Consider the following 102508-nt stretch of genomic DNA (forward strand, 5'->3'; position numbering starts at 1 on the left):
ATTGCATTGTGGGACATCGGCTTTGAATGCGCCCAGCTCGCTCATATCGTAACCTACTGTTCTGTCTTATTTACTGTAATATTTACCGGCAATAAGACCGAAATACTATTATTAAAATAAAGAAATGCATATATGCATTTCTTTATTTTAATAATAGTATAGTATTATTTTAATAATAGTATTCGGTTATACCATGATAACAGCTAAATACATGTTGAAAGATGTAGCGTTATAGTTTTAAAAATATCAATAAACAACAAAGCAATCCAGCTTCCCTGGCCGAAGTAGACCGAAATAATAACATTAAAAGAAATACATATAAACCGTGATAAGATCTGGTGAATACATGTTGATTAAAACAGCGGTTATTGGGCGAAAAATACCAATAATATCAAAGCTGTATCCAGCTTCTCTGCTGCAGCCCAACTGGCAGAAAGTTTCGTGCTGTGATTACGTAAGATGCTTCTCATTGAAATACATTAGTATAAAAAACGTGACCCCAACACGTAAATCTTCAAAATAACGTGAGGGTATCACGTTCTAATAGATTTAATTTCGTAATGCCATCACGAACTGACGTGAGACTGGGTTGCAAACTCAATATGTTTCCGTTTGCCTGTCTTAGTGTCTGAGTGACTGACCGACTGAGTTTACTGACTCACTGACATAGAAAATGACATAGAAAATGATATAAGAACATCTATTCAACACAGTTATTCAGGGAGATGATGCTTTCAGACAGTCTGGTCAAAGTGCATTAGAAATGAGGAGCTGCGTACTTTACCAGACATCATGCATTTTTAACCAATCAATATCCTCTTTTCTACATCTCTTTCACCTTCTCTCTCTGTCTCTCCATTTTTCTCTGCCTTTCTGACTGTTTGTTTGTTGCTTCTTTTGCTCTCATGCTTTCTCTCTGCTGTAACGTTATATGTACTTTAATTGTTTCCTTCTATTTCTCTTTGTTGCCTTTTGTCCTTGAATTGCTGCTATGTTTATTCATTTGTCTGGTCTGTCTCCTCTCACTCTGTCTGTACTCTCAGTCCATCTCTAGCCCTATCTCTCTATCCCTCTCATCTGTTGTGTTGTCCTTCCTTTGTTCTTTCTCCCTCTGTGTTGCTCCGTATTTGTCTTCGCTCCAATCACTGTGTTCTCTCTGTCTTCCTGCGTCCTGTCTCGTCTCCTTGATTACATCATGAAAGACTGGTCTTATAAACAACCTGCCCCATTTGACTAACTTTGGAAATGTCCCGGTTTACTTTGACTTAATTTGAATAAGAACATAGTCTGTCTGTGCGTCACAGCACAGACTCCAGAGTGAGACATGTAGACATCCAGAGACTTGGGCTCGAACTCCAATCTCTAGAGACTCACACAGCTATCATTTCAATCAAAGGCATTCATACAAAAATATTGAAAGGTTGGTTCACCAAATTACAAAAAAGAAAAGAAAACACATGTTCTCACTTTCAACTACTTGTTTCGACCCATGCACATAGTTTTGGCTTCATTTGTCCAAGTTTTAAGATATTGGTCGATTTTTGTTGAGACTGCAATATAAAGGAGGTGAATGGAAGTTTGTTTGTGGTGCTCACTAGGTTGGAAAATTACATTTAAAAAAACTCTCACAGTAACCTTTCTGTCTTTGTTACTCTAATCCATAAGGATGGGTGATACCAGAAAATATACGAGGATCACTGATACATATCACAGAGGGGTGAATGGGTGAATGCATCATTTCTTTTTTTAAAGATTATTTTTTGGGCTTTTCCGCCTTTAATCGATAGGACAGCTAGGTGAGAGAGAGGGGGAAGACATGCAGGAAATCGTCACAGGTCGGACTCAAACCCTGGACCTCTGCGTCGAGGCATAAGCCTATCAGTATATGTGCGCCTGCTCTACCCACTGAACCAACCTGGCCACGAATGCATCATTTCTAGGCCACTTCTGAATGGAATTACCACTAAACATTAGGCATTTATTTTCACTGTTCTCTGTTAATTACTTAATCACATGCATGTTAAAATGTGAGACAGCTTTTAATGGTAAATAACAAATGTTAATCCTAACAAGGTGATCGCCACACAACAACAGCAGAGAAGAAAAAAGCACTAGAAGAGTGATCACATGACCAGAATGTGAACTAATTGACACTTGTATCAATGCTTCAAACAAGCCCTATCATCTGTATCAATACTTCAGGGATGGATGTGCCCATCAGTATAATCCACAGACAGTTGTCATTGGAAAACCTGCTACTACGTCTAAAGAAATATGAAATCTGTTGACAGTCTGTTCTTAAGATTATGGTAAATATTTACTCTGACTCTGGAGATGTTGCTTTTGATTTTTTTTATCTTAAATGTGACTTCAAATGTTGTTGGCACCACAAATTAAATTCTATCCACCTCGTATTTTTTTGTGGTGGAAAAGCAAATCTGATCGGCTACATACAACTAAGAAAGAGTGCGGGGAACAAATACAATTCTGTAATTTGGGTGATAAACACTTAACACTTGTTGTAGCACAGTATGCATGTTTGCATTTGCAAGCACAATCACACTAATGTGTGCACATATGAGGTAGCTCAAAAACATAATCCCCCATAAGGCTCAAACACACAAACTCTTTCAGTCTGCCTGTTCAGGACATATTTGTTTTCTCAGAGGGGAAACACTCGCAAATTAAATTACCCTGTGATTCATTGAGACAATAGCACATATCCATGTGGGGATAGTTTAGTGGTTACTATTTACAGGGGAAGTCTTTGTCCAACAAAGTACAGAAGCAAGAAGTATGATAGCAGTGTTAGAGGTATTCTGCTTTGTCTTAAAGCAGAGATACAGTAGGTGACAGATGTGGATGTAAGAGGAAACGCTGTTCTTGGGAATATTTAGATACAGAAACACAGAAACTGCAGGATTAAATGTATTGCATAGAAATTGACCCAGGGCTGGATTCGATAATGGGACTTAAAGCTTGTTGTGATTTTCATGATACATTTAGACCGGGCTCTTGATAAATATGTGACAACACATTGAATACTATTGAGCTCCTGTGAGCTACTGCTGCAATATCCAGATCTAATAGCGCTCACAGTTCCGCCTCCAGGCACACACACACATGACAGAGTACATGCACTCACATGAGTCCTCGCACACACACACACACACACACACACACACACACACACACACACACACACACACACACACACACACACACACACACACACACACACACACAAACACACACACACATGAGGACAGCCTATTAAAAAGGAAAAAAAACACTTCCTGAGACAAGGAGCACAAATAAAACAGAATTAGTATGTGTTCATGGCACAAATGTCCGTATTAACACGGTAGGAACAAAACAACACGTACACACACACACACACACACACACACACACACACACACACACACACACACACACACACACACACACACACACACTCTGAGGCTGCTTTTGTTTTTGCATAGTAACCCATGATTTTGTGTATACTTGCTGAGGATCCGCATTAAGAGTTAACGATTAAAATGTATTTCTTAAGTAAGTGCGTTTAGTGCTGCTGCTTGTGTTTTATTTTCATGTCCTTGTTTACCTTGATCAAGGTGACCTGAATGAAATATTCAGGGACATTATTTAAGTGGACTAAATCCGTTCACTCTGCAATTCAAAGTCAAAGAAATAAATACGTTAGCTTTTGGATTCCTGGGTGAAAAAAAGGACTGTGTGCCTCATAGTCACTGTTGCAAAGTCTTGTATAAGCACAGTTGGTGGCAGCAGAAAATAGTGGGATGCTTATCACCCAGTGCTATAATAATTATAAGGGTAAAGATACCTTGCCTGCTGGATCATTAAAATGGGTGTAATGATACATTGTATGTTCCTACATGTGCACAATGTTGGGAGCTTCTGTATCCAGTCATTCTGGTACCAGGACACATATGTCTATTTCGAGGAGGACTTTTATTGTGTGGTCACAGTTACTGGGATCACTGCTGTTGAATGGAAACTCCAGTTAACATGGATGTGTATTGACTTTGAAGTCCTTTACAGGTTAAGTGTGTTTCAAGATGCATAAATCCAAGCTTCGTTGTGAATTCGAATACATGCATGAGTATGAAAATGGCCTTGTAAAATGTTCAAAGGATGACACTGACATTTCATTTACTGTGTCAGCTGTGAATAGAAAAAGTAGCTAGAACCTTTGAATCTTTAGCGAGCATTGAATTGTCTCCAATCCCCATGGCATACTTTACATGTTCATAAAATGTGTGTCCGAACACGGTGACTTGTGTTGAATACACCTTTGAATTTATCACGGCTACACTTTGTACTTTGCATCTACAGAAATTCAGGTTTCAGTGTCGCTGGATATCTTGTCTGACAACATCAAGGATGTCAGTGCCTCAACTTTCTCAAAAAGAAGACAGCGCTGCTGAACACTGAGTGTCTTTATGAATCACCTTGCATGCTGAGCCGACGGCTAAAAGCCGCTCTTTTGCTGCACAAGCACATCGAGAGATTAGGAGATGTTTGCCAAGATGTTGCTCATGTGCATCTCATCCTCTCTTCTGCCACCAGCTCCATGTTGGTCCAGGGTCAGCTTCAAAATAATGCTTAATCTGTACAGGTTAAATTATTTGGTATCTTGATGTCTACTCCCTGTACAACAACAGTGAACAGGCTACAATTTAAAATCATTATTTGTTGTACACTGACTCCACATTGTTCCTTATCTGCTTTTCTCCTAGAGTGAATCCATGTTGTCAGACATACTGCTGATGTAAATCTACAAAAATGTGTGTGACTGTGACATTTCCACCTCCTCACCCCGGATGGTGACAGCTGTCTGTATCTTCCTGCTCTGTCGGATTTATTATTCCTTATCTTGCTGACACTGAGCAGCAAATGGTTCAGCTTTGACCAAACAATGGAGCTCACCACCACATTTCTCGACTGTGCTTTCAAAATCTTATAAATACATAAAAGTTACTACAAAATGCCGCCGAAAATGAGCTTTTGCAACAGGTGACTTCAAGCAGATCAGCATTTTTTTTTTTTTTTTTTTTGCATGTGCTGTGGAAAAGTCTTTAACTGTTCACCAATTGACCAGGTCAAACAACCAACGCACGTAAATAAAGCACTTTTCATACTGAATATTAATTGCACGTTGAGGTGAGGAATCCAAATATAACAGGCAGCAATGTATGACCCCATCGACTTGAGCCGTGGCCATGTGGGAAAAAAACATGAAACGTAGAATTTCAAAATGTTTTTAGGAAATGTGCTCATTAGCTTACTTAGTGAGTGTTAAGTAAGAAGATCAATACCACTTTCTTGGTAAATCTGAAGCTACTTAGTTTGAATTATAAATCTCTAATACTCTCACACAAAATGTACACGTGCACACATGATTTAGTTTAGCTTAGCATAAAGACTGGAAGCAGGGGGAAACAGTTAGCCTGGCTCTGTCCAAGGTAAATACCAGCACATCTAAATCTTACAGATTAACATGTTTGCTTAACCATAAATTCTCCATGTTACTGGTGTGTCGGACTGTTTTGTGGCTGGGCACAGTAACTTCCTGGAGTCTTGTTGTCAAAGTAAGGTTGAAAGGCAAGCAGCGGAAATAAGCTAAGCTATCTGCCTGCTGGGGGTAGCTTTATATTTAGAAGAAGAAGAAGAAATACTTTATTGATCCCCATGGGGAAATTACATTTTTTCACTCTGTGGTTATTTTTTACACATTACACAGAGGCCTGAAATAATAGAAATACACACACATGCACAAATAGGAACCTGTGGTGGTGGAATGATCGCTGGAGAGGTGCCAGTTCACCTCCTGGGCACTGCCAACGTGCTCTTGAGCAAGGCACCGAACCCCCAATTGCTCGGGGCACCTTTCCATGGGCAGCTACCTTACTGTGACTTCTCTCCATTAGTGCATGTGTAGGTACTAAGCATGTGGGTGTAATTCAGGCCTGTGTGTAATGTGTGTAATAAAAACATTGTAATTTCCACTTGCGGGATTAATAAAGTATACATTATTATTATTAACCCTATGCACGTGCATTAATGGAGAGATGTCAGAGTGAGGGGGCTGCCAATGGACAGGCGCCCCGAGCAGTTTGGGGTTCGGTGGCTTGCTCAAGCACCTCAGCAGTGCCCAGGAGGTGAACTGGCACCTCTCCAGCTACCAGTCCAAACTCTGTACTCAGCCGTACAGGGATTTGAACCTGCAACCCTCCAGTTCCCAAGCCAAGTCCCCACGGACTGAATTACTGTCACTCCCTGTTACTGTTCAGACATTAAAGAATGATCAATCTTCTTATCAAATTCTCTGCAAGAAAGAGGATACACAGCTAAACAATACATTTCTCTCTGTTTTAATATACACATTTATGGGATTTCATTATGACTATCCATTTTCCTCATATAGGTGCAAGTTGGTGAAAGTCATGAAAATGTGTGGAAATCAGGAAAGGAAAGCCAGAGGCGAGCAGTCTTCTAACTGCAGCTGAGTAACTTTTTCAATGTAATTTTCCCACTCTGGAGAACATTAGTGAATTGCATAGGGACTGGCTGGTGTTTTGAAGTGGCCACAATCAGGATGCACCATTGGCCCTTTCGCTATACTGTGTATGAAAAAAAAGGGGCTATTTTTGAATTTTTACTTAAAGCAGCTATAAGTAATGTCTCTAAAATAACAATGGGTGGAAAATGATCTCTTGACTCTGCAGTTCCAGTTTCAACTTATTGTTCTGTTTTAGGAAATGTTCAACAAAAGCAATCTCACATCTACTCTAAGAACATTTAAGTCTGTTTTAGTATGACATTCTTAGTATCTCCACACTACTGTGGGATATTTAATTTTCTTCTATTTTTACACAGAGGTTACCAGCGTTTTTCACCAGTGCAATATACTCATGTGTCTCACTTTCCCTCCTCACCTTTGTTTTCTCTCTCTGTCATTTTGCACCTCCTTCCATCTCTTTCAGTCTCTTGTTCCCCCCCCTCACTCTTCCTCTCTCTCCATGTCATCCTCAATTTCACCTGGTGTATGCAGCAGATATGAGTCTACTCTTCACTGGTTCAATCACTGAAACTGATATTTCACATTCATATGCGGGCTATTTTCAACTACCTGGGTCTGCAGTTAGATAATGTTCAGATAGGACGAGGTGCAGGAGGAACAGCATGTCATGAGTGGCAGAAGGTGTGTGTGTGTGTGTGTGTGTGTGTGTGTGTGTGTGTGTGTGTGTGTGTGTGTGTGTGTGTGTGTGTGTGTGTGTGTGTGTGTGTGTGTGTGTGTGTGTGTTTCTTGTGCATGTGTGTGCCTGTGTGGGCTGAGATAGGCTGGCAGCAGCAGGCATCTGGTGACATCTGGTCCAGACAGATAAAGTAAGAAACACGTACTCTCACACACACACTCTCTCTCTCTCTCTCTCTCTCTCTCTCTCTCTCTCTCTCTCTCTCTCTCTATCTATATATCTTTCTCTCTCTGTCTCTCTCTCTCTCAATTCAATTAAATTCAAGGTTGCTTTATTAGCATGACTGTAGGTACAGTGTTGCCAAAGCAGTAACAATTAGAATATTGACAGCATTAAGGGAAACAGTAACATGTAACATGAAAAATTTAGTGTACACACTCACTTTCTCTCTCTCTTTTGCACACACACACACGTACGCATGTACACCCACACACACACACACACACACACACACACACACACACACACACACACACACACCCACACACACACACACACACACACACACACATAGACAGTCTACGCATTACAATACATTGGATTAAGTACAGACATAGGTCGGGCATTGTGGCAAGGTGTCCGACTCACTGTCCCTCATATCATGGCAAGCTGCAACGTATTGCTCTCTCTCTCTCTCTCTCTCTCTCTCTCTCTCTCTCTGTCAAAATCTCAAATGAGCTTTATTACATACTTTATTACATGTGAGCATGTGTTGGCAAAGCAGTACAAATGAGTTAAGAAACTGCTTATAACAATGAATAAATAGTAACCTAACATGTATCTACAATTATATACACACATCATCCATTAATACAAAACGTACAGTACCACTAATCCATTAATGCAATCATTTCAGTAGGATATTGCTGACTTAATTAGCTTCAATATCTGCTCAGAATTACACACACACACACACACACACACACACAGATTGGATGTGTGATATATTCACCCCCTGAGCTGACAATCCTCGGACCATCAGGGGCCTCACCCTCAGGTGAACTGAGGCTGAAGTCCCAGTGATCGCAGGCACATTTGGCCCATCAGTAACCCCTGTGAGAGAGCAGATGATGTGTGACAAAGAGAAAATGAAAGAGGCTGACTATTACAAAGGCCACAGAAATGACAAAGATGGGGACAGAAAAAAGAAGAGAAGCAGGAAATTATATAAAAAGAGGATAAGAAATTGAGAAGTTGAGTGGAAACATGGGCGGATGGATGAATGACTAAATAGGTAAGATGATAAATAGAAAATGGGATGGTTGGATGAATAGGTGGATGCTTTGAAACATGGCCCCCAGGGAATCAACCATTATACAGGCCACTGTCACTCAAGATTAGCGGCATAATTAGACTCCTGTCGCACTGCGTGCAGTTTGAATATGTCTGTGTGTACGTGCACATGCATTTGTTTGTGTCTATCTGAAAGCGTGTGTTGTTTTCTTGGGTGTGTGTATATGTATGCGTGTGTGTGTGTGTGTGTGTGTGGGAGGGGTAGACTGTGACAGAGATTGATGGTGAGGGGAAAGCAGGCCATTATGCTGTAGGCCTATAGCTCAAGCAGTGATAGCCTCTACACCTCTGTGTCTGTTTAAACTGCAGGCCATTATAGGCGTGGCACAAGTGACCCTACGACCCACACACACACACACACACACACACACACACACACACACACACACACACACAATTTTAATTGCTTGTTTTCAGCAGCATTTTGTTGCTTCATTTGGCTGTATTTTGCAGCTGTGATACCTTCACTGAACTCCAACCACTGTGGGAACAACACAGAGCTACTGAGCTAAATGAAGTGTAATTTCTAAATGAGGCAATCTGAAGTCTTAACCCAAGGCTCTTCCAATAATTGATGGATAGTTGTGAGCGATTTTAATGTCCTACATGAATTTTTTAAACACTCTTTCAAATATTCTGCCTTAATAGCAGGTTATCAGAAACCCCTTAGCCTTCAATTAAGTGAATGAGAAATGAAGATAAAATGACAACTGAATCAAGACTACCCACTGAGAGAGAGAGAGAGAGAGAAAAAAAAAAAAAAAAAAAAAAAAAAAAAAAAAAAAAAATCTCATTCTCTATAGTGGTTGAAGGCCATGTTCTTGAGCAGCTGCATGCCGACCAAGCTACATCTCTCTCTGTCTCTGTTTGTGTGTCTCAGTGAGTGAAAAGAGCCCCGCCGCTCCCCTGCCGAGCGGAACATCAGCCTCATCAAGTCAGCCAGAGGCAGCAACAACAGGGGCGGAAGTAAGATCATTTAGCCTTCAAAATACAATCATAAAAACAGTCCAAAGAATGAAATATTCTTAGGTTAAGTTTTCAAAAGGGAAATTAAAATAAATACCTATACACGAAAAAAGAAATAATACGCATGCTAGTGGTGCCTTCTGTTAACCTGATACCTGCTTAACAGATACCCTACATCTCCACTCTTAAACAAATCTGGGCTATAATAACAATAACAAAGCCGAACAGATAAAAATAGATGCAGAGCAAGCTCGATTTATAGTTGAATACCATCATCAGGTACCAGGCAGGCACCAATATGACAAAAAACACTTACTTAGTTACTTACTTAGATGCAAGTGCAACAAATTATTCAAAAGTCCAAACAATTTGAACCCGACCAAAACAAATGACTTGAGTCTGAGGTGCACAAGTTCATTTTCAAAAAAAAAAGAAACCAAATCCTAAAGGGCCCTGAGGACAATCAGACATGGTCCAAATAGGCTCAACCTAATATTTGGGTTGGACTTCAGCATCTTGCATCAAACACACATTTTCCTCCTGTGATGAAAATGATCAGATCTGGCATGCTTGAATCCTTAGGTAGGCTTTAGGCTACTGGCACTGGCCTACTGTAGAACAGAGACTAGCCTACTGCAATAAAATGGTAGGCTACTCTAAGCAGAATAAAGTTTATTGCAACAAGCCTAGCTTGGGTCCCAGATCAGGTCTTCATTAGCCATTTACTCGCAACCCAGTGGACCCAGGGGCGTAGCACAAAATTCTGGGCCCTGTACAAAGGCATTTTCTATGGGTCCCTCCCTGCATCCACAGCTATTCATTCTAGCATCTTTTTGGGCCCTTCTCACACGAGGGCCCTGGTACTCAGTCCCCTTTTTCCCCCCAGTCCGACGCCCCTGAGTGGACCCTTGCACACCATAAGGTCAGCTGAAGCAAATGGTGGAGTAAAATACGACATATTGTATTATAACGGACTGTGTTAACTGTTCATGTTAATGTGTTTATGTTCATGTTTAAATGTTAAGAGTGTCACTGTTCAAAAGCAGTAGCCGGGCAGATTAGTGACGTTGAGTGAAACTCTAAGATTTCCTGAAGTCAGTGAAGTGAACATGTTGTCAGTTTAAATCATAGACTGTTTAAATGCTGAGAGGGATGGCTGTTGTTATTTCTTTCTGGAGGAAGAAAGGCGTTCAGTTTAAAGTATGGCAAGCTGCGAGCGGCTAGAGTTGACGGAGTTTTGTTTCTTTTATTGGCGTTGGCTACGGCCCAGTAGCCTGTGTTAAGGTCAGAAATATATCTGCAACAAGCTGTCTCACCGTCTGCTTATTGAGAGACGTCATGCTACAGTAGGCTACAGACAGTAGGTTATGTTAAAGTATAAGCAACTAAAGTAGGCCTAAGCCCTCACTTGACCGTGACTTGACTGTCTTGGACATTTTACGAAAAAGAAAAAAAGTAATGGGCTCATTTTGGAGAGTTTCTGTTTATGGCCATAAAACAGGTTCATTCCCAGGTAGGCTAGTCTCGCTTTGCATAATTCCCAGGTAACAGGTGAAGAACATGAATGCTTTTATTTTGAAGATATTAACCGGAATGGCTATGTTTTTGCGCGGTATTTGACTTGACAGATGGCAAGCGAGAGACGCTCCACGCGGCTGTCTCTCTCGGTCCGTTGGTCCATCCCGGTTCCCATTGTCTCCCTTCTTCACTCCTTGAAGACAACCCCGAGACGACAAACTAAACTCAGCCGTTATTCCGCTCATATCGCCTCGTGTAGGTTACGTTTGGAGACTTTACTCGACCTGAAATCTCACCCTGTCCCTCTCCATCCGAAATATGGACATGTTTTTCTGTCTTTATTTTATTTTTTCAAATGTTGCACCGTTAGAGATGTATTTGCTGTAACGGGAGGAGGCAGTGAATGAACCGACCAGCGACTGACAAAACGTCGGTTGTGTTGTGGAGCTGACAGGGAGATGAACCGGAGGATGAGGACTTGTTAGCCAACAGACGCCGGAATCATCTTCCAGTGGCATGGTGACATATCACAACATCCTAGGAGCAATTTTACCCATCATTACCTAAGTGGATAAAACACCACATTCAGAAAAAAAGGCAAAGATAGCCTACTGGATTACAACCGCGGTTTTGGAGATTAAAAACAAAAACGCTGTGTTTTTGTTACGGTGTGAATGCCCGTTACTTCCCCTGAGAGGAGAGCAGAGCAGAGGAGAGGAGCTGGTCTAAGACAGAGACAGGAGGCAGGGACCACTTTCACTTGTTTTCTCCACCCTAAAACAAATTAGGCTGTTTCAATCAACCACATCTAGGTGGCGCGTAATCGGATTATTAGACAAAAGAGCATTTAATCTGGGGAATACATCCATCTAATCTCACCACTGGCTACTGTAGGCTACCGTGCTAATTCTGTGACAAGGATGCGACTAATCGACGTGACTGTAGACTTTCTAGTCCAGTAGAAGCTGACTGGTTAAGTAGTCCCCGTGTGGACATAATTGGAGAGTTACTGTAACCTTTTTTTTTTTTTTTTTCATTGGTCAAGATAGTTGTATTTGTGTGAAGAGACCCACATTATCAGAAATCTGACTTCGTTCTGACCAATCAATCAAAATGCACCACACCACCTGATTTATCAGACTACCAAACTGCCTTCAGTTGCAGAGGCTTGCCAAAGGTTTCCCTACATAACCAAGCTCCGTGGACACATCAAGAAATCATTGTGGACTTGAATCATCCCTAAAGCCCACCTTCCATCTTGATCCCTGACCCCATGTGTGTTGGAAATCCAGGGGGCCGCATTTCAGGCTGTTTACCTGTCAGCAACCGAGCCATTTGAATGAAGTAGTAGCCTTTTATTCCCCTGAGCTCCAGCGAGTACAGGGGCTGCACTGTTCGCTGAGGCCGAGCAGCGAGAGCCTCTACCTGGGCTGCCAGCCAGCCAGACGGCCCTCCAGGGGGATTTTGGATTTTGAAGGTCCAGCTGGAGGATTTGGGAGTTTCACCCAGAGTTTCTTCTCCACGTGGATCACTGGAGAGAAGGAGGAGGACACCATGGGATGCTGTAGTGGCAGATGTACCTTGGCCTTTATCTGTGGCATACAGCTGGTAAGTGTTAATAATAGGCTACTATTGATGCTGTAAGGGGGTGGCTAGATGGGCAGATCAACCAGGAAAAAGAAAGTTTTTTTTTTTTTTTTTTGTTCAACAAGTCATTATGAGGAATCAGAAAACACACATCTTTACTGTCCTTTGGTGACAAGACATGGAGCAGGGCATGGGTGGATGGATGGAGGGAAAAGATGGATGACTGAAAGGTCACATTTCAGAAGTTAATAGGTGTGTAAAAGGTCATGATACAAGCTAAGATCTGGTTTCAGGGATATATTGACAAATGGCAGGATTGAAAGGATGAATGGCTGTTGGTGGGAGCTTTAAGACGGTACTAAGAGTCCATATAGAACATTGATGGATAGATAGAAGCTGGGAGTGATTTATGAAGGCAGTGGATGTAAAGGAGGGATGGATGGCTGGCTAGCAGATGGATAGACGTATGGCGCAGGTAGCCTACGTTTGATTTATGGGGAAACAACGTAGGGAGGGTGGGCCGGGAGGGAGGGAAAGAGCTGACATAAACTCATGGGATCAACTCCCTCTGTGCTTTGTACCTCATTCTCCCATCACCATCTGTGTCAATGGGAACTGGTGGCAGGCAAGACAATAGGGAGGTGTGTGTGTGTGTGTGTGTGTGTGTGTGTGTGTGTGTGTGTGTGTGTGTGTGTGTGTGTGTGTGTGTGTGTGTGTGTGTGTGTGTGTGTGTGTGTGTGTGTGTGTGTGTGTGTGTGTGTGTGTGTGTGTGTGTGTGTGTGTGCGTGTGCGTGCATGGGAGGAAGTGCAAGTAGGAACACGTGTGCTGCCACTGGTTCTGTCGAGTAAATCCTTCACATCAAAAGGAAAATCCCATCTGAAATGAAGCAGCAAATGACAGGTTGATTGGTTCTTTTTGTTTCCCAAACAAAAATATGTAGATCTTCTGTCAGATTATGAAATGTCAGGATAGCTACAGCACAATGGATTTTATTAGAAGAGAGATTTTCATCTGAAACCTTTTTCTTCAGTGTTCAATCATACCGAGAGAAATGCATCACATAAAAAGGAAGAGGAACTTAGCACAACATTGGCATGTTATAACCTAATAAAGTTGATACTGCGAACATGTTAGCCAACTACTACCTATTTGCAGACCATTAGCATTTTAGCATTGGAATTGTGTGTCTGGCCACAATGTAAGAATGCAGCGCTCCTATTAGCTATGTTTTGTTCACCAACTCCTGACGGAAATTTCTCGGTCCACCAGCTAGTCACTAACTTTTGTCTGTCTGCTGTTTGGTGCTGAGCAGGTAGCATACAGTGGGTATAGGCTAGCAGAACGACCCAAACAATAAAGTTGTGGGCCCTAAAACCAAAACATTGAGCTGAAAGACGCTAAAACGGGAGGGAACTGCACAGTCGCGTGATAAATCTCTGTTGGTTTGGCACTATGAGCAACACCTTTTGAAAATAAAAAGGTTTGCTGCTTTAATTGCTATCATTATTAAGCTCTTCACCTTGGCTAAACGTAACCAAAAGGAGCATTATTGCTGTACAGCTGGAGGCTACCATGGAAAATGCAGGACATCAGTACCTCATGTAGAATCAGAGGAAGGAGGTTTAGGCAAAGTGGCACCACTCACCACAAAATAAACCCTGCTTTTCTTTAAATGCTACAGCCTCAGTGGATCTAGAAGGGCGTAGAGAAAATGAAGCCGTACTGTGAAATAGAATGGGACATTGTATACAGTATGTATGTGCACCACAGATACATAAACATGAGCAGAAGTGCTCGTGCTGTGGCATTCTCAGCTCATGGAGTCATGTACAGTAAGTATGTGCAAACTAAAGACCTATTGTCATGTTGAATAGGACACTGTTACAGTCGTGATACCCTGTGTGTGTGTGTGTGTCTGCATGCATGCATGTGTGTGTGTGTGTGTTTGTATTCAGTACGAAAGTCCCCTAATTTCCTGTCAGATATTAATGTGTATGACCCTGGTTGTGCAAATGTGTGTGCTGTAAAAATTGGACATTGCTATGCATATTTTCCGTCTCTTTCAATCCTTCCAAAAATCCTTCCCTCCAAATTCCTGTTTTGGACCAGCCGTGTAAGCCAACATGTCTACAGTACAATGCCAATGAGATTGACACATGTTATGTACATGAAACACGCCATTGTGCTGTAAATGGGGATGCTGTGTGTTTCCGTAGGTGAAGAAGTGTGTGTGTGTGTGTGTGTGTGTGTGTGTGTGTGTGTGTGTGTGTGTGTGTGTGTGTGTGTGTGTGTGTGTGTGTGTGTGTGAGAATGAGATGCTGTCACAGTGATAGTCATTGTGTCTAATGCAGTGGAACTAATGCTATGCCATAGTCAACAACATGTTTTGCTCTGTTAACTGTTGTAATAGCTAAGCCAGCTGATGCCACCACTAGCTGAGCTGGAGGTCTAACACTACTATATGTTACAGTTTGTCCGTGCACACTGCCTGCGTGGCGTGAGCGTGGCGTTTCTGTTGCGTGGCAGCTGCGTGGCGTTTTCTATGTCTTTGCACACCAGAAACGTGTCTGACGCGGCGCTGCTGCTGCTAGCCTTATCTGTATGTTTCCCATAAACATAAATATATACTGATTTGATTACAGCAAAGACAACGTCTGCAGTATTGACCGCAAATAGGCTACAGAATATTTCGTTCTGTATTGACAGGTGCAATATTTGAAAATCGATAATTATTTATTATTATTTTTTAAATTGCATTTATATCTGCATTTATGTCAAAACCTAGAGACTTTCAAACACCAAAATGTCATTTATTAAATGTATTTGTGTCAAAATGACATATTAAACGTCTTTTCGTATTCTATTTTTCCTGGAAACGCTTCCAACACGCTTGCGTGTCGCATGAAAAATAGGCGTCGGCCCTATTTCGAGCATGCACGCATTTTTCGGTGCGGCTCAAGCTGTGCCTGAGACGTGCGTGTCACGCAGGCAGTGTTCACGCTCTAACCTGTTAACATGGGAGCCGAAATAAAAAAACGGACGCGCCACGCAGCTGACACGCCACGCAGCTGACACGCCACGCAGCTGACACGCCACGCAGCCAGTGTGCAGGAGGGCTTAGAGAGGAGCCTCCTGATGGTGAAATCTTCACACAAAAACACCAATTCTCCACACTGTTTGATAAAGATATTAAGTTCTTTTAGTATCATTGCTGTACCCACAGAAAAACCACACCACCCACAATCCTTTGTGTTCAAAGCAACCTAATTGACCACAAATTAAAAGGCAGCCTTTTTTCTCTGCTTGCTTCTCTGCGTACCCCCTGTTGGAGTTAATTGTTTTTGCCATGTAAACTTCCACCTAATAGGTGACCTCGCAGAGCCGAAAACAATGCTGGTCAGTGTGTCTTATCTAGTGGAACTGATGTCTTATGTAACTCTTAACAGCACTTTTTCCTCCTGCTTCATTAGCTGGGTTAATTGGTGAGATAGGTGATGTCACACTGTAGCTGAGTAGAGATCAATGATCCAGGTTGGACATAGGTCTGCTTTACAGCTGTGGCGTGACTGTGCGCTAGGCTGATACGGTACCTGTAGGGTTACCAGTCCTTTGGTGTCGAACACACAGCTCAAACGTGAGTGCTGACTAATTTAAAATAATTATTTTCTGCTTCCCTGCAGTGGCAATTTGTTTCTGTTCATTTTAGTGTGATTTCAGGCCGCAGCTAATGGTTATTTTCATTATTGATTAATCTGCCAAATATTTTATTAATCATCCCATCACAAATTCCTAAAGCCTAAAGGGGACATGTTTAAATTGCTTATTTTGACTGACCAACAATTCTAAACTCAAAAATGTTCAGTGAACTATCACATAAGAGAGAAACAAGAAGTTAACTTTACGTACACGGCGCTGCCGACTTGAGCTTCTAAAGATACCGGAAGTCATTCATTTTCAATGGAAGCTGGCTTCTCTCAGCTGCAAGGAGTGGCAAATCTGTCGGCGTTGCGTTTTGGGCGTTTTGCAAACGCCAGCAACCAATCAGAATATCCCTAACGTCCCTAAGCACTCGTCTTACAGCAGCAGCAGCAACAGAGAGCTGAAGAGAGCAGGCAAGTGTTCATAAACTTCTGGTGTACTTACAAACTTTCCAATCCATCGTTTTATGAGTGCATAACCTATTTGTACTACTTGTAGACGTTTGGTATCATTTCGGGCATTATTAGTGGGGTAACTTACAAGATACAAACGTGGGTCCATTAGCCCCTGCGCTAAGCTATTCAGCTGATAACGCTACTCTAGCTAACTCTCCCAACGTTCGACCCAGGTGAAAAAAGCTTCTGGGAGGGTGTTTGGCTCGAGGTCATGGTGCAAAGAACCCTAGGGTGAATTACTCCGAACCATCACTTTAATTGTGCTTGACAATTTTTTTGCCGGGCAAGGTCATTTCCTGGAGTCTTGTTGTCCCTGTGAGGTTGCATGCGCCTGGCCAAGAAATAGTCCGGCACAATTAAACAAACGAGCTTTGACTCAAGACTTGTATCAATCTTCTTGTCCACAGTAACTCTCGAAATCCTCCCAAAATTTTGAGCTCTTTCTTTAAAACTCCTATTTTGAAAACAAACTAACATGGTATTTGGTTATTTATGTACTAATGATTTGCTACAGTAATATTATGGGGCGAAAGACGGAACACACAAACTCACAACGTAGAGGAAGATCATAAAGTTGGTGCAAAACAGAAAAGTTGGTGCAAAACAGAACAAAGTAAAAAGATCGTAGCAGATCAGATGGTGTTTTTACCAACACCTTTTTCACACACACACACACACACACACACACACACACACACACACACACACACACACACACACACACACACACTGGTGCAAAACAGAACAAAGTAAAAAGATCGTAGCAGATCAGATGGTGTTTTTACCAACACCTTTTACACACACACACACACACATGCACGCACGCACGCACACACACATGCCACTGGTGACTCACTTTCTGTGGTGATGGCTGTGGTCCTTGTTGCTATATCAGTCCACACACCCACCAACTGCTGTCACAAAGATGATTACTCAATCATCCAATGGCAGCAACCTATGGCTTCACTCCATTGGCTGGTTCAGTGGAGCTTGTGTGGACAGTTGCTGGGTGTTTATGTTCAGGAATGTTAATTATACTGTTGGCCTGTGTAAGTTAATTAAATACAGTAAATGGAGTAGAATTACAGCTTTGCAAGTTAACACAGCATAGTGCATAATTACTTGGGCTAGGTATCGTTTAAAAATTATGATACCAGTACCAATACACTTAAAATGATACTGATACCAAAAGAGTAATTCATTTGTAATGTCTTTTTGTACTTCATTCAAACTACAGGCTGTATGGGTTGTGGCTGCTGCAGCAGTGGCCCAATCACACGTCACATTAAATCGAAGAACTGCGAGCAAAACCTTACACATTCTTTATGTCATTTTTTTCGAGATCTGGGTACAAAAAGGATTCAATTTGGGCATCGTCTGACTGGAGAAGCTTCAATACTACTTACTACTGGGTTATTTTGGTGAAGCTATTGAGTTCCAATAACCAGCCCTAGTAACTATGGTGAGATAATAATTCATGATCCAATAGATTGATTTGTGACAATTGATATGGAGTTGATCTTTCAAAAACACACCAAAGAATAGGATACACAGATACTTGTTTTAGCTGGCAGCGCAAACAACATTTTGGTAATTTTCGCCGAATGTTCAGAAACATTTTCAGTCATAACCCAAATGTACAAGATGGAAGATTACAAGTTATGTAACATGGTTGGATGTATACAGTGGCCATAGGTGATCTGAGACACGGTGTTTGCCTGTCTGCAGCAGTACATTCCTGTGACATTTCCACCATTGAGGGACACAATGAATAATTTACCACTTGGAAGCTGCGGCGTGAATGCAGAAATGGTATCTCTGCATGTGTGCCGTGTGTGTTACCTGATTGCAAAACAGTTGCGTGCCATCGTTCAAACCCAGAAGTCAATACTCATCTCAGATGCATTTCAGTGGGAAAGAAAACACCGATAAATCAACGTCGACATGTTGGACTTTCCAGAAACCGTTAAAAGATATTTTGACTTTGGAATTATAGGCAATTTTCTCAACTTGAAATGAAATAGAAAACATGTATTGATGGTTCAAACTAGTGTGTGGGATTTAGTCATACTTATGTTTTCATTAGTGTATTCTCACCTGAAACTAATCATTGTGCTTTTGTTAGCTTAGAATGATCACTTCATATTCATATATTAAATTCAGATATTGGAGTTTTGCAAAAAAAGATTTTCCCACTCAGTCTGTTTCCAGTTCAACTCCCATATAGTTTTATGATATTCAGTCACAGTTATTTTGCCATATGCTGGATGTTCATCATGCTGTTGTTTTTCAGCATTTTGAAGCAAATGCACTTTGAGAGTGCTTTGAGTTGAAAGCGAACGGAGCTCCTGCACTCTTGCAACAAACGGTCTTCAGACCTTCTTCATCGCCACGACTCGGTGAGATAAAAAGACTTTGCTATCCTTTATGTACAACACCGGGTTCAACAAGGGCCACACACAACCTCAGCTCTGAGTCTATAGATTTTCTGTCGCTCTTTCTTTTTCGCAGTCTCTAATTTGTCAGTCTCTCTTCCCCCAGTTCTCAGTCTTTTTATACATGCCCGCTCTCTCTCTCTCTGTGTGTGTGTGTGTGTGTGTGTGTGTGTGTGTGTCTCTTGCCCTTTTCATTTTTATTTTTTTTATCCGTCTCTACCTCCTCTCTCTCTCTCTTTCTTTCTCTGTCTCTGCTTGGAGGAATGCAGCATCACACCTTGGCCACTGAGTTGACTGGCAATCCATTCGACGTGTTTCAATAGAGTCTGTGCACAAAACAAGCTTTCACCCACGGGTCCTGTTGAGGTACTTCCATTGTCCCAAATCAATCCGACATTAGGCCTCGAACCTTGTAGATCAGTCCAAGTTGCATTCCTATTGTTCAGGTTGTTCCCTGTTATAAAAGGGTATTGTACTTTTCTGGCTTTCAGCTGTCAATAAAATACAATGTCTTGAAAAGTGCTGGCTTTTGGAGAAATTGCTCGGTGAGTGCAGGAAAGGTGGTTAAGAGGCAGTGGGCACTAGAAACGGTGAATAGGCCTTGTGGGAGCAACTGTTGATGACATTTTGTGTTGAGGGCATGTATTTTTAAATTTTTTACTCCCTTTGTTTTCTTGAGGTAATGTTGTTCGCAACCCTTTAGTTAATGTTGCTACACCTGTCAAGATTTCCATTCTCACATGGCACACAATATTTTAAACTTTGCTGCTTCATTCTTTTGTATTATTACTCTAAACCGTCCTATACAGCACCTTGGCTCTCACACAGAGGATATTTCAGTCCTGAACATGTATTTTTCTAAGGCAACCTGTAACCCCACATAATAATATAGTTAGCTAATGACATTTCCCTTTCCCTATGGAAATAACGCTATATACTGCTGTAGCTGGAAAGCTAGTTAACTGGAGATGCTAACAATTGCTAGTCTATAATTGGAAAATCAATATGGTCACTTTCAGTTTTTGTGTGAATGGAGTCGTGCAGTGCAGTCCAACACACTAACCACCAGATTCCTAATAGCCTTTACAAGCCTTGCTAGTTCACTTTATTTATAGATGCCTGTTATGTACAGACAGAAAAACAACAGGCCAATCAACGTGGACCAGGAAACTGTAGTCACATTGCAAAACCATTTTTTGCAATGGTGCAGAAGTAATATTTCTGCTGCAGGAAATATCTGCAGTGGCTGGACTCTCCCAAAACAATTACAGTGCTATTGACAGTCAACTTCACTCGGAGATGTTCAGTTTATTTCAGGGCAATGTGCTGTGGTGCTGTGATACACATTATCGTTTTTAAACAAATGGATCAGCTCTTTTCAAGCTAACCGATATTTTTAATTACTCTGTCGGAACCTCTGCTTCCTCTAGGACACTAACACCGAAGGAAAGTACTTCTCCCTTTCATAGTCTTCAGCATTGATTTTCATCTTTTGCTCCAGTCCTTTTGAATATTAACTTTCTGTGGCCTCAACCAACTGCCACTTTGCTCGTTTGAAAGCCATGATGTCTCTCTCTCTCTCTCTCTCTCTGATGGGCGGGCCAAATTCTCTGGGCGGGCAAAACAGAAAGGGGAGGTAACCTTGCTCCTTATGACCTCATAAGGAGCAGATTCCAGATCGGCCCATCTGAGCTTTCATTTTCTCAAAGGCAGAGCAGGATACCCAGGGCTCGGTTTACACCTATCACCATTTCTAGCCACTGGGGGAACTCCTATTAATGTTGAAAAACCTCATAAAGTGACATTTTCATGCCATGGGACCTTTAAAAAATTGTTGACAGGACAGCTAGGTGAGAAAGGGGGAAGATGTGCAGGAAATCATCACAGGTCGGATTCAAACCCTGGACCTCTGCGTCGAGGCATAAACCTCTCAGTACACGTGCGCCCGCTCTAACCACTGAGCCAACTCGGCCACTTGTTTTAGTTTTTTACCGAAGTATCGAATTAGGTATCGAGAATTGTGGAATTTCACTGGTACTGGTTCGACTACCAAATTTTAGGTATTGTGACATCTCTAATAATCAGGGTTGTCTGTTGTCATGGTAACCAGTCATCTATAGGTGTAGGGTCTGAAAACTCTGCACGTCCAAAAGTTTCTTTGTGGTCGCTGGATTCTATGTTCCACTCAACTGAATAAAACCATGGATAAAAGTATTCAACGCTCACTACAGGCCCTTCCCAGATTTTCTTCCTGCATCACATCTAATTTGACTGAAGCGGTTGAAAAAGTTTTAACATCTGGAATGTCTGGAATGTTGTCATAAATAATACTGTTTCAGGGGGAAATTGTGTCTGTTCTACTTATGCTGTTAAGGTTGTAAATGTGGCACCATATTTGCTGTGCTGAAAAAAAAAAATAGAAAGCAGTCCATCAACAAGCTGTCAGCAAACGGCACATAATTCTCCACGACCTGCAGTCTTCAAGTTCAGTCAATACATTAGGGTTTGGAAAAAGACCAAGTTTTGCAATGGAAAATGTGCAGTAAGGTGTGTTTTACGCTGGAATGCGTCCAAGGACCGAGCAGGAGGCTGTTAGAGCCTCCCAGCCTGGATGTTAGAGTGCTGCTGCTGATGACAAGGTCTTTCACAACACATCTGGAGGTGACCGAGCTCTTTCTTCACCATTGATCTCTGATAGCTTAGATAGAGTAACGGATGTGTGTAGTGTTCTCGGTATTTGAGCCCTACTCTTATCTCCTGGTGTCATATTTAAGTCCATGAGTTGCTTGTGCTATAGAGAGTTGTAGACCCTCTTCCTGTCTTACCTATAGCTGTGCCTCATTAGCATTAACATGTTCCATATTCTAAGCTAAATTCATACCTGTAATCTATTTCCAAAAAGACCGCCTTTACCAGCACCAGGCTCACTGCAAGACCACTGCTTTTTTCTTTTCTTTGTAAAGCTTTTTTATAAACTGCAATTTTCCACCCTAGATGTTTTTTTTTTTTTTATTGTAAAAACAGCATGAGCACTTCTCCCAGTTGAGATTGTGTCGTGTAAACGCATTTGGAAGCTCACGGAAAGGGAAACTATGATGCTGTATCAACTCATGCTGTCATCATGAAACAGTCCGGAATTGTGGAAGAGTGGAATCAGTAAAAAGTGAAAATCTTTTTGGAAAAGCTGACTCGATCTATATTCTTCCACAGCTCAGTGGAGGCTTTAAATTGAACCCCTACACAGTTGGATTATTTGTTCAATAGTCTCAGTGATACTGACACACATAGTGTGAAATCACATCCGCTGTATAGACCACTGTTGTGCCTCTACATACACTATACACTGTACTGTAGCACACAATGTTATATAACACTAACAATGTTAAGTCCAATACTTTAGACAAACAATGTTTTGGTTTGCATTTCATTTGTGACTTTGTCAAAAAAAAAAAAAAAACATGTATTCTGGCTCTAAATACTACAATACCCATTAACCTCGGCCACTTATGCCATGGAGAGGAAGGTAGTCAGAAGCCTAAATCAGAGCGGTAGCACATTTAAAATCATTCTCATTGTAGTTATGAACAAAAAATGGTGCCATAGTTGCTGAATTCATCTGCAATTGACCCTACATGTGACATTGAATTCAGTTAAGCTGCAGTTTTCTCAACAAAGAAAAGGCCCTTTTCATTGAAAACATTTTGACATGTCACAGTAGGAAAAGCGCAGGTGTAAATAATACAATGAATGAAGGCTGAATTCTATTCAGCTGATTCAGTTTCAATGCCCTGGTATTGTGCATGCTGGTTCACTGTCACACTGTCATGGCTGACACATTAATAGGACTGGATGTTTCTTACCTTGGGAGTTAATATCTCTCATTATGTTTTTAAAAAAACCCAAATATTTGCAGTTCTCTTCATCTTTTTTTTTTTTTTTTTTTACTGATGATTCAACCAGGAGAGTAATTTGCCCATCCAAGTAAGTGCTCCAAATGTCACCTATTATTGTCAATAGAGTAAATGAATCGGCCAAAATACCACCAAATTACAAGTCCAAACAACTCCGCTGATTTTGTATTTCAAAGAGACAATGTATCAGACGATAATACAACGTATTGAACATTGGTGTCTTCCTGCAGAGTATGAGGGAAAACAAACAACCATACAGTGAAATATGGCACATCACAATGTTTTGAATCCTTCCAGAATTCTCAAAATAATCCTCACTGCATCCCCCAAAAAATGTCAAAACCTTTGCACCTTAAACTGCAGCTGTGGAGGGCCATGTCAAAGCCACTGCAGCCAGTTACATTAGATTGCTAGTTTCTGTAGGGCAATCTGGTGGCCAGTTTCAATCCTCCGGCATCACGCTCCTGACTCCCGGCAGTGGAGAGTGAGGCGACGGCATGCAACAAAGGTCATGTACTGGATTTGAGCGAGTGATACCACAGGCTTGTGTGCCTGCCGAGGTGCTAAGATGTGTATCGACGGTGCTGGAAGCTGACCTTGTGCGTGACCACCACTGATGGATGAGCTGATGGGTGTTTGGCCGAATACTGCTGCCTCAATATTTACACACCGGCAGACGGGCAGCAGACAGAATGCTTGACATGAAGGGTGCACACAGAGGCACTTACTTTTCTTTCGGTTTTATTTTAATACACTTCAAACTGCTGTGGTGCTTGCTGCTCCTGTATTGCTATTTACCCCTCAAGGTGAAACGCTCCCCCATTGTTCTCTGAGAACTCATATCCTGTTGATGTAGTTGTTGCTATTGTTGTTGTTGCCGTGAATCCTGATATTCCGCCTGCGCAGTCGTTTTGATCTTGTTACATCAAAGGAGGTCTTGATTTATAATGGAGAGCGACTGCAAAGCAATTCCTCAAGCTTCATTACACATAATTATGAGATGGAGATGTGACTGGTGTCAGAGGAACACCTATGTGGAGGGAAAACAACCATATTTTCAGAATGACACTTAATATTTTGTAGAATGTAACGGATTTTGGAGAGGCTGGGGAAGTTGCTTAGCACAGAAAGGTGTATGAAGGTAGCAACACTTAATATTTAGATGGCAAAAAGCAAGGAAGGTTACAAGGTTTTCAGGTGGGAGCAGTTACAAAATGTAATTTTGCTGTTTGTCATTGCTACAGAGGTGAATTCTATTTCTACTAAAGATTCAACCATCCTGCCATTGCCTTGATAAAACCTCTTGGACAGTCAAAGTTTATAATATTGTCTCGACTCTACTGTAACATAAACATGGTAAGAAACTTGTAAATTGCTCTTATGTTTAATTTTATTCTATTTTACCATACTTCTAATTTTGGTTTCTTATTTTTTGCCACCACATTTTCCTCTCTCTGTATCATTGTTGCCCTTGTTGCCTTGTAATGTTTCTCTTGCTCTTTTATTCTCTCTTTCGCTGCTTTGAACACACGCTCTCTCCGGGGCCATTTGAGTTGCTCAGGGAGCTGTGAAAACGATGTCCGTGTGTTTTTGCGTCTGCATCCTGTGTGTGTGTGTGTGTGTTTGTGTGTGTGTGTGTGTTTGTGTGTGTGTGTGTGCGCATGTGCGTGCGTGCGTGTTCACGTGCAGGGACAGCGGAGGTGGTGGAGCGTGTTAAGTCTTGCTGTAGAAGCCCTTCGACTGGGATGAGGAGCCAAGGGAGGAAGGAGTAAGGAAGGAGGGAAAAATGGATGCTTGGATAGATATATTCATAGATGACAGATGAATGTGTGTGCGGATCGATATTGGGATAGAGGGATTGAGATTTGGATGAATGAATGGATGAAGAGAGGGCAGGGTGATATGAGTTGGGGAAGCAGGGGAGGAGCGGACGATAACAAGAGAGGATGGATCAATGATGGATAGATACCCAAGATGTATGGATGAACAGATGATTAATGGATGAATGGGTCGTTTAACACTGCAACATTATCAGTAATGACCATAGATGGCAGGCAGTGGAGAGAGACAAATATGTTGGGTGTTGACTTTGTGACAGTGAAGTAAATAATGTGTATGTGCTGCAGGCTTTCAGCGGACAGTGGTACTTTAGGGCCTAAATGATCCTTTTGGCTGACTGTCCAACAAGCTAAATAAGAGCAGGAATCCAAAAAGCAGATCAGCAAGCTAATCTGCTAGCATATTTATTGCAGGTCTTGTGTCAATTTCTGCTTCGTTCAAGGTTCATTTATTGTCATTGTACAACACAGGGTTGCACAACGACATGCAGTTATAGTCCCTTAATGCTACGCAAGAAAAAACTAAACAAAAACAGTAGTGCATTTATTGAATTTGCATCAGGATAATATCATTATATGGCTGGCATCTTAAAGTGCCCATATTATGAAAAAAATCACTTTTTTTCTGGGATTTGGGGTGTTATTTTGTGTCTCTGGTGCGCATACAAACTTTGAAAAAAATCCATCCATGCTTTTTGAGTGAGATACGGTTTCTGAATGTATCCTGCCTTCAGTCTCTGGGTGAGCTGTTCAAAATCTGCACGGCTTTCTACGTCACAAGCCGAAACGAGCTGGCTAACCGCAACCATTAGCATGCTAGCGTTAGCATCGTTCTCGATAGCAAAGCACTGCTACAACACACATAAATTCACCATAATCTACAAAAGAACTACTTACATGTGCACCCTCGTTTACAAGTCTCCCTGCAAATCCTGCAGTGTTGTATAAAGTACTAGAAAGTAATACTTGAGTAAAAGTACAAGTATCGTACTAGAAAAAGACTTTGGTAGAAGTGAAAGTTACCTTTTAGAATATTACTTAAGTAAAAGTCTAAAGTATCTGATATATACTGTACCTAAGTATCAAAAGTAATTTTCTGATATTTAATGTACTTAAGTATTTGAAGTAAAAGTAAAAGTTTTTTTGTTTTTTTTAAAGCAAGCGGTTAGAACTTTTATTGTGAACTTTATTGTGGCTTTCTTATAGTAAAGCATAAAGCATATTCAGGGTTCCCATAGATTCTTAATCTCACTCATCAAATCAAAATCACATTCTTTTCTAGGACTTTTCAGGCACAATTCTCTTAAGTTCAAAGAACAAACAGCATATTTTTAGAGCTGACATCCATGTACAGAAACATTTCTTGCTAATACGGCCACGGGTGTATGACATTATCTTCACCACTGCCCTGTTCACCGCTATCGTCGGGGTGGTCGTCTACGATAACGGGAGGTTCTCCAGTAGGTGCTCGTGCTTCCGTGGCGGTTTCAGTTGTGCGTCCTCCTCCTCCTTTAGCAACAAACAAGCGCTGAAATAGAGTGCGCGGCGTATGGAGCGTGCGTAATGCAATCTAGGAGCAGTGATTCGCCAAACCTCCCTTATTGCAGTCGCACACATTTCTTCTAATTTTATTTTTTAGTAACGAGTAACGAAGATGATTAGTGGAAATATAACGGAGTAAAAGTATACATTTTATCTAGGAAATGTAGTGGAGTAAAAGTGAAAGTTGACATAAATTTAAATAGCGAAGTAAAATGAAATTTCTACTTAAGTACAGTAACAAAGTATTTGTACTCTGTTACATTACAACACTGAAATCCTGCCTTGTAACTGACCGAAGCTGGTCTCACTCTGTAGCTAAAACAGAGACCAGGTGAAAAGAAGAGCTGCAGCAGTGAGAGAGAGCTGTGCAGTACAACAAAAATATGGTGTCTTTTGAAAATTAAACCATGTAAACCTATTCTGGTACAACCTTAAAATACAATTATGAACCTGAAAATGAGCATTATATCGGCGCTTTAACAATTCAAAAATTTGACATCAGGGAAACATGTCCATCAACTTTGATGCGTTTGAGCACCAAGTATCATGTAAACACAGAGTCCGCCTCCCCTCGTCCCACCGGAGTCTTCCGCTCTGTCGCCGTGGAACGGGATGCCACGATGGAGCCAAGTCTCTGCGAGATATGGGCCCAACAGTCTCTGAGCTCCCATTGCTGGGCCAGCTCGAGTCCTATTTCATCCATTCCACTTTCCTGCATCTGGACATCAGCCAGGAGCAGGCTGGGTAGTTGAACAGCCCTAGGTCCAAGCTAAGCCAGTCTCCTATCCCGGCTCTCCTCCCGTGACGTGGGCAGTGATCGTCTCAAAGACCACCACACATTATCAAGTCTTCAAGCTTCCTTCCCTGATGTTGATGAGTGTATTTCTGTCTTAGGCCATGTGTGCTCCTGCAACAAAGAACAAAAGACAACAAATTAAAACAAAAATGTAACAAAGTTCGTGGGAACTACTGGCCGCCGCATCTGCATGCACCGCCGTCACATGGCTTTTGAAATTGAGCCTTTCTTTTGCTTTGATGCGATTGGCTCACAGTCAGAGGGAGTGGACAATTGCCAAAAAGTGAAGACATTTGAGAACAGGCCAAAAGCAAAGGTTATTGTACAGTTACTGGCCAATATGGTGTGAGACCTTTATTGATATTTCTACTTAAGATTTACTGTCACTTGGTCAATACAGACTATTCCTCGGGTTCAGAGGTTCGATCCACACAGGGACTAAAGATCACATTTTTAGCCCCGACTTCGTCCATTCATGACTGTTGAAACAAGAGTTTTTGGTTCTGGCAGACATGAAAATGTTTTTACACTTATGCTTAAAAAGTTACATCCTGATTCCTGGCTGATTGTGACTTCTGTAATATTTGGCAGGATAGTTTAAAAGATAAAGAGAAACAGATGTACTGAACAATTCATTTAGCTTCGTATTGCAACTGAAAACAATGTGTGATAATATCATATTAGTGACAGCTGCCGTGTAATACCTTGTATCATGCGACACAAGATAATTAGCCATAGCTTTAACAGTTAAAAAAATATTTTTGACATATTTGAAAATATGTTAAATTGCCTTGGATCAATAGCACTTTCGTATCTTTAAGCTTTAAGGGTAGCAGCGAGGCGCATTGACTTCCTGGAGGCCTATTTTTGAACTTGACAGGCCCAGACTAGCTGTTACGAGTCTTTATGCTAAGCTAACCGTCTCCTGTAGCTTCATATTTTACAGACATAAGGGTGGCATCGATCTTCTGATCTAACTCTCGGCAAGAAAGCACATAAAGGTACTTATAAAAATGTCAAACCTTTTCTTTAAGATGTGTTTTATGTATTTATATATTAGTTTTATGCTACTAACCTTACTGATTAATCAACTATATAGCACATATCTTGTCCTTTATTCAACTAACACACCAAATATACATGACTCAGTGAAGAGTCTTGCTTCCAGTTCCTTCTGCTTCACGAATTTGTAAAAGGCATAAATATCGCTTCCAAGTGCATTTGTGTTTTCAAAACACAAAGATTAAGCACATCATTTTGCAGACCTGATACTTGTTAGCCTCTTCGGTTTGGTAGCATGAAAAAAATAACGGTACAAAAGCGTGTTTTGACAGCAGCTTTCTTATCTGCGTTGGGTCACATTTTCACTGTCGCCTGCCAAAGTCTTCTGTCGCTCCTCCAAAAGCTGCCATTATTTTGATCTATAAATATATTACTTGAGTCTTTGTTCTCTTACACACACAAATGAACATGCACTGCCATGCAAATGCACAAATTCATATCCATGCACTGCCAAGCGTGTACACACACAGACACTGAGATTTAGTTTTGCTGTTCTATGCTCTGATATCTTGCAATATGAATTCAGAGAATCCGCTTCTCCTCACTTGGTCCCTGAAGGCACCAATGAAGAAGAGTTCTGTTTCAGTTTTGAATCCCTTTAAGGACTATAGAAGATGTTGGGTGATGTGTGAGAGCAGAAAGAGCTCAACATTACACTTTCATCTTTACCTGTAATCATTTTGCCATCCCTCTCTCATGCCCTCTCTCCTCCTCCTCCCTCTCAGTATGAATTGATTTAGTCTTATTACCTTACACACCTGCCCTCTGGCTTGGCTCCACTCTTATCTCTCTCTCTCTCTCTCTCTCTCTCTCTCACATAGACACATATACCAACTACTGCCGTCTATTTTTTTCTGCTCCCTCTGTCATACTCACACATACACACACACAGACACAGTAATCAGACCTGGCAATCTCTTGTATTTTTGAATACGGTAGCTAAAGTGAGATACGGATACAGTTTCAGCTTTCAGCCCAGCTCCGTATCAACATATCAGCCAACTGTAGTCACGTCTCACCAAAATAGAAGCACAGTATTGTTTTGAATGTAGGAGACATTGTGGTGGCAGTTGTGTGTGTGTGTGTGTGTGTATGTGTGTGTGGTGGGGGTGGAGGAGTCAAGCTCGGGTCCTCTGGGAACATGAGGGTTCTGTGCAGTATCTTAGCTGTTCCTATGACTGTGCTCTTCTGGACAGAGATCTCAGATGTTGTTCCTAGAATTTTCTGGAGCCACTGTCCCAGTTTGGGGGTTACAGCCCCGAGTGCTCCGATTACCACTGGAACCAGTGTTGCCTTCGCTTTGCACATCTTCTCTAGCTCCTCTCTAAGCCCTTGGTATTTTTCAAGCTTCTCACGTTCCTTCTTCTTGATGTTGCTGTCGCTTGGGATTGCTACATCTACCACAACTGCCTTTGTCATGGTTTGTCAACCATCATGATGTCCGGTTGGTTAGCCATTACCATTTTATCAGTCTGGATCGGGAAGTCCCACAGGATCTTAGCTCTGTCATTTTCTGCCACTTTTGGAGATGCCTTGCACTTTGACCTTGAAGCTTCTAGCCCATACTCGGCACGGACGGCCCATACTCGGCACAGATGTTCCTGTACACTATGCCAGCCACTTGGTTATGGCATTCCAGCCTGCATTTTACACCCAGCTGTTATGTGCTGGACTGTCTCTGGGGCATCTTTGCACAGCCTGCACCTGGGGTCCTGTCTGGTATGGTAGACCCCGGCCTCTATTAAACTTGTTCTTGTGCTGCCATGATTAGTGCTCTCTTTCAGTGTTAAGCCTGTCTGTTCTTGGGGCTTGGTACCCAACCTTGGATTGTAGGGGGGGTGATGACATCCCCCCGCTGACATTGCGTCCTGGCTCCCCCTTGCCGTAGCATCTTTGTTGTACGTCTTCAATCTGTAGTTGTGATATCAGTCTGCGACTGCGGATATAGGAACACTGAGCTAGTAGTTGTTTCTTGGTTAGCTTAGATGTTGGGTTTCGAAGTAACCATTGGTCCCACATTCTCTTCATGTAACCCCTTTCCCTGGGTTCACTTGTGTAGTATTCCAGTAGTTCCATATTCTCCGCCCTAGTGTCGATCTCATACTCGAGGCAGGCAGATAGCATCAAAGGTCTTGCCAAAGTACCCACACTGGATTCGATGTTAGCCACGTTCTGAGTGGGATTCAAACCCCGCCCTAACCACGTCCTAGCCACACCCTGGCTGGAATTCGAACCGCCAGTGTCCTGCTGAAGGACCCACTGTTAGCCAGACCCAGAGCGGGTTTGGAACTCCGCCCTAGCCACGCCCCCGGGTAGCTCAGTGGGTAACACCATTGACCTTCGTGCAGCAGAGCAAGAATCAAATCTATACTGCTACATCCTGTGTAGCCAAATTTATATCATATCACGAGGCATCTCTACCAGTGTGCAGTAGTTACTATCCTGCCCACGTCTAACAGAAGCAGCACATTTAAAAACAAAAAAAACACATAACCTGAACAAACAACAAAACAAATTAAAGCAAATCTCTCTTCTGAATCCGACATAATCATTCACTGAGTCAGATGAAAGCAAGCCAATATCATTCGGTAATCTGTGGGCCTTTTGCAGTGCGGAGGACATGATTGATTGAAATAAAAGGAGATGATGCGTAATGCCGACAGTGTCAGCTGTCCAATCCCCAGAAAGGATTTTATGATTGATGGCAGGCAGTAGCATTTAGAAGTCTCACTCCTCTGCAATGCACTCTCAGCACTCACAGTGATTACATCTGAGAGTGTGTGTGTGTGTGTGTGTGTGTGTGTGTGTGTGTGGTTGTGCGCTTGCGTGTGTGTGTGGAGTTAGTGTGTATTAGAGACCTGGGAACAAGAGGAATGTAGCAGTGAAGTGTGTGATTCTGAGTGTGTGATTCTGCATGTGGTGGGTTGATTACGGTGTCGAGCGTCTGCCTGTTTGCATGTATTTGTGTGTGTGTGTGTGTGTGTGTGTGTGTGTGTGTGTAAAGGTGATGGTGCAGTCTGTCCAAGTGTGATTTTGTGTGCTGCTTTGGAGTGCCAGTGGTGATAATTTGGGACTAAAGAAGGGAGAGAGGCAGTGAAGGACAAGTGAGGATGTAGCAGAAAGGGATAGATGTTGGGGGGAATAAGTCTGGGATTGAGGGATGCATAGGAAGGATGAGACAAATAAACAGGCACCAGCAGGTCCGAGGAACAAACGGAAGGCGTGGAGGATGGATGGGTGGTTAAATAAAGTTGCAGCAGATGGGGACAGGGAGACAAGGTGGTATGAAGGGGAGGAAAGGATTGATAAGCACAGAGAGATGTAGGAAGAAAGGAAGGAAGGGAAGAGGTAAATTGATGCAGGTATAGGAACCTATACCTGCAGAGAGGGAGTAATGTCCGAGCAGAGATATAGGAAGATGGGTCACAGAGGGGATGGAGGAAAAGAGGGAGGAGGAAGGAAAAAGAGAGGAGTGAAGGACACATAAAGGTGTAACAAAAGGGAATGAACAGGTAAGATTGAGAAAGGAATAGGAGGAGGGGAAATGTGCTGATGGGTGGGAAGCTTTAGTGATGTGTTTACTGCAAGTGGTTTGTGTGTGGCTTAGCCCTGTTACCGAGACTCAACAGTCACCTCAGCAAATGCCGAAAAATGAAGTCATATTCCAACATGGCATCATGACTTGATGATCTTTACTGGGTAAATATACACGGCAACTTTCTTAAGGGCCGGGACACATCAGGCCGATTATCAGCCGTGGGACAGTCTGGCGAGGTCAGTGACTCAAATCTGTTCGGTGTGTCCCGTGCCGTCGTCCGTCTGGGGGGCTGTCGGCGTTCATTTTGGCCGACCTGACGTGTTCGGTCGCCGGCAGGGCAGTCGGGACTCAGCCGGAAATGACGAGCGGAATGAGGTGACTAGAATCTCTCAAAATCTGATGAAAATCTTTTAAACTTTGTTTAAAACCTTTGTTGAGCTGAAATGAAGACAGATTCAGCAACTGCATGGCCTATTTCTCGCTTAAAATGTTTTCAGAAACATTTTAGTACTATTTTAGTACAATATGAGATCGTATTCTGAACGGCCGCCATGACAGTCCGGCTTTCAATATCCGGAGAAAACAAACCCATGTGACGCGTTCGTCCAATCAGCTGCCGGTTTTCATTTCTTGGGCAACATTACAGATTAGCGCCGCCTGCTGTTATTGAGATGTATTACGTCTCGTCTTCTCTCGTCTTTTTGGTCTGTTCTGTGGCAGTTTTTTGGACCTCGGGGACGCGACTGATCATATCAATGGGGTTTTCTGTCAACGGTCGGCCGTCGGCTATATGTGTCCTGGCTCTAAGCCTTCGTGAGAACGTGTTATCGCGAGAAGAACGTGTTATCGTGAGAAGTACATGTTATCGTGAGAATAACGTGTTATCGTGAGAAGAAATCTACGGTTGGGTTTAGGAAAAGAAGAACCTCTGCAGATTTTCGCCCTTTCATACTACTCGCTACGGCGTAAATTCACACGCAATCGTAAGGTAATGTAAGTCAATGGAGGCCAAACGGCATTGATAAACACGCTAAAAAGCGAGTATGCGTCTTGATAACACAGCAATAATGGCATACGAATTGGCGTGTCATACATACGCCATTTCATGAGATCAGTCTGCATATTCAAGTGATAAAGCCCTCTAGCAGCCAGCAGAATTGGACTATTGTGCATTGTGAGAAAAGCAAAGGAGGAAGTAGTGTGATGTTGTTATAGTACCACAAAGTCGGCAGAGGGAGGAGGTTGGAGTGCAAAACAAAACTTCAGACTTTAATATTTGAGTGAAACCCACCCCCCCCCCCCCTATATATTTGAGTGAGCTGTTTGTTTCCTACCGACAGTCTACAATAGTTTCTTTTAACTATCATTCCCTAACCATAACCAATTGGTTGTTATTGTAACCATGACGGTTAATTTCCCTCTAACCTTACTGAATAAGTAACCCAAACCAACATTTTTCCTTAACCAAGTTGTTTTTGTGTCTTAACTTAACCAAAACGTAACCATCACTTTATGTAATAACTACTGTATATCTCCCTGACAACTTCGCAAACTCCATCAGCTGAGGAAGGCCATGAGTTAAAGGAAGCATGTGTTGCTAACGTTTTTGGTCAAGCTGCGTTTCCAAGGTCAAGAGTGAACCCTCCACTTTTACTTACAGCTCAGTTTTCATTAATCCGTTCCAAAACTCAGTGAGAACACATTGTTATCACATTAAAACCTCCATTTATACCTACAGCATTTAGTTAAACAACAAAAAGCAGTGTTCCTTTTCTATCACAGAAAGGTTGTGAAGAAGTGTCAGATGCTTAAACACTTATTCTGTAGTAAACACAGTAAATTGTAAATCATGTATGCACAGACCTGGCACTGACTACTTGATTAGTTTCCCACAAGAACAAAGAAAGAAAAGTTGTAATGTGGCTCAACCAAAGTTCATTGTTTTAAACACGACAGGTCTCATTACACTTACAGACAGTGCTCATCATCCGACTGTAATTAAGTCATTAAGTTTTATTGAAAGTTTGTTCATACCCACTAAAAAACTGTCTAATTCATGAGAAACTGTTTTGCATAGTTAAAAATGCATGGTCCTTTGTGTAAAGTCATTCTTGTATTGTTCTTATTTCATTACAGCTGTCTCCTTGAATAATGAGAAATTATGTTATGAAAATTACTGGGTTGTGTTTTTCCAACTACTCAAAAAGTTATTTTAGATTTAGTCTTTTTTTGAAACTATACTATTAAAAATGTGACCCTCAACGTGATTGTGAGTGAGTGTGTGAATACTGTAAATCATCTTGAGGTGTGTGCGTGCGTGCGTGCGTGCGAGCATCTGTGCGTGTATGCGTGCGTGCGTGCATGTGCACAAATTCATCAGTTATGTTTCTTCATTTGCACAAAGAGAAAGAAATCTGGAAGATGTCGGAAATCTCAGATGCCTGTTGAAACCAGGGCCATAGCTACCAATGAGGATAGTGGTATTATATAATATATATAATCTCAGGCTCATAATTGTCTGCAAAACATTGCTCACTTGTGGAACAGTTAGGAGGTTAAATAAAAGTGAATGGTCCAAGCTAATAAGATAGCGTTAGCAGTAGCATCCTCCATTTTTGGACTCTCTAGCTCTCTGTCCCCTCTGGGGATCAAAGTTAACCAAAGTTGCATTGCGATTAATGAAAATCCATGAGCCGTGGTGACTCTATTGGAATGAATTGAAATGGGGAAAAGGTGTGCTGTTGTTACTTGGATATCATCATCAACAGAGTGAGCATATTAAGTAGGTTATTTTAGGTCAAAGTCCTTCATAATTCTTTATATTGTAAGTAATGCTGCTAGTAGTTTGGAAGTCCACCCATGCTGTAAGCACAGCATGTATGTGGGAGAAGGAGAAACATTTTACAATCTGCTCCTTCTTTTATTATTTGCTCTACTTATTATAACAGCATCAGCGTGGCAGTGCTCCAGCAGCTCCACAGAATTGACTTCCCCAGTTTTTAGCACCCAATTTTCAGGGAAAGAAATTGCGTCTTTGAAACTTTTCGAACACAAAAGAAGAGCCCCCACGCTGCACCTTTTGAATTAAAAATCAATACCAAATTAATTTTGCTACAGTTTGCTGTGCAGTTTTGTTTCAAACATGGATCATGAGTCATTCTGAGACCATTTCAGCATTGCACTGCAGAGGCTATCTGACAAGAACCATATTGGACCCACAGTTTAACATGCAGCTTAACAGGACAAAATCCACCCGTCATCACTGCATGCATCTAGTGCAGTCCCTGCAACTGAACACTACTAGAAGCTTGTGTGAGTGAATGTGTTTTTAAATTGGCAGTAGTTTTATTTCTTACAGAAAGGGGAAATAAAACCTGCTGGAGAACTTAAATATTTCCTCTGAGCTCATTATAGCTCTCAGATCCATGTTCTATACTCAACATTTAGTCTTAATGACATTTTCATTTAATAAACGTCCTTCTTTTGCTGAGAAGTATTACACATTAGTTATTCAATATCCTTGTGATTATTAAGAGCGGAAACTGAGCAGCTAGCGTTTTTTTAAATAATATATTTTGCTATGTTTATGCCTCGTATCTACACTGCTACGGGGTTTCTAAGCCCCTAAAACTGAAATGCTGCAGACCCCATTTTGGTTTGAAAACTCCAGGGTTCGGTGTGGACGGGCACAAATGAAGACCTTTGGAAAAGACGATGTCTTATCGGTTAGGTAGGCCTACATACCTTTTAGTAACAAATTCCACCTCGTCGTCGGTCCAAGTAAATCAGCCATTGTTGTTCTTTCTCCAAAGAATTTTCTTTATTTTTAAATCATACATCCATGATTTTCAACCAAAGAGTAACATTAGACAATCTGCTTCCTGTTTACACCGTGTGTACACAGTGTACGCGAATGGTCATGTGATATGCGTTGTCAGACGTGTTCATAAGGATGGAGATTAGTTTTGCTACGTAGCCTAAGCGCTTGTGTGGACGGGGATTGTTTTTGTTTAAAAATGAAAACGTAGTAGTGTGGACAGCAGTGAGCACCAAAGCTGATGCCAAAGATTCTAATCTGAAGCGTAAAAGCCATTAGTTATTATGATAATTACATTAATTTTAAATCAGTAAAGGTTCCCAGCGCAACATTCCAACAGTTCTTATCCCAAATAGCCACTAAAACAAAGTGCGGGACTTCCTGTGTGTACCATTAGGTTAATGAAAAAACAAACATGCAAACACTCTTTCCCTCTTCTTCTTTGTCTGTGTTGACAAAAAAAAAAAAAAACAGTAGAGACTTTGTAAGAGCTCTTGTTTAGCACAGCTAGGACTGTTTTTGAAGGCTAAAGAGTAATATCTTTAAGTAGTGTGTCAGTTGGAGTGGCCAGTTGGCTTCACAGAGGATGGACACAGGCACAGATGCTGAAACACACACACACACACACACACACACACACCCACACACACACACACACACACACACACACACACACACACACACACACACACACACACACACATCCATTTGATGGATTGAAGTGGTTGATAAATCACATTACAGACAAGCATTTAGAGGACCACGCAAACAGTACTTTAGGCAGCAACTCTGGCATCATACACTCAAACACACAGTAACTTATTTGCCGGGTTTAATATGAAATAGAGCTGAAACAATTAGTAATCGTAACAAAGTGTTTATTCGTTCAAGTAATTTATCAAGAAAATGTACTATTCTACGGTCTCAAATGAAAGGATTCGCTACTTTTCGCAGTTTTATATTTTTTAAAGGACGTAAAAGTACCAACAAAAACCCCCTGACTTTTCACTATTTTTTTACAATTTTTTAGTTAATCAAACAATTAACAATGAAACTAATCACTAGTTACAGCCTAATATAAGGTATCAGTTTATTTATCAAAGTTCCCTGTGAATTAATTAGTGCTGTGATTTCATCTTGTCATGATTCAGCAAGCACCTGCAGCCCTAGTTTGTCCTACAAATGAATCAGTTTCTCTGAAGCTATGCCAGAAACAACGTAGAAAACAAATCACAGGTAATTGATGGATTTGTGGACAACCCGGTTTGGAAACCAGGCCAAGTATGCCAGGAAAGCAGAAACCAGGCTCGTCCAGCTCAGTCCTGAACTGAAAACACGTTTGGCCTAATGGGAAACACTGTCTGTTTGGCCTGTAGTAGCAGGTAGCTGCAGAGGCTTCCAGATTTACAGCACCATAAATGGCTTAAGTGCAATCTGCTTGTGGGCGTTTTTTGTACAATAAACACACAGACGAGGCTTCATGTCCACACACACCAGGACCAAGTGCAGGCTGGATGTGCTCCACTGACAGCAAATAGGCGATCAGCAGTGTGGCCTCGGTGATAGCAGCCAGAGTAATATTATGGAAATATGGCCACATTTTCTGCTTCATAACAGTGAGCAAGAGGACATAAAGCACCCGGCGCCCATTGATGCTATGAGCGCTGTGAGGACAATGAAGCTCATTTAAATAAGGTGACAAAGTTGGCAGGCAGTTCATTGTCAGCTGGGACACCACAGGTGCTTTTCATGTCTCCCATTCAGCCCGGGACACAGAGTTAATTTAGTCTTGGCCCACGACCAAAACACAATAAACCACACTGATGCTATTGTCTCCTGACTTACTGAAGGAGCTGAAACCTTTTAGGGAATAGTTTGTGTTGTAAAAGTCTACCTGGCTGTTTTCAAGCTCCAGTCAGTTCTAGGATACAATAAACTAACATGCAACTCACACGCTTTCAGGTTTTGTATTATGTATTGACTAAAAGTAATCGTCGTTACCAAAACTTGTGCATGTGTTACATGCACACACACACACACACACACAACCACCAATGATGTGGTTGATTTAATTTGGCTCTCATGAGGTTATTCAGAGAGAACATCTACTTACCATTGTGTTTGTGTGTGTGTGTGTGTTTGTGTGTGTGTGTGTGTGTGTGTGTGTGTGTGTGTGTGTGTGTGTGTGTGTGTGTGTTTTGATGTGTTTTGATGTGTTAGTGCAGCCCTAATGTTTCTTAGCCTGCTGGGCGTCCATCTGTGGGTTTGCCTGGTGTCATTTCCACCCTACAAATCTCGCTACTCCTCTCTCACACACACACACACACACACACACACACACACACACACACACACACACACACACACATTAAACACTCACCATGTGCACTACCATTACATTGCTAATGCACACAGAAATCAGACAAAATCCAGGCTCATACAATGAACCGCACTCTAAACATGCAGACATTAACGAACACGCACCGCTTCCACACACACACACACACACACACACACACACACACACACACACACACACACACACACACACACACACACACACACACAACGAGAGCCCCTGGGTGCTATAGAGGTCCTCCTTATACTTCCTATTCATCATGCAGCAGTTGAACCCCCCTCGTTCTAACCAACACACACACACACACACACACACACACACACACACACACACACAACAAACATTTTATCCTCATAAAAGCATTGCCTGCATAGATTGGCCATTAAGATATAAGAGTGTACGAAAGGAAAACCACTGGTGGGCTGATAATTCATTTACAAACTGACTGAGGGATGCTACTGTGCTACCGTGTGCGTGTGTGTGTGTGTGTGTGTGTGTATGTATGTGTGTGTGGGGGGGGTGAATAGTAACACAGAAGCTGATTAGGAGAGGGAGTGAAGAACGGAGGCGTGGGGTGAGAGGAGGATAGATGAGGAAGGAGAGATAATGGAAGCGGAGGCAAGAAGGAAAGAGAGAGAGAGGCTGATAGAAAAAGAAAAGGAAATGATTAAGGAGAAAGAGAGAAAAGAAGGGTAAAGAAAAAACTGATAAGCAAAAAGCAAGACAGAGGGACTTTTCATAAAGGAAAGAAAAAAATTGAGAAGAGAGAAAGGGAGAGCCTGGGAGGGTTGAAAGATAAAGAAGGCTGGAAAAGGCAATGGCCAAACCATCAAGGAGCCAGGAGAGGAAAAGCAAAAGAACAAAAAGCGTTTGCACAAATTGTATAACTCCTGACATGTGTTTGAAAACACTGCAGCTATAAAGTACAGTTCACTGCAAATTTTTGAATGTTCAACCATGGGGCTTTAAAAAAAAAAAAAAAGTAACCTTTATTTATCCAGGTAAGTTGATTGAGAACAAATTCTCATTTGCAACGACGACCTGTCACATTCACACAGTTCCACATTCATACCTGGAAGCTGCCCAGTACAACCACAGTCTGATCGTTAACACTTTACTTGAAGGTATCGATATAATCGTGACATGACACTGTCATAACAATGACATGACACTGTCATGAACGTTATAAACAAGTCATAAACGTTTATGACTTCTGTGTCATTCGTTTTTTGTCATGACAAGTTGACATTGTTTGGGTTGTCTAATCAAAGTGACATTACCAGAAGTTGTCTTGGTCATGACAAGTTGACATTAAATTAGTTTGGGATGTCCTTATTAAGACAACTTGACATTAAAAAGGATGACATTATGTCAAGTTGTCATGACAAAGACATCCTCTGGTAATGGTATCCTGGTTAATGTCAAGTTGTCATTACAAAGACATCCCAAACAAATGTAATGTCAACTTGTCATAATCAAGACAACCCAAAGAATGTCAACTTGTCATGACAAAAACCGAATGACACTTAATGACAGAAGTCTTAAACATTTATGACTTGTTTATAACGTTTATGACACCTTCACGACAGTGTCATGTCATAGTTATGATAGTGTCATGTCACGATTATGTCGATACCTTCAGGTAAAGTTTTACCGTCAGATCTGCTGGCCACTGAGCAGCTCCACTGGAGCCGTTGGGGTTAAGGGCCTTGCTCAAGGGCACCTCAAGCTTTTTACCCCTAACAGCTCAAAAATCCATCACAGAGTTCTGAATAATATATCACAACTATAATTAGAAATTTAAAGGACCCCCCCCCCCCTCCTCTATCATTGAACAAGTGATCTAATCCAAACGATGGCTGTCCAGCTCTGTTGTCTTCTCGTCTCTTATGTGCTTTCGTCGAAATCAGTCCAGTTAAGATCAAAGCGGCAGAGCAGATAGAACATATTGAGACAAATGCAAGCCTTTCATACGTTCTGCTTGCCTCTGATAATGTCAGCGTTTCTTTGGTCGGGCTGAATCAGACGGAAAAAGGCAATCTGACAGACGGATAGAGGAAGAGAAGGTTTTTCAAAAGAAAGCAGTGGGGAAGACAAAGACGTCAAAGTATAAAGAATGAAGTAAAATATATTTGCTACTACATAGTTTGTTTAATAAGGCAGAGATAGAGACCATGCAAGGGGCACAAGAAATAGAAAAAGAAAGCATTTTTTTTTCCAATAATATGTATGATATTAATTATTGTCAGTTGGTCAATCACAGGAAATAACTGTAAAGAGCTTCTGCTGCAACCGGCAATTATTACTAATGACACATTCAGCTCAGTATCAGCCCAGGGCAGACACAGTCACACACACACACACACACACACACACGTTCTTTTTTGAGGCAGTCTAATGATATCTGATTGATAGTCTGCTGAGAGAGAATGTCCTCCAGCCCCGTGTGTGTGTGTGTGTGTGTGTGTGTGTGTGTGTGTGTGTGTGTGTGTGTGTGTGTGTGTGTGTGTGTGTGTGTGTGTGTGTGTGTGTGTGTGTGTGTGTGTGTGTGTGTGTGTGTGTGTGGCTCTATGTAGCCTATCCATGGTGTCTGGCTTTTGTTTTGTGTGTGTGCTTAGTTGCGTGTATTTGGATTTGTGGGGACTTGAATGCATGTGGGTGTATTGTTGTGTGTGTGCACCATTCAGATGCTATAAATAACCCTCCCTCTGTCTGTATTTTGGGTTGGGGACAAGCCATCAATTGTACATCACAGTCTAAGAGTATACCTAGATCTGCTGTGACAAGCTCCAACTATTTTATCCTCTTTCGAAAAATGGAAAAAGTCTAAATCGTTACTTATCAGTTATCAATTATCCTTCTAAAAACGTATCCCATATCAATCAAAATCAAAAGCAACTTCTGGCCAGTTAAAGAATTTTCAAATGATAATGCCAGCATTTCAAGTCAGACCTTTTTTTTCCATTGTCGTTTTCAGGCAAAGAGACAGCAGTGCCCAGCTGACAGAAAACAAAAGAGCAACGGCAGAAATAGATAGAGACAGAGGGGCGGACAGTCACAGACAGAGAGGGAAGATCTGTTGAAATACCAAACTGATTAGCCGGTGTTTCTGACATTTAAATGCCACGTTTACATAAAGAAATATTTCCTAAGAATATTAATCACTCCAGTTAATTCACAAGGAGATGCGAAATGGATCCCCGGTGCTTGTGGCAGGACAAAGGGGCAGAGGGAAGAGGGACAAGTACAGAGGGAACATTGGCCGAATGGTGCATTATTAGAATGAATGGCAATGTACAATATTCATCTATGTTGAAATTACCCTTCTTTATTATCAGACAAAGACACAGGTATTTTGATGACCTTCAAAACCCAATGGTGTTCAACAAACATGATGGGACCAACAAAACAACAACATCTAGTTAATAGCTTTTATCCAAAGTACCGTAAAGTACAAGGAATGCAAACGTTGTCAGCGTACAGTAGGTTGTTTCTGTGTAAAATGGAACCTCTGGCAACGTCATATTTTAAGTCAATGGTCCGAACAGGGCACAGCCCATTTAGTTAATAGGTGAAATCACGTTGTCTACTTCGAAACATCTTTATCTCAATTGCTGGGCTGAAACAACTTCTCAACATGTGGTGCTCTGACACTTGTTTCAAGTGTGCAAGAAGCTGAATGTATTGCAGCATTGAAGCACTTTTGTCAGTGACATTCCAAGCTGAGAATAAAAAAGACAGAAGAACAAGAAGAAGAGAAGCAGACACAGTGACAGAAAAAAAGTAATTCCAGCAGCAGAAAGATTTATGGAAGGTCTATCAGTCTGTCTTTCCGATGACATTCCATTTAAGTATGTCGGACGTCCGTGGGACTAAAATTGCAGTTACAATTTGGTCAGGTGCTCGGGCTTATTATTGCAAATTAGGCGAGAAACTAGATCTTGCCTGTGGGCCAGCAGTTGCTCATCACAGTTCTAAGTAGCCTGTCTAGAGCTGTAGCATAGAGATGAGTGACCATAATGACAGCCTGCGAGTGCTCCTCTACAACACAGCTTTCATTAACAAACTGCCATCTTGATCCATTTTGGTTGTTCCACATGACACTTCTGGGTACTTACAGGGTGTTGCTAACTGGCTAACACTGCTTCCATCCTCTCTTTCCATCTGTTGACAGCTGTGGCAGCAAGATATACTGTATAAAAGTTGACATTATGACGGGCTGACAAAAGTGCAAAACAGATGAACCAAATGCGTATCATCTGGACCAGGATCCACTGTTTGAGCTGTGACAAGTGTTGGGTCTGACTGATTTGTTTGGCCTATATGCAGTGTGCTATAATGATGACAGATGTTTTGCTACAACAGAAGAAAGAAAGGACTTTTATATTCCTTCTCATCTTATTCATTTTATGTATTGTTAAATCACATTTTTAGGCCTACTTAATGTAAAGGCAATAATGCATGTTGTACCATTCAAATGATAATATGGCTTAAGCATACTCCTCTAGTGTAAAATTATTTCATGAGTCTGAATTTCATTGGTGTGTTTTGGGTACGTTCACACTGAGCTTTACTTTATCTTCAATGGGGCAGGTACACTACTATAGTTTTTTTGGGTTGGTCAGAACAATGCCATTCGTCCTTCGGTGCAGAAACTGCCTCAGGTCATTGGTCTTAAACCTCTTCTAATGGACAGAGGTGATTTGGGTTTCTACTCTCCACACATTTTGACATACCATGCAACTTCAAAAACGACTTTTTGAGCCAATCAGTTCAGTTATTTAGTTATTTAGTTTTGTTTTGTGAGCTACCGTGAACTGATCAAATATACCTAAACCGTACGCTCATCATAGCAACCATTCCCGACATTACATTACAATATACAAAGTGATCACTCCTTCTGTTTCTAGAACCCTTTTTAAATCTATTTAGATGAAGTCCAGTTCCAGTCTCAGACCACCAGAGAAGTTCATTAAAGCTTAAGTCACCAATAGAAACTTTCTGATGACCACACAACGATACACCATAACAACACTTTTTAGCTTTTTAGGTGTCAGTTTTGACCAGTATTGCTAAACTTTGTGTCATGCCAAGACTAGTGTAACTCCTTTTTTTCTTAGCAAGACATTTCTGATTGATTTACAAGTTGTCTAAAATGCTGCTGCAGAGCTTTTGACCAGGGCCTCTTAAGAGCTCATGCAACTCAGATTTTGATCACATCACTTTGACTCCCCATCACATTCAGAAGCCAATTTAAGACTATTGTGATCACTTTTAGAGCTCTGCATGGTTAGGCACCTAGCTATATTAGAGATCTATAGTGCAGCCTTATATCACCAGTAGCTTTCTAAAGTCCTCTGATCAGGGTCTCTTAAACTTTGGAACTCTCTTCCTTTGGACATTTTGGGGAATTCGCTTAGGCCTATTCCCTTTCTGGTGGAGAGTTAGATGAGAAGATCAATACCAATCTCCTATCTGTCCTTTTAATAAAAGGCTATAGCCAGCAGCCTGTTAGGTTAGCTTAGCACAAAGACTGGAAACAGGAGGAAACAGCTAGCCTGTCTTTGTCTTAGTCTGCATACTAGCACCTCTAAAGATCACTAAAACATGTCTCAAATGTTTAACAGAGAGATACAAGAGTGGTATCGATCTTGTCGAACTATTCCTTTTAATAGATCTTTAAGTATTGAATTCCTGATTTTAAGGAAATAGTAAAATGTATTCTGACATAAAGTTTAGTTCCAGGTTAGAAACATTGGTACTTCTTTGCCGTATTATTCAAACCCTGGTGTGTTTTCCCACCCTCACTTCAGCATGTAAAGCCATGTGATGAAATTTCTCACACAGACCTAAATATTAATCCGTATGTCCCAAAGTATCTTGATAATCTCCTTCACTGGCCCAGAAAGCCCATGAGATCAGGACATTTGAAAGGTGCACCTTAGGGCTCAGACAGAGCTTAACACAACGCGTTGTTGCTGCTTGTAGAATTCTCCAAAACCAAATTGTACCCCAAAATTACTTACAGAAGGACCTCGAACCACTTCAAATGCAACACCACTGTATAGCCTACTACTAAGCTTTACTTACAGTGTAGGCTACGTCTAGATCAGAGGAAGACTGTACTACTGTAGTTACCTGACACATTTTAGTGTTGTCTTTTTCGTCCAAGATATTGCATGTTGTTATCACCATAGTCAGCGTTTAAAATGACGGCGGTGCTGTCTGGTCTCGTATGATCATTAACGAAGGTAACACCTATAAGTTAGCAGTACACTTAATTAACCGGACCCAGGGAGTCAGATGAAAACTGCTGTATTTGCTCGGTCAGCTCTGAGATCGTTTCGCATTGCACAGCGCGGTGGAGAAATAAGCTCCAAGAATAGGTTTATCTGCCTCTGTTTAGAAGTGGTGAATGTACAGCTCACAGCAACTTAATACTATATAGTGTCCGGCTTTTGTTTAAAGATTACTTTTTTGGGGCTTTTCCCTTTATTAAGTAGTGACAGTGGCTAGACATGAAAGGGGGAGAAAGATGGGGGATGACACGCAGAGAAGGGCAGCAGGTCGGATTTGAACCCGTACCGCTGCAGGACTCATGGGGGCACCAACATGGGGCGAACGCTCTTACTGAGTGAGCTAGAGGCCTTAATTTAAGTGGGACTCTTAGTAGGAGTTGTGTTCAGTCTATCTATAGCTGAGTGAATAAGGACTTTATGGCTATTACAGATATGATTGAGCAGTTGTGATGGCAATGAGTGGCCTGAGTAGGGCAATTGGATCTGTAATGGAAAGGTTTTCACCTATGATCATCATTGTCTTTTTCCATCTCCGGCCTTCTTCTATATCGCTTTCCTTCCCCACCATTTGCTCTTCCCTTGCTTTTTTCTATCCTCTACATCCTTTTATATATTTTCCCTCTCTTTCTTTGCCCGCCCCATCTTCCCTGCCGTCTTTTCTTCTCTCTCCAAGTCCTAAGTAGCCACAAATGGTCCCTAATAGCCTCCAATGGAGATGAATTGATCGTTGTGTGAACCGAATCGATAGGAGATTGCTTTTGCTGTACACAGTGGGATACGGCGCAGGCAAGCGGCCTTAATTAAGTTAACCATAAACCACGATCGCTTCGGAGTTTTATTAGGCGAATAAAGTTTACGCGGAATACAGAGGCAGGACAAAAATCCTGGTTTCAGAATGAATGAGAAGGAAACAGAACAACAACATATATTTTCCTCGTCGTGGTGTTCCTTGTGTGACTCATAGTGTGTTTGTTGGACATTTTCTCCCTCCCTCTACCTGTTTTTTCTCTCCACTCCCTCCCTGCTACTTTCCATACCTCCTCCCGTCTTTCTCCAGGTTCTTCTTCTGGCTATCTATGCCGTCCTACCTCGTCTGACCTCCTCTCCATTCCTCTCCCCCCTCCCCCATCGATGTCGTATATAATGGGAAGAGCAGCATAATTTGATCAGCAGTTTTTTTAAAGGTCACAGAACCAAGCAAAAACTCTCAGCCAAAAGCGCTGAGGGAACAAGTGAGGGAAGGACGAGACTGAGGAAGGGAGGAGGCAAGCGAGAGGGAGAGATAACAGGCCGGCAGAGTGGAGGATGTAGGGAGGGGAAGGAAGGAGAGCTATAGAGAAGGAAATGCTGCATGAGGAGAAGACTGGATAGCTGGATATGGAGACGACGGAGACAGGGAAGAAGGTTAGACGAACAGAGAGACGGGAAGGCAGCGCAGTAATGGAGGAAAGAGATGGAGCAATGGAGGGAAAAGAGGGAGGTGAGGTAATTTGCTGTTTTATGACACAACAGATCTGGTAACAGATGAATGCATATTAAATATGTAGGAAAGCGAGCAGGGGGTGATGATGAGAACAGGAAAAAAGGAGGAAATGAAAAGATTAGCAGAGAGAAGAAAGAGTAGGCGGGAGAGGGATGAAGGTAAGGATGGAGGAATTGAGGGAGGACGAGAAGATGAGACACTCATCTCTCCTTCTATCCTCAGTAACTGTCGGATCTTAATCACCTCTCCATCTCTTGAGGCCCTCTCACCAGATCTCTTGGCCTGTCTCTCTGTCCCTCACCGTCTTACTCTCTCTCTTCTCTTCTGTTTAATATAAAAGACACTTTCATCCCTCTGCTGCAGTCTCATGATGGTCACACAGTGCAGCTGTCTCCCTGTCTGGAGCAGTGATACATTCTTTGAGATCATTCTATCATTCATTATCAAATAGACCAAACTTTTCCCCAAACTCACTGAAGGCTCTTTCTCCCTGTTGCCTCCCCTGCCTCTCTCTGCTGTCCCTTTCATCACCCACGTCTTTCTGCTGCCAGTCTATTCCCTAAGTGTTTAGTGTGAGCGTCTTTCTCGATCACTTCAGCGACATATCCTCCGCCTGTGTGCATTGGGGTTACTTTTTCTTAAATTTCTTTCGGCACCGCTACGGAGTTAAACAAATTCAACCTTATTATATAGGCAGGAGACTGCATACAGTGAGTATGGACAACAGGACGTGATGGATGCACTGTAGCTCTGTAGTCAGGCTCTCCGCTAACTACTGCATTTTGGAAAACTCGTGCTAACATCTTGCTAGAGCACGAGCATCAGTCGGTGCTTACAAAACAGTAGGTGGAATAAACATTCTTGGTCCCTGAGGGATTTTGTGCCGGCATTAAACAGATTGACAGACAGCGGCTACATCAACTTTTTCTTCCCTTTTCCTGTGTTTTGGGAAGCATACACACACACACACACACACACACACACACACACACACACACACACACACACACACACACACACACACAAAGATACTGTTATCTACATGTATTCATAGACACATTAAATATATTGTCAGTGTTTATTTAGCTCTATAGATTATATAAGTTATAAGTTATGAGCGGCCATTGCAGAGCCATATCAGCTTTAAGGGAGGACACAACTCCAGGTAACTGTCTCTGCAAAATCAACCCATATTAAGACTAATGTGCTGTGTCCACAGGTGGATGCAGAGTGTAAATAAACAGTCTGAATGTGAACGTGCCCCTGCCCTCGTGCTTTAAGTAGCACAACTGAAAGGAACATCTCTGTCGGCAGCATCAAAGCCTGTCGCAGCAGATCCCAAAGGACCCGGCTAGTCAGCTCCAAGCTCCACCTGCACAGGCGCCAAAGCTTTCATCAGCTGCACATATCACAAAGCTGACGTATCTGCTAACATAGCTGCTGCTAGCGGCTACGCTCTCTCTCTCTCTCTCTCTCTCTGGAGTCATAGTTGTTGAAAGGCCGGGGCGACTTCACACCTTATCTGAAGCTTCTGTCATTTGACACATGCAATGGATGCTGGGATTACGGCAGCGGGAGGCTGTGTGCATGCATTGTCTTTTGTCTGTCAGGAGAACTCAGTGACTTAATTACAAAAGAGTGATGTACCGAGGCAGCTGAAGTTTGCTGTTTGGCGGCTGAGCCATGTAATGAGAATTTCACATCAAGAGATGAATGTGGTGCAAATAAACAGATGGTCTGGTTTAAATATGGCTCTTTATTACCCAGGTTAGAGCAATAAACACCAGCAAAAAAAGGTTAGTTTTTGCTGACTGTCCATTTAGGATATGTGTAGTAATAACCAGGAGAAATCAATACGGTTGTTGTGTACAAACAAATTATTTATCCCTCCTATGAAACATCCCTCCGCCACTTGTGTTTCTGTGTGATTTATTGGGTGTTTTTTGTGCGAGTGTGCGTCCCAGCTGGAGTGACTGTTTATATCATTGGTGATGAAAGAGGGGCCCCAGGGGCCTCAGTAATGGGCTGGGAGGCCTGTGACTTCTTATAATGGCCTCTGTGTGTGTGTGTGTGTGTGTGTGTGTGTGTTTTTGTGTGTGTGTGTGTGAGAGTGTGTGTGTGTGTGAGAGAGAGAGGGGCACAATTGCAGCACTTTATAATTGTCAATGGGAGGACACACTTTTACATAATAAAATGAAGCCGATACAGAGAGAGAGAGATGGAGCCTGTCCCGCACATAAAGGCAGGGACACAAAGAGACACAATGTCTCTCTCTCTCACTCACACTCACACACTTACACATTGTGGTGCCAGCTGAGCCCAGTGTGTCCAATAACAGCAGGTGCTGTCAAGTGCAAGCACAGCAGACCTGCCCTGACGTGGAACCCACACACACACACACACACACACACACACACATATACACATGGGCAGATGCACATATGTCAGCATACCACACACTCATTCATATGCCTCTTCTTGTAACTTTCACATCCAATACATGTTCTCATAGTTAAAGCTCATGTCTGATACAGTAGGTGTAGTTTACACAATGTCTATGTTATACAGTGTGTGTCTGTGTGTGTGTATACCTGCTATTTGGCTGTGAAAGGCTGTAATGTTGCCATATGGTCTCACATTAGGCTTTCAAAACTCAGCCATCCAGAAGAGTGTGTGTGTGTGTGTGTGTGTGTGTGTGTGTGTGTGTGTGTGTGTGTGTGTGTATGTGTGTGTGTGTTTGTGTGTTTACAGTGTAGTGTCTGTGTATTAGTGTGTGTCTATTTGTGTGTGCCGCTGTGATAATCAATTCATAGATTTCCAAAAATCGATTCATATTTTCTTTTTAAATGTCTACTGCAATCACATGGGAAAAGTAACTACATTTACATACTGTGAATTGTCTTTTTAATCAAGAATCGTTTTTTAATCGAAAATCGATTTTGAATCGAATCTTGACCCTAAAAAGCAATATCGAATCATGACATTTTCTGAATCGTGCACCCCTACTAAATCTCTCTCTTTTTGGGCTAAATGAAGCTAATAATGGTATGTCTTTCTTTCTTTCTTCTTAATGCACCACCTCCTTTGTCTCCTGCTTCCTCTTCCCCCTCATGTCTTTCTCTCTCTCTGTCTCCCTGTGTGTGTGTGTGTGTGTGTGTGTGTGTGTGTGTGTGTGTGTGTGTGTGTGTGTGTGTGTGTGTGTGTGTGTGTGTGTGTGTGTGTGTGTGTGTGTGTGTGTGTGTGTGTGTGTATATTTAGCAGTGCGGTATCATACGCTGTGCTGACTTCATTAACTATCTCAGCATGAGGTTCCATTGACTGAATGATAATACACCTTCAGCACACACACACACACACACACACACACACACACACACACACACACACACACACACACACACACACACACACAGTCTTGGGAGCCTAACAGTAATGCATAGATAACTGATAACCATTTATACTGGATTTCTTGCTGTCACAAGCCACAACTGTTGTTGTTTCTCGCCACTAATCTCCTCCTCCTCCTCCTCCTCTTCTCAGGTCAGTGTGTTGGAGCGTCAGGTGATAGATTTCCTGGGCTACCAGTGGGCTCCCATCCTGACCAACTTCCTCCACATCATCGTCGTCATCCTGGGCCTGTTTGGCACGATCCAGTTCAGGCCGAGATATGTCACCGGGGTGGGTTTTACACACTTACACCCACACATTTGAAACACATTTTCTTTGCCCTAGATTTAGCAACAGCCTCTCGTTAGCTTATACTCAGCTCTCTACATCAGATAACGAGGGCTGAATAATGTTGGAATGGAGTGACAGTTTATAGGTTTTATTTTCTGTCTCACTGGAAATAATTTGTACGTGTCATCTATGAAAATTAAGCCCTATTCACACAGGACTAGTGTTTCCTGGGGACCTCTAGTAATTTGTAATAATTGCAGTGGTCGTCTGGGATCTCAATCCCGTGCGAATCTGCCATGCCTGTAATTTGACAAGTAAAAATTCCACCGCAAATTACCTACCATATTTTGCCACACAGAGGTCATGGGATAATATTAGTCCTGTGTGAATCGCCATCTCTGTTATTTGGGGGTCGTGTTGGCTGCGTTGGCAATTATAAATGAAAGCTTTGACAGTGCCTTGACATCATATTTGGAGGATAATGTCAGGAAATTTGAGTAAAATACAGACTTTGCTTATTCCGTGCGAATGCGCCACCCGAAACATAGCCGTTGGGGGGTAACTAAATCACATGAGGTCCTTTGGTTATACTAGTCTCATACGAATAGGGCTATAGTCATGACTTTAACTGCACTGTGTGAAAAGAACAATGGTAAATATAACATTTAAAAACTGATCCTCTCTCATATGGTCATACCTAGAATGCACTGTAAAATAGCAAAGCTGCATAAATATAACAATAAATATGGCCCAGTCTTGATTAATTATTTAAATGAATTCCTATCGGTGGATCCAAGACTGAAGGAAGACGATGTGGATTTGACAAAATATTATTTATATAGTGCATAAAAGTTTATAACAGTGATGTGGAGTGGGAAATGGAATAACCTGCCAAGTGGAATTATGTTTTTCTCTTTTCTGTCTCTGGCAGCTGTCAATAAAATAATTCATGTGTCAGAAAACGTTCAGAAGTTCTCACAGTGGCTGCAGGATCTCCACACATCACATACACCTCACTGACAACTCTCGAAGACCTTCACGTGCACACACACACACACACACACACACACACACACACACACACACACACACACACACACACACACACACAGACACACACACACAGACAGACAATTAAGTGAGAACATTCAGATAAAGTAAGGGAATGAAAGTTGTATCCAAGCTTGTAATCTCTGCCTTACTTCCATCATTCATTCATTCATTCACTCACTCTTTCAATAAATGAAAAAAACAACAACCAAAAACAATAAATAAAATAATAATTTCCATTTAAAAATTATCAAGCTCATTTTTATTTATCATGCGAGTAATTGATTTATTGCATATTGCGACAGCCCTACTTGTAACTACTTACACACACTTGCAGTCCTGCTATCTATTTTTTTTCTCTCTCTGTCTGGTTTGATTCAGGTGATTTGTTGCACTCTCCGCTGTTGTTTTTGTTTCTCCGCACCTCAACAACATCAAAAGTGAAGCCTCTCTCGTCGTTTTTCTCCATCTCCAGCTTGCTCCAAATGCAAGACATGAACATGCTTTTTTTTTTAATTTTTCAACAAAAGCTTGTCATATCTTGTCAGCCTCTCACTTTCTTATCCCTCTCTATGTTTTCTCTGCAGTACGCAGCCTGGCTGGTCGTCTGGATGACCTGGAATGTTTTCATCATTTGTTTCTACCTGGAGGTTGGAGATCTGTCCAGAGTAAGAAGTCATTTCCTTGGATTTATTTCTGCATCCTTGTGTCAAGTATTCTTCTGTACATGTCCAGACTAACAACAAAGACCGCATTGTTGCATTCGGAAGTTAGCATGGATCTCTCAGGACCTATTTACACTTGCATTTCAATTGTCTCATATCAAAATTGAGATGCAAGAATAAGACTAGTATTAGTAGCAGTATTCAGTGTTTTGTCTGTCTTTAACTTATTCTTTTGGGCCAAATAGCTCTATTTGTGTCCACTTAACCCATACCACCTTTCCACTGGGTGGACATGTTCCTTTATTACAAACAACATGGGTACTGTAGTTGGTTTTGACTCAGTAACACACCATCCTGCGGCCATTAATACTCACTAGCGTGCCCATCCTGTATTGAATCTGCAGCTGAAAATAGTCCCCCAAAAATGATTTTTTTACTTGAGTACAGATTGTTACAAACTACAGTACCAAGATGTTTAGTCGTTTTTTTTAAATATAAAAATATATTTTTGTGACCTGTGTTTTTTAAGACTTACATTTTCAGTAAGAACCAACAACTTTGGGGTGAGAGCCACAAGCAGGGGAGAGAGGTTAAAAAAAGTATTGAGACTTATAACTTCCTGGTGTGGGTCTGTTAATGGGATTTGGTTACAATAAGCTACAATTTGATTTAGATTTAGCCACCATTTCTCTTACTTAGCCAGATCATAAATCGTATTGCATCTGTTTAGGTCCTTCCTTGCCTGATGCAAATCTTGAAGACCAGTCAAGAAGAGGGTGGTAATGCACCCGAGGCTGCTTGGTAACTTAAGCAATGCCACAAAAAGAAAATAACTATGCATAAACTAGCACAAACTCATGCATGAGTCCCCTGACAGAACCATGAGCTGTACAAAAGTTTTGTCTTCACTCACTCACACCGCTCTCTTACCTACACAGATCACTGCTCTCCGAAACTAGACTGCTGTCTTCGTGATATGCTCCCTGCGAGCCAGTGTCTGTACTCGGCAAATGATCATTTGTGAAGTAAAAGAAGTGCCGCTCTGTAGCATCAGTCTCTGCTGTCGCCAGTGGAAGGTGTGTTTGTGTGGAAGGATGTCCCTACTTTAACTGCAAGCGCTGGAATCGCTGAAACGGCTGTCTCTTCTGACAGGAGGGGCCATATCATTTCAGTGTAATTTTTAGTGTAACTTTAGCTGCCATAATCACAGGGGCAAGACCCTGTCAGTGGCCACTTCCACAGACTGCTTACTGACACTGTTACACTTGAGAGTAGTAAAGATCAGATATGCAGCTTGTGGAGATGGATTTATTTACACCTTTGAAACATGTCGCTGGAATGTGAAGTCGCAAGTGGCTTAGTCTGAACGGTATACAGTAGTTCTCACCAACTGATTCGTGACGATGTTTGTATTATGAAAGCTTGTCAGTTTCTTGCATTGCGAGGACACACCGATAGATTCACTATCAAACGTTTACCTTCTGCAGTAAAGTTAGTCGATTTCGAATACAGATTATAAACTTGCACAATTAATTAGAGCCAATCAGCGCTTCCATAAACAGAAGAAATCAGTTGACGCCAGTGCTGATTATGGCTGATTACACTCTGCAGTGTGGTGTGGAAAAAGATTGTAGTTTTTCAGTCATTCATCATTTCCAATTTGCTTTAAGTTACTAATTGCACTTATAGCACAACATATTATCAATCCGAATCCTCATTGTATTGGTATTTCCAGCTTGTCGGTCGTAATTACAGTTAGTGTGGACTAAAGCGCATTTGCTGCATATTGTTCTGCTAGTTTTCCTGTCCCCTTTGGTACTCACTCTGCTCCTCACACACACACACACACACACACACACACACACACACACACACACACACACACACACACACACACACACACACACACACACAAACAAATGGGAGCCTTGTTTATTTTTGTTGCCATCCAAACTAGAGCCAGAAGTGTTTTACAGTTGTATAAACCCCCACCCTCTGTCTAGAAACCTGCAAACCTGCAGCTTCATTGATCTCTGATTTAAATGATATTTTACACCTCTCACAGAGGCCTAGTTGAACAGTTACAACAACCACTACAGCTGTGAGGATAGGGAATTGTGGTTTGCACTGCTGTTTATTTTGTTTTTATCACACTGAAAATACAAGCCTGCCCGCCATGTTGAAAGGCTAGAGAGCCGGTCAGAAACATCTGGAGAAGCTGCACACTAAGGGTTTCAAGATTAATTGAATAGGATAAAATGAACGATGTCACAAAATGTATCATTTATATTCTATCATGAAATTATACGAGTCTAATATTTCTCTTAATTTTATTAGAAAAAAGCCCTTCAGACCAAAATCATCACATCTGGTTTCCAACGAGGGTGAAGCCGCCAGTTAATTAGGGACACCTTTATCAATTACCTGCTGACCAATCAGAGAGAGGCACACTCAAACCAGATGCTGAACAGCTTGTTGTTATGACCAGAACAGTTTGCGTGCGCCTCGCTCAAAGACACATCAACCTTGATCCAGTTGCTGAGGGACGGGAGAGCTTTCCCCCCCACCGCCCCATTCACCAGCTGTTGTATGAGATACGAATCCATCACCTACCGTTCCAGAGCTTGTTTACTGACCTGAGGGCTATTATTACAATGGACCACATGTAAAACAAGTATGGCTAGGTCTGTGATTGTTGCCACTCAGTTCAGAACATAGAATCTGCCCAAAATATGATGAAACCATATCTCTGCTGAGATGAGTGCACGATGTCAAACCAAAAAAATAAGCATCATTTTATTATTGCAGGGTAATTGTGCCAACAAAAACGGAAATAAATGTGATCATTCATGGACGAGAAATACATGAAATTTTAAAAATAATATTAAACAATGTACGTAAAAGGCTTTATATGCAAGTGTCGTATTCAACGATTTGCCTGTAAGTCTCCTTTTTCAATGGTTGATTAGCTGCTTACCTGTCTTGTTAATAAGCAGCTTCTATCAGTAACGTTAGGTCACGTTACCGGTTCCTGAAAGAAAAATTTAACAGGACAGCATGCATTTAGTCAGTCCCTCTGAAAATACGATAAGAAGCGACAACAAACAGGAGGGAGAAAACCTGAAAACAGGCAGGCCAACATGCTAACATTTATTTTAAAGGTCCCAAGGCGAGGTGGAGGGTGGGGGTGTGGCCTTGACCAACTGCCACTTTGCTCATTTGAAAGCCATGATGTCTCTCTCTCATGGGTGGGCCAAATTCTCTGGGCGGGCAAAGCAGAGAAAGGGGAGGTAACCTTGCTCCTTATGACCTCATAAGGAGAAGATTCCAGATCGGCCCATCTGAGCTTTCATTTTCTCAAAGGCAGAGCCGGATACCCAGGGCTCGGTTTACACCTATCACCATTTCTAGCCACTGGGGGACCATAGGCAGGCTGGGGGAACTCATATTAATGTTAAAAAACATTTTTTATGCCATGGGACCTTTAAAAGTAACTAACTATCCAACAGAGCAGTATTTTTGTGAATATTAAACCTAGCGATAGAGAAGAACAACACCTGCAACCTCGGTAACTTCCCACATCTAAGAAGCACCAAGCCTCCCAATTTTTTGCAGAAAGATTTTATTTTTTTAAATACTTGAAAAACAAGCAATATTTAAATGTCTTGTTGATTATTACTTGATGAAAACTAAATGACTAAAACTAATATACATTTTCATCTAAATCAGGTGCCAAAATGAACACTGACTGTACTATTAACAGCAGAGGTGGCCAAATAGTTGAAATCTAACCTTATGACAGCCCACAAAAGATTCCAAAAAATACATATTTAAATAGAAAACAGAGCGCAAGATGAGTATGTACCATAGTTTGAAGTCAGTGAGCGAACTGGATCAGAATCACTCGTTGTTATTTGATAAGGGTAATGATGGGGCACTCTGTGCTCCAAGAATAATGCGATAGATATGAGAATCTCTTAATCTCCCTCTCTGTTACTTTCTCATGCCGCTTCCCTCTTTCCTGGTCTTTTTCTCTCTCCCTCCTGTGCCTCGGTCTCTTCATCTCCATGTAATTCATCCCTCCTCTCCCTCTGCTCAACCTATAATCAATTCTTTTTCATGTTGTTTTGCAAAGTGCCATGTGAATCTGTCCCCGTGCTCCTCTTCCGCCTCGCTCTTCTTCACCTTCGCCTCCTTCTTTATTCACTCTCTTCCTCTTTATTTCCAATGTCATGACTTGAGGAAATGTATCGCCGTCAAGAAGGCACTGCAATTTATGGTCAATAGCGATTCATAGTGCGGGGCTTTATGTATTGGCCAGTACTGAGTGCCAATTTAATACATTACTTTACAGACTCAGGCCATCACTTTGGGGTCGCAGGACAAAAGTGGTTGCGACAGACTCCATTTTTCTTCATTACAGAGATCTGACATCTTTCTGTGTATAAAAGAGGCCGAGAATCAGCCTCTTTGATTTATGCCACGTTGTCAGTGACTCTTGGATTCATACTGTAGTTTGATGTAATTTTTTTGGTGCCAACACTCTGTTTTATCCATTAATAAAATGCTATCCAGATTGTGCATCCCCAGTGCCAGCAGTATATGTTTATTAGAGCACTGATCAGACTGTCAGGGAGGTAAATACTTAAAGGCTGCGATTCCCATTCTAAATGAATGACATCACATTTCCATACATTCGGAGGTTGTATTAAAAAACATTTTGCAGACAAAGACAGCAATTCAAGTCCTTTAATAGTGACAGACATGTTTGTTGTGCAAGGTGTCAGTTGAAGTGTGCAGAACATTCAGACTATTTGATGTTCAGCAGGTGAACTGCAAATATTCCCGGTGTTATAGTGCGGCAAAGTCGGACAGATTAGAGCTGTAAAAGTATGAAATGCGCCGATGACATTTCTTCTTTACAAGGAAAGTAAACTCCAGACAGCGAGTGGAAAGGTGGGAGAGACAGCGAGGAGGGGAAATGTGTCAGAGTTTGTCAGCTCAGTTTGAAGTCCTGAAGTCGGACGGCCAGATGGACGGACGTTGGAGGAACAAACTGATCATCATGGTTGAGATAATGGTGGCTTCGATGAGACATCATGTCATAAGTCACTGACATGGTCCCACGCAGACAGCAGGGCTGAAACTCAAAGTTGGATGTGACACACTTTTTTTTTTTTTATTCATCAATTATTGAGCTTGTTATTGGAAACAGCAGCGGAAAAAAACAATCTCAACTCAATGTCCATTTACTCAATTGGTGCTGCGTTTGCCAATCAAATTGCTCACATAACAACTGCTTGTCTACGCTAGTGCTTGTTGGATGGCCGAACAGCATCTGTAACCCCCCACAGCTTTCTGACCCCTCAGACAGTTTTGGGTATTTTCTGAAACCCACAATACAAAATATCATGCCCACTTCACACGGTGATTGGCCAGGTGTGTGTTTTCATTTTTCACACAACTACGTCCTTCACGTTTCTGGTGTACAAGCCTTCGCAACCCATTGAATGCCTTTCAGAAAAGTGTGTCCCATTATTCCCATTTATATGAGTGTCGCGTCTCGCCCCTCTCTATTTTGGCAGGCTTTCTCCTCTACCTTAGTGTGACCGTTCTGAGCAGCTATAAACACTTTTGCCTGGATGTGTTTGGACTACATGTCACACAAACCAGTTTCCAAACTAGAATTCCTTGGCATTTAGAACCGCATATTTGGTCTGATCAGCAACCAAAAAACAAAAAGTTTGGTATTAGAGTAGCATACGTAAATAGATACTTTAAAAATGGATTTAATAAACAACGGAATGATAAAGTTCTTTATCACCAGCCTTGTTACTACATGTTTGCCTTCTCAACTGTTTGCGTTTGATGGAACTTTCTATCTAATGTGTATCTTTGCCTCCCATAAGGCCCCATAGAGCCCCAGAGGCAAGATAAGGTGTATCCTGTCCTGACAGTAATTTGTGTTTAAGCCTAAGATTCATACCATATATCAGTCTGTCACACTCCCATCCTTCCTGCCTCTCACCACTGCACTATCTCAAATAACAGCAATGGCATAGAAATAATCTTTAAAAAGATTTCTGATGTGGCATCCCTGACAGATTTGGAGAGGAGCCTTTGGAGAGGGAACTGTCACCATGTTGCAAACACACATTCGCATATTCACATCAACTTTCTCACTCTCTCTCTCTCTCACACACACACACACTCTAAGACAGCTAACTGTCAGTAGTCCACTGTGTCATATAAAAGATGCAGCCACCCTCTGGGCGTCAGATGACGCACGGACACAGACAAACAGATGCACACATACACCGATCTTAGCAGTCAATCATTTACTTAAGGGGTGGGGCTGTGTGGGAGGGTTATCCCTGCATGTTTTTTTGCATACTGTATATGCCAAAATGTGTATGTCTGTTTGCTCTGCCAGTAGTTGGAGAACCTGTCATTCGTTTTATCAGTCAGGAGAAAACATGAGGGACCCACACTTGCATATGAGCACAAATCCAAACTCAAAAACATTGCCATTTTGAATCTCATATCTGTCCAGACATCTGATTCCAGTCCACATTCACACAACGGAGACAGAGATAGAGAGAGGAATAACTGCATGGAAAGTGGTAGATTGAGCGATAACAATGAAAGATGGAGGGAAGAGAAAAGAAGAGTGAAAGATTGGGGATAAAGAAGGCAGGCATCACAGGCAGACAGAGAGACGGAGAGGTTTAGACATGCGAAGGTATGATAGAAGCTGTAAAAGATGACGTGTTTTGGGACCACGCCACATGCAACTCAGTGTCCCTTTCAAGAGAGGAAAGACAGACGAGAGGGGACAGGGGAAAAAGAAGAAGTACAAACAGAAAAAGTAGGAGCAACATCAAGGAAAGATAGGAGCACACAGAAAAAAAATCAAATACATCTCTTTCATATCAATGAATGAACATATGAACATCAATAGCTGCTGTTGTCAGTGCGGGGCGAGCTTGTTACAGCAGGATAGATTGTAGAAGAAATATGACAGTAAATCAAATAGTAAACCACCCAATTCATCTTGCATCTTGCGGGGCCAGTTTGAATGCTAATAGTCACTTAATTTCACTCCCCCCAGTATTCATTCTGCACTGTCGATTGAGACAATGAATCAGAGGATCCCACACATTTAATCATAGATGTTGTAGTTAAAACATCCACCCTGATTCACTGAGTAAATGCATCAACCCTGACTGTGTTTGATCAATGGATGCATTTGTTGAGATCATGGCATGAAATTGCCTTTTTTTTAACACGCCTCTAGTGGGACATTGCTACCTAGCCAATCTTATCATTTTGAGCCCTGAGCTATTATTGCTGGTGATTTGATTTGATTATTCATTGTTACTGTATAGTTTCATGTGCAACGGCAAGAGTTGGTTTTTACTTGTTAAAAGAGAGCCAGCTGATTAAGCATAGATTGGCTGTATGCCACAGTAGATAATGGATTTGACTGACTTGCCTGCCACAGTCAAACTTGTTCCAGGGTTTAAGTGTTTGGTGTTGATTGTGAGCCTTCATTGTAATGGATTTAGCCTGGCTATGTAAGCAGTAATACATGCTCGGGTAAACTGCTATACTGCCTATACTTTAAAACCCCTTTACTGTATTGTATATTTCTTGAAGGTTTGGTAAAATGAGCTTCCACAGAACTGAGTATAACCTGAGGAATGTCTTTCGATTGAAACAATAAAGGAAAGTTCCGGTGTATTACAACTTGGGCCATTGTTGGGCCATGGGATGATGGCCAAAACTAAAAAATAAGACCCCAGTTGTAATAAACCAGAATAATCTTGTTGTATCTCGTTAACTTGGTCTTGTGAAACATGTTTCTTTAAAGCTGCTAATCAACGTTTTGGGAAGCTCAGCAATCTGTGCACTACAGTATATTGACGTGTTATCGCCTCATAAAGTTAATGTTGTGAACGAAAGGCACAAAGCAACATTTGGGATTTGGAGCTGTGTTCCTGGTCAGCAAACACATGTATCTACTGTCTTATTAGCTCTGCTTTGGTGTCTACCAACTCCAAAGTGAAATATCTGGCTATTTAGCTGCTAAATGCTCCAATGTGTTCACCAGGTATAGTCGCTAACTGTGTCTGCTTTTTGGTGCTGAGCAGGTAGCGTACAGAGCATTTTGGCTGGAAACAGCTGCCTGGAGAGAACCAAAACAGTGAGGTTGCAGGCCAAAAAACCCAAACAATGTGCTAAATACAAAAAAGATGCTCCATTAAGCTGAGCGGACTGCGTAGTTGGGTGTATAGTAATCATAACATGTCTTTTGATCCATTGTTAATATAACATATTGATTACAGCAGCTGCTGACATTTTTCTTTATTTCATTCCTTTTTCAATGTACATCTGACTTATTGCTTACGGTGTGGCTAGTGGTTTAAAAAAATAAAATAAAAAATAAACCCATTGAAAGCTTGAATTAGCAACCCTCCTTTATGCAATTATGGCTCCCACCTGGTGTACGGGTAGTAGCGCTATAATTGGCCCCACAAATCTGAGAGATCGAAGGGGTTAAAATGGTTATGTTGAGGCATTTGCTTAGAGATTGTAATGAGTTTGGAGTGGTTAAGGTCAGGGTAAGTATCTGGAAGAGACTTCATCTCTACCCACCACCCCCCAGCCCATAAACACACACACACACACACACACACACACACACACACACACACACACACACACACACACACACACACACACACACACAATTCCCTAACACCCCCAACCAATCTGATAGGAGAGAAGTGCTTTAGGCATTACGGGTTAAGCCCTCATCTAACACCCATGGGAAATCACAGCAAAACAACGTAGGGAAATGCACCGTGACTGATGATATTGGTTTGAAATAACATAGACAGAGAGAGAGAGAGAGAGAGAGAGAGAGAGAGAGAGAGAGAAAATGATAGAAAAGGGGATAGAGCCACAGAAAGAGATAAAGGTTCAGTTAAATAGAGTGAAAAATTGACTTGAGAGAGAATAAAGCTAATATCGCCCACTCACCGATTTTCTGCACTTTAGCTTGATGATCTGCTGATCTTTCTTGCTGCCTGCTGGACTGACTAAACGTCTGACTGACTGTTGTCTGTCTGAACTGACTTTTTTATTTACTGTCTGTCTGTCTGTCTGTCTGTCTGTCTGTCTGCCTACTTCACTATATGACTGCTGGAGCTGGTGTTGTATGTTTGGAGCATGTGAAAAGGTGATAGATCATGTGCGAGTGGATTTGTGTTAAAAGGTGCGTGTTTGTGTCCAGGGAGCAGATGCTGAAGCACTCGCAGGGGGGGAATCTGGCACTCACTCCCTTATGCCCTCTGTCCATCCATCAAGAATATATATGTGGGTCTGGAGTGTAAAACATATGATTATCTCAGTCCTTTAAAATTGCCTTCAACGTTTACTTGAGGTCTGTGTTTGTTTTATTAGAAGCACTGAATTGAGACATTTGGTAAAATCCAGAGTGAACTGTGAACTGAACATTTGCATATCCTGAAAAACAGCATTACGTAATAGATTATTAAAAAAAAAAAATTGTTTATGTGACATCTGCTTTGATCTAAATTGGACACAACCTTGCTAAATTATTCATTTCCAAGTGCCCCTTTTTCTTATGCTGCCAAGGTTTAGGGCTTCATTTATTTTTTTGCCAGATTTTCTCTTTTTATTTTAAGTGTTAAACTGCTCTCAAATGTAGCTTCAGGTAGCAATAACATGGCATCAGGGGAAATACCATTTTCACCGGCCTTTCCCCCCTCCATCCCTCCATCTCTTGGGAGAGGAAGACAAAGGAAAACAGAGAAGTGGGAAATTGAGGGGAAATTGAGAGAGCGTGAGAGAGAGAGACAGAGAGAGAGAGAGAGAGAGAGAGAGAGAGAGAGAGAGAAGTAGGGCGAAGAGAGAAAGAGGTGGCAGAGGGAGGCAGAGGAAAAACAGATGTGGTTCATTGAAGCGGCACTAGCCCACAGTCAGAGACAAAGACCTGAGGGCATGAGTGCATGATCCTCAACTAGCACACTGGAAATTATAGACTGTGTGTGTGTGTGTGTGTGTGTGTGTGTGTGTGTGTGTGTGTGTGTGTGTGTGTGTGCTGTGCGTGTGTGCGTTGTGTGTGCGTGTGTGTGTGTGCGTGCGTGGGAGAGAGAGAGAGAGAGAGAGAGAAGAGAAGTGGGACACCAAGAAAGTGTGGAGGAAATATTATGAGAGACAAACAGTCAGAAATTACTCTTAGTAAGGAGCTAAGGAACTCTCACACACACACACACAGATATACAAGTCTAGTCAATATGTTTTGTTTGAGGTTGCATGCCAAACAAGCCCATTCATCACCAGACAGATTAATATTTTGGAGCTATGGTTTCATCATTACGGTGGGTTAAATTCTGCGATGCTAAATCAATTCCACCATATAAAATCGATACATCTATGCCAGCACACAGCTGCAATTGAATTGTTTTGTATTCCACTGGAGAGTTTGGGATAATTTCAGTTTAGCCTCCAAATCCTTTGTGCAGGTTATGAACACCAAGTCTGTTAATATTTGAAAAACTTGTTATTAAAAAAAAAGCACTATCTTCAAACACTGGTACTATTTACTCTGGGAAAATGGGCTTCATTTTGAATGTGTTTTTTTATATTACGTTTTTTTTTTCTTCATCTGTGGTGGTAGAGGTTTGTTGTCGCGGCTCACTGGATGAATAGAAAGGAGATAACGCACTTTTTTTATTCTTAGTACCAGTCTGGTTCCAAGCTTTATTAAATACCCTGTAACCTCTATGAATTCATGATCCTCCGACACAGCTAAATGGAAAAGGAAAGCCAGTGTACCTCGCCTTTCTAGGTGTCTTTAGTTGTTAGATGTGGTTTGTTTCATATTGATAAATGAAACCATATAGACAACATGACATCACATTGACATAGCTTCAGTACAGGTACAATGGAATTTAAAGCAGTAGACATTTTGGGAAATAAGCTTATTTGCCTTCTCGCCGAGAGTTATTAGATGAGTAGACTGATACCACTCTCGTGTTTGTATAGTAAATATGAAGCTATATCCAGGAAAATCGTTTGGTTTATGTACAGATTAAACAAACAAGATGTAAAGTGGTGTGCTTTTGAGGTGCTGTAGGCAGATTTTGTTACATTTGGAGAAAGCCAGGGTAGCTGATTCCCCCTGCTTACAGTCTTTATGCTAAGCTAAACTGAGTGTTTCCTGGCTACAGCGTCATATTTAACAGATAAACATTAGAGTGGTGTCAATCTTCTCTCACTGTCGGAAAGATAGCACATTTTGTAAAATGCCAAATTACTTCTTTAAAGTAGGCATATTGAATCTAAATAGTGGGATTTGAAGTAGATTAACAATTTCTACACAATCTTACCTTTTGTTGTTACTTTGGCTCTCTCCACCTAAACGTTTTTTTTGTGAGATTTTTTTGTGCACATATTTATTATTTATATAAGCTCTTTTAAAACTGCAATCTTCATAAGCTAAACTTATGAATTCATTAATGCTGCTTTGAATTTTCTTGAATGAAAAAGAAAAGTTGAATGAAGTAATTGGCTAGCGCAACTAACCTAACTACAACTAAATAACGGCCGCGTCCTTCGCGTTATGCCCCTTTTCATTGACTTCACAACATGAGAGAATTCCGCAGAATAAGTAGCAATGCATCCGGCTTGGCCTTGATGACATTTTGCCAAATTTGGCTTTTCACTGATAATTACTTTTTTGTTTGTGTTTGTTTGTTCGAGAGGCTCATTAGAAAAGCACTGATAGAGACTGTACCGAAATAATTGTTGCTCCCCTCCAAACCCCATTTGAGAGAGAGAGAGAGAGAGAGAGAGAGAGAGAGAGAGAGAGAGAGAGAAGCAACAAAGAAAAGAGGTGAAGAAATATAAGATTTGGAGAAAGGCAGTGACAGTATGGGACAGGAGGAGGGAGAGTGATGGCAGAGAGGGAGCAAGAGAGAGATTTTACTCATTAAAAAGAGGAGCACAACAAGGGGAGGTGGCATTAATCAGAGCTCTGCGCTAATGAGGCATTTTACTCATTACGCTGAAATAGAGAGGGGCCAAGGAAGAAAAAGCGGGAGGGGGGAGAGAGAGGAAAGAGAGACCACGGTATGACTTACTGTACTGTAATAGAGAGAACGGGAACAAATTAGGTAAGAAAAAGAACAATATGGAGGGAGGTGACAGAGTTAAGTATAGATGTGGTGGGGGGATAAGTGGAGGTTAAGATAAAGACAAAGTGGAGTCTACAGTGTAGAAACAGATAATAGTGATGTAAAAAGTGAATCCATTTGGCTCACTTTAAAGATTTGCCATTTGTGGTCTTTACTAGAATAAGTCACATGTAATCCTACTAGTGAAAAAGTGTGAGCTTTCCTTTATGGTCCTTCCATTCTTTCCTACCTTTATGGGACTGATCACCCCTTCACTCCACTATATTGCAGTTGTTAAACATTATAGTCCCCAGTGACAATGTACTTTGAGTTGGTTTTTGGCTCATCGGGGAGATTATTCAATATTCTGTAATGCCTTAGTAGTGAGTAACTGGATATTGATAGACGACTACAGGAAAATCAATGTTGTATAAATTTTCATATCTTGGTAAAAAGATCACCATAGAGAAAATTAGCAAATTAAATGAAAGTCATTTTCGCTTTCAGCGTGCTTTTAAAGAGCATTAAAGCTTTTCATTGGACTAATGGCTAAGTAGTGCAAGAGAAAAAAACGTGTGTTTGTGTGTGTAATGCATTTGTTAGTGTGTGTATTACAGTAAGTAGTTTGTGTGTGTCAGTGCAGTTTGCATGGCCATCTGTGGAATGATCTATGTCTCTCCTTGCAAAGTGGAGTCGTTAATATTTGCATTATTTAAACCAAGACGACTATCATTACTGATTTATTGTGCGTCTTTCAGGCTTTTAGAATTAAAAGGATTTGTAGAGGAGCCAAAGCAGATAACATTACCCTACTTTGCACACTGCAACTGCAGGGGCCACTGCTATGTGGTCTTTCTCTGCTGCTGTGAAGAAGAACCGAAACAACCAGGGACCGAAAATGCTTGTTTATTTACTCGTTGTCAGTTGTGCTGTTCTTTGCAGCTTCTGGCTATTGTTTTAAGTTATCTCTGCCAGTGATGGGACTGCTCACGCTGTGGTGGACAAGCTAAACAAACAAAGAGAAGACAATCTTTTAGAGTATACAGCTACGCTAGCTGTGTGCTAAGCTCTGTGAGGCTTTAATCAGAAACAACAGGGCATGAGCTAAATACTAATGGAAGCATGCTAACAGGCTTATAATGAAATTGTTAAAGGTCCCACGGCATGAAAATGTCTCTTTATGAGGTTTTTTAACATTAATATGAGGTCCCCCAGTGGCTAGAAATGGTGATAGGTGTAAACCGAGCCCTGAGTATCCTGCTCTGCCTTTGAGAAAATGAAAGCTCAGATGGGCCGATCTGGAAAGGTTACCTCCCCTTTCTCTGCTTTGCCCGCCCAGAGAATTTGGCCCGCCCATGAGAGAGAGAGACATCATGGCTTTCAAACGAGCAAAGTGGCAGTTGGTCAATGCCACACCCCCACCCTCCACCTTGCCCCCCCCCTCTCCTCCTCAATAGCTACAGACACAGAAATGGCACATACTAAGGAAAGCTCATTGTGGGACTGGCTCTAGGGGCTATAATTCTGCACCAAGGCTGAATTTCGGGAAAAGAGACTTCAGATACAGTATTAGGGGACCACTAAGGTCTATATAAAAGCATCCAAAGAGCACCATGTCATGGGACCTTTAACATGCTTTTATTTAACTGCTTATGCTTACCATGTCTCAATCTTAGTTTGGCCAGTTAGCATGCTAACCCAAATTACGGTGAGTATTATGGTATTATCATTCGTTTGGGATGTCTTTGGTCATAAATTAAATCAATCATGGCGGTACTAGATGAAAAATCAGAAGAGTACATTAATTGAAAATCATTTTCTGTGGACCATAATAGTGTGTAACATTTTATTTTGTGCCAGTCCATCTTTTAGATGTTGACATATTTCACAGGATAGTTGAAACCTTTGACCTGCTGCTGGCGCTACATGAGAAGTTGGGCGATCACCAAAGTTGTTAGAATTTATCCTGCTAGGCACCATAAATATCTGTACCAATTTCATGGCAATCCACCACGGTTTTACACAAAAATGAAAAATGTCAGCCTCATGGTGGCGATAGAGCAAAAGTCAGCAATCACCAAAGTCAGTAGGATTTATTCTCTGGGGACCTTGAATGTATAAGTTTCATGGCAATCCATTCAGTATTTCTTGCGATATTTCCGTTGGACCAAAGACATTGCTATTTGTGGAGCCATGTTGCCATTGTGGCTATGAACCCCCTCAGTAATGTTTGCCACATTCACATTAATATGCCTCTCATTTTTTAATAGTGTCCATAGTTTATGGATTGTCCTGCTTAAGAAGAAATAAACCAAGAGAAAAAAAAAACATAACTCTGTTGCCTAAAACCGAAACAGTAACAGTTGTAGTTCCTGACCCTCCCATGACACCACAACACAAAGCATCTCCTCTGTCTCTCTCCTCCTCATCATCAAATCATCATACGAGAGCTTTTGGTGCATGAAGAAACGCCAAAACAAAACCAAGCTTCTGTTAACTTCTCCCATTTTCCTCTCTCTTCCTTTCTCTCTCTGGCCTCCTCCCATCATTCTTCTCTCTCCTTCTCTTATTGTCTCTTATAACCCTTGCCTGTGCATGATTCAGATCTAATCTGAATGATCCCAAACCATTGGAATTATAAATCTGAGATCTATTTTTAGCTGGCGCCAAACTCTCTCTCTCTCTCTCTCTCTCTCTCTCTCTCTCTCTCTCTCTGATCTCGATTTGACAAACTGTTTGGTTTTAATTAAAACTGGGTTATAACCTGGCCTGACATTCAGCCTGCTGCTGTCTTGTTCCAGGTCTACCTCGTGTCTGAGGATGTAATTCAACTCTTTGTGTCTGTGTCTTTCTGACTCTTTCTTGCCAGGACTCTGACCTTGTCCTGACGTTCAACCTGTCCATGCATCGCTCCTGGTGGATGGAGAACGGCCCGGGGTGCAGGGTGACACCCATCACCCCTCCTCCCTCCTGGGCACCCGAGGACCACCGATATATATCTATATCCGGCTGTCTGATGGATTTCCAGTTCATAGAGGTGGCTCACTCCTCGCTGCAGATACTCCTGGCTGTAAGTACTTGAGCTAAACAAGTACTTTCTAGTATGCACCTGCACTTTCCCTGCATGAAGAATACACGCTGTTACATACTCTTTGTTTGCTTACTTTCTGACATGAGACAGTAACCTCATGGCAACCTCATGTCTGTGCCTTAAGTTGAGTGTCAACTAGCCCCTGGCTTGGCTAGCCCCTATTGGAGGACAGGGTGTCCGCGGGGATTTTAAAAAAGTATTAAAAGGTAGTAAATCAAATTAGTAAAAATTAAGGGCATTAAAAGGTATTAATTGCCATTTTACGAGGTATTAATTTTTTAATTTTTTTTTGCAAACTATGAGTTTTCCATTTGTTTTATTATGTCTATTTAAGTTGATCTTGTAAAGTTTGTGTGATTATCCCGCATCGGGTGATACCCTTTCCCCCACATCAAGATGTTGGGTCTGGGAACACACCATTGGCAGGGCTCAATCCGAGGGGCGGGATAAACGGTTGTCTTTCAAATTCCCTCTGCACGCTACAACCAAGCAGAGCAACGAAGAAGATAGCGGAGCTAGTTGATAGAATAAACTTTAGCCGTATCCGGTCAGCAAAACTCCGAACACATCTTCCTTTTTTAAGAATGACTTCAGTGCCATTCTTTGTTCTTTTCTCAAAGAAAAGCTTAACTCCAAGTCTTCCAGAGTAGCGGCCAAAGCCAATTCCAAAGGCCGCTGTTAGCCAGAAGCAGCTCTTCTTTGTTTAAAAGTTGTTTGTATCCCACAAAGATGAACAGAGATCATGAGTGGTGCATCACACAGATGAAGAGTGTAGTGCAAACATTCTTCCAGGGCAATTAGTTGTCAGGTAGCATCTCAGCTGGTAAGAAAATATTGTATAGGGACAATAGAAGTGGATAGGTTATTCAGGTTGATTAAGGATGTGTTAGCGTTCTCAGTGTGCAAGGTGGTTTTGTGCATTCTCTTAACAGTGTGGAAGTGTCATTGCTTTTACCTAAATAATTTATTTGAACAAGTTCTGAAAAAATATACTATGTACTCCTAGCTCTCGATGTAGATGTTGGGATGGTTGACAGTGTTTCCTCTAGAATTGTTTTCAGCAGCAGGGGTGGGGGTGTTGAACGTCAAAAAGTTACCTGAAAACAGCGTGTCGATTCTTTTTAGCATATCACATCACACTTTCAGTCATGACCACTACTACTACAGTCAGAAACATTGATTGTGCCAAAATATGAACAATAACGTCGCTGTCAATGGGCTTATCTGCTAATGTTAGCTACCGATCGTTACCTTAAAACCATCCAGCAAATAGACTGTGCCGTTACCTGAAGCCGGTGATTTAACGTCACCGCTCATTTTACACACAGTTTAACAACAAAATGAAACGCAGAGTGTGTGTGCCGCACGGTTCGTCAGTACGCTGTTAATGTGCACTAACCACTTAGTGCCGTAGTGCCCACTTTCGACACCTATGTTAAAACACTAACTGAAATGATGAGCAGGATGAGTTTGACAAACGCAACCCATGGCAGCTGATTGGACGATCGCGTCACATGGGTCTTGCTGCTCCCGAATTTCAAAACAGACTTTAATGGCGGCTCGTTCAGAATACGATCTCGTATTTTACGAAAATAGTTCACCGAAATGTTTTTCTGAAAACATTTTAAGCGAGAAATAGGCCATGCAGTTGCTGAATCTGTCTTCATTTCAGATCGACAAAGGTCAGTTTAAAAGATTTTCGTCAGATTTTGCGAGACACCGAAGCAATTTTAGCTATATATCATATGCTGAAGTATATTCTGGCATGTTAAGATTAAAAGAAAAAATAACAAGAACCGTACAGAACCGAAAACCGTGACCCTAAAACCGTGATATGAACCGAACCGTGGGTTTTGTGAACCATACCACCCCTAATGAGATCACAGGTTCACTTAGTTTAAAATGGTTATAATGGCATCACAAGTTCAAACGGTGAATGCTTGTTTGCTGATATGTATATGTCTATACATGTGTCTATGTCTATATGTCTGTTTTCTTGTATGTCACTTGCCTCATGGAATATTTTTCATGTGTACTCATTTGGGTGTCTGTACATACAGAAGAAGGTTCACTTAGTTTTAAGTGGTTATAATGGCAGCAGTGAATGCTTGTTTCTTTGAACTGCTTTAATTTATCATTTTATTTCATCTATTCATTTTATTATGAAGGTGAAATAAATGCAAGATGGGTTAGGTTTCCAAAGTCAGCGAGTCTCAATCTATTCTGTTGACTTTCCCTATCTGCATCATTCTATTGGCCTAGAGGGTGTAGTTTTATAAATCTCAAACTCAGTTTAATGGTTAGAAAACGTGTTGCCGTATAAACCTGCAACTCAATGGCGTGTTGGTTTTAAAAAATATTGAGAAGGTATTAAAAATGGTATTAAAAGGTATTGAATTTACCTACAGGATTTCTGTATATACACTGGAGGAGGAAACTGCAGGAGGAAACAGCTAGCTTGGCGTTGTCCAGTGGTGGTTAGTGAGCACAGGTAAAGAGCATTAACGAATTAGCATTTAGAGAAAGATGACTGGATTCAAAAGTGCCTTTTTGAGCATTTCTTACTACAGTAGTGTACAGCCACGTACTGTAGGTTTACTGGGGCTTTTTTTGGGGAAGAAAACAGCTGCTTGTTGCCACTGGAAACAGCGCTGGGGAAAGCAGTGAGACTGAACCAAAAGCTGGGATCCATGAAACGAAAACAAGGAGCTAGAAGACGCTAAAACGCTCCGCAGAGCTGATGGAAACTGCAAAATCGGGTGATAATCGGGTTCGATATCATGAGGGATTTTATCAATAGAGAATAATATGGATATTTTCGTGTGTGTGTGTGTGTGTGTGTGTGTGTGTGTGAGAGAGAGAGAGAGAGAGAGAGAGAGAGAGAGAGAGAGAGAGAGAGAGAGAGAGAGAGAGAGAGAGAGAGAGAGAGAGAGAGAGAGAGAGAGAGAGAGAGAGAGAGAGAGATGCAGTGCAATTGATGTTCTCTACAGTTACACTCACTGATACATTTAGTTTAATGTTTTCTAAAGTGTATTACAACCATGCCAACTTCTTTGTCTGTTGCAATGGGTTAGGGAATTTTGGGTGATTGTGCAACTTTGTGGTAAAATAAAGCATCCAGGCTCCATTAAGTTAATAACTTCATACCCTCATTAACATAGAATGGGCTGGATAAGCTGCTTTAGAGACTCTATCTAATTTTTTTTTCTTGCTCACTCTGTTTTACTTCATTTTTACGAAAAAAAAAGCCTGATTTCCTTCTCTCTGTTTCCCTCTGCCTGTCGCTTACCCTCGCCCTCAGTAATTCTTCCTCTACCGCACTGTCAAACTGCAATAATTAGCAGGATCAGAAGAGACAGCAGAGAGAGAAATAAAGAGTGGGAATGAGGGAGGCTTGTCACTTTTTATACAAGTCTCCTCTGTACTTTTTTTCGGAGCACACACACACGCATATGAAAACAGACACACACGCAATAAACAAACTGATGCTTCAATGTGACTGCATGCATCATTACACCAACAGAAAGAGAGAAAGAGTTGGGGAGTTTTCAGCATCTTTTTCATTCTGAGGCTCCCTCCCTCACTTATCATGACTGTCGCCCTCTCTCACCCGCTGTCCTCGTGCCCTCTTTGTCAATCGATAGTGTTACTTATAGTATGGCTGAGTGCCAAGCCACCACATAGCTGCACCACTGTCTCGCTGTAATTGGTGTGTGGAAACACTGTCATGCTCCATGAGCACACATTCAACAGTTTGACTGGTTCACTGGCTGACTGGCTGGCTGGTTTACTGTAATTGGTGGAAACACTGTCGGGGTCCTTAATAGCATACGTTCAACCAGTCGACTGGCTGACTCAGTGCGGGGTAATGGTTGGGTTGGGTCGGATTCAAAGCTGACTGGTTGTTTGCATGTGGTAAGCTGGTAAGCTGGCTGGTTAACTGATGCTGGTAATTGTGTCTGGTGAGGCCTATGTTTTCCAGAAATCATGGCGCTTTTTGATGGACAGGGTAAAAAATCTGAAATGAACATATGTCAGGACAGTGTGGAAAAGTCAGAAAAGCCACTGAGGCAATTCAGCTGTCAAGGTCTTCAACAGAGCATGTCTTTGTTTGTCTGGGTGGTCAGTTGGGTATGTGATGGACTCACTGATTTTTTTTCTCGTGTTTACAGTTACAGCTACATCTATTGTAGAAGTTGTGGTTTTACCGCACACCAAATCTTGTAAAGGTATTATTTATTTCTAAATAAGATAAGAACGTTTATCTCATAAGAAAATGACATGTTTCACACCCAGCTTCTTCAGGCTTTGTAATGTAACGAGCGGATTGTTTTGCTCCCTGACTGTTACAGCAAATTACTGTATTATTTTTGAAGAGTTAACTAACTGATTAGTTCTCCAAACTACAAAACACAAAGGTGTGTCTTTACAATGTGGTGCACAGTGTGAAGCTCTGAGCTGAAGCAGCGCAAAGGGCTTCTCCACAGAGATCCAGAGTCCTGAAGCCATCACTGCCAGACTGCAGCACAGTAGGGGAATACGTAGGACTTCTGTGATTACAGTTGGTTTTTTTCCTCTCAACTTTATTTTACCTGCTAATAGCAGAGTGATGTTGAATTGACATTTCACGACAAAAAAACATAGCTGAGGCTTCCTGCGGGCTCAGTGGTCTAGAGTGCATGCTTGCAAGTCATTTTAGTGATTAGCATTACTTCAACCAGAGTGGAGCAACTAATCAGTGAACTATTGTTGTTTTTGGTTGGGAAGAAAACCTCCACACACCCCTTCGCTGCACACAGTTGAATAGCCTTAACTATGAAATGTTATGGGTTCAAGTAAATAAAACAATCATGCTTGTTTACACCTATTAGCAACACTGAAACAGGTAACTGAGAGGAAGTGCACAAATTACAACCACTTAATTTCAGTTCAGTAAATACTGAACAGTATTAACACCCACAGTCAAGTATGTTTTGCTCCAAATTATTTCATGTCCTTGACATATTTCTGATGTAAAATCCAAAATGTTGAAATTGTTCTGTCAAAATGGCTCTTAATATCCAACAGGCAATATAAACTTTTAAGACAGTCATGACCCTATGCTCACAATGCGCACTCTTTTCCAAGTAAACATTTCAGTTATTTTGTGTACACCAAATATATGCACGATACAAACAGAGAACCAACAAGTGGCACTGCCGACACAGGACGCTGTTATTTGGTCACTTAAAAGATAGTCTGGATCAACGGAAGTATATTTCCATGTCCCTCACCTTCCGCTCTCTGTGTGTTGCCATTCTCAAACTCTGTTCACTTCGGGAAACAACAACAAACTTCGAGCAAGTAAGCAAGACGCTGAAAATGGCAAGTTTTGAAAGATTTGGATGGTGCAATAAGTCAGGCCTGCTTGGTCCTTTCGGGGAACGATTATAAAGATTTACAAAGAATGTGTTTACGGCATTTACTCTCTAACTGGGACATTTTGGAACCGATTGGCGGTTAAGTACACACAGCGATACACTGGTAAGAGCAAATAACGTTTAACCATGTATCCAGCTAATTTAAATAGCTCACATTACTGTATTGTCTGAACAGTTCATTTCATTTCATTTAATATTGTATGATCCACCAAAACAAGTTACTTCCCAGACCATTTTACACAACCACCGTCACTGCGTGCAAAGCTTAGTGCCGCCCAAGACAATTGTGATTGGTTTAAAGAAATACAAACAACCCAGAGCGGTTTTTTTTTCCTATCCTAGAATGTATCTGTGGTGTAGCCAGACCTTACTCCACAGTCCTGTGGAGATGGGTCTGGCCTTGCGAGACTTCTGCCTACTACTTAGCTCAAGAAGAACTGTCAGGGAATCACTAAAGTCATCAGGATGCATCATCTGGGGATTATGAATATCTCCCTAGAGCAGTCCGGTGGCCATGGCTTAAACCTATGGAAATGTTTAACACTTAATGATGTACGAGATAATACTTAAAAAATGTAACGATGTAAAACAAAATAAACAGGACGATTAAACCACCAGAAGGTGACACCCAAGAGTTTATAGACATTCAGCAGACAGTCCTTGGTCCTTCCTCTCATAATGATCAGTAAGATGGCCGTGTTTTTTAATGACCAAAACCAAAGGACAAACTGTACTTCGGGTTCTGTTAATTCAGTCATTGAAATATTGTAATATAGGGCAAAAATAACTGAAATGGTTTGAAGGTTTACTTGTTCATCATGTGGGGGAATAAATTGAGTCAGTAGCATACAGTATGTAGTGTTGGTTTAGGGTCGAATTGTATTCATGGAAGCAGCAGTGGGACCAGATTGCTTTTCATAGTTATTGTTATTCAAAGATCAGGGAAGAGAAAGAACAATGCATAGGAATTGAATGTCAGTCAACCAAGGCAACCGCTGTGCTCTACAGCACTAATCCCATATTTGCTGAATATGTTAAACCTCCCATTTTTTGATTTTTTTCTTCCGATTAGGACAGGTAAGAACTTCCTGAATCAATTAAAGAAAAGCTTGCAACAAGGGATTGTATATGGCAGATGCAAAATTCGAGGGTGAGCCAGTTTGATACTTGATTTTACTTAATTTGATAAACTTGTTGCTGTAAATTGTGTGTAGTTTTACACAAACATTAAATAGCACAAACAAATTAAGTTGAAAGTGATTGGACGTAAATATTGATTGTAGCAAGTGATTTTTCTTTGACTGGCTGACAGAATATTTTCCTCCCAAATAATTCACAGAGAGCAAAACATTAGTTTGAGTGTAAATAGTCATCTTCAGCACATAACGGATTGAATCCAATGAATGTGATACCTTCATCATTGCACAGTTTAGCTGGCGTAAAATGATGCAGCTGTAATGGATTCACTTATTTGGCGATGAATACATTTTCCTAATGGAGTAATGCATCCAACTTAAACGAGATTATCACACAGGCAGACAAACAACTCTACAATTACGATTCCTAATAAACGGTGTGAAAGTTGTGGGTGTAAAGACGCAGGGGATGGGAAAAAAAATCATTATGGATCTAAATTACATCATGATCTTCTGAAATGTTGGTCGTACATCAACCTCTGAGCTGATTCAGTTTTTACAAACCTTGAGGGCGATGATGCAGTGGTGTCAGCACTTTGCATTGCGATCGTTTTGGCAAAATGCAACCTACTCTTCTGCCTTAGTGGAGGACAAACTGCGTCACCTTTAACTGCCTTCCCCATGGCATCTGTCCTTGCTTTTTTAAAAGGTCTCCTCCCACGACGCTTCCCCTGAATTTTTATGGTCTCAGGCTATGCAGAACTCACACTGTACGTTTCTCCTTCCTTATCAAACACCAGCTGTTTGACATTCTAATTTCTCCCTGAGCTCCTTTCAAAACTTCCAGGTGTTATCAGAATCTCTGCTAAGGGAGCATTTAGGACTTGATAATTGTAGGAGTGAATGATGATTCAGTTATCTTTTTTTGGTTTAATAACATTTCTTTGCCATGTTGCAAATGTTGCCCTACACTATTATGGGATTCTTGATCATTTTTGGGGCACTAATGATAAAGCATTCGCTGTAATAAACCCAGTGATGTCCAAATATCTTGATACTGTATGCTACTTCATTACTCTGGTAAAAACAAAACAAAACAGAAATGCCCAATTTAAATCCCAATGTAATTATTACATTGATTTATTCACTATTAAATGTGTACAAATACCCATTGTACTGTATATTAGGACTCATTCCAGTGCCTGAAGGATTCAGTTTTCTACAAAAAGTGCAATTTTTACCTTGTTGTGCGGTTCTAGGGACAGCAATATCTAACTGTGGTTGACCGGCGATTCCAACACTTTGGTCCAGACTGAAATATCTCAACAGCTATTGGGCAGATTCATGGTCCCTAGATGATGTTTCCTGATGACTTTGGTGATCCTCTGACTGTTCTAGCGCCACCATGAGGTTCAGACTTGTAGTCTTGAGCGAAACGCCTCAACAACTGTTGAATGGATTGCCATTCAATTTGGTACACACAGTCATGTCCCCCTCAGGATGTATTGTAATGTCTTTAGTAATGGTTTAACTTTCAATAGTGCCATCATCAGGTCAAAAATACCTGCAAATGTTAGCATGCTTACATGCTAAATCAAGATGGTAAAAAGAATATTATATATGTGTGTATATATATATATATATATATATATATATATATATATATATATATATATACATATATACACACACACATAAAAATATGTAAAGATATTGTGAAACTAGAGGGTGCATCTGCAGTGCAGGAAGCCCACTTTGGAGTCATTATCATCACAAACATTTATTCAGAACATTCTGTTCAAGCTCTGAAAGGAAAAATGTTATCGTCAACTATTGAGGAGTGGCAAGATCACCCATTACTCTGCCCTGTCTTAAAGTGATGGTTCGGAGTAATTCACCCTAGGGTCCTTTGCACCATGACCTCGAGCCAAACACCCCCCCAGAAGCTTTTTTCACCTGGGTCTAACATTGGGAGAGTTAGCTAGAGTAGCGTTATCAGCTGAATAGCTTAGCGCAGGGCTAACGGACCACGTTTGTATCTGTAAATGACCCCACTAATACGTGCGGAAATGATACCAACGTCTACAAGTAGTACAAATAGGTTATGCTCTCATAAAATGATGGATTGGAAAGTTTAGTAAGTACACCAGAAGTTTATGTAAATAACACTTGCCTGCTGGCTTCTGCTCTCTGCTGTTGTTGCTGTAAAGACGAGTGCTTAGGGACGTCTACAAATTACAACACCGAAAAGAGATGCAACAAAAATATTTATTAATTTAATTTTTTTTTTAAAGTAAGTGCTGTAGTATAACTAGCAGGAGACAAGTAATAATTGAGGTAAGTTTGGAAACCTTATTTAATCATTGAATTAATAAATATTTTTGTTGTAACTCTTTTCGGTGTAGTAATTTGTAGACGGCCCTAAGCACTCGTCTAACTGCAGGTAGCAGCAGCAGCAGCAGCAACAGAGAGCTGAAGAGAGCAGGCAAGTGTTCATAAACTTCTGGTGTACTTACAAACTTTCCAATCCATCGTTTTATGAGAGCATAACCTATTTGTACTACTTGTAGACGTTTGGTATCATTTCGGCCATTATTAGTGGGGTAACTTACAAGATACAAACGTGGGTCCATTAGCCCCTGCGCTAAGCTATTCAGCTGATAACCCTACTCTAGCTAACTCTCCCAATGTTCGACCCAGGTGAAAAAAGCTTCTGGGAGGGTGTTTGGCTCGAGGTCATGGTGCAAAGGACCCTAGGGTGAATTACTCCAAACCATCACTTTAAGTACGTGCCACTAGGTTTACTCACTGTTGCTTAACTAACTACAGTGTTTATCATGGCTTAGAAATGAAAGGAGAGAGAGAGAGGGAATGACTTGCAATGGGCCTCAGGTCGGAATCAAACCTGTGGCCACTGCGTCGAGGACTGAGTTTCTGTATATGGGCGCGCACTCTAGCAGGTGAGCTACCCAGTCGCCCTGCTGCACAGTCTTTTAAAGAAATGTGATATGGGTCTTCCTGCCTTCTGGGATAGTGTGTGTCACCGTGCACATAAAAGCCAATTAAAATGGTTTCTGCTCTGAATGAGGTACATGACTCTGTGAGGTGAAGTAGTGAACTTGTTCAGGTTCTTGCTTGTCAGGCTGATCGGGGCAGTGATCCCGTCCATGCTGAAGTGGTGCTATTTCTATTTTCACTCGTCACACCGAATACCCTTCAGTATTGCCGCGGTAACTAGGTAACCCTAATCCACAGACAAAATGAAAAAAGGAACCGGTGTCTGTCTGAGAAACCTGAGGGAACAGCTCACTTTAATTCGGTCCATCCAAATGCTGACAAAAGCTGCAAACCAGGGTAAGAAATATGTATAACAACAAAGAGGTACAGGGGAGAAGCTAAAATATTTCTTCTTGTTGCTTTGTTCTAACACACACACACACACATTTGCAACCCATTGCAACAGACAAAGGAGTTGGCATGGTTGTAATACACTTTAGAAAACATTAAACTAAAAGTATCAGTGAGTGTAACTGTAGAGAACATCAATTGCATTATTTCAAAGCACTGCATCTCTCTCTCTCACACACACACACACACACACACACACACACACACACACACACACACACACACACACACACACACACACACACACACACACACACACACACACACACACTGTGGTCACTCACCATTATTAATTGTTAAAAAATTCCTTAGCTCTTTAAAGTTTTTGAACTAGAATAGACTAAACTTTTTTTGTTGCATAATAAAAATTGTTTACGTATAGCACTGACTAAAGTTAAAGTGTTAATTTAATTTCAAGTGTTGAGTGAAGTTAAGTGCTGAAAGGATTCATGGTTTCATTTAAATTTCAAGGACTGAGAGGAACTGAAAGCATGTGTGAGTGTGATACATTTTGGCTGGAGGGGTCAGCTGAAGTGTAAGCCCTGAAAGCGGATGAATTTTCAGTTGAACAATAAGAGATGAAAGCAGTGGAAGTGTCCGTTGAGGAACATTTTTCTGTTGTTAATGATTCAAAATAAAAAAAATAAAAAATGAAAGCAATTGGAATGAATTAATTAACACTGATGGTATGGTATTATATTTAATATATATAATAATAAATAAATAAGATAAGATACAGTAAGATAAGACTTTATAGTCCACCTTGGTGGAAATATGTCTTTAGCCCTATTCGCACGGGATAAGTATTACCTGGTGACCTCCAGTCATTTGTAATAATTGCGGAGGTTGTCTGTGATCTTAATCCTGTGGGAATCGGTCATGTCTGTAATTTGTAAAGTAATAATTCCCCCGCAAATGACCTACCATATTTCGCCGAAAACTGAGGTCCTGTGATAATATTAGTCCCGTGCGAATCGGCATCTCTGATTTGTCCAGGATTTGGCGGGGCTTTTTTGTTTTTTCAAGGTACCTATTTCCTTCTTTTGCGCCTTTTTATCCATCTTTCGCAAAGAATGGAGGGTGCGTTGGAGTGTTTTGACAGTGTTTTGGGTGCTGGGTCATGTCGCTATACATCATATACAATTTGCAGAAAGAGAAAGATGAAAACCACCACAAGTGCGAAGACAAAAAGAATGATTAGATGGCGATGGATGACATGTATAGCAGCATGCGGCAAGTATATTTTTTATGTTTGTATCATACATCTAGAGGTAACGACAAGACATCTCCAAGCCATAGGCGCCGATTTATGTTTTCCTCCATGGGTGCTCACGGGCGCACGGCCCTTTAAAAAAAGAAAGTAGTCAAAAAATGTTTGCATTTCAGAACCTTAGGAAATGGACAGCAGCCGACACAAACACACACGCCTATTAACTCGATAATAAAGGATAGCGCCACTTCTCACAAATGCAGATTGGATTGGAGATGAAAAATGTAACTGACACGTAACCGCGATCAGCTTCGTGGGAAATTAAGAATCAATGCCACCGCTCCACTTAGCACCAACTCCAATGTTTCATTTTAAATGAATGTAGCCTACTGGCAGTCTAGCACACGTGGGTGCTCAGTATTTTCCATGGGTGCTCGAGCTCTGGAGCACCCACAGTATCGGCGCCTATGCTCCAAGCAATAGCTTATCAAAAATAATGCACAATCAAGCGAGGGGGCTCACTTCATAATTAGAGGTTAATGTTACAAATAAATCAAGCGTAAAGCTTGAGCTAATAGATTTTAACCTGGTGAAATGTTTTGTTTTATCCATCTAACCGGACCCTGCTTGACTCCACCCGGAGAAAAAAGTGAGAGAAAGAAAAAGGAGAGGTCGCAGATCGGACGATGACTGACTACCCGGTTGAGATTGTGTGCGTGTGTCCTCGAGATCTGACAAACACGTGGCAGAGCTACCCACACCCATGTTTCTACTGTTGCTTAATGTCAGTAAATTCGAGTAAAATCACAGGCTTCGCTTATCCCGTTCGAATGCGCCAGATGAAAATCAGATGTGGGTGGGTAATTTATAATTCACACGAGGTCCCTAGATAATACTTATCCCGTGCGAATAGGGCTTTTGGCATCTCCAAAACATTAAAGGTCCCATGGCATGAACATTTCCCTTTATGAGGATTTTTAACATTAATATGCATTCCCCCAGCCTGCCTATGGTCCCCCAGTGGCTAGAAATGGTGATAGGTGTAAACCGAGCCCTGAGTATCCTGCTCTGCCTTTGAGAAAATGAAAGCTCAGATGGGCCGATCTGGAATCAAATCAAATCAAGGTTACCTCCCCTTTCTCTGCTTTGCCCGCCCAGAGAATTTGGCCCACCATGAGAGAGAGACATCATGGCTTTCAAACGAGCAAAGAGGCAGTTGGTCAAGACCACACCCACACCCTCCACCTTGCTCCCCCCCTCTCCTCCTCAATAGGTACAGACACAGAAATGGCACATACTAAGGAAAGCTCATTGTGGGACTGGCTCTAGTGGCTGTAATTCTGCTGAATTTCAAGAAAGAGACTTCAGATACAGTATTAGGGGACCACTAAGGCCTATATAAAAGCATCCAAAGAGCACCATGTCATGGGACCTTTAAAACACAACCATGACATTGGATGTTATCAACATTAAACATACAGCACACTAAAGGCCCAGACACACCGACCAGACGGCCGACCCTCAGCAGAAAAGGCAGTTGGACTGATGAGTCTCCCCGAGTTGGTCAAAAAAGTGCCTCGGAACACACCAAAGTAACACCTCCGACGGACGACCGCACGGAACACACCGAACACACCGAACGCACCGAACAGACTCAAGCCACTGACTTCGCCAGACTGTCCGATGGCCGATTATCGGCTCGGTGTGTCTGGACCTTTATACTACACGCCATTAAACATAAAACAACAACTGTGCAATGGGCAGAAACAACAGCAGGTGGAGAGGAGGTAGGATACAGCCTACAAGAGAACATATTTAAAAATACCTTGTCTTTTTATAGTGCAGTCATTTTGCATTCAGTGCCTCTACGGCATGGGGAACTCTTATTAATATTCCGGCTCGCCCTCGGGACCCTGAATCGATGGCCAGACGGGAGCAACTCAAACTCACAGTTTAGTGGGTGAGAGGCATCCACAGATATCTGTCTGGCCTTCCTGAGTACGGCACTGTCAAATAGATCATTAGGCTGCTTTTGTGGCCTGCCAATCCCCTTCCCTGCTTTTTGGAAAGCTTGTTTTTGTCTTTTACGTTTAGGTTGCCATACCAAGTGGTTATATTAAACAATATAATAATCATTTCATTCCCAGATTTTTATTATTAATTTACATAACCCTTGGTAGAAGTTTCATTTCCCCATAGTTACTTTCTCATTTCACTTGGTGGCAATATTAGAATCGGAATGCTTTAAGCTTCAATGCATGAAAAAATATTGTAGATTAAAAAAAATACATAAAGTTACCTTCAAGATCAGTGTACAGCGCTGTGGGCAAAGAGATCTAGATGGTTGTTTGGATGTTTTTAATAATCTTGTTCATATCAACATTTGTTGTTAAAGATTTTGTTATGATATCAATTATTTTATGGAGAACTTTTTAGCACCACAAAACTCAAAATGATATATACTTAAGTGTTCAGGCTTCACAAACAGCGAGTAGTGCAAATATAGCTGCAGGCACCAAACCTACTCAGACCCACAACTCCAACATTAAACAAGATAAGGCGCACACACGTCACAACGCCATAGCTGATATTGGTGCACCGACAGCTATTTTATTTGGCTTCCTTCACACCGGGAGAAGATAACAGGATATTATGTTTACATGCAGCAACACCAAAACGGAATACGCGAGTGTCCAGAATATTAACAGGATATTGATGTGCAGAGAAACGCACTCTTGTCACAGCTGATCAAATGTTCTCTATTGCAGGGTGGCACGGCTCCCTGCACTCTGTTCAGTGGTACTAACAAAACTGCACCCAAAAGTCATTTTCAGAAGCAATGAGCCTGCAGAAGACAGAACAGGCTCCGGTTCAGCGTTTACTGCTTGTGACAGGAAAACTCCTGAAAGTCTTTTAAACATTTTGACTTTGTGACATTAAAAGTGTCCTCTAAAGTGTTCATATGTGTGGCCGGGTTAGCGCAGTCGGTAGAGCAGGCGCACATGTATAGAGGTGTATACCTCGATGCAGAAGGTCCTCGGTTCAAGTCCGACTTCCTACATGTCTTCCCCCTCTCTCTCCCCTTTCGTATCTGGCTGCACTTTCCATTAAAGGCTGAAATGCCCAAAATAAAACTTAAAAAAAAACTGTGCTCATATTCTGCTTTTTGGCTTTTCCCTTTCCTTTATTGTGTTTTATATCTTTTTGTGCACGTTATAGGTTTACAAAGTGAAAAAGCCCAAAGTCCACCCCAAAGGGACTTACCATCTCCAACAGAAAACACTGTTCACAAACTACTCCAAACAGCTCTGTTGTAGTCCAGCCTTTACTTCCGTGACGAACGTGCGTCACTTTGTAACACACGTTATAATGCTCGCCTAGCTGCTAGCGTGGCGCGCCCTCATACTCTGCTTCTGACTACCTTACAGTGCTGACCTAGCTACTGTGCATGTGCGACTCCCAACAAAGATGGAACAGAAGTGAGATGCCTCACTCTGTAGCTAAAACAGATAGCTCAACACACTGGGTGAAAAGAGGAGCTGCAGCAATATGCAGTGCAAAAATATAGTGTGTTTTTTTGTTTTTTTATTAAACCAGCCTATTCAGGTACAACCTCTAACTACAATTATGAACCTAAAAATGAACATAATATGAGCACTTTAAGTGAAAACTAATAGTGAATCATTCTAGCCGGAGTGACAATGGCAGTCTGTGGACTGAGGTCATCCTAATCTTTCAAAATAAAGATATTCCACTAAACCGCTGTCAGTGGCAGTAAAGTTTATCAGCATCTTTGAACAGTGGCAATTTCTTCCGAGGCATTTCTGATACATAAAGCCTCCTGTGTTATCCAAATAGATTTTCTCATCACCGTCGATCCCCATGCTGATACTGGCAGCATTGTCTACTTCCAGTCTTTGGCTCAGCTTTAAGTAAATGCATCCCCCGCTGAGAAAAACACTATATTTCTATAACTCGTGTATTTGTCAGAGACAGGTAGAGAAAAAAGGGGGGAGAGAGGAGAAATAAAGAAACTGATAGAAGGAAATAGAGGAAGGGAGAAATGAACAGAAGCAGGAAGGAAAGAGCAAGAGTATGAGAACAGGAGGGAGGTGCTTTGGGAGCTGAACATTATTTAGACTAAATGAGGTCAGGACCTTGAGATATACTCTGAATCTCAAATGTAGTTGCTCACATTTGCAGCTCAGTGTGTATTTACATGTATGTGTATGGCTGTGTGTGTCCATGTAATACCAACCAGGTCATTTTTGGTTACACTTAAATCCTCCTTTGGCCCCTTTAGTCCGCTTAATGTGTTCTAAATCTTCCTCTCTTACCTCCTTTCTTTCTATCTCTCTTTCCTCCTCTATCATCGCTGGGGTAAGAAAGTCACTAGAAATCCGACCTCACATTGGCTGTACCGTCTTACTGCATCTTCGCTCCAATCAGCACCTCCCACAGGTCGCCTTGGAAACAGACAGCCAATGGGAGAGCAGATCAGAGAGCAAAGGTGTTCTGCTAGTGTGGATTGCTTTATCACTGTCAAAACACACATGCTCACACACGCTCACACAAGCTCACACACACACACACACACACACACACACACACACACACACACACACACACACACGCACACACACACAAAGGATCTACTTCCAGGGAGCAGCACTGTAGGCCCTTTATTGTTCAATCTGCAGCCGTTATTGTTTTCAGGTTTATGAACGGCTTCAAGCGGAGGTGAGACCATAAGAGAGAACAATGTGGGATACGCCTCTGCGTTTAGTTACAAGCCCGGCACAACAAAGCCCTCTCAGAGCGGGCGGCGGTAGTGGTGAGGTTTTCATTTTGACAATAGCGACAAATACGTAACTATCTACCTTGACATCATAACACCAAAGCAATACAGGAAATTCAATTTCAGCGATCACAATCTCACTAATGTTTACACAGCGCCATAATAGAGACATTGTGAGACATCTTTTTTTTCATTTTCTTATACTTGTATGTTTTAACGACGTGTCTTCTCTGTGATATGCAGACACTGTACGCATTTGTGTATTTGTTTAATGAAATAACATAATAAAAATATTTGAAGGAAAACTGTGTCAGTACAGCTGGGAAACCATGAAAGTTTAGGCTAACCTTGAGGTTGTCATTGAAGATACAAGTGTGTGTGTGTGTGTGTGTGTGTGTGTGTGTGTGTGTGTGTGTGTGTGTGTGTGTGTGTGTGTGTGTGTGTGTGTGTTTTTGTGTTTGTTTTGTGTGTGTGTTTGTCCATTGAGTCAAGTGCTCTATTTTGGAGCAATATACCACAGAGCTGTTCTGCTCCACTTAGACCAACACCTGTTTACCCTGTCCGTTCCAACAATTTGTTTAATATCCATTATCTATCTATCTATCTATCTATCTATCTATCTATCTATCTATCTATCTATCTATCTATCTATCTATCTATCTATTTATCTATCTATTAGGGGTGTGCAAAAAAAATCGATTCACATTCGTATTGCGATTCAAGCTCTACCGATTCAAAATCGATTCATAGAATTCCAAAAATCAATTTTTTTTTCTTTTTGTAATGGCATGTATACTATTGTCCTGAAATGAGTTTAGCTCGCCATTCCCATAGATGGCGCTGCGTCAAATTCACACTGACACCTGGGCACTCTTGTTAAAGAAGAACGAGTGCAGCAGAAGTAGTTTAGTCGGCGCAAACAATGGCAAACCTCACAGAAATAATTATTCAACCTGCTCCATACTCATTGAAGGCAAGAGTTTGGCCACATTTTGGCTTTTATAACCTCGAGGGGAAGACCACAAACTTGAGAACTCACATGGTATGCCATCACCCAGAGATTAACATTAATGCAACACCATGTAACTTTTCCCGCTTCGGGCCCCCTACAGGTTTTCTCATTGGAACTACAGCTGCAGCTAAAAGTTACATAGTGTTGCTTTAAAGACGTGGACGAACAACAACCTAAAGTACCTAACATGCCAGTCAACCAATGCACTCTCTTTCAATGCTCTAAACTCCCACCGAACTCTGAACGAAAAGCTCTTTTTATTTAACAGTTTTATTTTGTACTTGAATTAAATGTATTTGAAAGCTGGCCAAAGCTTGGCACTTTGCAGTTTTTAGTTGCAAAAGTTTTTATTTTTGTATGAAGACGTATGAAGTAATATCAACTAGAGGTGTGAATCTTCACTGCTCTCCCGATTCGATTACGATTATCATGTCAGCGATTCAGTTCGATATCTCGATGCATCACGATGTGTCAAAAACATTTATACTATTAAAGCCATGTAGGATATTTAATTCATAGCTTTTCAAGCTTCAAAAACAAAACATTCTGCAGTGCTCTAATACTAAATAAATTGGATACATAAAACTATAGCACTGAGCACATGGCACTTCCTGAATGTGCAAAACATACCATAATATGTACCGTAAACAGAAATGTTGTTAGGTCTACATTAAATTGTAAACAGAAATAATCGATTATGAGCCTGCCGATTATCGATGCAGCATCGTCCATGTTCCCGATTCGATGCATCGATTATTTGATTAATTTCAACACCTCTAATATCAGACTACATTTAATTTGATGTGTTTCTTTTCTTTTAAATTGTATGTCTACTGCAATCACATGGGAAAAGTAACTACATTTACATACTGTGAATCGTTTGTTTAATCAAGAATCGTTTTTAAAGTTTAAAAATCAATATTGAATCGAATCGTGACATTTTCTGAATCGTGCACCCCTTTTGTCTGTCTGTCTGTCTATCTATCTATCTATCTGTCTGTCTGTCTGTCTGTCTGTCACACAAACGAATAATCCCTCCTCTGTTTCTGCTGCTCTCTTTGTCTCTAGTTGATGGGGTTTATCTACGCCTGCTATGTTGTCAAGCTCATTTCAGAAGAAGAGGATAGCTGTAAGTACACATTCTCACACATGCACTCACATGTACACACACATTTTACACCAGACCCCAAAAACCTAAAAAAAGTGATGTCTACAGTATATTCATCCTGTGTTAAAAGTCACTGTTTTCGACTGTTTTCGTTAAGCTGCGCCATTGTTGCTACGCCTGTTACATTAAGCTTACCATTCTATCCAGGCACATTTGCAGTTTAACAGTGATAATGGAGGCAGTTTTACCATCTAAATTCTTAGTATTTTTTTTTTTTTAAACAATGCCTCCTTAATTTTAGACTGAGGTAGAAAAAAGCTGGCGTCCCATTTCCAAGGCAACTGTGGATTTTGTGACAACTGCTAGCAGATTTGATCAGCTGTACTAGTTAACTAATTAAGCTATACATTAGCTCAAAGAGTAGGTTGAAAACTCGTCACCTGACTTTTGTAATGTTTCCAGCTCGTTTTAAAACGAGAACTCCTTAAATATGCACTTGATGGCTACATACAGTACATGACATTGTGCTAATAGGCCCGAGGCTTAAAAGCTGCATGTCTCAGCCATGTCTCACCAGTTCATGATCCATGCAGAAGACATGGAAGTAAAATATCAATATTGTTCTTTTATGTGTGTTGTATGTCAGCAGTAGACCTAATTGTAACGTTTAAAGATATACTGTATAGTTAAGAACAGTGGTCCGACCTATCTGGCGTTTCTGCTGTGCTTATTTTTTGTACAGTGTTACTTTGCTAGCGTCTTTTGCTAACGTGTGCAGCTCACATAGAGCAGACAAACACGCTGTTTAAAAGGTCCAAGAAATGCACCACCCTCCAAACTCTTTAAATATCAGGCATCGCTCAACGGCCCCATGCACCCTGCTTCACTATGTGGAGAAATTCAAAGCTTGACAGACCTGCAGGGCTTAGTTACGGTTGCTAAGCTATGATTGGACAATCACTGTTCAGGGGGAGGGGGTTTAGCTACCTGTCAATTTGGAATATATTTGGTAAAGTAGGTACAGGTGGTTTAGGTTTATGTGTCTGGTGCAAACAAAAACAAACTTAGATAAGAGTGTAATGTGCAATTACAGACCAATCTCAAAGCTACCCTATCTAGCAAAGATTCTGGAAAAAGCAGTCTTCATTCAACTTGAGTCCTTCCTTATTAACAATTCTATCGGTGAAGTTTTTCAGTCGGGGTTCAAAAAACAACACAGTACAGAATCTGCATTATTAAAAGTTTTTAATGACGTTTTATGGTCACAGACAGTGGTACGCGGGTGACTTCTGCTTTTGGATCTTACAGCAGCGTTTGACACAATCGACCACAATATTTTAATTGCGCGCTTAGAAAAGTATGTAGGTATCCGAGGTAATGTCTTAGACTGGATTAAATCTTATTTTCAAAACAGAAGTTTTTCGGTGCAAATGGGAGAATATACGTCAAGCTCCGCATCTTTATCATGCGGTATTCCACAAGGATCTATTTTAGCACCAGTCTTTTTCCTTATATATGTTGCCTTTAGGTCAGATTATGGGTAAATATGATGTCTCCTTTCACTGCTATCGGATGACACGCAGTTGTATCTTCCCTTACAACCAGCTGTCCCTGCTGCTGTTGAAAGGTTGACAGAGTGTTTTGGGGAGATTAAAAGATGGATGTCGGCAAAATTTTTATGTTTGAATGAGTCAAAAACTGAAATGATTTTATTCGGTCCTTCAGAGTCCGCAAATACATCTAAAATTGAATTGGCACGCACATTATCCCCTATCTGATGAATCAGTTAAAAACTTAGGTATAATCTGCGATAGTGCACTGAAATTTGATAAACAGATAAATCAAGTAGTCAAAATAAGTTTCTTCCAGTTAAGACTAATCGCTAAAATGAAGTCTTTTGTAACACGGAAGGATCTGGAAAAGATAGTGCATGCGTTTATTTTCACAAGACTGGACTACGGTAATGCATTGTATTATGGTGTTCATCAGAAAACCTTAAACAGACTACCAGTAGTGCAAAAATGCGGCCGCATAGGCTACTGACAGGCACTCGGAAAAGTAAACATATCACTCCTGTATTAAAAAACTACACTGGCTGCCGGTTTTCTACAGGATTAACTTTAAGATACTCCTATTTGTTTTAAAGCACTGCATGGCACTGCTCACGACATATATAGCCGATCTAATCCAGGTGAATAAACCAAAAGAGCACTTCGCCGGAATCATTAAATATCTTGGTAGTTCCGCGACGTACAGAAAAATGAGAGGGGATCGCTCTTTTGCGGCTGCTGCTCCCGGGCTGTGGAATAGTTTACCTCCCTATATTAGGGAATGTTCTTCTCTTATAGAATTTAAACGACATTTGAAGGCTTACTTTTTCACTCTGGCTTTTGATCATCTATGAGTGCTGTGTTAATGATGTGATAGGATTTTAGTAGTATTTATTAGTGGCAAGGTCCAGACTTTAATTGTCTTGGAGATTGTTTTATTTTATTTGTTGTACAGCACTGTGGTCAACTTTTGTTGTATTAATATGTGCTTTATAAATAAATTGAACATTGAACATTGAACACTGGTGCTCCTGAGTTCAGGAATCAAGTCAAACTGGTGAAGTAAATTCCTCTGTTTTCTCTTCATCGCTATTTCCTGGTGTGTCCTCTCGTTCACTCTTGGTTTGAATGAAGCCATCTTGGACTGAGGGCCTTCACTGACATTTAGACCGAATTCAAAGTGAAACCTGTAGCCTCCAGCTATTGCAGCCAGGCTCATTCATTTACAGTGACACACAGAGAAGGAGACAAGAGAGAGAGAGAGAGAGTGTGAAGGATGAGGAGTGCTAGGTAGATTCATGCTCCATCAAAATTGTCTTTCATTCATACGTCTCTCCCACATACTCACCACTTTCAACCATCATCACCAAGCAACAGACCAACAAAACATGTTCACCCATCCATACATCATTTATCTCTATTCAGTCTTTTATAAATGCATCAGTTCATCAATACAACCATGTTGATTGAGAAGTGTGTCATTGACTACCATTTAGGATGTCTAAATGGATTGCATTTGAAGTTGCAGTTACAGACGAAGAAAATGGGGCAAATCATGTGTTAATCAATGTTAATTCTGCGATTGTAGTATTTTGAATGCAGTGTGTGCCTGTGAGCATTAACATGAATGAGCCCATTTACCTGAGTCCATCAGTTTAGTTTTTCCATTAAAGTAGACGCAGCCGTTCTGCGGGAGGATCAATACGCAAGCATGTCTTATTCAACACTGAATTCAGGGTGGTGTTTGCCGACACATAAATATTGATAGGTGATAAATGCAGACTGGATCAGTGGAAAAAGTTTGAAGTGCTGACAGGAGACAAGTTTTCCTGCGTTCCTTCTTGTCCAAAGCAGATTGGAGATTTAAATATTTTCCATTTGTTATAAAACTGTGGCTCAGCGCGCTGCATACAAGACCTGCGTCTCTTCATGTGACAAAAATGTGTTATGTGTTCAATGAGGTCACAGATAAATATTATAAATCATCACATTGCGACTTAAAAAACAGTTAAGAGTGATCTAACACTGCATTTATCCCACGTTTAATGTGGTATAAATTAAGTTTCAGGGGTTATTTTGAGAGGAGAATTTTTCAACAGTGCATTTTAATGAGCTTTGTGATGACAGGAAACCTAAAATGCCACTTGTTCCATGTCTAAATAATTAATGTCAAACAGTTATTATTTGGCCTGTGCTTAACTGTTGTATTTTGGCCCCTGGCTCTCCATGCTGCACATCCCTGCTTGTTTTGCAGCCTGAGAGAGAGCTTGTTGTAGAAAAACAACAATTTTAGATGCGATAGAGCTTGAGGAGTATGCTGTATCCACGTGAGAGTTCATGTACTTAGTGACATGCAAAATGCTGCTTGTTAAATCACTCTGACCTTCACTGTAACAACTCAATTCAAAGGCAGAAGCTTCAAAGTAGAACCTTTATCAATTAGTTTCTTGTTTGAAGGCCTTGAAAACCTATTTTCCCAGTAAGCTCCGAACTATGAGTCCGACAAAAAACACATATTTTTTTGCAAAGTTATAACAATTTTGGGTATTTTATATGAGAGATTTTGGCATTCATGTTTTTGACCTCGCGTTTCTCACTGGATCGGAAAATATGATGCCACAATGTACAGTATTTCCATGCACCAATCGGAGTTTAGCAACATCTCAATACAAGCATAATGAAAGTTGTGTGGTTGTTTGCTCATGTTGCCGGCACTGTCCAACAAATCTGATCAAACCACATCAATCCAGTCGGCAACACCTGTCTGCTCTGAGCGCATCCACCTTCGCTCTCTCTCTCGCTCGTCCACACACGCTAAGCTCGCGCTACGCACTGAGTGGTACGCGCTATTCTTACAAATAGCCATGTTTCCATCCAAACATTTTTATGTGAATTATCTAATTAGAAAAGCTGGATGGAAGCGACCACTCCAGCATTATTTTCCCCAGAGCTGTCAAACACACTGCTGCATTCGTAAAGGAGACTCCCCGCTATAAAAAGAGAGTACTGATTTGGAACCTCTCGTCATCATCTGCAACAAATATGGTCTCATATGAGCTGAAACAGAAGAACCTGCCCAACAGCAAACAGCAAAGCTCTCTTTTCCCATGTTGTTTTCCTGACATTTAAACCTTGTGCCCAGTTAGACACTTTATTTAGCAGATGGAAACGCACCTAATTTACCTTCTATTAGTTGCCACATTTGTAACATTGGATTTAAATTCCCTTGATTGTGGAATTCAACGATTATGCAAAATGATCTTTGGTCAGCTCAAATGATCACGATCAGGTGATCATGTATTAATTGTGACAGGCCTACCCCTGAATGTTCTTCCATTAACTTTAACTTTCGTATTTAGTCATGAATATTAAATGTTGTGAAGAAACACTTAAAGTGTTTAGGGCCAGGGCTTTAACACATTCTGATTTCAGCCCCATGCATCATCAGCTTCCTCTGTTCGTCCACTTTGTGAGCCACTTGTGATGCTGTTAAAAGTGGTTTGGAAGCTGGAGCCTAGCATGCATTGGGCAAGAGGCAGGGTACACCCTGGACAGGTCGCCAGTCTATCACGGTCTGTCACAGGGCTAAAACATGTAGACAAACACATTCACACCTGCGGGCTATTTAGAGCTTCCAATTCACCTACATTTTATATCTTTGGACGGTAGAAGGATACACAGAGAAATGAGGAGGCATGCAAACTGCACACAAATGGGCAATAATATTGTAAGCAACAAAAGTAATTTTCACACGTTTTTCTCAAAGGACAAATGTTGTCAGAAGGAATCAGTTCAATTGGGTATTTCAGGACACTTTTAAGCCTTAATGAAATATGTACGCAATGGCAGCATCATGTCACATGCATCATTTTCATGTGACAAGAAAATAATTTTGGGATTCATTGTAATCTTCGTGTTCCCGAGCCTTAAGTCCCGAATGTGGTTGTGGGAAAGCGCTGTGTAATAATGCAGTCTGGGAGACTAAATAATAATCAGGGAGCTTTGTAGGGAAATGTGCCTTGGGTGAAAAAGCTAATACTCACTGAGGACCAATGAAGAGTTTGACTTGCTGAGAAAGCTAATTACTCTGATAATTATGCTGCGTGTGTGTGTGTGTGTGTGTGTGTGTGTGTGTGTGTGTGTGTGTGTGTGTGTGTGTGTGTGTGTGTTTAGGTGTGTGTAGGAGATTAATCATCATAGTGAGTGTTACTGTATCTGTCTCACAGCTCCTTGAATGTGTCAGACAGATTCTTATCAAACAGATGCGCACACAAATCCTAACACTGCAATCTTTGTATGATCAGTCTTTGTGTTTAAACGGAAACTTTTTTTAGTCAACACTCACAACCGGCAAAATAAACAAATATCACAATAGTTTAAAATAATTTGACCATAAAAAATCAGAACATCTGTTTTTTTTTTGTTTTTGTTTTTTTACAGATCAAAGTCCAGTTTCTGTCTTCTGGTGAGAATTGTTCTTACGTGCTCATTGGACAAGCCTGCGCCTTATAATTAACATATTTGAATTTTTAAATTGAGCTGCTACAGCTTGATAGGCAGCGCAGTGACAAGGTTAGAGGCTCCATTTCCTCTTGCGTTCAAAGGGTCGAGCGTGGCAGAAACTCAGCTGAGACGGTTTGACTGCAGCATGAATCAGCAGGAAACCCTTACCATTCACACCGGGCCATTCCTCCACAAAAGGATCCACATAAAGAAGGAGCACATCAAGAGCACAGGCAGTGTCTCCGCAGTGTCTGACTGAACAACCATAATGAGCTGAATGATCATAAAATATCACAGTATTGCAGCAGTCCATGAAAACTGCTGACAGACAAAGAAGATCATCTGTTGTCCCGTTGTGTGGCGTTATGACAATTTCACATGAATGAAGTAAGAGGATTAAGGGAGATGTGTTAAAACTCACAGCCAAGACAAGGTGGCTTATAAGGAATTTTTACACAACTTCAACACAATTAAAAAGAAACAAGAAAGGTATGCGAGGACAGAAACATTGAACCGCAGAAGTCCAGCACTGTGATTTAAAAATAAGACAAACAATTTTAATGCAAAATTTCTACATTCCACTGATAAAATGGTTCTTCTGTGCATTTTATTAAGAGAACAGATCAACATTTTGGGTATTATGCTTATTTGCTTTCATGCAGAGAGTTAGATGAGAAGATACCACTCTGATTTCTGTTCAATGACACTTGATCTAGCAGCTGGTTAGCTTAGCATAAAGACAGGAAACGGGAAAACAGCTAGCCTGGCTCTGTTTGAAGTTAAAATTTGCCTACTAGCGCCTCTAAATTTAAGTTCTGTACAAGGGTGGCAATTGTTATCTAAGGTCCGTTCTATTTTCCTGGAGCAGTGACCAGCATTGCATTGCATAAGAACCTTATAGGATGCGAGTGATTGTTCCAGGTATTAGTCAAACCCTCAGGCGTAACCAGGAAAACAGTTATTGTTTGGAAAAACTTTAGATTTTGATTATAAAACATTAAAATGTGAATGAATGTTTAAAAAAAAAAGTGACAAGTTTTGGCAAGTGACCATGGTATAAGCGCGTCGGACGGTTCAGGTCTCGCCTTCGTCCATTAATACCTGACAATGGACACCTCGTTGGGCATTAACCCTTACTTAATCAGTGAGCTTTAGAGGTATAGGTAGGCAAAAAAACAAACATGTTTGGATAGAGCCAGTCTTGCTGTTTCCACCTGTTTCCAGTCTTTATGCTAAGCTAACCCAGTAGCTGGTAGGCTGTAGATTTATATTATGTGTACAGACCAACGATTCCTCTAAAAGGAGAGTTACAGCATTATATTCACTATACTTATCATCATGAGGTGTAGCAATGTAAATACACAACAGTTCCATACATATTCATGTGTGTTATTTATGGTTAGTTGGCAGAAGCAAACTAATTAGTGTAATTGCCCGTTTGTGTTTGGCTCCCACATCATGTTTGGACTTGCATCCCTGCTTCATGCAGGCTTAAGGTATACTTAAAGCCACTTTCATCTCTGCAGTGACAGCCAAATTCCACATTGTACTTGATGTTATAAAAACCTCAGTCAATAAATAAGAAAGTACGCTGCTGATCAAGGCAAGGAAGTACCCTTTTATGAGCTCTACAACATCAAAGTGAAAAAAATATCATGGCTTCTTCTCTTCAAAGGTCCAGGCTCTCTGCTTCAGTCTGAGGAAAGCAACCACCTGCTGGCAGCTCCTCGGCCTGGGAATCTGTGGAGCCATCCTAGATAATTTAGGAGTTAGGAGTATTCTCGAGGCATAAATATATCGCTGCATAAGTCTTAGTCTTCCTCCTAAAAATAGAATTAGATTTGCATCATGATTCTCATGCAGTTGAGGCCAGGTTTTCGCTCGAAGCCGTTTCATTGCCTACAACCCTGATTAGCGCTCAGAGCAGCAGCGATTGAGGTGGTTGTTCTGGTACAAAATGTTCTGTTGAGACCTCCGTAGGTGTCGAAAGGCTTAATGCAATGAATCATCTGTGGTGGGAGGTTCCCTGTTAATAACCACAGAGGCATACGCTTTCTCTAATTGGTGTTTGTTTTTGTACAGTTGATTTTATAGGAGGGTTTGACTCGTACGGTTACCAGGGGCCTCAGAAGACCTCCCACCTTCAGCTACAGCCCATGTACATGTAAGTATGGTTATATTCCGTCTATGTATACACATATTTCTACAAATGCCTTTTTTTTTATCACATACCCATAATATTAGTCTTAAAGATGACAATAAGATTGCATATATTGTGCGAAATGTTGGCCAGAAATCCAGTTTTCATTCCTCAAATACTCTCTATACACTTAAATCTCACCCAATATCAACAGCAAACAGTGTTTAGGGACACATTTATTATCTGTGTTTGAAATCTAGAGTTCTGCAGTGAGGATGATATAAGCACATTCTCGCTGTATCAGCATAAGGGCTTATCATTTATCAGCCCAAGGTCTCATCAGTTATCATTGCCGAAGCACTTTTATCACTCTCCTCACACTTGGCAAATAAATGTGGGGTATGTGATGAAAGTCTTGAAGTCATTATTGCTGAAGCTGTGTTTCATAATAAGCTGTTTTACCCACATTGACTGAGAAGGGCACCCTTCTGAGTATCATTTTTGTGTGATTAAATGGATTTAAATATTGCTTTGGATGCTTTTATTTTGTATCGTCGCATGCTACATTAGATTATATGGTGATTTCCAGAGACTCAAACCACAGATTCCTGTTTCGTCGAGATCTTCAGCTATTCTTAGGCCCCCGAAGAGCCAATATAGGATAACACAAAATGAGTCTGAGTCCAGGCTTAGACAGCCCTGCATCAATCTCGCTGTCTCACTTCATCCTGTGGAAAGCACCAAGCAATACAGCAAAAGCTTACACTCCTGCAACAAAACAACAATACAAAATAACGGTGATTCCACTGATGTGCAGCAGACAGGTGATCAATAACTGTTTTTATTAGAGAAAAGAGCAGGAGCGAATTAGAGCGAGCTGCAGACGGAAAGGGAGAGAGAGATGGAGAAATTGAGATCAAGATTGGCGAGAGACTAGTAGATAGAGAGAAAAAGAGGGGTGGGGAGGAGAAGAGAAACAGAGTGATGGATGAAACGTAGGACTAAACAAAGAAGAAAGGCAATAAAGCGCCATTCTGTAGTTTTATATGTCCCTTGTGGAAGTCATAACACAGATCATAAATCATCGACCCCCAAGATAATGGCTACAAACACAAACACACACTCCCGCACAGGAGCTGGACCATCAATACACATATCTGTGCACACACAGATGCAGGCACTAACACACACACACACACACACACACAAACCCAAATACTGCATACATACAAACAAACAAACATTTAGACACACAGTAAATGTGCTGATATACATCTTGTGCTTGTACATTAATGCACACACACATATAGACACACACATATATGCACACACACTCGCACAAACATTATCAATATGCTATCATTGTTCCCCAGCTGTTGTCCCTTCACTTTGGTGTTTATTGGCTCTGGCCAGAAGGACCAATAAAAAAGCATCAGCTGTATCGTCCCAATGGAAATTCCCCCCCCCCCCACCACCACCACCACACCACACACACACACACACACACACACAAAATAACTTCACAACAATTACCGCCTCCAGAATATTGTAGAAATGAGCACTTCTTTACATAGAAAAAAAAAGAGATCAACCTTCAAAAGCATGTTTTGCCATGTGCATTCAACTGGGAGTATAGTTAAGCATGATCCCAAACACATCATAACATCTAAAAATAAAACTACAAACAAAAATATTAAGTTCTGACCGTGAACGTCTTATTCTTCTTTTTCCCCAACAAAACAATATATGCAATTCTATCAAATGTTTTATTTCTGCATGTGTTGTTCTGGTCTCATGATTAAGCTGTTGGTTGAACATGTAGCCAGTTAGTTTTGTCTAGAGCTCAAAAGATATTATATTATTACATGTCAATGGAGAAAATGAATCCATGAAATTCAGGGTAAATTAGTATCAGTGCTGGAACATCTATCCAGGAAGTGTATTTAGTAAAGGTATGTTAGAACTGGGCTAATAGTTCCCTTAAAGAGACTCACTTACTCAACACAGTGGCAATGCTAAATGCTGAACAACAACTCTCTTTAGCATTTAGCTAAAATTCTATGGTGTTGTAACCGTGTCACAAGTAGAGAAGAGTCATAAAGTCTGTTATCCATCAATATTTACCCGAACGTTTGCTAACATTAGCCATACGGCTGTAGCAGCAAAACGCCTGAGTGTTCGAATTAAGCAAGGGTGCATTTAATGAATCATACATTTTATTTGGAAAAAGGAAGATGTGCTATTTCTTATCGTAAATGTTACAAAGTCTCATTTTAAAACACTGTTATTTACATTGTGTCAACAATTATATTGATTTTGTTGGCAAGCAATCAAACAGCATTTTATCTTGCTTTTCCAGTTTTTGTTCTTACTGTAATAGTTTGGGGAAAAGTATCAGTCTGTCTCTGGCAGTATTATCTTTTATAAAATACAAAGGACAAGTGCTTTTGATGTCCTCATTAAACATTATGTTGTTCAGCTTATTTGCCAGAGTGAATTACTTTATCAGGAACGATACAACACAAATGCATCACTAAGCATTTAATCAGAAACCTCTTAATCTTTACTGTCCCCAATTATACTGTACCTCACACAGTTGCAGTTTAAGAGGTTCACGTAAACATTTACCTTCAAATCTATACTTAAGCAACACAGTGAAATGGATTCAGTCACTCTTTTGTGTAACCCTCTGCTCTACCTTCCTCTTCATTCAGGTCAAAGTAAACCCAGGAGCTACTCGAGAAGCACTGCCTTACCAATCGCCACTGCTTAACCTCCTGCTTTTACTACTCCAACTGTCTTTTAATAAACAACAACCAAGACAAAGACAAGTAGACAGGATACAGAAGACACTAAGATATTCTGCATTTCAACCTAAAAATCCCCCCCCTCCCACCCCTCTGCCCCCTGCTGCCGCCTCCCCCTTCCAGTCCTTGGTCAGATTGCTTCCCTGGTCTGCCTGTCTGCTGTTTTTAATGGAGTTAGTTCTGTTCCTGATGAAACACTGGCCTTGTGTGGTTGAACACGGTAACTGCAGGACATATGTGCAACACCAGTACAGGCAGCTTCGACAGCAACTGCATTTTTTTGTTACGCGATCAAGAGCCAGTGATTTGCATCCTCTTGTGATGTTGGGTATCTGCGTTGTGAAAGAAACCAAGGGGATGTAGAGAGGCCCATTGGTGAATTGCTGACGTGTTTCTTCAGGCTTCCAAGGAGAACTCATGGTGTTCTGCTGTCAGAGTGATGTTAACATGCAGCCCTCAAGCTGCTGCAGACAAGAGCACATATGCCTGACCAAAGAGTTGAAGAAAAAACAACCCAGAGAAACATCCTCCATGTATACAATAGAAACTGTTTCACCATCTCTGGAACGTTTTGCTCTTTGTGCCTGACACATCAGACACTGGACTTCCAACCAGACTGACCAAGCATCTACTAACAAGACTACCGATATAGGAATGTCACACATCTTCTTCTTTTTTCTAAGGTTACTTTTTGGTGCATTTGGTTTCTTGTTGCTGCAAAGATGGGAGCTCAATACAAGTCGCCATAACATGCTGCACATTTTCTTCTGTTGTTTCATCAGAAACGTTGAATGTCAAGCAACAGTGCGATGTGTAGAGTTATACACTTTTATTCCATATGTGCATGTGTATAGGAAACACACACATTCACATACAAAGGCATTAAGCAATGCATACACACAAACACACACACACACATACACACAACAGATGTATTAACGTTTTTACTACTAATGTGAATCTTAATGTTTACAATAGAAACTCAGACAGGCAGACTGGGAAACAGACAGGAGACTTAACGTATAGCTGCAGCATCCCAAAGGCCATGGGGTTTTTCTGCCATATTAGCAGTAATACCAACAGGACAGTTGTTCCAGATGTGTCTTTTGGTCTCTTGCTCTCTAAATATTTTGTCTTCCATCCAAGACAGGCCGGTAGAGGTAGATAGAGACAGAACATGACAAAGAAAACAACCCCAGAAGAGGGATTGAGGCAACAGTTTCCCTTCCACTTCAGTCCTTTTGTAGCTCTCCTTGCCAAGCTCCGTCGACACTCGCCCATCTCTTTCGGCAGGCAAGTTTTTTCCCCTTTTTTTGTCTGACTAATAAAAAAAAAGGCTGTTGGCTCAATTAAGTGCCCAATCAGCCTAATCTGCAGTACCTCTTCCTCATACCAGAAATAGTTCCAAATCTTCCACAGGCATTGCTTACATAAAAAGAAAACACACACCTTTTACAGAAATGACAATCACAGTCAGAGTGGCCTAAACCTCCTCATGTATTGGCATTTTTTTTAATCATAAACAATGTGATAAAAAGCTGAAAAATGCCTGTCATTCCCATGTGGGAACAGAGACACATCGAAGTTAAATTATTTGATTAATTATTCATGGTTTTGATTGATATATTGCATTTCTAAACTAACTGGTGGATGACAAAGATTGGTGAAAGGAGGAGAAACAAAACGACAGAGGCTGAATCTCTGAAGACACTGCACGCGTTCATCCTCGCCTGCAGACTAACAAGGACAAAAATGGGATGCCAGAGTCGTAGCAGCTCCCTCTCTTCACCTCACCACTCACATTTTAATGTTGAAAGTGCCAACTGTATCACCACATGGACATCTGTAGAGCCTGGTTTCTGAAAGCCACAGACTGGGACCAAAACTAATGGGTCTCAGGTTCACTTTTCTTGGGTTCCCATGTCAAAAGAAATAGCGAGGATATCACAAATCAATACCTTCACATTTGCATTCCATGCGGCTAGCAGGTTTTCTCTTTTATTCTGCTGAGAAAAATCAACTGATTCCTTCTGGAAATGTAACTAAACATGTTGCATTTGTGTTGCAATCACTGGACCAAAACTTTGATGCCTTCTCCGTCAACCAAGGAACATTTCTGGGTGGAAACACTGACATAAGGATGGACTATTCCACTCTACAAACTACAGAGTCCACCCCCCTCTGCTCAGCACTTCATGTTTTGTAACAAAACTCTGTGGGTTACGAATCAGCGTCGCTGCCCTGTGCCGTGAGGCTCCACTGACTCTGGAGGACAGATACAACAGTTTATGTGTTTGCATGAGGTGTTTCCAAACTGTTGCGTATTTATTCTCATGCTGCGTGTGACTAACTAGCTACTTAAAATGGGAACTGTTTGGTCTGTTGAATGCCCCTCAACTCTCGTCAAAGAGTCCTAAATGTGAACTTTGTGATTTTTCTATAAATAACACTGAAATGTCTGCAGAGTAAAGGAGATAAAATAGCTACTACAATGTAAAACGATGAAATGTAACTTTGAACTTCTAGACGTTTTTTAATCACGTGGCCGTGTTTACTGTTTTTTCTAGTTGACTACTAATGTATTATGTTGTGTACAAGTGGGACTACTATGTTTTATTTCTTCTAATTGTACAGTGTATTTTGAAATGAGAGCGTAAGAGGAGAAAGGGAGGAAAGGGAATTAGTTGCACAATAGTCTGTAATTCTGTCATTAACCATTCTGTCAGGGCTGAAAATTCACTTTCACTTCAGCACATAATTAACTTTACAATATTAATTTATATTTGAATTGTCAACCAACACCACCCGTTGCTTTTTAATAAATGAAATGACTGTTGATGAAGTGTCTTGTTGCAAAATTCAAATCAGGAACTAATGCTGTGAAAAGGGTCACATAAACAGTACTTAGAAGCTTAATTGAAAAAGATAGTTGCTTGTGTCATTAGTTTTGAATTTGAACTGAAAGTGAATTAATTCATTAATTTGTTTGTCTTTAATGGATTTGATCAAGTCAATATCACCTGGCACTGTGGAACCAATACCAACCTAAACGCCTACCTGGCAGATATAAGAGAGGATTTCAGCTATATAATGTGACGTGTGTGTGTGTGTGTGTGTGTGTGTGTGTGTGTGTGTGTGTGTGTGTGTGTGTGTGTGTGTGTGTGTGTGTGTGCGTGCGTGCGTGTGTGCGTGAAACTTTGTACTGCAGTACATTGTACTTTTCTGTGTCATGGTGAACTGAACACTTAACCCAGAACCTAAAAAGCCATGACTTTAACACAAATGAAACTGAATAAAATCAAAGAACTCATCACAAATTGATAATCAACAGTAATAATAATATATGTTTAAATAATAATGAACACAGCATCTACACAGTTGGTTATTTATCTTCACAGTTGCTTTATCACATGTAGACATTGGAACAGTCAATAGAGCTTTTTGTCTGTAGATCTAAGATCTGTACATAAAGAGTTGAACATTTGCAGAAGAAGTAGGAGGCGAGCCATTTGTTAAATGGCATCAATAAACAGTCAGTCAAGCTATTATAAAGTTCTGAATCTGTATTAAGAGTTACAAAGTTCTAGTAAATAAATGTAACTAAATGTTCAATTGACGTTAAAAAGTTATCTTATTGTTAGCTATTACGTAATATGTTTATTGTATGAATATATAGGGGAGAGAGACATATCTCGTGTTTGGCTACATTTTCATTTGATAAGCAAAATGCAGCATTTTAGCTTTGTTTCATTCTGGTAAATATGTTGAAGTGTTCAACATTTTAAAGCCCCTAAAAACTTGGTTTCAAATTTAATTATTTCTCTATGTTCTTAAATATGTGTGTCTAAATAAGCAACATTCAAAGTTAAGGTTTGAAAAGAAAAAAACATATCTTTAGCCATTATTTATTAAGTGTTTAACTTTTGACGAAACTACACTAGTTTATTTGCTCCACATGGAAACATGCCTAATTCGCATTTCTTTTTTGCGACATTTCAAAAGTTTGCTTAAATTTCACTTGACAATTGAATGGAAACATTAGACTGGGTAAACCCAGCCCGATCTGCCGGCGATTTGATTTCGCCCTGCAGCTGAGGCTGGAAACCTGTACATTTATTTATCCTGCTTCTGTTACAATTTTGCGGGGACCAATCACAAACTGGCTTATCCACCTGGCACGCTATTGCCGTGTTTAACACGATGACGATAGAGAAACGACCAAGCAGTTTTTTGTTTACATTCAACATAGCGGCTACCGAAGCGCAGCAACCCGTTTGATTGGGTAAAGGACTATCCAATTGCGTACAGTCATTACAAGTCATTTGAACTACGCCCGTTGATCATGCCTCTTGTGCAGTAGAAAATACAGAGCAGACTCCCCAGACTAATGTTCAATCTTAAAAGATTGAGCTTGGTCTGGTGATAGCCAGACTATGGAAACATGGCTAGTGGCCTGGAAACAAGCAGCCAACTTAACTGTCATCATGTTTTGATTCAAATGTCGCTAAATTCTGATTGGTGCACAGACGTATGTGACATCACCGCTTACCCTCTGAGCCACATCTATTTCCGAGGAATCAGCACAGAGAGAAATCTCTCAGTTGAAACAACCAAAATGGTGCTATCTTTGGCAGAATATTTTGTGTTTGTGTAGGATCCCATCACTTATTTAATTATTTAATTTGAGAAAATAAGTTTTCTGCGTTGTCAAGTATTGCAATTGGTGCTTGCACAATTAGTTTAATAAGGAAATACAGCTGTAAAGGGCAAAAAAGTAAAGGGTTAGGAATATCCTGCAAGAGAAAAGTGTAGGACCCAAGACAGAACCCTGAGGTACTTCACAGATTAGATCAGTTTATTTATAAGTAGTAGACAACTGCTTATCATAGAGAATAAACTAAAATGTATTTTGTTCCTACAATTTATCTTATTCCTACAAATTGTCTAAAACTTTATTTCCCTTAATTTTAACGTTAAATTAAGGGACATTGGACTGTCACAGCAGAAACAATTATGCTAGAGGAGAAATCATAATAAATTAAGTAACTATTCACTGTCAGTACGTCAATGCAGGAACATGTCAGTGGAAATATCCAAACTTCTAGGTGGCTCTGGGTTGATTTGTTAATGTTCACCACTGACTAGAACCATCTATGTTGGTTTAACTCCTCTTTTTATGGTAGTTTTCACACAGGTGACTGACTGTACATAAACTAGACAATTGGGAATAAAGTAGACAATGGAGAAGGAAAGTCTCTATTGTGTCCTCTCTTCTCTGACACCTTTCAGTCATTTCTTTGTACTTTCTGTGACCTCAACTAATTTACATTTGCTACATTATGCATGTGAATGACACCGTATTCACAGACTGAGTTATTTTTTTTTTAAGTTTTGGGTTTGTCTTTGTTGTCCAAGTGCTTTGTTGTGTTTGCAAAGTGTTTTTCAGCATCTTAAGTTCTGAAGTAAAGAAAGAAAATACATTTTCTAATGTGACTGAAAAGGTAAACCTGTTGAAACAGGATCCAAAAAGACAGCTGAGGGCAACATCACTGCACATCCTGACCAGTCATGATATAGTACATCTGTATCTCCTTATTTTACACACACACACACACACACACACACACACACACACACACACACACACACACACACACACACACACACACACACACACACACACACACACACAGAGTTGTTGCCAGAAAGCCCTATTGTTCCTTTGCCGAGGAAGGAGGGGTATTGTGGGTGGTATTCTCATCTAGCGCTCAAAGGTAAATGCAGTGTTTAAATCTCTGAGAATAATGTTGTTAAAGTAAATCAGGAAACATCTACCCAATTAAGAATAAAAACCTCTCGAGTGAAAGGGATTTAGATGCATTGGGCTGAGTTTAAGATGGAGTTAATGCTCAAGATTGGAAGCACTTTAAATATTTATTTTTAGCCTGCAGAGCGTCCCCACTTTTTGACCTGTTAAATGTGGAACAGCACATTCAGAAAATTGGGTTTCCGGCTTTATGTAATCAGCAGATGACTCACACTTGTAAAGGCTTTTTAACACTGTTGGTATTCTCCACTACAACCACTTGGGTACAGCCAGGACTAGCAAACTAATTACCGTGTGGCTTGCAACCTATGGCATTAATGAGGAATTGTTATGGAGCTAACAACCCATTTTACAGGCGCCCCAGTTAGGTTTATTTGAAAGTTGTGCCAACAGCGCTGAACTAAAAATGTGTCCGTCCAAATTACTTTCATTCTTATTTGTTCAAGTGTCACCTTCCCTGTCGGAATTGAAATTAAATACTTTATGGGCAATTTAATGAAGATGAGAATTGTGTGTGTGTGTGTGTGTGTGTGTGTGTGTGTGTGTGTGTGTGCAATGAAATGTAATAGGTCTACAACTTTTCAAAAAACTATATGTTTCAACACTTCAAGATTACTTTATTTGTCCCTAGGGAAATATGTCTTGGACATAAAGGCTGCCACATTAAAATACACACACCTATAGAGCAGTAACAGATGTAAGTGCAGACATAAAGTGCATTCAAACTTCTGACTGAAAGGTTTTGCTCCTGTCAAGTATACCACCATATACAACATAATAACAAGGATGGCTTTTTACACAATCAGGCCCTGGCTGTGACACCAGAGCTGCCGTTCTAAAACTGGCACTGCTCACTGTCATGGCTTACTGGGAAACATGATGGAACTGAGCCATTGTTAATGAAGTTTGTTTCACCTGTGCATTTCATGCTATGACAAGTCAAAATATCTGCTGTGAGAAAATATATTGGCAAGAAAAGCAAAAAGCAGTAACATTTGAGAATTGTATATCTAGACA

General features: G+C 41.0%; 1 protein-coding gene across 1 annotated transcript; it reads left to right on the forward strand.

The window, feature by feature from the left end:
• Positions 1 to 11178: 11178 nt before the first annotated feature.
• On the forward strand, positions 11179 to 98500 carry nkain2 (sodium/potassium transporting ATPase interacting 2). The gene is made up of 7 exons (XM_039782626.1): positions 11179 to 12668; positions 49423 to 49560; positions 51198 to 51278; positions 66351 to 66551; positions 84625 to 84685; positions 92800 to 92881; positions 95572 to 98500. The coding sequence occupies exons 1-7, from the start codon at positions 12615 to 12617 to the stop codon at positions 95579 to 95581; spliced, it is 627 nt and encodes a 208-aa protein (XP_039638560.1). The 5' UTR covers positions 11179 to 12614; the 3' UTR covers positions 95582 to 98500.
• The last annotated feature ends 4008 nt before the right edge of the window (positions 98501 to 102508 follow it).

This window comes from Perca fluviatilis, chromosome 18, assembly GCF_010015445.1.
Source record: "Perca fluviatilis chromosome 18, GENO_Pfluv_1.0, whole genome shotgun sequence".
NCBI classification, from domain to species: domain Eukaryota; kingdom Metazoa; phylum Chordata; class Actinopteri; order Perciformes; family Percidae; genus Perca; species Perca fluviatilis.

Excerpts from the sequence above, each read along its gene's own strand:
- nkain2 (XM_039782626.1), top strand. The coding sequence starts at position 12,615 with ATGGGATGCTGTAGTGGCAGATGTACCTTGGCCTTTATCTGTGGCATA. Across the intron at positions 12,669-49,422 it reads TTATCTGTGGCATACAGCTG|GTCAGTGTGTTGGAGCGTCA; the intron begins GTAAGTGTTAAT and ends TCCTCTTCTCAG. Across the intron at positions 51,279-66,350 it reads AGGTTGGAGATCTGTCCAGA|GACTCTGACCTTGTCCTGAC; the intron begins GTAAGAAGTCAT and ends CTTTCTTGCCAG.